Consider the following 144,179-nt stretch of genomic DNA (forward strand, 5'->3'; position numbering starts at 1 on the left):
CTCTGTGCAGAGGGGCTGGATGTGGCGCCTGCCTTTCCCACTCCAGCCCGATGAAGGGCCTGCAATTTGGACAGCAAGCCACCAAACAGGAGATCAGATTGCTCAGGGCTGCCTGCCAGGCCATGGCTGCCGGCCTGCCGTCTGCTCAACAGGCGCAGGAGCTGGCGAAAACCCAGACACCAAACTGAGCTACAAATGAGCTGGTTCCAGGACCACTGGATACAACCCACCACCTTCCCTTTTCTAAAGACAGACTTGCCCACACAGGCATCAACACCAGGAGGAGACACAAGGAACACTCCCACACCTCTTGGACTCAGAGGCCCCTCTCTGCCTTGCGAGCACAGCTGGGCTAGTGAGCTTGCTGATGCGGTGCCTGTCACCGTGCTCTCTGGTCCCTCGCAGTCCATACATGTGGTAGGAGGAGCAGCAGAGCCATCTCAGCTACCTGACACTTCCCTCTTCCCCTGTCTCGAAGTCTCTGCTCTTCCCCACAGGTACCTTGGTGCTCCCTGCTGAGGATGCCGCAGCAATCATGGAGTACTTCCTGCAACACGGAAAGGATCTTGGAGGAAGTTCCAAAAACAATTAAGTAAAAGCACATTAGGGGCTTTGAGGTACTTAGGGAAGAAGCCAACACTGCCTGCAAGGATAAGAGATGTGAAATCAGCTCCAGTTCCTGGCAAAGTGAGATTGAGTGCTGGCAAAGCCGTGCAGTCATCCCTTATTGGATACAGGGGAAATAAAATAAAAAAAGGAAAACAGAAAAGCCAGCCGTAAGGCTCTCCCCTGCACACTCAGCCTGCTCAACTACATCTCTAAAACATAAAACCATTAAATCCACATTCGCCTTTTTCCCCAGTCCTCTGTGCTGCCCTTTCTGCTGGGGAGCAGAGAACCGAAGCCTGGTTTCCATCAATGTTGTGAGGAGGCTGTAGGAGGGCTCATGCAGGGAATCGGACGTGTTCAATTTCAATGTCCAACCAGGAAAAAAACAAAACAAAACAAAAAACCAACCCAAACAAACCATTTTTATGATCGCCGCATCCCACTACAGCATAATCCCGCTTCCGGAATCTGACAAGTACAGCCAGCTCCTCCTGAGGAGGCATCTTCGGGACGGGAAAATGGCTTTGGTCCCCCGGCAGCTGCCCTGGGCTCAGAGGTGCAGCTGCAGAGCACCCACTGCCCGGGTTACTGAGCTAACACTGCCCTCGCACGGCAGCAGGGAGTGGAGAGAGAGAGGGACGTGCAGTTTTAGGCCCATCAGATCAATCTGCTGGTTGCTTAGTTTCTCAGTGTGATTACATTAAAAAGTCTAAGCAGATTCCTCCTCGGTTTTGAGCTTGAAATCTGTGGGTTTCCTGGCACGGAGCAAACATGAGATCAAGCAGCATTATTCATTAGTCTATACAAATAACAGAGTAACCGGCAGAGTTTACTTCTATCACCGGAGTTTCCGTTATACCCTCTCATAGCTAAAGACGGCACCTGCACAACAGGTTGCTGCTTACAGCTGTCCTCCTTCGGCCCTTCTCCCTTTCCTCCCTGGGCAGGACACCTTCCCACTCTGCTGGCAGAAGAGCCCACACTCATCAATTTGGGAAAGCAAATTGCAGAATCACAGAACGGTGGGGGTTGGAAGGGACCTCTGGTGGTCATCTCGTCCAACCCCCTGCTTGAGCAGGCACACCCAGAGCAGGGGGCACAATAACATGTCCAGGCAAGTTTTGAATGTCTCCAGGGAAGGAGACTCCACAACCTCCCTGTGCAGCCTGTGCCACTGCTCTGGCACCTGCACAGTGAAGAATTTTTCTTTTGTGTTTAGGTGGAATATGACCCCAAGGGTTTGCTGCCCTTGTCCTCACGTGAAGACTTTTCCCTGACACCTCCTAAAAACAACACACAGGTGATGCCCTGTGAAGTGATCCACCCTTGCTCCTCATTTGTTGGTGCTCACCCATGTCACCTCTAGTCTTACCTTCTTCAGCTGAGAGCATCCTGCGACAGGGACAACACTCTCGTAGCACGGCAGCACACTGCCTCACACAAAAACATCCTGGACCGTTGCAAAGGCCTCCAGACAAGCCCACAAACACAGGCACTGAGGACACTGGGATCCATTTGTGATGTGCCAGCTCAGCCTCCGCCAGCTCTCCAACACATCAAGGTCAGTCTTTAGCTAAGAGAATATTAAGGTCAAACATAACTACTAGTCATTGATTGTTTCTCACAGCTTAGTAAAGCATCAACACATTCAGCTAAGGTCTCCTCCCCGCAGTTCCCTCTCCCTTGCTACCGAACACTAATACCCTGGGACGCAGGACAGAGGGCACTGAGTGTCTCCTGCATGCACCACTGGCAGTATAAATGGGGACTTTGCATGGCTGGCAGTCACATACAGCAGCAATGCAACCTGCCATCCTCCTCCCAGTGGGCATTTTATCCCTTGCCATGAAATGAATGACGATAAGCAGACGGGTCAGTTGGCTGTAGGACAGCACCAAGGAATAACGCAGTGCAATTTTATTTGATAGTGATAAATTCAGGTCATGTATTTTGAGTGTAAAGCTCCCGACATCCTATCATCTTTCTCTGTGAGAGCCCAAGTGTCCAAAAAGCTACATTACAACCTCTTTCCTGGTTAAAAATCAGGGCTAAAGCATGCTTCAGACAGCGCCAGCAGAGCCTTAGGAAATGCCATGACAGGGTTCAGGAGAACAAGTACTCAAGCTCCAGTTTCTGGCATCACTCGCTTCCTCACTGCAGCAAAAAAGTGAGGCATCTTTGCCTCCAAGGCTGGTGGTCAGGAAGAAGAGCAATATGGGAAAAAGAAATGAAAGAAAGCACTACAGAGAAAAGGATGTTGTAGCCTAAACTGATTAAACATTGAGATCCTACGTGTCAGCATTGCTCTGGAGTAGCGCCCACCTTGTCAGCTGGGCACGCAGCTTCAACTCTGGACAACAGGAGCTAGAAGTCGTGCATGGAACGTGCGCCAGGGTGTACCTGAGAGGGATGCAGAAGCACAGGGTTGAACTAGACATGAAGGAAATTAAGGAACATGGATTAAATGAGACACTGTACTTGATTAACACGTTCGTGATAGAAGGGGGTAAGAAATATCCCCATCATAGAAAAGCCGAACACTCCCCAAAATGCAAGGTCTTGTGGCTCTCTCCACCAACATCCATCCATCTTGTGAGCTCTTTTTGTTGCATTCAGAAGACTCCATCACTTGCATCCACGCAACCTACACAGGTTTGTCACAAAATAACCCATCACCTGAGCTTTCTGCTTCAGGCTTGACATACCCTAGTCAGCAGTGCTGTTCTGCCCTCCACCTCTGCAGTATTTTCACCCCTGGGAAGTGGGTGGGAAATGACAGTGAGTCAGAGAAGCCTGGCACAAAACATCCACGCAAAGCAAAACTCCATTGGCTCTGGAGCCAACAGTGCAAAGGGCAGAAAGGCAAACAGAAGGGAACGTAGGCCTTGTTGCTAGATAGATCATTTATTAAAGTGAAATTCAGCATTTTATCTTTGTCAGACAGTACAGAGTTAAAGTCTCATACACAGTGGAAGCAGGACATTTCCTATACCTCAGAGAAATGAGTTCTACAGTTTTTGCTATAAGTTACTAAGTTGCTTTAACAATACACAGCTATATTACACAGTTAAAAATACAAGGTGTCCAAAACATTTGGCATAAGATCAGCACAATACATGGAGGCCAGAAACAGAAGAGGGAACACAGTTTTTTCTCTCCCAGTAAGCCCACTAAGACTCCAAGCCATTCTGCAAGTTACCTGCTATTCCCCTCCCCTGCACCGTAGCCACGAAGCAGAGAGCTGTGGCTCGGGCAGGAGCAAACCCAGCCCTGTTAGGGCTCAGCTAAGTAAGAGGCTTCTGGAGCCTGCTGATGTACAGGATGGCCTACAGAGTCGCTTGCAAGGGAAGTTCAGGTTTAAGGCAGGAGCCCCCCTCCTCTCCCCACGCTTTCTTCAACCATTTAACTCATTCCAAACAGATGCGTTCACAGGCAAATCAAAAACGCGAGACGAGGGATAGCTGTGAAAAGTGCAAGGAGTATCTTACATCATAACAGTTCATTTGCACTTCGAAAGTGGAAAATGAAAACTCCCTAACTTGATAAGCTAGAGATGGCTAAAGGGCATCAGTGACAAGAGGAGTGAGGCATCAATAACATTCCTTCACCTTTGGGACTTTTCAGTCAATACTACTCTGGGCAGTACCAGGGCTCCTTCGCAAAGGAGGCTAGCTTGTGTTACCCACTCTTTTAAATCGTAGAGGCAAAGTGACTCTAGTGCTCTGGGGAAGTATAACGATCTGTGAATTTAAATAAACAGTCCCCCAGCAGACCATTTCTCTCCCCTCCAACTGCAGTTGCTGCTGAAGATCTCCCAATGGTATTTACATTTGGCTCAACCAAAAGACGTAAAGTGCACAGCTCCCCCCTTCTTCCCCTCTCATAAAACATCCATTACAAGAGCTAACACAGAACAAATCTTCCTCCACATTGCTAGCTGTGGAAGCATGTTTTGTTCAGTCTCTCTGTGGGCCACATCCTGTTTCATCTTCTCTGTGTCATCATGACCTGCTTGAAAACTCGCACTTACCGTGGGTTATTTTGGCTCTTGATTTCAGAGCCTCTCTGAAGCCAGCCTGCACTTAAGACTAACTTTAAATGCCAGACTTGATATGTTTTGGTCAAGTCTTGCACTCCAGGCTATCTAGTGGTTTACAGCCATATTTCTAAGGAAAACTGGGACACCAGCGTACTGGGTACAAGTGGTACAAACCTGCCCGCCCTGCTTTTCTCAGGCCAAGCATCTGAAGTGCCTGGCAAAAGAAAGATCAGCTTTTAATGCAACTGTTTACTTCAGGTTGATATACAATATTGTTTGATACACAGAAATTTGGAGAAAAAAAAAAGGCAGTCTAACACAGCCTCCTTGGATATATTTGCACTTTTCAGCCATCAGATTGCCACCGACTCTAGTCCTCGCGTGCTTCCAACTCCCTTCAGTTCAGCTCAAGCCAATAACTACAAGCAATGATTTCTTCTTCTTCCCTTCAAGTGAGCAGAGGGTCAGCATACAGGATGAAATTAACCCCGGAAGAGACATTTCCGCCTTATTTGGATTTCATACTAATGGCTTTGGATCTATTCAGAAGTCCAATAAAGTTAATGCAACTCTTCAATGAGAATTGAATTAAGCTATGTAATTGAGTTAGGCTATATAATGGCCGGAGGGCTTCCAAGATGATTCCTCTGCCCCAGGGTGAATGTCACCTATGCAGGCTTGTAAGAAATAAGCTTCCACTATTATAAATGGAAGATGACATCTGGTCATCCTCCATGCCCCCAAGGCTTGTGCTCCATGGTTCAAAGCTAGACAGAATTTAAGGCCCATCTGTGAAAAGCAAAATGTAAAGGAAAAAAAAAAAAATCTTATCATACCAGCCAAACCGATTTGGGTCTTCCACCTTTCCAACAAGTCCCATCTAAAAGTGCTGAGAAAATGTCCCACCTCATGGCTTCACAAGTGTGAGGTTCAAACACATTTACTTTGAAGTTTAAAACAAAAAGTTGGAAAGTCTTTTTTAATTGGCATGCAGCATAAGGAGTCAAATACACAGAATGGTATTATACAGAAAGACAATTGCATTGTTGCGTTTTCTGGTTATTAGACACTAAATGCTTTTCAAGAATCACAGGCACCCTGAACATGGATATTGCTACTGAATTGACGTGTGATTTCATTTTATAGCATGGGAGCCATAAAGTGGCTAACCCTTCCAACAAGACATCGGCTTTCTTTTGCTCAAGGCGTGTTGTTCTGGCTAAGTTAAGAACAAGGTAATAAGGCATTTGCAAGGGTTTATAAGGCCATGGGGTCTGACAGCCAAAGATTTCTGTTTCTTTGGTGTCTTGCCTCCAAGCTTTCCACCTTATAAACAACTGCTAATGGCTGGTAAACATCTCTTCATCATCACGCTTCACTAATTTTTTTTCAAAAAAGTATAGTTGCTTTAAGATTGAAACCAACAAGGATCACATTTCACATCAATTGCCTATTTTCAGAAAAGAAAAAAAAAGTTTCCTGGATACCACCTCTGCACAAAAGCATTCCAGTGAATACACCTGAACAGATGGAACCTGCCACCATATTTCCTTGAAAGAATCATTTTGCTGCTGGCTGCTAAAACACCCCAACAGATTTATTTACTCTTAAAAATAAAACAAAACAAAATACAACAACAAAAAAGTAAACCCCAAACAAACTACATTTTTACAGTTTTGGTCTAGAAGTTACAATGAGGCATAACCACCTCAACTCAGAAACTCATTTTCCCTTGGTAACATCCTCTGATTGCATGAGCAGTTAGCATGCAGTCAGAGAACGTACCCTTTTAGCTCTCTGTCCTGAATGAGAGAAGCCAGATCATGTTAACTGATGTGGGAATTACTCCATCCTTTCAATAAGGAAAGGACCAGTGTAATTAGGAAATTGTTAAACATTCATGAAATACCGATGCAAGACATTCTCTCCTCATTCCTGGAACCTCTCTCCTGGCTGATATTCTTGAAATCCATACTGAATCGAACAAGGAAATGCTGAAACAATCACACTCCCCAAAACATCACAAATGGCACGTGTACCATGACAGAGTGTTTTTGCCTATGACACAGGACTTAAGAGATGTTGACGTTTGTGGAACATATTTTTGGAGTATTAGCAAACACTTCAGAGCTGATGGGAACAGCTTGCTTTAAATTGTGCCTTGATTTTTAAAGAGACCCCGAGAGAGCTTCAGCAAGAGCTTCACTATGTGAACCCTTCACACCTTATGAAACATGATGCAGTACTAAGCTGGGATCGTGACCTGTGTGTTTAGCTCTTCAACAAAGCTTCATCCAGTTTTGGAATATTAAAACCTGCCATTGACAAAATGCTAGCCAAAGTTGTCTACTGTTCGGTTCATTGATTAAGGCTTACTGAGAATATACTCGGTGTGTGGAGTCTTGGCATCTTGTAACAGAATGGAGACATTGGTTCGGACAGCAAAGAAACAGAGTGGTGTTTTAAATCATGAGATCCCCTTGAGTAGGATTTGAGGTCACTGGAGAACAGTCAGTCTTGACCAACACTCTTATAAGCGTCTTTTGCCAAAATAACCACTGTGTAATTTGTAAGGACACCTTGGCTTTAAATAACAAAATCAGAGGGATCTCCTCCTATGGCGCCCAGTTAAAGAGCACCAGCATGCCACCCTCCGCTCCCACAGCTCTTATGAAAGCACACGTAACGCTCACAAAAGGCAAGTCCTTCGATATTTTTTGCCTATTGCAAAGACAGATGAAATGCATCCTGCCCCAGTCAGTTCGCTACCCCGGTTATGGTGCTACACCCATTAGCGTAAGTCTGCTTTATACTGAACAGAGACTGCCAAGCCCGCTAATCCACACAGCAGTTTTGTGACACCTGCTAAAGACTAGCTTCAGTATAAAATTCACATCACTTGTGAGTGATACCTGATTAGACAGAGTGATTAAGGGACAGATGTCTTAAGCCATTGTTTCACCTACCATCACTGAGCCCTGAATACATGGGAAATACGCATAAGTGAATTAAACGAGCATTCTACCAACGTGATCAAACCCAGCAAATAAGCTGTATTTGCCTTAATACCACCTTCTGATGAAATGCAGAAGTTTTTAAACACTTACAGACAATTAATGAGTTCTCAAATAAGAAAAATTAGAAAAAGAGACTGCAGAGAGTTGTTTGGCATCAATGTCAGAAGGGGGCAGGAGGAAAAATAGTAAAAAAATTTTTTTCGACTAGTCAAGTAGTGTTCACTGCAGTAGATTTGGTGAGCTGGAGCATTTGTAGAAGTTTGGGACTTGAAGCACTGACTCAAGGCAAGACAGAGCATGTGTAGTAGGGGAGCAAGCTTCAGACAAACTTCTGACCCGTGCACCTCAATAATGAATTTTATCGGTGCCGCTATTCCAGTCCTGCGCCAAGACAAACTGCATGGTGGTTTGTGATGCAGCCTGAATTCAGTGAAAAAATTCCGTCTGTGATCCAAATTGCACCGAGATGCAGATTTCCAGAAACGGTTTAAAACACTGAGTTGATAAACTCCACAGTCCTACATGTTTACTTGATTTTCCCATTATCCTCATTTCTTTATTCCAATGTGACTTTGAAATGAGGGGAAGAAGTCTTCAGAAACATGCTGCGCGCATGTTTGTTTTCAAATACTCCTGATAAGAATGTCTGTAATTTTTTTCTGTCATCCAGACTTACTGCATTTTGAAAAAGTTTTACAATATAATTCAACAGTTTTTATATACCTAAAATGCACAATACCATCTGTTCCTTCAAGGTCTCTCTTATTCCAAGTCTTGTTAATCTTCATTCTAGTTGCTTGCTACCTTCTGATTTCTGGTCCAGCCTGCTCTTGTTGTTCTTCACCATATAGATGAAATACGCAAGCGTCTCTTTCTCATTCACAGGAATATTCCTGAAGTGACGACTGACAGTCTGGAAGGAGAACATGTAAAGAGACAGACATTCTGAAATTAAAAAGTAGTAAAAAAAGTAAAATATAATCAGAACTCGGTTTCTCTTCACTTTCCAAAAACGATTTTATGGCCACCGAGCATAATACACTTTTAGTCAAACATGCACCAATTCAAACTGTCAGTCCTCATTTACCTCTCTCTCTTTACAGCTGGAATGTGCATATGAACATAGCATAGTCTTGCTATGTCAGCAGTATTTGCAGCCAACCTACAAGCGGAATTTGGAAGCCAGAATGTCCTCCTGCCAAAGCAGCACAGCCTCTCCTAAGCGGCGTTCCATGCTGAGATTATTTGGAGAGCAAGTTTCCCCTGCATCTCGGTGTTTCAAAGGAGAGTGTCAGAAGTATTGAAACGCTTTGCTGTGTGAACCACATGTAACAAAGTTTTAGAGTCCAAAGGAGAACACACTGGATAAGCTTTCACTGGAAGGAACGCCGGGGGATTTGCAATGCGAGGGTTAGGATTTGGTTAGGGCTACCCCTCTCTGACACTAACATAAGCCCTGAACCATTAACTGCTTTTTCCTCAGAAAACAAACGTAGAAAACATGTTGGAGCTGGATAAGATCTGCTTCTCATATGGAAGAAGCTCTGTTTTGGTACACAATACAGCTCCAGAACTGGATGTTGATGCAGGCTGAGCAATAAGTCACTCCAAGAAGATTTATGGAAGTTTTGAGTTTTCCTTACGGTGGGGTAGCAGCAGGAGTCTAAGAGCCTCAGGCAGCAGTGATTCAAGCATGGGAGCTGGACGAGGATCCAGCGTAGGGTCAAAGCTGCTCAGACTTCACAGGAAATCTGGGAAGTGTGTGACAACTTTAAGTTAGGCTCCCTTTATTTTCCGCTTGCATAGTAGTTTTGTTTTTTTTTTTTTTCCTCCTCTGGCACGTTCATGGTAAATTGCCTAAGTAAGTAGTCCTTCATGGCAGGAGGTAGCTGAGAGACTATGAACTTACGAACTGGTTAGTTAGACTGTGACAAATCAGAACTAGCAATGAGGACATACACCCACCCTGCTTCATTCACCTTACTCCTACATGCACTACACTACACATTCTCTATATTCTGTATATTCATTCCCTGCTTGATTTTGAAAGAGAGCAAGACAGTGTCTTTTGGTCTGCTGGTTGTTGTTCTTTAAAGCAAAAGCAAAACAGTCAGTTTTGGGCAGATGGTTGTGAAAGCCTCAGCTTACAAGAACAACCTCGTTACCATTCAGTAACTGCTACAGTGTTTTCAAGTTTAGACAAGATTTTTCCAACAGAATGCCTTCAGGTCAAGTCAAGAAAGAGAGCAGAGCAGATGCACACCAAGCACAGCTAGCCCAAATAATGGAGTTACAGAGAGTTCTTTCTTAACAAGTACCCCACATGGTGAGAAAGCAGCAGTAGAGGCCCTTGAGGAAAGAGCCTTTTATTGACTTGATACAGAATCATAAGATATCAGGACAAGGGAGGGAAATAAGGAATATCGAGTCATCGTCAGTGATTTTGCCTTTAATAAGAAGCAATTCCAACTAGTCTGAGTGCCTGTGAGGACAGAAAAACTCTGAGGCACTTAAGGTGACTAGTAGTGTGTAAGTCTGAATTTCAATACAACAGCCATCTTCAGTTTAACACCTAAGCCACTGGAAACTAGGTTCTGCTTCCTAAAGGTGACGGATTGTGACTATGAACAAGGAGGGAAAGGAAGCAGAGAAAAGCAAGTTACTAAAACATGCTTCCAGGAGCCAGCTTCCATGCATTCCATAGCCATCCCAGGTGAAAGAAAGCATGCAGCTTTCTGTTGGCGTCATCCCCAGAAACCTTTCGCAGAGCACACAGTACATACTAGCAAGAGCGTCACTAAGGGTATTAGCGTCCAGGAAATGTGCACTTCAGCAAAGGAGATAAAAAGCTTTTTTAATAACAGAGATGATGCTACCTCTGTCGTCACTTACTTCTGCTAGCTGAGCCTTGTTGAGTCCAGGCCTAGTCTGCAACTTATAGTGTCTCTTGTAACGTCGCAGAGTGTTCACTTGGAGCTGGAACAAGTCAACCTGGAAGCGATGGAGAGAAGAGGGGATGAGCGCTACCTTTAGCTTCTGTTAGGCAGAAATGTAGAGTTACCTAAAAATAACTATTTCTTCCTCAGCAGGACTGCTCCTTGCCTGCACTCAGAACCACATCGGCTTCCCTTACTGACAAATCTAAGTATATTTTGTATTTGTTAATGCTAAAGGACCAAAATAGCCTCAGGGAAATACAAAATTTTGTTCTGGTTCACATGCTGTCAACAGAATTGCTGGCCAATTTCTGCTCTCAATTACACCTCTGCAACCTCCAAGCAAAGGGGAACCTTTTGTTCCCACACGGTTTAAAAGGCTCACACGTGAAATACCAATTTAGCAGGCACTGAACAAATGGCTTGTGACATGAAACAGAGTACAGAGACAGAGAATAAATGAAATTCAGATACTGAAATGAGAAGTACACTGTTTAAAAGCAAGGGGGGTGTGAGGTTACAGGAAGGAAGATGATGATCACGTGGGAAATGCCATGTTTCAAAGACACAAGGAATCTCTGCTGAAAACCAAGAAAGTGACATTAAAACTGACACACTGCAGAGTTCCCTATTCAGTTAGGTGACGTGCATCCCTCAGTTTTTAACCACCAAATACCCTGCATGCTCTACAGCATGAGCCTTTTTAGATGCCACCTGGGTCTTCACCAATTATCCTGGCAACTAATGTAAAGCTTATATAGGGAAGTTCTGATGGAGAACCTTGTAGAATGGAAACACAAACAGCTACAACAAAAGGTCAGGTATCCTTAAAAAAAAAAAAAAAAAAAAAACACAAACCAAAAACTTGCTACTCTTCCAACACCTCCACACAGGAGGTATGAGGGCACGGCTTTGCTGGCAAAACGATTCTTAGTGGCTCTTTTTTCAGACATGAAATGCTTTTTGCCAAGACGGGTGGCATTTCCAGCAGAGGGCTCTGCTGACGTGGCCAGAGCTCAGCTCCTCCACAAACATCACCTCTGCACAACTTTTTGCAGCGTCAACAGTACCAGAAACATCATCAAAGCAAATACAGGACACAATGGCACAGAGAAGAGATTATTCTAGAGTTCTGCAACACAGGAAAAAGTAACCCCAACAGGTCTATTTCCTGAAAATAAAAAGATGTTACAAATTATCTAAAGGTAGTTTCAAATAGTGCCAAAAATATCATATATGTGAAGGTCTAGAGAAGTGTAATATCCCTGGATATCATATACTCAAACACAGAGACACTGACCTATTGGATCCTCTAGTGTATTTGCAAAATTATGCATGCTAGGCAACGAAGAACCATATCAGGGCCTCAGTCACCACTGAAAAGAACTTACTTTTACCACTAAAAAAGAATTAGTATCAAATACTATTTTGACAGCTCTCTGTTTGGAAATAGTAGGTACATGAAGCTGCACAATTACCTTATCATACCTCTTTTTATAGAAAACCTGACATACAGGGATTAAGAAGAAAATTAGGCATTACACATCAGGAAAAAAGTCTTCTGGAAAAATGAGAGAAACTCCATAGCAGTTTCAGTGGAGCTGCAATTTAAAATTTATGTATTTCCCAATATGTGAAAACATCTGAGTCAAAATTCAACACGCTCAAAATTGGTAAAGCATCCTATACCCGCTTGGCACCTACTAACCTCCGGGACATCCGTTTCATGCTCAGGAGAGTCACCGCCATCATCACTTGTCTTCCTCTTTCTTTTGTTTCGGACACTCTGAATGAAGTTCTTGTGAAAATCACAAATATACAGATGTCTCACCTAAGAATTAGAAGTGGTGAAAAAGCAATCAAAACAGGTACTGTAGAAACAGCATTCAACAGCAGCCACCTAGACACCAGCATTAGACAGCGTGTCCCTCTTGACTGGCATGACTGACTGCCTCATGACATTAAGGAATTTCTAATCTTAAACTCCAGGACTGACCTCGTACTCTTGAGTTAGAGGTAATTTACATTACGAAGACTAGAGGCAAGGAAAATGAAGGACTGGAGAGCTCCTGCTGAATGTGAACCTCTGCAGATAATATTTATTTTTTTTTATGGTTGCAATCACACGTCAGGAAAAAAAATAGGTGATTGTCTGGAGGAAGTGCATTTGCTTCAGGACTTACTACCTGGTAACTACCAAGAAAAACACCATTCTGTTCCAATCCTGTGAACCTTCTGGTTTAAATGGTACATAAGATTATTAATGTGTTTCAAAATCTAGATTGAATAAAAGTTGGCTATTTTCCTCAATTAAAACAAGAAACCAAAAGCAAAAGTGTCTCTCCTATAGCTTATCACGCCACAGAACCCCCTTTTTAACAGATATTATCTCACTAGAATTAGCACATATACAACAAAGGACCACAAACGATCAAAATTATTTGGTACCTGTAAGGCAAAAATGTCTTCAGACGACACAGGCACCCTACATTTGAAATCACGTTACGCAACCTGCTTCATACTTTCCCTTCATCTTGAGTTCATTAGTCTGATTTCCTCTTTTTTATTTCTAAAGCCGTACGTCTGTCAACAAAGAATTATTTCCGAAATGAAAGAAATTACTGTATCACTAGACAAATCTGCTGAGGACTAGAGCCAGGAGAAATACTCTGTTTTTTACGAATAATATTATATTTCAAATTGAGTCACTCTCTTCCCGTGACATGATGTATTTTGGCTGTGCGAAAGGGAACTAACCAACTGGGGAAGCTGCCAAACAGGCTGACTCAAAACTTCACTCTTTTTTGTTGTTGTTGTTTTTAAGAGTTTTAATCTTTAAAGACCAGGTAAGAAAAGCATGCAGAGTGGAATTCTGTTAACCGAGTCACTTCTGAGAAATTCCTCCCATAATCTTGACGGGCTGCTCTGCTCTGCCCATTTCATTACTTGGCAAAGGACCCGTTTCTATCTCGAGCTGACAGCTGTCACTTAACGTCATTAAGCGGTCCGCAGCAAACCGGGCTGTTCGGTGCCGACCAGCGAACAGGTGCATGAGTGCCCTGCTTAAGGGGAGGCTGCACACCTCGCCTTTCGAGTGAGATGCAACAGCTCATTTTCAATAATCTGCTCCACTAGAACACGAGTTCTTACTAATTAAAAAAAGTAACGTCAGCGACATCTGACTGAAATAGTAACCCGTGTCGGTGATTTCACCGAGCAGCATCAGCGGCTTTCAATACAAAACGGAGATCAAAATAGCACCGTTGCCTCCGAAGGAGGGTTCGCTCCCTTGCATCACCTGCTCCCCACCGCATGAGAGCTTTCCTCCCAAACACGGTTTTTAGCGCTGCCGCACGAGATGATCAGAAAAGCCGCCTCTTTACCCAGGCACGTCCCTCTCTCACCCTGCCGTAGCAGCACCGAAGACGGGAAAACGCGGTCCACAGGAACCGAGTTTGCCACACAACCCTCGGCGCCTGGCACCCCGCCTCCCCGCCGCTTGCGGGGGTTAAGCGAGCCCCGTCCGGGCGATGGGGAAGCTCAGCCCGGCGCGGGGGGAAGCAGCAACTTTCGGCCGCAGGCGGCCGGAGCGCGGCGGGACCGCACTGCGGTGGCGGGCTGGGGAGGGCCGGCCGGGGGCTCGGCGGCGGCGGGCGGGACCGGCGGAGGCCGCAACTCACACTTTTGTCGATGTCCAGCTTCAGCTTCTTCTGCGAGATGCTCTTCTGGATCCTCTTGCTGAAGGACGCGTTGCCGGCCGGGCGCACGCAGCGGTCCCCGTCGTCGATGAGGCAGCAGCTCTGGCCGTAGAAGGGGGCGGCGGGAGGCCCATCCCGGCTGTCCTCCTCGGTGCTGAAACCATTCATCGCCCACCTGCCCGCCCTTCACCCCGCCCGGGGAGCCGAGAACCGGGGAAACCGGGGAAGCCGCCGCGCCCTCGGGGGGGGACCCCGCCGCCCCCGCGGGGGCCCCCCGCTCCCGCAGGGGTCCCCTCAAGGGGGGGGGACCCCCTCAACGCCGGCGGAAGGGGCCGCGCCGCCGGCAGGGAGGGAGAAGAGAGAGAGAGCGAGGGAGGGAGGGAGGGAGGGAGAGCCGCCCCTCAGCTGCCGGTGGCCGCGGAGGACGGGCCAGGCTGGGCCGGGCCCCCCAAGCGCCGCCGCCCGCGGGGAAGCGGGGACCCCGCCGGCACCCCTCACACTCACATACACACACACACACAAAACCGCCTCCCCGGCAGCGGAAATCCCACCCTCCCCGCCCCGCAGGCGGGGCGCTGGTTGGGCGATACGGCTACCCCGCCGCCGCTCCGCGCGTCTATTGGTGAGAAGCGCCGCCAATCTCTCGCCACAGCCCGGCCCCGCATTCGCTCGGCAGCCGGAAGGTCGTCGTTGCCGTTGCCAGGGCCGCGCCGTGAGGGGCCGCTCACGGGCCCCCTCCGCCCTCTGCGCCGCGGGCTTCCGAGCCGGGGGGCTCCGGCCGACCGCAGCGGAACCGGCGCCGCTCCGGTAACAGCGCGGAATCCAGCCCGACGCCCGGGCCGGGCCGGCGGCGCTCGCCCGGTCCCTTGTATGTAACTCACGGCGACATACTGCACAAATTCTTGGCTGCACCGTCACGTTAAGGCTCCTGGTGTGTAGGTAGGACCTGCTGGCTGAAGTATTATTAAAGAAGAGGGATTTTTTTTTTTTTTAACTAATTACAAGGCAGGGATAGTGAAAAGATTGGAGCTGGGAAAGAGTTCCCCAAAGCAGCCTCACTTGACGCTTTGCATTTCTTTCATCCTCAGAAAAAAAAGACCCAAACCAGGGTAAAACGGTGGGGAGAAGAAAGGTAAAAGAAAGAAAGAAAGAAAGAAAGGTAAAAAGGGAGGGAAGAAAGACATTCCTACTGATCTATAGAGAAAAGATATTACTTCTGGAAATGCTGTCACCTCTGCGATACCAGACAGCCTATGCTATTGTCAGAGGTGTGTGGGCAGCTGTAAATGGAAAGGATTTAATCTTCCTGAAGAAAAGACTTCTTGCACAAACAGGAGAAAAGAAAAAAAAAAAAAAGGTTCTGTAGACTAAAATTACTGCAAAGTCTGAAATCCCATACGCGGAACAACGCGTGTTAGCGCGGGGTGAGCTGTGCTGAATCACACGCGCAAAATGCCTTTCCAGGAAAGAGGCTCCTCAGAGCCCTGGGAGATCGGCTCAGCCCGCTCCGCGGTAACGCTGACACAGGCGTCTGCAGCCTGCCCTGCCCGCTCCCCACCAGCAGACTGAGAAACGCTAAAGTCTGTATTTTCTAGGCAGTCCCTGCAATACCAAACATGTCTCAGAATAAATCTGGAGGGCAAGGATTTAACACTCGTCCCCAATAGCTCTGCCTCGGGACACCAGGGCTCCCAGAAGCCAGCCACTCTGATGGGAAGGTGGTGGGAACAAATGACTTTACCCACAGACCAACAAGCAGTTAGTGAAGAGTAAAGATATTTTAAAAAAGCAAGATGCTGCCGCTTATAAAAGCCCCTGCCCAAATTGCCTAGGATCCACCTGCCTGAAGTAATACCCTCCTGGCAAAAACCATACAGATATTCCCTTGTTTTTGGGAACAGGAAAACACCAGAAGGCTGACAGCAATCTCAGAGCTCCCGATAGCAAGCTTTCTCGGTTTATCTTAACATTACAAACAAAAATCAAATGGCAGGCTGTGGAAATCTTGCAGAAGGACATTTGCAAAGCTGGAAGCACAGACTCTAGGGACAGATGATAGTAGAAGCAAGGGAGTAGATGCAAGGGAGTAGATACAAGGGAACATGATCATGACAGGCAGGACTTCTTCCTGTCCTCGTGAGGAAGAAATTCTGCAGGTGCTCCCTGGACTCTTCTGTGGGAAGCTGGGAGTGGCTGGAGAGCTGGCACCGTCAGTGCTGGAACAGGTTGGTACTTACCATCAGAGTATATTTCCTCTTTGGCTGTAAACTCTCCTCCCATGCAAATGAAAAGATTTTAAGTTGTTTTGCAATGCCTGCTAAGAGGAAAAAAAACCAAACCCTGCTTTTGTTACTGTCTGCTTGCTAATTCAATGTTAAGTACCTCCAGCTCAGGCTAACACAATGACACCTTTTTTCAGTTTAAAAAAAAAAAGGTGCATGGAGGTGTTCATATAATTGCAGTTTATTTCAGCATATTTATCCTCATGGGAACCTCAAGATTTCACAGTCTGCTAGTCCGGAACTAGCTCGCTATGAAATAAACTGCCTCATAGAAACATTCTTTATTAGGTATCTATCACTAACCTGATCTAATAATTCTTTGTGGGAGCTGCAATGAAGTGAGAAACAATGTTTCATAAACCCATCAGCATCCAGGCAGCTTTAGTGCCTTCGAAGCTGTAATAGCCTGCCCATCCAAGCCAGCCCTCTAATCAAATTAGGGGAACCTGCACAGGTCTTTAAATCTCAGCTGGAACACCACTACCCTCTGAAGATAAGTCTGTCATGTAGCTGTCATCTGGAATTTACTATTTTAATGGAGTCATTCGGGGTTCTTGGGACAGAAATGCTACTCCTCAAAAGGTCTGTGCTGCCAAAGATGCCCTGAGAAGAAGCCCTCTGTATTTTTTTTTTTTTTTGGTGCCTCCAGTCAGAAATCGGACAATTTCCATTTTCTGTACCTTGGGGGCCAATGGAGACTGTGCCCTAGTGCCTTCCGCCAGACTCCTGCTCTCCTCAGCACTTTTCTAGGCGCATATTGAACCTGCTAAAATGCTTAAACTGTCACAGCTTTTGGCACATACTCCCCCTGGGAAACATTCCCGTGGCCAAGAATCACGGCACAGCCTTCCCTGAGGAGCACGCCTTGCAGTTACCTGCTGGTCCCCCAAGAAAGAGCCTTTCCGTTCCTTCAGACAGGCTGATTTTCACACACACAGATTTTTCACACACGCTATTGTTTTTCTCCCCTCCGCTTATTTCACCGTTTTCCACCGTTAAGTAAAAAGGAGTGTTGGGAAGGCCACAAAAGAACTGAATTGGTGACAGAAAGTGCTGAGGGTCCTAAATGGGAACATGGGATAGGGCCAGGAGCAACGCCTATAAACTTACCATGGCTTGGGCTGAAAGACTGCTCTCCCTGCCCAAAGACTAGAATGCAGAAAGGGCAGCGAGCTGTTAAAAACTCTCCCCTGAACACCACATGTGGGATGGATCTACCAGCAGTTGCTTTCAAGGCAGACACAGAGGAAGGAGAGTGACAGCTTCATCCTGCCCTAAGCTAGGCGACAGTTGTGCGATGCTGAGCTCCCTCCAACCACAGGAAAAGGTAGCTCAGGCAAGACGCCTGTACAGGCTTTGGTGATTTTGACATAGCCTCATGGCCATATGTCTCAGCAGTAAGCAAACTGCTTTTGAGAAGAGCTTTCTGTGTTGCTTTGAACGCGTCGCAGGTGGCAGACTCAGGGAGGCAAGTGTCCTGGGCATGGTGGCTACTGCCCAGGTGTCAGCTCTCAGAGACACACAGGAGAGCGTTGCAGTGTTCAGCTGGGGGGGACAAGAGTGCCCGAGAGTCCCACCCCAGACCCTCTTCTGAAGTACTTGCCCACAGTAGCAGCCAACTACGCTCAAAAGCTCCTCCCTGTGGAAAGCCGGCCATAGCTTGGCCATGAGGCAGTCGCTGCAGGAGATGATGCTCCAATACTGTGTCACCCACAACAGTATCAACCTGGGGGATTTTTACTTACTTAGTTGCCAATTAACACAAACCACTGATTTGGGTATTGAGAAAGAAGAAAACACACACTGAAGTGAACACCTTTCCTCCTCCTTCCTTTGGCAAAATTTCATGCAAACATCCGTCCTCCACTGTTCCTCATTTCACCTCCCCTTTGCCACTGTTCATACACAGTCTCCCCCAATTCATCCAGTGAGGTGATGGTGGTGTGGGTGGCCAGGGTCAAGCGTGTAACTGTTGGTCTTCGCCTCCCCATGCTGGGTTTTCCCCGCTCCTCTGTGCTTCTCAGCATTCCCTACCAGCAAGGGTCGTCCACGGCCACTGTCCCTCAGGGGCAGCCTGCCTCAGCACAAGTCACCCCCTGGCGGCCATGGTCCCTCCCGAACTGCACCCTTGGGCATGGAGCACATCCTCGCACGAACGTGTCTCCCTCCACATCTCCTCCAGCTTTGTCTGCATCTCCTTACATTTTTCTTCATGTATCTCCTCCCCTCGTGGCTGCCGCTCTTGGTTAAACTCCTCTGAGCTGAAGTGCTGCAGGGTCCCCTGGCAGGCCGGAGTTTTGGGGCATGGTGGGTTGTTCCCACTGATTTCAGAGCTGGCTGGAAGCAGCTGTGAGGGGCAGTCAGGAGTTGACAGCTCCTGCCCCACAGGCACCTCTGCAGCCCGCAGCTGCCTGAACCGTCCATGTGCGGCCAACACAGCTCTCAGGCATGAGCTTGCCAGCTGCTTGTGCATGAGCACAGTAAACCCTGCAGTTCATACCCAAATACCTTCAAAGAGCAGCTGGGAGGGATGTCTCCCAAAGGGTCTGGAGGAGAGCAGCGCATGCGATAGCAGGAAGCCTACGCTGAGGAAACACCAGACCAGGATAACTGAGCTTATTCTCGTAAGAAGTGGAGAGAAGGGAAAGCAAGCACTGGAGCAAAACAGGCAGGGACAGTCATTTCTGCGTACACAGTTTCAGAAAACACATTAAAAATTTATTTTAAATATATTATAAAAGGAAGTCCATTCAACTTTAAAAACACTAGGCATTCTATCAAGGATTCCCAATTTATGAAAGCTACTACATTAAAGTGCTACAAGTCCTTTACCACCCCCAGATATTAGGCTGTTGGTCCTAATATGCACAGAAATAAATATACACTGATTCAGGAGGCACCATCCAGTTTTACAGATAAAATGCATGCAGTACAAGGAACAGACAAACTTAGACCTTATCACCAAGATCCTAGAGATCGCATTTTGAAACCAATTCCCTTCTCCACCCTAGAGGCTGAAGCTATTTGTTATTTTTATCACAAGGGCTAACGTTTTGGTCTATTAGCTTGATCAGTTTTTATCTTGTTTTGTGGCTGAAGTTCATGTTTGCTTGCTTGCTAATTGGGATTAGGACTTTTTTTCTAGAGCTGAACTAGTAGATTTAAGACTGCGTAGATCCAGTGGCGTTATATAAAACTCCCAAATACCTCACATCTGCTGGAATCATTGAAGCCCTTTGGGTCATACAGAAGCATCAAGAAAGCTCAAGTGCAGGGGATGAAGGAGCATACTCTGCTAGCAGAAGCAGAGTCAAAAAACAGACATAGGATTTTTATTAGGATTTCCATAATCTATCATTGCCAGTTTCATACACCGACCTCCAAGTTGAAGCATGACACTATCAAGGAGCAATCAGAGCAGGAGGCCAGTTTATTTTAGTTACTTTAAATTAATGAGAATAAATCAATCTGACTGGTTAATGAGGGATATGAGATAAACTGACAGCTGTGTGTTGAATGCTGATGAAAATTTCAGATCTCAGCTTTCCCAGTCTCCCCCCATTGCATCTCTCCCGTTGGCTCGAACCAGGTGAGGACTTGCAGCTTGTTTTAAATACGGACTCAACACTCATTAGGTCAGCAAATAAAGCACTGAAAGCTAAATCTTACACAGGTTGGGAAATTGCAGCACACAGATTTTCCTTGTTTCAGATCACGTAACAGGCTACTGGTAGACCGGGGGCGGGACCCCATGCTCCTGACTCCCAGTCCAGCTCCCCTTTTGTACATATCTTGTGAAAGACCTTTTAATCCTAGCCCCCACACTCTGACATTAGCCTAAAGCTACTTGCTGTTTTGGCAACCGTTTGCTAACTATTTAAGAAGCTTTTCATGCTAAATGATTGTTAAAATGGAAACCTAAATTGCCGCTTGTCAGGTAAGAACCGCCCTAGGCGCTGCCAGGCTCCTTTGTTGCAAGTGGTTAGAAATGGAGCAGGTGAGCAGCAACATGAACCACAGCAGTTGGGAGTGGATGTGGGATGCAAGGTACACTCGAATCCCTTGTGCTCACAGAGCCAGACTGTTTCAGACATAACTTTACCAGGACTCTTCCGACTGAAAGCGTGACAGGCTGACTGCTAGAGGCTGTTCTCTCCGGTCAAAACCATTCAAGTGTCTGTCTGTACCTTGAAAGGCAATTTAAAATAAAAGCTTCTCCCTTTTTACCCAGCAGTTACGCAATTGCCCAGCATGACTTTTAGGAGATCTCTCTCCTCTCCCCTCGGTGATGGAAGCCAGCACAGCTCCTGTAATGATCCCACAGTAGCTACGAGAGCGCCATGTTCTTGCAATGCCGTTTGCTGGTGGGGCCCGTTTGACTTTCAGTACACTGATGTGTCTGTGCAGCAGGGAGGAGGAAAGTTTGCTGACTAGAACTCTCTAGTAAAGGAAAGCAAAGCCCTGTGCACAGACTACTGCAAAACACACCAGGAAGAAAGGTAAGCTGAGAAATTGCTTTCTTGCTACTTCTGTATTAGAGATTTGAACACACCCTTTAAAAGTTTCCCAAGCGATAGAAGGCATCAACTTTCTGAAAGACACTTCTGCAACAGATTTTATATCCCTTTGGGACTATTTTGATTTCTGATTAGGATACTTCGAAAATAAAATGCAGGATTTTGCATGCCGGTGAAATCCATGAGCCTTCACCATGAGGCGAAACATCCAACAGCTAACCAAAGCCATCCTCTGGTCTAGCTCTAGTTGTTACAGTGTACCAAGAAGAAGCTGCCGTCCTTTCCAAGTCTTCCTATCAGGAGTGACAAACCCCCCCCGAGTCATTAATGATATTGATTTAACAGAGGAAACCCAGGAGCTTCTGAATTACTCTCTTTTGCTCTAATTTTGTACTTAAAGTCAGACATTTTAAAAAACACAAACAAACACTGCACAAGTCAAGCTTTCTCTTACATCCTTATCTCCCAACCCCTTCCCCTCTTTCTCTCTTGTCCAGCAAGGCACTAGGAAATGGTTCAAGTTTAAGCATTTGCTGTACATTTACATTTAAAAAGGCACATCTTTATTTTAGTGACAGCTGTATTCCCCTTTCAGTAAGGCCCACGAATGTTAATTTTTTTCAGGCATGAAAAAAAAGACATCCTGCACACAGAAGAGCCCCAAACCTATTACTCTGTTTGTAGGCCTTAGAGATTAGCACCAGTGTAAATCAACAAGAGATTCAAAAGCAAATCAAAATATTATTATGCAACATAACACACATCCAAGATCCCCCTGTTGTCTGGGATTCTGATACTTAAAAGCAGCAGAATTTATGCAGCCTCGGAGAGAAGGGTTGTTTGAATATTTTTTGGGGAAAAAATATGAAAACATTTATTTTGCATTAGATAATCACTGGTATTTAATCTCCAGTCTTGACTTGCATGCAGATGTGAAGATTTCCTTATGTATTCATGCTTTAGCAATTTTGCTTACAAATAACCAAAAGTAATTGGAATAATTAACCAGATTGCCCAGCAAAGGCTCACTTAAAGATGTAGATGATGAACTACAGCTATTTCTTAATCATTGGATGGTTGGCTATATTAAGTCTTCTCATTAGTCAGCAAAGCCTCTAGGGTATTGAAAAGTATAACTGATGTAAATAAATTAATAGCTCAAAGCCCAGCGAGCCAGTCAGAAGGGTACACAATTTGTGGGGCCCTTACCCAAACCTTCAGAAAACAGATCAGATCAACCATACCGAGAAGAACCCAGTAGGACCCCCCATGCTAAGGCTCCAGTTTCCGTGTACTGGTGGTTGGTTGTCAAACAGGAATTGCCTCAACAATTACCTAAACTCTTGGTGCATACTGCTAAGAGCTGTCCTTCCTTTCTCTCCAAATTAAGATCATTAAGTGGTAAAAGACCTGTTCGTTACTGCAGTTCTCTCTGAAGCAAGCGTCCAGCAAGCCAAGCAGCTAGGACTCTTTTCACAAGGTGAGCCCAAGTACAAAGCAAGCCATGCAATTTAGAAACAGAAGCTAATCCTCTCATTAGAAAACTAAGACACACAAAGTTGCAAGCTGCAAGCAGAATGACCTACAGTCCATTTATATCATTTGCTGATTGTGTCCCAATTATAAAAAACTAGCACTTGTTCATGGACAAACAGCTTCTTGTTCCACAGGTATTAAAACATTCATAAAGACATCTAGTCAGGCCATCTAGCGATCCACAGTCAGCGCTACTAGACTAATGAGAGCATTAATAACTTAAGGAAAGCAACAGCCAGACACAAAGCACTGGAAAGTGGCTCTGTCTCACACAGAAATGAGAAGGGATCCTAATGACAGACATACTGTAGTTGCTGAGAAGATACAATGTCAACTCTGTTTGACACTGGTCAGCAATAGTGCAGCAATAGTGCTGCAAAGATGTCACAAGGAAAGCCTAGAGCTCTTTTCCTTTCTTCACTCCCAAAATGTTAGATACCAACACATTTGCCAAGCCTGGTCCCAGCTGCAATGCAGTGCTCATGTTTCCCTTGCTTTGTGACTGCATGGGCCAGGTAAGTTGGCAGAACAGGTCAGACGTGGCCTCAGCTGTGAGGATGAGAGAGGTGGAAATGATTTTGAGCCTCATAGTCAGCACATCAGACCTGAGAGCTTGAGAGGCAGCTAGCTGTGCCCTAGTCTGCTCCCAGATGACAAACACAGCACTAAATGGCCTCAAAAATGCCTGAAACATGGGCAGTGATCCCACAAGTGGCAACATCAGAAAGGGCATCTTACTTCTGGAGCTCTGCAGAGTGAGCCAGCCTGCTTGTTTCTTGACACTAGGCAAAATCTCCTTGCCTTCACAGGAGAGAAAGGTGCCCCAGAGCAGAGCTTCCCTGCCCCTCCAAGGAGGGGAAGTCCATTAACCATGCTTATCAGGAGTCCCAGAGAGGTGCCCTGCTCCTACATGAGTGTTCCAGCCTTTCACTCTCAGAGCTGGCTGCACACTGCCTCCTCAGCTGGACAAACCGCAGAGCTGGGTAATTACTGGAAAGGGGCTAGTTTTATTGATTTATGCAGCATCTTTGCAAAAGGTTAACTGCACCGTCATTCACAGCTTTTACTAGAAAATACCACTGCTGCCTTCAGTATAAGACTAAGTGGGCTGAACTATTAAATCGGGTTTTGCAACAACTTAATTTTAAATCAGTGTGGGGTTTTTTTAAACACTTGCTTCAGATAGACTTGAAACCAATGGTCCTCCATTCATCCTTTAGTGTCAGTACTTCTTTCCAGCTCCTGGCATGAGAAAATTCTGGTTCAGTGTCTGGCAGATCCTGCAGCCAAATCAGAAGGGTAATACCTTGCACTGCTAACTGACCACACAAGGGCCAGCGTACTAGTGAAATTGGCCCATCAATCCCACATCTCTGCTTAAGCAAACAGATTTCCAGTCACAGTAAACTGTACAGTGGTGTGGATGTTGGGAAATGAGGAGGGATTAACAGCACATTCCCACAAGACTAGAACACTACTGACCACAGAACTCAGGACTGCAACAAACTACAGACTGAAGAAAATGAATAAAGACCAATGGCTAATCTCAGCCCTGACTTAATTATCCTGAATCAATCTGCTCACACCAGCTGTGAATTAAGTTAGCCTTCAAACCTCTAAAGGAAAAATGGAAGTTGCCTTCATGTAGTAGATTTAACTCTGATAAACCCTAGATGTGTCCATGCTAAAAAGGGTCTGAATAAGAGGCCAATTTGGAAACTGATACCCAAAGGCTCTTAGCAAAATTCTTCACCTGTAAGAACTGTGCTTACTTAAAAACCCTCTGCTAATCTTTCACCTTGAAGGTTCAACAGTGAGTGACAAACTGACTGCAAAGTGAATGGACCAGAAAGCCAGATTCCTCATCGTTAATAACTACAGCGATATTCCCAACACTTGGCTGCACTTCCACTAGACCTCATTCCTTTATCAGAGCTATGATTTGGAAAGTAATAATACTCAACTTGTTTGAAATATATTTTAGTTTAGGGCAAAAAAACATAATTTCATTTTACATTTTGATGGCCCTTTTTTTATGTCTATGACATTGGAGGATTAAATCTTTTGTTCAAGATTTTACTTAGATGGACTTTGGAAGATAAAGCACCTATGTGGGAATGCTTCAGCAGGTAGTATAGCAGCTACAAAAAGTCCTGGAGGGTCCCGGATATCAAAAGCATTTAACACCAGACCCAGGTGGGAAACCAGACAAAAAAAAAAAAAGCAAGGAAAAAAAAGCAATTTGAATCACATTCAGACTCCTCTAAAAACAGAGTTTCTGTTCAGTCTCAGCACAGAAGTGGCTCTGGCAAAGCCTTTAAAATTCCACCATCCCCAGAAGAGAAGGATGCAGCATCTTCACAATAAAGACTGGCCTGCTAGTTAACCTTCTCCTGAGATTCTCCCTTTTACCTTCATTAACTGTTTAAAAAAAAGTATTCTTAAAAAAATTTTTGTAACCCTCCCCAGTAAAAACTATAATTGTAAAATATATATATATATTTTTTCTCAGTCTTTTAAAGATCAAGATTTCTGTTAAATTTTTCCAAGACGGTTGAGTTTGTATGTTCAAATATCCACTGCTGTGTTGGAGATGAAGGATTGCAGCTATTCATAAAGATCTTTCGGTCACTCTCACTGCAGTCCATACAGCTGCTGCTTACCGGGTGGTAGAGGGTCTTGTCCTGGAGAAGAGAAATTTGACGTGAGGTTGCTAAGCAGAGAAGCAAAGCTGTTTTAAAACCAACAGAAAGAAGTCTTAAAAACCAGGGCAAGCTATTTTGTCACTTGGATGTATCTGAAGTTGTTCCACACTTAACCGTTTGGCAAGTGTCAGGGTCCGTTCCCATCCTTTGCAGCAGCATCCAGCCCAGCCCAGCCCTCACACCTGCACTGGGATGCTCTAAGGCGATGTCTGGAGCCATGCTCTCCAGCCTGCAGGCTCCCATCCTGCTGCAGCGACCTCGTGGCACTGCGCGTGCAGATTGCGAGGACTAGGACAAAGCATTTGGTCAAGAATTTTCTTACCTGTTGGCCACAAAAGCACTGCTTAATAGGAGGATGAGTAAATCCTTACCTACTTTTGGCATGATCTTCTACTATTCAGAACAAACCAATGAACACAGAACACCTCTCTGCAAACAGATTTTGCAAGGGTGTTGCATCAGCTCACTGCCAGCCATGGAGAGGACTGCAAGGAGAGCGTGTACTGCTTAGCAAGCCCCGGAGAAGCAGTCCTCACCATTTCTAGCCAGTCAAAACGGGCAGCCACCTCTTTCTGATCAAGGGTAATTAATGGCACAATGATAACAGATTGCCCGAAGATTCTCTTATCACTGATAGTTGAACAGAGGAATAAAACATGAGTGGTGACATTTTAAGGAAACTTAAGTGCCTACGCAATTTGATACCTTAAATGAGCACATGCATACGCGCGCACACACACACTCTCACTTTTCGGTATCTCCAGAGCTGGTTCCCCTTCATTCCATGACAGTCATAGAGGGTCACAGGGCTGCTGTGGGAAATGGCATCAAAACAAAACTTCTTGGTATGCTGAGGATCCCCGGGACGGATGTCTTCTCTCCAGCTAAACGTGAATACCTGCCGGGACAAACAGGACCCTCAGGATGGCTGGTGCTGGCCACAGTGCTTTCACCAGCAGAACGATGTTACCTTCTTTGCCCACAGGGTGGGGATGGCTTCAGGGAAAGGATGATATCTTCTAGAGAAAAACTACTTCCACCTCTGGGGATAGGGACTGCCGACTAGGGGAGTCTGTAACAGCTACCCTGCAGACTGCCACACAGCATGCTAAATGAGACTGTGCTGCTGCAAACAGGCATGCTAGTTAGCCTGGGTACTAATAGCAGCCTTGAATGTCTCTGCAGTGCAGACATACATCATGGATTAAGTGAGCAGCTGACCAATTAGAGCACTTCACAGCTAGCAAAAAAGGCAGAGCGCTACAGGATCGCTGAGTTAGAGCTGGCAGTAAATACCCAAGTCTGCACAGGCAGCCTGCAGTCACCTTGAGAGGAGCCTGTCCCACGCCTTCTGGGACAAGAGACCAGGAGGGCCACAGCTCCCTGCCCCACTCCACAGGAGTGTCAGAAGGGCAATCACTAGGGTAACGCTTCCTGCTGCTGTCTTCTAATGACCCTGCAATCATCCGTCAGCACTTTTGGGTGAAAGGAAAGGAGGGATACTACAGAAAAAGAGAAAGGGTTTTGGCTCTAGTAACGAGGCTCAACCTATCAATGCCTGGCAATGCTCTGGCCTTGATAAAAGTTGCTGGATGCCAGCACCTGTGGCCTGGAAATCCCTGAGCAACAGGGATTGGACCATAGGAGAAGGGTTGGTGGAAGTGCCACTATACACACGCTCTGTTCCTTGCACTGCCCCTCTGGCATTTGCTTTTGGCCACGGCTTGGGACAGTAGCATGGCCAAGCTGCATCTTCAGTCTGATGATCGTGGCTTGGCTTATTACATGTTTTAAGCATCGTAGGACTGAATCGCACAAAAGATAGACTTGTTTAAAGGAAGGCACTGCTGTCAAGCTTTTGCTTTCTGCTTTGACAAGGATAGCATCTCTGGCAAGGGTGCACGCGTCCTCTGTGACCAGCACTAGCCAAGAGGGTTCTGCAGGACTACTAGCTGGCACGCCTCTCCCTCAGTCCCCGAGGGGAAGGGCTGTTCTGGGGGCTCCTTTTGAGGCCACACAGAGGAATGGTCCTCACTTCAGAGATATCTCATGGGGCAGTAAGGAAGACTAGTAAGGAGCAGGGTGCTACTATTTGAAGCAGTGTGGCCAAAAATTTTTGCACAAAGAAGCTACTTTGTTTCTGCCTCTTTTAAACCTCTCTTGGGAGAGAAATTATCACAATCGTTTAGGCTCAATGCTACACAGAAGTTCAAAACACATTATTTTCCAAAACATAAGCCACCACTAATTGTTCAACATCCTCCTGACACAAGAGAAGCTTAGTTTTGGATGGTGCCCGCGTAAATTGGTTTTGTTTCTAGTTTTCATGCATCAAAATTGCTATGCAACAACCCTCTGTCTCCTACTACTGAAGCCATTCCCCTGAAGAGTTATGCATGGCTCTGTAATAGAGGCATTGTTTTCTTGATCTTTTCTCCGCTCAGCTGCTACAGTTTAGACAAACTAATATTTCCTTCCCTTCCGTTACAATAAAGCTGTTGTTTCTGGCACCTTATATGGTGAGAGGGTGAATCTATAGCCTGGCCAGTTTCATCTCTCTCCAGCAATGGTTGGGTGTTTATAATGCATTTGCCTCCTGTCAGAAGGATGATAGTAAGCGGTTATTGAATGCTCCTGCAGGCTCATTAATATGCATGATGCTCCTCTATCACTTCTTTCAGCACAACCTTTGAAGTTAATATTCACTTTGTAACATATTACAGCTGCCTTGTTACTGGTTTCTTTTATTATTTTGGCATATTGTTTTCTTGTGCTTTCTCTTGTTCACTCTGAGAACTTCAAAGGGAGGTAAAAGCGCTGCACAAAGTCCGCGAGGCTCCAGACACTGCCACAAGTACAAGCCACATCCTGCCACAAGCCCATCAAGCATAATTAGCATGAGCCTTGGGGTGCACAGCACCCTCTGTTCACCTGACAGTGCTGCAATGGCCTTCCTTCTCAAACACTTGTTCTTGTAACTTCTCCCTCCCCAAATTTATTTAGGGGCCAATGATTTATCAAAGGGACTGTTACCTGCACGTTGTTCCATGCTGCCTCTCCTCTGTCCTTCACACAGTTTTCCAGCCTTAGTGGGGAACCCAGGGCTCCGTGCTTAGTATCCACACACAGTCCAGTTCCTACGTTGCGTATCTGAAATAGTAAATTGGTCACTGAATCTCCTACTCTTACCAGGTGACAGGAAAGAAAGCTTAAATTGCCTCAAATAGTGGCAGTATTTGTACAAAGACAGTTTTAAGACTCCTCACTTAACTATGTATCCGAACTGCCAGATAATGACTGGAAGAAAGCACAGGAACTCAAAATGGGACCCATCGCCAGCTGTACAATCACCTCCAGGACACAGCAAGACTCATTAGCCACAGGACTGCAGAGCCCACTGTGTTGTTGTGGGGAACAATCCACGACTTCATTCCTGGGGCGATTCTTTTCCCACAACACAGCTGACTTCCAAAAACGGGTGGTTTTCCTGGCTTTCAGATGGGAAAGCTAAGGAGCAGAGTAGCTCAACAGAGTCAGTTGTGTAGACCTTTGGAAATACAAGATTCCTACTGTTGCTCAGCTGCTGCCTCTCCCTTGTCCTCCCTGTTGGCATGTTCTGCCTTCTACTAAATACCCAACGTGTAGTACAAGCCAAGTCTCTATTCTCTTTGTAGCTGTGCATGACAGAAACGGCTGCCTAACTGCCTTCTTTGATCAGGCCAGCCTAATGGTAGAGGAGTTCTAGTTTTTGAAACATATCAAGCAGGATCTTTAAACACCCGCTTGCCACCTTACCCACAGCAAGCCGGTACTGGAGCACACGGGTAAGGCAACTTTAAAAACACAAACTGCAGCCTGTTTGCCCACTGCAGGTTTCAGAGCACAAACTTGCCTCTCCCCAAGCAGCAGCTGGAGGCTCCACTGGTGGGTAAAACTTTGGCAAGTCCCATGCGACCTCGTTCATGAACCACTTGAAGCTCTTGCAGTTGAGGTTGTTGCGAAGTTCCTTCTGAGCTGCGACGTCCCCTGCAGAAAGATGCCGGTACTCTGGTCTACGCTGGTATATGTACTCTGCATATTCGTCCATCCACACCTCAGCCACCCGCTTCAGGTTCTGTGTGGGTAACAGGCACATGTGAAAATGAGAGGGGAATCCACCTGAGAACACTGCACAAACTACTGACATTAGCATTCAGAACAGCTCTTGTGGTTTTGCTCAGAAAGGATTTTCATTCACAGCCACTCGTTCTCTCCAGCTTCAGGATGAAGATATTTGTATTATTCTCTAGTTTCAAGGGACTTTAAGACAGATATTTTCCGCTGATGTCAAAACAGAATCCTGGCACTTGGCCATTATATCTACTTCCTTGTGGCTAAGAAAAACAACATTAATCAAAAGTCGTGTTTTTTTCCTGTAAAGAAGCAGTCAGAAAATGATGCTGGTAAATACCACTGGACATTCAAAGGTCCCTGACAAAAAGATGCTTTCTTAAATCCTTCTTATTGCATCTTTTATATCCATCTAGGAATGGGATTTGCAGTACTCCCTTCTGGAAAGCTTCAGAACACAATATTCTTTTTTACCACTATTTTTCCATTTTCTAGGGTAAAAAGCTGTTTAGGAGAAACTCTGAGATACTGCAGGAGTGTGCAACTTTCAGCTGACGACCCTTCAGAATAGAAGCAAAGGGTTTACTTGCTGGCAGCAGTATATTTCACGTATTGCTGTAAAACTTAATCCACTGTGTAATTCCAGGACAGCAATGAACACCACCCTCTCGAGACACCGCCCCACTGCCTGTTACAGTGCACTCAGGAGACCGTTGCACCTTGGACTGTTCTCTGGCAACATCAGGTACGTTCTTGGTGCCACACAGTAACATGCCACAGGCAATCATGACTTGGGTGGCCCAGCAGCACTGCCCACCCCGCATGAAGGTGGTCAGCCCATCAGTCGTCATTTATTACCAAAAATATGGGGATGTTAAGAATGAGCAGCGTGCTGACCCTGCCCCAAAGACCGTCTACACACAACAAGGGCAGGTGCGTGTCTCAAGGACTGTACAATCTTAGATGCCTAGAAAAAGCCTTTCCTACACCCGTCTGCCACCTCCTTCCAGCACTGTGGGAGTAAGAGCAAGAGTCAAATACTGAATCAAAAGAAATACAGCCCCTTCCTGAAGAGGTGGCACAGACAGGAGAGGACCCTATCGCTCTGACAGGTCATCTCTGGGCTGAGTTATAAATCCAGATCTATAACTAGGGTGATGCTATTAAACTGGGAAACATTTTAACCCTGTGCAAGCCATAAGACTGCAGCACAGCAGGGTACCTTTTTGTGTTTTTTAGTTTCGCAGCCTTCCTGCTCCTATGATTTTTTTCTCCCACCAGAGGGCAATACAATCCCTTCTCAATTTGGAAATTAACTGGAGAAAGCTAGTGCATGGTAGACAAAAGCTCTTTCCTCTTTGGGCTACACTAGATTAAGAAATAAGATGGCACAGAATGTTCCATTGTGGAAAATTACAGCTTGCCCATTCAGTGGTCTGTGATGCTTGAAGTTGAGAGGTCTTTCAATCACCAAAACACAATCACCATGCTGAAGCCTGCTGCTCTTGGAGAGCACAGCTATAAAGTGACTGAAGTATTATACAAATAAAGCCATATCTTGTTTTTATTGGTGATTCCATAGCCAGCGCCTGATCGCAAAGTCCCTTCCCAACACCTCGCAACAGCCGATGTTGGAGCATGGCAGCTGTCTGCACATGAGTCTGCAGCTCCCCTAGGCTCTCTTCCCATTGTGCTACACATCCACCACTGCAAAACTATTCAATTTGACCACTGTACAAGTACAATTTATGGACTACAAAGCCTATATTTGCCTCCCATTGCGGGGTGAGAGGAGACGAAGCATGGTCACATTTCAGTCAGACATCTGTCATGGGGAATGCCATTGCCACTTACTCTTGCCAGGCTGACTCCTGTTGGAACCTTGTATGGAACATATTTTCTGTAGATATGACCGACCCTAGAGCAAGGGATGTCCTCCATGCGACCCCCACACATCCATACCTGTGGAGCAGCAGAGATACAATTCACTTTTGGTTATACGGAGAAAAATGAAGGAAAAGAAAAAGAAAGACTTTGAAGTAATAAAAAACCTTAACCCAGATTTTTTATTTTAAAGTACACTCTCTCCCAAATACCCTCCCCTCCTTGACTAAGTCTCGAATCCTGTAACTACCCACTTCGAGCCATGCGGCAAGCCTTGATTTAGCACAACTGCTGCCAAGCTCAATGGCTGAACAGCTCACTTTTGCATTCTTTAGAGAAAAGAACAGAAAAAAAATCCAAGCACCGAGAGAGCACCACACAGCACACTTTAAATTGCTATATGTTATTACAGCAATAGTACCCACAAGAGTTAAACTGGACTGCCATATAAGACCTGGGTGTAGGCTGTATAATGTTGCTGTAAAAGGGAGGCCATCTCTGTAGTACAAGTCACGTGTTATGCAAAACACTCCAGGGAATTCATGAGCCTGTTCAACCACCAGAAAACAGAAGAAACAGCTACTTTTTCCCCGTGGTTATCACTGCTTTTATCTGGTTTCATTGCTGACATGCACTCCTTGCTTTTGCAGCCTTACAATTAAGTAGAAATCCCTTCCTGGTGAAAACATAATTAGGTTTAAAAAAGCCCTCAGAAAGTCACTGGGACAGACTGCTAGTTGAAGACCACCACCTTGGTGCTTGGTTAATGTCTAGATTAGGCCCAGAAGTTTCTTTCCTCATCTGGGAAGATTTCACTCTGTGCCAACACTCTGCAACAACTTTCTTTTATTCCTTATTTATAGCATGGATGTAATCATTTTGTCCCAGTGAAACCAAAGGAGATGTTTTCTGAACCAGCCAATCTACTTCATTAGGTTTAAGAAATATATCCATGTGTGCTTCCCAGAGATATCTAATCAATACTTAAAGAAAAAGTACCCTTCATTATGCAAAACAAATGACTTTCTGAATTCTTGAAGCACGATACCATCTTGTGCTTCATTTTGTCTCCATATCTTACATTAATGCCCTGAAGGCAGCAGTATTTAAGAAGGTCAGCTGGCGCTGCAAGCTGATGCAGTGTTCCTCATCTTTACATTCACTGTGGCTAATTTGAGCCACCGCAGTTCACTGTACAATGAGCTTAGTCAACAGCTTCACACATAGCAAGCAATTCCATTAATATTCTACAGTGACAATATTAAATACTTAGCTTGGAAGAGAAATATTTGGCCAAGGCTGCTGCATAATTATTAGCTCTGACACTAAAGTCCTCTGGAGTTTCAGCTCTGTCTACTGGCCCTAATAATTACAGTCATTTGCTGACTGCGTATAACTTAATGGAGGTTGGTTGCTCTCAGTTAGAGGAATATTTTTCACAGGCAACTTTTAAAGTTCAAGGTACTTAATTACACATCATTATGGTGAGAGAGACAAGACAAAATTTGACAAACACTCCTTCTACAGAATTCCATCCCTTTTGTCCCTGCTGTGTCTTGAGAGGCTGGTACAGAAGAGATGAAGATGGAAAAAAAGAAACCAGCACTCAGCTTCTCTGAAGTTTCTAGTAGAATTAGAAATGCTTCTTATTCTCTAGCTGCTGTGCTTTTTGCTGCGGAGGGCCACAGTGCAATTTCTCTGCTAGGAAATTAACAGGTAGACTGAGAAAACAAGAATTTTGGGATGTTTTGTGTTTCTATGACAGAAATGGTTTGTGCAAGGCTGTAAGAGCTGCAACAGATCTGGGAACTATAAAACTGCAGGAACAGCTGAAGAAGCCTAGAGCTCAGTTGCACAGACAGACACACTCCTCAACAACCCGTGTTCCTACCCTGTGCACTGCACCGTGCATCAACAAAAGCCCTGTCGGTTCACAAGCAGCCGCATTTTAGTGCAGCACAAGCCTGAATGAAAATACCAGCTTGTTCTTGATGCTTGCCCATAGGATGTCTTTACCTTACCTGCCCTTGATCCCTACGGAGAGGCTTTCAGTCAGGCCACCGTGAATATGCATCTCCTCTGAAAACACGACTTCCCAAAGTAAAGTGAGAAACAGACCCCTGCAGTCAATATGCAGCTGGAGAGGAGAGCACTCTCCTTGCACTGCAGGTCTTGTGAAGCAATAACACAGACAGCACTTATCTACTGAGTGGTACGCTGGAGAGGCAGGGGTATGGGAAGCTAGGCAGAACTGATGATATGTTGGGCCAAGAGCTCCAAAGCTGGTACAATACTCCAAGCAGAGAAGACAACAAAACATAAACATGTGTAATGATATGATAAGAAAAGCTACTTAACTGAGTTACTGAACAAGTAAAATCTAAGATCAGTTTTACATGCTCTTTTCCGAATCATGCCTTAAAATATTTACTCCCAAGTGATGCTGCAGTTACCAGTGCTGCGTGGAGGCAATAGAAAGCTTCCTAACTCCTGCTAGCAGAGCTCAGTGACCCTTTCAAGGTACTTTGCCAACTCAGTGCCTTTTTAACATTGTCTCATGCTGCAAGTGACAGTGTGGTGCTTGCAGTACAAATCTAATTTTAAAAGCATGCTTTCCATTCATTCATTGCTGCTTTGATTTATTTTATTAGTGAGTTTCTTTGTGTGGTGACAGAACTCATTACAACCTCCATAAAGACAATTACCAGTCCTTATCTATAAAACTGGAAGAAGGGGGAGAGGGGAAGAGCGTGACACGCATTGGTAAAACACAGCTAACAAAAGCATTAGGAAGCTAGAGTTAAAGGTCAGGGGAATCACATCCAAGGGTCCGTCAAGGAATTACTGCGAGTGAAGCAAACCCAAACTAGCTGCGTGCTAGCTGAGGGAGCATTTCCACTCAGTTAGCGATATTTGGTTGTTTTTAAACAAGGGTACAGTTCACAGGCATGACACACCAGAACTTGGCACTGCTAAAAATAGAGCGCTGTCAAACAGCTGAAACAGCACTGTTCTGTGGGGCAGCACCTTGTGCCTTCACGGTGACAATGACTGTCACTTACTGTGTTCTCCTTAGGCCAGGGGAGCCCATTTCTTGTTGTTATTGTTTTACAGAACAGTCAGATGGTGCCTCATCTCCCTGGCTGACACAACAGTAAACAGAGTCTGAACTCAATGCACTTAATTTCAATCAGCCATTTACTCGAACGCAGTAAGAACAAGAATTAAAGCTGGTCAGGCAGGCAGTGCTTTATACAATGATCTAATCAGATCTCATTAGGAGAGAACAGGAAATCTCTCTTCCTCCTCAGGCAGAATTTTACCAATCTACATTTTAAGCTAGGAATCTAGCAGTTGGCAGATCTGCTGGAATTAAGAGAAAACCTGGCTACAGTGAGGTCAATGGGCATACTGCAACAGATTTTTCCAAGGCCACAATCTCACCCTAATAATAAACCATACACAAGAGCAGTAAAACAACACCACCGGTGATATTACTTCCATCTTCTCAGTGACCTGGAGAGCTGTAACTCCATATTCATAAAGGGACTCAAGAGCCTTTGACTCAGCTAACGTGCTATGAAAGCACATGATAATATGCCACCGATTCTCTACATGGGAATGTTATGCTGATCCAATTCCCTTCCTGCTATTTCAGAAAACAGTGTCATGTAAGACAGCTGAACCTCTCCTCTCAATCACACCATACAATACTGCAGCTGGTGTGCGAACACAAATCATCTGGGTATACAAGGTTTATGGTTTCCAAAGACTGCACCATGATGAGCCAATGCTTCCCAAGAGAGGAAAAAACTACAAAGGAAGGAGTCAAGCCTTGAAAAAAAAGCTGCTTCTGCAAGCCACAACAGAAATAAAGACCATGGGATGGACCAATGGAGGGAAGCTGTCTGGTTGTCTGAGCACACACTGAAAGGTGGGAAGGAAAGGACATAGTGGGTAAGTCAAGGGGAATCTCAGCATAACAAGGTAGGTGAGAGGATGAAAACAAGGGCAACCAGTAATTCAGGAAAATCATAATCCTCTGTATTGTAAGCATCAGCTGCTGTTGCAGCTGGGACTTACTGCTACAGAAGATTAAGGTAGCTCAAAAGGCGCTGGGATCTATGTGTTTGCACAACGCCTTCTCTCACGCCACATACACCAGCACAGTCCCTCCTTACCATCAGGGGGCATTTTAGAGTAACGATAGCACTTCCCAATAATCATATTTCAGAGTGCAGGGGGGCCACTTTCCTGCTGCTGCTTGGTGGGATGCTACTCTGGAACTGGAACCAAGCACACAGGGTGAACAGGGGCAAAAATTCAAGTCAATGGTCTGAAACTGATCTCTGCATCACCACATAGGAAGGGAGAAAGAAGCCACCCTGTACTGCAGCTGAGAGCCTTAGAATTAAGCAGCATGTGCTGGCTTAAAAAAACCCCACCAAAAAAACACCCCAAAACCAAACCAACCAAACAAAAAAAAAACCCCAAAAAACACCACAGAAAAAAAGCAGCAGAATGCCTGGCCTGTTTCATTGTGGGCAAACACGAGCTGCTGGAAAGTGGTATGAGTATGTGCCTGGAATAAGCAGTGGAGGCTCACATTCAGCACTAACTTCAGTAACAGAACTAGAGATGGTGTCACAAGTGACCCCTTGGCAGCTGCACCCTGACTACGCACCTGCCAGGAGGCCAGTGGCAAAATGTGGATCAGAAATGTGCTGCTGACATGGGGCAAAGGACATGCATGCATTAGATATGCGAGCAGAAGCTATGGAGCACTTGGATTTGTTGGAAAACATGCAACTTGTTTTATGCTATGGAAGTAAGGAGAAGCAATCCCTGTTGGTGCTTTGGGAAAAGGATCTATGATCACCAGAATAAGTACAGTAGACGTTTCCTATTGCTGGAGCAAGGAGAGAAGACCATGAGTACTGTCCATCTCTTGTCTCCTCTTAATTGTTCTCTTCAGGGCACTGGCCATATGTCTTGTTTGTAAAGCCTTCATAAAATTCAAAGGCCTAAATTCTAAATTACAAGACAAGTATTTCTAAAACTGACATGATCTATCATCTAGCGAGGGACATTCCAGATTCTCATTCTTTGCTTTTGAAGTACTATGTAAAATTAAAGGACTGAGAACCACACCACTCAAATCCGAGGTACAAGGTACATCTATATTTATGCCTATACAAGTCAGAGACATCACCTTCCTCTTCTGTTTCCCCATACCCAAAAAATCAGAGACTATGTATTTACGGAAGAGAGGCGTGAGGCGTGAAGCAGTTTAGTAAGGATTACGTAAGCCAAACGGAACAGAAGCCACAAAAAAACCTGGAAAAGAGGCAACATGATTGCAAATAAAACTGACCATAGATAAATGCTTTACAAAGTAGCATTTGCATAAAGGAACAGTTTACACGCTCCAAATTAAATACATTAATCTCAAAGCAAATGAAGTGGTTATGTAGGCAGCAGAATGTAGGTATTGGGAATGCAGGAGCCGTCAGAAAATCAGAGCTATTAAGTTGTGTTTAGAAGAGGAAAGACACATTGTCACTTTGGGTAAAGTATTAAATTTTGAATACTTGAACTTTCAAGCATTGCAGAAAGATACAAAAGACTAGGAAAAACTATAAAGGAGAGGTACGGGAGTGACTCCCAAAAAGTAAAAAAAAGCCCTCAAGAAAGTCCACTGAGCAGAGAAACTAGGGGTGCAGAGTCAGGGGCAGCAGAAAGGAAAGGTAGTAAGTGCCACACAGGAAAAACAGCTGAGTATGCTTGTTTCCCTTCCTCCAAAATACAATAATGTACTCAAAGGCCAGCATCTGGTAATCCACTGAGATGGAGGAGAACGGTTCTTACACCATGCAGATCCGCAGAGCGGTTTGCCTGGAGCATTCTGCAAGCTGGGTTCATGAAAAAAAATGAGGCTCATTTGAACAGGTGCAATTCCTGCAACTAAAATTCAAGACTGCCATCTTCCTGTTGCATCGGATGATGACCTGAAACAGGAAGACCTGTAGAAGTACTGGGTTATAGAGCCTGAGCTATTCTGGATATACACCAGTCAAGAGAAGGAAGAAGCGTGTGTTTTCTGCTTGAATATGGAATAGATCGATCAACTCCTTCATTTCTAACCTAGAAATTCCTGTTTTAAGGGATTGAGAAGACCCAGAAAACCGTAAAACAGCAGTTAGGATTAGAAAGTTTGTTTCTAATTTAAAGTTCATCTAATGTCTTTTTTGTCCCCCCCAGCATGCTATGTTTTCTAGTGATGTTTGCTATACACATTTCATCCAAGGAGCAAGGCTTCTGTTAATGGAGTTTGATCCATCCTCCAGCTAAATGTTTTCTGAGGTGTTAAACACTGATGGTTTCTGTGTTGGCTTGCCTTCAGTCTCAGAGTTTCTTCTCAGAAGGAAGCAGAGCCAGCTGATGACAAAAACACATATAATCTCAAAACAGAAAGGCAAGAGGCTCCTAAATAAACTTGTTTATTTCCAGTCTTTCAGCAACAGAGCCCTGAACTTTAAAATAAAGGCAAGAAACTCTAAAGAACAGTCCATACGTGGCCAAAAAAGAATATGCTGGGGTGTGTGTGTGGGAAATCTACTCCTGGTGAGGCCTGAGAAGGCCAGATCTGATGCACCAGATCAAAGACCAGCAGCACAAAAGAGTACCCACACCCTCAACTCCCAGGCACAGGTACAGATACTTTGTTAAAGCCAGGCTGTAAATTTAGCACACCTAGAATCTGAATTTCCATCAGATAACAAATAATGTGAAAGCAGGTATCCCACGTTTAAACCCAGAGCTTTAAATTATTTGACAGTGCTCCTTTAACTAGAAAATCTCAGTCTAAGCTCGCCAGGAAATGTCATAGCTTCATAAATCCTATGAACAAACCTTCTATTCTTGCAATTCCAGCAGAATTATTAAATCTATCAGCCACAGATGAATGTATCAATTTATCTTAATTTCTGAAAATACACTGAACCTCTTTCAGTTAAAACTTCATTTTTCTGTTGCACAATGAAAGAAAAAAGGGGGTCTTTGCAGAGATTAATTAAAGCAAATTTATCCCTCCATAAATTACCATCTCTGGACTGAAATAAAACACAGCTTGTTTCAGAGAGGATAAGCAAACAGATGAATGAAGTAGTTTTATTTCCTGCAGATCAAGCAGGGTGACTGTCTGCTGTGGCATCAGAGACAAAGGGCTTGCCCAGCCACTGTCATCACTCCTGGAAACCAGCATTTTCAAAAAGGGCCAAGGAAAAGAGGCTGAATACTGCCACTGCCTCTCCTGCAGAGAAAGGCGTTGTTACACCATTTCATTACATGCAACACAAAGAATAAATGGCTTCAACCATAATGACATCTCCAAGGAGGGTGCCCCCCTGCCCCATCCTTCCTCCTACACCATAATGACATCTCCAAGGAGGGTGCCCCCCCGCCCCATCCTTCCTCCTACTGTTACGAAGGACAAGCGACCTCCAATTTGACTTTATTACTTAGGCTTCTTTGTGAGCAAACAATGGAAGGAAAGACATTGTCTTGAAAACAATGTCTTTCCTTGCACTGTTTGCTGTACAGTAGTACACGATCCGTATGTATGGTAATACGGCTTGCTGAATATGGTTTGATATGCCACTGAATTGCATAGCAGCATCAAGAATTAGGAATCTGTTTTGTGAGAGATCACCATGGCCTGTTTGTTGGGGAGACAGATGAGGAATTTTAGCTGCCAAAGCTAAATTGTGCCCTACGTTAGCATTGCCACCATCTTCTAGCTTCGTGCTGAGGCCAGCGAGCTTAGTTCAGTGGCATTCAGACACCTATGATATTATATAGTCAACCTCCAAAAGACAAACCACACAGCGGCCCAAACAGAGTTTAACACAGAAATCTTTACTTGATTCACTCCAGGCTATGGGAAGAATTCCCACCGCTGAAGACAGGAATAGCCACCTGCCTTCAGCAGCGTGGGACATTCCAGTGGGTTTCCTAGAACGGATTTCAGGGTGCCGTATTCCAAGATAACACAGGCACCAGTGGTCTTCATGGGTCATAGTGACTTGCTACTATTACTACGTGTTTCTGGTTGGCTGACTGACTCTTATTTTAAAGCCCTCAACCGAACAGCTTGGTCAATCAGTAAGTAACAGAACTGTCCGCAAGCCAGGCAGATAATGATCTGAAGTCATTGCCAGCAACACCATTATTATTCCAATTGTTGAGGATTTCTTACAGGGTAATTAATAGTCTCAGTTCCTTGCAGCCAGGAGTCAGATGGATTGACTATATACAGTAAGTTACTCTCATCTCTGGGAACTCAAGCTCAGGTCTGAGGTACTCAACTGGGCAAACATTGAGCTGCCTGAATTCTCCTTCCCTCAAGAAGGAAAGTCCTTCATCTTCTTGCCAGGGTGAGTACTAAGAAGCCTAACAGTCAGAGTGAGCTCCATGCAAGCTGACTTACCCTTGTTGGGAAGAGCGCATGCATCTGAAGCTGTGACCACAGAATGGGGGACTCCCCAGCTAATCATACTCCAAAACTGACCCTCACAAATGACTGGGCACATCATCGCTGTTTCTTCTGTGTACTATCTTACTACTCCCAGCTCTTTCACCTTTAGTTACACGCAAAAGCAAGGACAAGATATATCATTCACGTTCTGTGCCTCAGAACAATTCTTACTTTTCAAAACAAAAGTAATTTCCAGAGAACATAGCTCACCTTAAAGGATATTTCATACTGCTCTCCTCCCCATATCTCCAGACCTGCATCATAGCCTCCCAGCTCCCAGAACCACTTTCTATCGACTGCAAACAGTCCTCCAGCCATTACAGGAGACCTTACGGAAAAAACAGACTCCATATTACAAACACATTCAAAGACACAGATCTCTAGGTAAACATTTAAAAAACAAAGCTAGAGTTGACAAATATTCTTTTCACCACCAGGGTTCCGGGTGCCTCTGCAGCCCTGTCGGGGCATCAGACAGTTGTTTTTGCATTGTCTACTAATTTCCCACTTGCAAATGAGGAGGACCAGACTAGGCTCCCTTCAGAACCAGTCAAGGCCTCTCTCCCAAACAGGCAAAGGAGTTCACGTAACCCCTCCCTGAGGGACCCATATGCTGCACATGTGGTGCTCTGCCTCAGTATTACGATCAAGTCATTGAGCTTGACCTCAAGAGTATTTTGTTGGGCTTTTTTGGAACACTGCAGAAGTATAAAGGACAGCAGAACTGTCTCAATGTTGGCAAGCACAGCGGCAGCAGGACATAACTTGATCACAGATTTACTTCTGCAATGCATTGCAATCATCAAAATTGCTGTAATTATTCTGCTAGGTTTTCTTCTTCCCCCACCTGGGAATGACATATAAACTGCCATTTGTTTGTTGTTTTTGGCAGAGCATTAGGGATACTAAGTTATGTTTGAAAGATCTCAGTAATAAATGACCACATTAAATGTTACACATTACAGTTTTAAATGAAATGTTAACTTCAGCAGGAACTAAGGTGGCAAAAATAGCAATGAAAAGGAGAGTGTTCACAGCTACTATACAATGCATTTCTTTTAAACCAACAAAGCGAACAGCTGCCAAAAAGCAAGCAGCTTAACACCAGCTTCTGACTTCTACTACACTGAGGTGTCAACCAACCCTGTAACAGAGTGTTAATTTTGTTAGCCAGTTCTTAGCACCTGCATTTCAGTAACTTACTCAAAAGGATCACTGGGATCGGGTTTCTGTAACTCAGGAGGAATAGGGATCCTCTTGTAATACATCTCCCAGTCAAATGCACCTCGCATTGCGTCTCCAGCCTGAGTCTCATATCCAAAGTGGTCATGATCAATAACATCAATCATAGGGCAAACGATAGTCTTGCGGTTTCGGGCAATGCGATCTGAAGATTGGAGAAACATGTCAGAAAACCTGTACCAGTTGGGTTCCTTTGACCATGAAATTACAGAAAAGAGCACCAAAATATGAAGTAGTCCAAGAACAACACAGCTTTCTTCCTTTTCATTTTCTTTTGGGCAGATGCTCCTATTTATATCAATTTATCTAGTATTGCTGCAGTAATTGAGATATTCAGGCTAGAACTATTGAGATAAAAACACCAGGCACTCATGCTACAGTGGCCATCGCCCAGAAGCAGAAGAGAAGGACACAGCCACACTACCACAGACACCTAAACCGCCAGGCTAAACCCAGACAATCTTGTAGTTAGTGAACAGTCCTCATTTTAACAAGCGACCAGGATGTGAACCCTTTCTGCGGTGATTCAAAGCCAGGGTAATAACCCATTGTACCACCTAGCTCTAATTGCTATGCCAGAACCTGGCAGGAAGCGTTTCAGACTAATGGCATAACTACTCTCAGCAGGCTCAAGAAACGCAAGCGTACCTCCTCCCCATAACCTTTTCTTCCAACCAAATAGTACAATACAGGATTAATTCCTGCATAAACATCTGGAACTTCTTAAATACTTTATTACTGAGACGGTCTCTTGTTGGAAGTTAACTTTCAGAGGAGAGGCGACAAATGATGTTTCAGCTTCCAAGTCCTTTCTGTGTTTTAAAATTAAAGCATGCTCTACATGTTCTCATTTAAATGGCATTTGAGCTAATTCTGTCCTCCCTCCCTGGGGCTCATGAAGCTGCAAATGTTTTATGCTATTGCCAGATACAAACCGTAGTGAAAGCAACAGTTCTACCACCCAACAATCCTGCCGACATATCTGACTAGTTTTTCTTAAACCTGCATTTGCCTGTTGTTGCCACAGTTTATTTGACAAAGTCACACCTCAGTGAGAGCTTTGACAGGTCACTTGCAACAGGGTTGGAAAGGAGCTTGGTACTGGCCAGAGGCATGCAGATACCAGAAACAGAAGGTGCTGTCCTTTCAATGAGTCATCCTTGAAAAGAACTGACATTGTAAAACTGATGCCTCCTTAAAGATGAAGTACTGCCTTGGAAAGGGACTGCACACGTCCTACAAATACATACCAGCAGCTGTCATTCACAAGAAGTATTTTCCACAGGCCTGCAGACTATAAAGTTAAATATAGTTATATAGGAGAAAAAAAACCCTAAAAGCTACTTAAAAACTGTATGTAAAGATCTTTTCTGTATCATAAAGCCATTCCTCTCTGCAAGCTGCTGAATGACCATGTGATAGTTTACTCTTCTAGCAAGCTCTAAATTATTTAAGATTCTGTTTAGTGAGGAAACAGAAGAATATGATCTCTGCTCTTTAATTAAGCAAAGCATATGATAGCGTTATTCTACAGTGCAGGACTTGAGAACAGAAAAAAATATTGTATTAAAGGCTACGAGTTGCCAACAATTCACTTGAGTCTTGTGGCTCGTTGGTTTTTTTTTTTGTTTTGGGTTGGGGTTTATTTTGTTTGTTTGACATTTCATCTTCCTTTTGTCCACTTACAGCATGAGGGGAAAGCAGCAGGTGGAAGTAGAACAAATTCAACACCAACATCTGTTGCCAGCTCTTTAGCAGTTCAGCCTTCAGCCACGTACAGCACCACACGCTTACCTAGCAGAGGCGGCAGCCAGTTCACGTTGGCCTCGCAATGGGAATCCAAGAAGGTGATGACATCCCCTATGGCCACAGAGGCCCCCAGCATTCGAGTTCTTATCAGCCCTTCTCTCTTTTTGGTTCGGAGGATTCTTACGTTTGGGAACTGGGCCATATAATCTTCCAGGCGTTTCTTCAGGTGTTCTGTGTGAAAATGAGAAATTGAAACGCTGTAACAACCAATTTCTTAAAAATGCAGTTCCTTCTTTGCCAGAAGGAGATGTCTTTGGAAGTATGTCTTGAACAGGTAATAAATGCAATAACAGGAAAAAGTAAGTAGGAATCATTTCTTTTAAATCCAGGGTTTAAATGTAACTGCCGAACCAAGACTTCTGAAGATGTTCCAAAACCTTAGAAGAAATTAAAAAAAAAAAAAAAAAAAAAGAGGAACCAGGAGAAGATGGAGGAGTGCAGAATGAGAAAGAAAGCAGGAGAGGAAGAGGAAAAGGAATAAAAAGCCAGCTGGTAGACTTCTGGGAGAACTTAATGAGAGCAGGGATTCTCGGACACTTTTGAGGAAAACCAACGTAGCTTAAAAGAGAGACGGGACAATTTACTTTCAGAAGTAAACGGCACTCAGTGTATTTAAGTTGTGTTTGTTTCTTCAAAACACACAACTAGACCATCCGCTCATGCATAAGTAAAAACCAGCAAAAAGCCTAGTCAGACATCCCTCCAAGCCGGTGAGGCAGCAGAGCCACTGTATACATTTGGATGGCTACATTAAATGTTTATCAGAGGAGATATTTGCATTTAAGTATGGAAATATTTACGCTACTGAATATGGACTGGAGCCACATCTGAATTAGAACAGACACTTCTTGTCACCGTTATTAACAAGAATTCAAACAGGCGAGCTTGCAGAAAAAGATTACTGAGTGATCAAAACAATGGGCAGCTTGTTTAGATGTGGAAATAAAAAGCTTGATCTACATAAAGAGTGAGGGGGACACAGCTGTCTTTACATGAAAGAGTGAAGCACCAAAGAAAAACCTAAAAATAGGCTAAGAGTGATGCTGGCCTAATCACTAACGAGTTGATCTTTAGGCATCTGAAGTTTTGACTTACTTGACAGCAAACCCCATTCACAGTGTGCCAGGGACTGTTCATTAATGCAGCATACTAACCGCTGCCATCAGCAACTGGTCAAGGAAATAAGCCTTGCTAGCAAACGCTAGTTTGTCAAATCTAATCTTAAAATCTCACACAACAAAACTTGAATAGAGGCAATCATTCAAATACAACCAACCTCACAGGTTTATTTGTCTGGACTATAGAGACCAAATCCATTCCATTCTGAATGGCAGAGTGTTCCTTGGCTTCCAAAGCAGGTATGAAAGGTAGGGGCTGAAAAGGCAGACGGTGTGAACGCACCCCTGAACAGGTCACCAGGGAAGCCAGGTATTGGAATAGCTCTCTAAAAAGAGCAAAGGGGCAAATAAACTTAACTAAGTTATGAGCTCTCCCATGTGGTGCTGACCCAGCAATTAGGCTTTAAGGTTTTAGCTACTGGAGAAAAAAAAATGGTCAAAATCCCTATGACTAACACACATCCTGCGCCTTCTCTTTGAAGCAGTCATCACCTACCTTCCTTTCAAAGATCACTCAAATCAACTTCTTTGCATTTGAGGTATTCCTAGCAAGCTCTTTGCCTTTTTCAAAGCTTGCTTTAATATACCCCAGAACTTTTTGCTCACAAATGCATTTTAGTGTTTCACCTGACAAGCCTAATTGTCCCACAATATCTACATAGGTTTCCCTGATCAATAGAGCCTTTAGTACTTCTTGCTGTCTAGCGCGCTTTTCCCTCATCCTTTTCAAATCTTTTCTGAACAGATCCTCTCAAGCAACCAGAAATTTTGACAACTCAATTACAGATTTTTCCAATAAGGGCTTTCCATAGAGACTAGGTATATTATTAGTGCAGCTGCCTTCCTCCTGAGGTAGTGGGTAGACTTAAAAAGAAAAAAGGAAAAAAAAAAAAAAAAAAAAAGTAGTCACCACCACTGTTCTTTAACATCATAGCTCATTGTTAGTTCATCACAAAAGATGAGTTCATCAGAAAAAGAGAAAAACCAACCTTCACTTCAAGCATTAATCAGCTAAGCCCAAGCCAGGAGGTACATCTTCATTAATCTACCCAATACAAGATAAACATGAGAGTGGCTGCCGGTGCTCATTATAATAAAGGATGTAACCATCACACAGAAGCTCTGGGCCCAACTCCCGTAACAGTAGCCACAGACACTGTAGCACTTGCAAGAACAGACCCCACAACACTTACGTTACCTAAATCAGACCTACAAAGCACTGGAAAGTCTTAAAAAATCCAAAGCTCCAAAACAATCGAAAATATATGTAGACTTTCTGCAACTCTCTATTTTGACAGGAACAAGCAAATGAGACTGTGAAAGACCCCAGAGGTTTGTCTTCCACCTGTGTGCTGGTCATTTTATGTTTTGGCATCATATACCTTCCTGAACTGGCCTGGTTTGTTGTGCAGTTTCGCCTGTGGTGACACCTGAAGACAGCCTAACTGATTCCTCCAGGGGTACGAGCATGGCACGGCTGAGCCTGCTACCAAGAAACACTCATGTTTTTGGATCCGGTCTCACACAGGAAGACACACACCAGCAAGTGAACAAGAAGTCACTGGACCTGGCCATATTTGTAGTGATGATGGCTGCTCTGCTACAGACTAACTGAAGACAGGTTGATTTATATCTATTAACGAACAAGCAGTTAAGAACCGAGAGATTTCCCAATTTTTATAGTTTAACAGGAGAAAAGAAGGCATAGGAGCCATGGAGTTTTCTCAGGCAAGTACTCTGCAAAGAGACAGCAGGAATCCTTATCCGCTCACTTCCCATTCCATTCCCAAATGCTGGGTTTGGTTCTTTAGCACTTCTTTACTACATTTCCAGAGTAAAAAAACTAATCCCATAGCATTTCATGCTTGCAGCAAGTAGCCTACTTTATACCACATTGGTAAGAAATGTCTCACACATTAGGAATCTTCTTATGTCTCTGACGGTTGGAAGAAGCAAGGAAAAGCTACAGGTACTCCATCAGCACCCATGTGTTCTCACTGACGCAGGGGCGACACGCACCAAGCGCTCTCCTTGTAGCCAGGAGGGATGATGCTCAGAGAAGCTGTTCCCAATTGCTGCAGAAAAATCCATGCGTGATCACTGCATTTTAGAAGGATAAGACTTATGTATCATGAACTGCAAGTGAACAGACTATCGTATCTACTTTCCCTTACCACAGGGTCACAGACTTCCAAGCAATCTCACAAATAACGTATAAAAGACAGTGAAACACACTTCAAAGACAACGTTTTCTTATTTCCTTATCCCTGCCCCGAAGTCTGGCCTCCACACATCCAGACAAAAAATATTTATTTCAACTCTATGACAAATATTGTCGCAATTAAGTCAATTTTTGCTTTCAAAAGGAAATCTCAAAAAAACAAACAAGTGGCATTAACTGCTATAAAACTTTATGAGGCTTTAAAAAATATATTATGGAATCTTGTCACACTGAGTAATTTTTATTACAAGGGCAATTTTCTTTAATGCAAGTTGTTAGGCGAACTGGATGGATTCCAATAGCTGTGCCTACTCTGGGAAAAGTAATACAGCCCAAACATACAAATGAGAGTAAGATTATCTGCAGATTAAAAACTAGGCTGGTAGTTTGCTAACAGACTTTGCAATAAACTTGATATACAGTGTATACATTAACAGTACCAGTCAAAAACTACCGCTTTCTTTATTTTGAGCTGTAAATAAAACTAGGCAAAGATAGGGGAAAAGCTTTGCTAGCAGGCCTGCTTAAGTCCCAAAACTTTCCAAAATAAGACTTTTTTTTTTTTTCAAGGTCAAATTCCTATGGTGGTCTTACTGCACTTCTTCCTTCTGGCCTCACCATCCAAGCAGAGCTGCCCTCTGATGTTGTTAATCTGGTGACCACTCATGGTGTGGCAAGGGCTTTCCAAGATAGGAGTTTCTTACATCCAGCTGAGTTTTCATTCCAGCCACTGCACACCTGCCAACTGAATGGGCACCTAAGAAATGTTACCACTTCAAACCCAAACATACGCAGAAGCCAGAGGAACACAGAGGAGCCCAAGGATTATTTTTTTTTAAGAGGCAAATGCACGAGAAACAAGGCAACTTGAACATGGATCTGCAGGACCAGAACAGCTTAAATAGCACTGCAGTTGCGGGGTCAGTGGGACTCAACTGTTCAAGTCAAAGCAGAAGTTACATCCATACCTCCCCTCATGGCAAACCACACAGCCTGTCTCCACTCTGCAGTGTCTGGATCCTCCCTGTCTCTTTCACAACACCTTGGCTCAGCCGTGTTTTCAGAGGCTTGTACAGAATAATCAGTATGTTTGTAGCCTATTTTGAATTGATTTGGCTCTGACCAAAGTAATTTTCCCACAGAAATCAGTGGAAGTGATACAGCATTCTCAAGTTTCTAACACGTTTTTAAATAATGTCTTGCCTGTCTGCTTTAAGTTGAACAGCTATTCCCCTCAAGAGCTGCTCTGCAGTACAAAGGAAGCTCATCCCCTTCAGCTCACACAGCTCAGTTTTGCAAACAGCAGCAGGCTACTGCAGTTGCAGCTCACAGATGAAGCCTGGCCTGGTTCTTTTCCTTTTCCTCCCCTTCAAGTCACACACAGAGATCTGAAGCACCTGCTTAGAGGTAATTGCATATGGGGTGGTTACCTTCCCCGTAGACACCTTACAAACCCCACTGCTACGTGCAACTAGTACCTCCCCTCACTAGGCAAACTGGATGCTCGTTAGCATGAGCATCCTTCTGGCTGCTTCCCAGAAGGATGGGCGAGTTAAAGAAAAGTAGTTGTATCACACCTGCTGAGAACTTGGGAGTTTGTTTTGTTTCTAAGCAGGAGATGCTGCTTAAAAGACATGGAGCTGATGACTCAGGTAATTCTCTCAAAACAACATGGATGTTGTTTTGAGGAAGCCACTGGGGTCTTTTAGAGCAGACTCACGTTCTGGTGACACTTTGGTACTCTCTGGATTAGGATGACCTCCACCTCTGACTGCAGTGAACTGTGGGCAGCTGCAACTGAGAGGCTCTCAACACACATTTGCTTTCTGTACTTTCAAGGATTCAAGTTGAACATTTTGAATAATGTGGCCATTTCTCAGGCTTTTGAGCTGTCATGGTCATTAACTGATCCCACGACTGAAAAGACAGCAGATTTTTTTTGGTCCCATCCCATGAAACCTTTAATTTCACAGATGTTTGAAGTCAAAGGAGCGGCAAGCAAACCCTTTACTTTCATGCAGGCAAACTGTCCTCTGCAGAAGAGGATGGGGTAAGGCTTTTAGGACTCACAGTTTGTTTGGCAATAACACAGTTGGCAGAAAGTCCTTTTATGTATGTCCCTGTAACATCTCTGCAGTATTTGGCAGGGAAGGGATTACCAACATTTGTGATCTTGGGATAGAAAAAAATTAACTCTTTATAAGTACTAATCAGGACTTGGAACTATGATACAGATTCATGTTTAGAGAAAGAATGGGGAAGGAAACATTTCCCCTGTCCTACTAGTGCAACGTTTAATGGTTCATATGTTACTTTAGACCCTCTCAGCTTTGGTTTCTGACTTTTACACCGTCAGCACACCTGCAACTCTAGTGCTTTTGCATGTATAAGTACCATTAACCCAATCCAGAAGGAGCAGTACTGCAGAAATCAGAAACGTTCACACCTTCCCGTGCTACTCAGATGCTACCGGTGAAACCAAAGTTCCCTCTGCCCTACAGTATCCTGCCTCCTGCCAAGGTGCTTTGTTTCAGTTTACACACAGAAGGTTGAAGATAATATGAAGATGGGAGAGCCATTGCACTCTGGAAATTCAGGGAACTTTCCCTCTCCTGCTGAAGGGCATGTGGTCCAGGAGGAGAGAAGTGGAGGGTCTGCAGAATTCCCTTTTAAGCAGACAGGGCTGGTTTCCCTTCCTGGCAGGTTATTTTGGCTAGTTTCCAACACCAAAACCTAAAGTGTGACTGTTCATCTGGCATTTGTTTACAGGTTATGCCAGCCTATGGTTCCCTACCCTCCCACATGCAGACATGCTTGTTTAAGATTACAAATGAATCCATTCATCTTTACATAGATACTTGGCCCTAATGTGCTGTTTAACAATTTAAGAATGAATTCTACTTCTTCTGAATCTATCACAATGTGCAAGCCAGGCCTCCCTGAAATAGAAAGCTCTACATCATTGAAATCAACTTTTCTCCCTGCTTTGGTGCGGATGAGTCATCTTTTTAAATAGCAAAATGTGCTGTTATCCAAACAGGCAGCACTTAACACTAGTTTTAATTTTCTTTCAGTGTTTTCACCCTCTGATCACTGAAGTTGGTTGGGAGAACAATAAACTGATTTAGCAAATTGTACTATGAACACCAGTCCCAATAACAGCAAACTGATTAAGCTGATCATAGCCTTCCAAGCTGAATCTGTTTACGAAAAAGAGGAGGCGGCCTGGGAAGGGAGAAAATTAGTATCTCTTGCTCCACTGATTACAGTTCTGTGGTAGACTCTTAAAAGGGAGAGGGCCCAGTTTCCACTGACCATTCTGCATCAGTGTTGGGTCTTGGCACATCTTTACAAACAACAGCTGGGAACGGGGGGGAAAGGTTTCTGTGCATGGGACAATAGCCAAAAGTATACTACCCCACTTGCTAATACAGCAGTCCTAACTGTTTAAATTGTAACAAGGATTAAAAGAATTAGGTTTCTGGAAGTCTTACGGACTTTGTTCTCTTTCTAAATGTTTTAAAACCAAGCTTCCATTTTAGGTACAATAAAGTACACAAAAGTGGAAGCGTGGGACCTAAGAAATAAGCCAGACCGCAGGTTGCTGGGGCAAAGACATTTGTGCGAGCCTGTGCTGTGTGCTTTGATAAACTCAGGTGCATAAACTTCTGCTGTCTTGCTTGAATCATCAATTACTTCCTGAATTTGTAAAGGGAACTTTCTCATAGCTTCCTCCACCCTACAGCAGACATCCAAACCCTGCTCAGTTATGGCTTCACAAGAAGTACTGAAGGCAGAGGCAAAGGTGTAATCTTAAATTGAGAAAAGTCACATTTACTGGCATTAGCATATAAATACACCCAGACCTGAGGGAAAGTTTAGTAGGCTGCATTTCCAAGCAGGAGAAATATGCAGGAAATACTCATCTTAGCTACAACATAACCTCTTAATCTCTCAGGAAAGTTTAATTTGTAAAAGAAGTCTATTCCAACTGTTTCTTCCTGAAGGAATCCAGGAAAATCCATTTACTCGTCGTTCCTTCATGCTGTGAGGTTTAAGCATATTTTGTTCACTAGGAGCAGTGAAGTCAACCTATGGTGTATGCATCAGTTCTTAAGTCCCACATACTGACTCCCTGGTCAACCCACAATATCAGTTTTTCCTCCTGTGCCATAACCCATCTTTCCCAGGGCAAACAGTCATTCTAGTCTACTCTTCTCCCTTCCCATTTTATTAAACATATATCAAGACTAACGCACCCACTTAGGTTTTTCCCTCTTCCGTTGACTACATTTTATCTGAAGAGGTGATTTTGTGACTCTCAAGTCATTTCCTTGTTGACTGCGTTTAACATCAGAGAGACCATTTTGTTGACGTACAAACTAGGTAGCTGCAGTTTTGGGCCTATGTAGCCTTTGTAGCAGCTGAAACAGGAGTGAACTCTTTGCAGCACACTTAATATTCAGCTCAAGTTTTATGTAGCCATGGTGACTAGCAGGAAGGGCATTACTGTCCCAAATACTGCCTTCAACCTGTGGAACCTGTGCCCTCATCTTAAGGCTAAATAAGTGTTTTTGATTATCCAGTTAACCAAGGGAATTAACCCTGGTTAATCAATTAACCAAGGGAGTTAACCAAGGGGATGTCTACACACCTGCTCAGTGCTAACACACTTCTACTAGACTGATAAACACTGTATGGGCAGGTGAAAACACTGAAAAACATTAAGACAAGCCACCATACTAGTGGCATCACCACTTCCAGCAGTCCAAGGCTAGTATATGCACCACACACTGTTTCAAGGTCCTGTGAATTTATACTCTGCTTTCTATACTGAAATTAAAAATTGTGAGAGACCAGATTAGTCTTTAGATGCCTTTAGTCTACATCAACAACTGCCTTCTGAGCACTGGAGAGACAAGCAAGGGTGCAAAAGTGTTTCAGAAGTTTGCTCATGGGACAGAACAAACCTAATTGAATATGACTCTTCTGCAACCCACAGGCTTCGGAACAGATTGGGTGCACAGGGACGGAGTCAGAACAACCTGCTGTGCTAGAGGGGTTAGCTACATCTACATCTGGTGAGCATGTCAGTATACATTCACTGTTGACAGCAATGTACTGGATAGGATATCATGACATGAACCTAAAGCCTACAACTGACAGCAAGAACAAAACTTGCCATCAGTCAGAAAGATGCAGGCAGGTGAAGTGTTAAGACATTTCATGCTGAAACATTTTGGAACATATCAAAGCTGTGAGATTAAAGCCTTTAAAGTCACCGAGCTTTGCTGGGGGGTGGGGGGAAGGGGAAAATAATAAAAAAACAATCCAAAACAAACCAGTCCTCAGAGATTCAGCTTTGCCTTTCTCAGCAGTATTCATGTACAAAGAACTCCTTGGCCTGAAAGTGCAAAACAACAAAAAAGGAAAGATTCCAGAAAAAGCACAAGCATTAACAGAAAATTCTACTCTGGACTTTTGTCTTGTTAGAGAATACGCCATTAGGTCCAAGAAGTAACCCACTTGAAAGTTGCTTTGATTTGGTAGGAATGCATCCTTTTGGAGACCAAAGCCTTTGATCTCAAGTGTCTAAGTGAGGAAGAACAACTATGAAGCCTAAAATTAATAGCACAGACCTACAAAATTTTTGCTTTGGGGTTGCAGCCAAATGGAATATTGGAAAACTGATTTGATAATCCTTCATTCCTACAATAATGCTGATACATTAATAACCATGAATGACAAAGCAAAAACATGTTTGTCTTGTAGTGTGTATGTCAGAGAACAGAAAATGAAGTATTTTGCAAATGAAAAATTACCAATACAGCTGCAGGAAAAATACCAACACATTTAACTTGTAGTAAAACACTCTGGCATGTCAGAAGTATATTTTACAAACTCACACCTTACTCTTTTTTCTAGACCTCTTTGCCATCAGTTCCCAATGCTCTTATTTACTTTATTGGCAAGAAATGCAATCATTACAGTAAGTTAACTGATATCTGCCAGAAAGGTCAATAAATTTATTGAATACTGAGGCACAAATCCAGGACTGTTCACAGCTGTGCTGACACCAAAACTAAAACACCTCATGGACAATATTGTTCTTACCTGACACATTCATTTTAGCTGGTTGACGGAGGAGAAGGGGTAGTACCGATAGCTGAAGGTACTCTGCTTTTAAATCTTGAGCCTTGGCTTCCCCCGTTCAGCACAGTAAACTACCATGTTCCAATGGGGACATCAACACATACTTAGCTTACGGGTAATAGGCAACAGTGGTCCTCATGATATTTATGAATAAATGCTATATCAAGAGAATGAGTGAGGCATTTCTTCACTAAGAAAGTATTACCGCAATTAAAACTATACAGAAAAGGAAGGTGGTTTAGGTTATCCACTTTTATTTTTAAATTGCAGCAGCATTAGCTTCCAATTTTCTCAAAGTGAAGAAATTTCCACCTTTATCAAAGTCCCTATCTAGGAGCAGCTGCTTTGTCAATACCACCCAAAAAGCACACTTAAATAGCAGAAACTATGATTACCAATAATAGACATCATATATGAGTACTGGCAGAGGGTGTTTGAATCACATTTCTGATTATCTTCTATAGAGAAGCAGCTGTAAAGCATTAAAATGCTGATTTGCACTGCAGCTGGCAGACTTGTGACTCCTAGCAGGTGAGGACATGTACTTCAAGGTGAGGAGAATAAAATTAAAGCTGTTTTCTCTCTAAGCTTCCACTAATAGAAGCTACATGCATAGGGTTTCTTAGTAGCAAGCAATGCAGTTAGATTTATTTAATGAGCTGTAATGGAAACTCTGCTCCTCGATTATTTATTTTTTTAAAACTTTAGTTTGCCAGACATCCTTCACTACACAATAATTAGCTTAGAAAGAGGTCATAGTAAACTGGACCTTTTCAAGCAATCTCATCTCCTTTCTAGAAGAATTCTTCAGCTGTAGCAGCTGATCTTAAAGTAATAAATACAAGATGATGAAAAGTAAACTGGTTAGTTAATTTAGGCCATCACAAAAAAAGCTGAAGTAAACAACTACAACAGGCCCTCAGGTCCCTTAAAACACTAAAGAATATATTTTTTAATACTCTCCAACCATTAACTAATGAACAATGCGGGTTTCAGATATCCCTTTATAAAGGGTATAGACAAGTACAGAAACAGTGTTTAAAGACACATTGAGAATGAATACTCAAAAAAAGGAAAACAAAGTGAATCCCATCCACATTTCACTATGGATCCAAAGCCAGCTCTGTCACTAGCAGTTGTCTAAAGTACCCAATGCCCACAAGCTTCAGCCAGAAATGGAGAACAAGAAATGACTCTCTTATCACACACTGAAATCGGACATCTGCATCAGGTTTTATTTTATTACTCCACTCCATTTGGTGCTTACTACCGAACAGAGTATTGGTGAGCTCACAAATCCACTCCTACACCAGTGTAAGTGCTCTGCTGTGCTACCTGTAAGTCTCACTGGAGTCTGGGTAACAAACATCACATCTAGACTGTGGGTCACAACCACTTAAATGACTTTGAAGCCTGTTTCACTCTGCAATATTTGTGCCACTACCAGCATCATTGATATTCACCAAAGTCAAGTCACCTCCTGCGTGGAACAATGACATCGGTATCGCCTCCACCAGAAGAATTTTAGTAGTGACAGTCTTAGAACTTGACCATAGCCTGAGAACTGCTCACTGTGACTTTATACATCTGGTAGTGTTAAAACACACGACAACCAACCAGGCCCACCAGCTGAGCATCCTCAGGAGCCTCAGATTTAATGAGATATAGATATCAAAATGAGTATGTTTCATGATAGAGGATTTTATTCTAATGAAAGTGAAGAGTACATTTGTTTTCTCAGACTTTCAAACCTTCTCCCACTTACCCAGGAGATCTCACTGACAGTTACTTCACAGCTGTTATTTATGAGACTCCAAGCAGACCTGAGATAGTCCACAATGAATTCTAACAGCAAGAGAAAAGCTCTTTATTCTGTGAATTAATTTACAAAAATAATCTTTTTATCAGTTGTTTGAGACAACAGTTACCACAACTTCTACAGGAGACCTCGAAAGCAACATTTAAGAAAAAGTTGTGGAAAAGCATAGTTGCCTAAGTAAAGCTTGGCTTTTTCTTTTTTTAGATATATTAAGGTAAAAAGCTTTAAAAGAATCATATTCAATAGTGAGTAAGAAAGACTGTCACCACTTTGTCCTAAGCATAGTCACTCCATATTCAGAGCTGTACTAACCAGATGCACTTTAGAGCATTTAAGAGGGGGTGAAAAAAAAAAGACTTTTACAGTGCATGTGCCTAAAGATGAAAAGAAAATCTCTTTAGCTGCATAAATCCTTTACTATTCCATTTAAAGATCAAAAAAAAATTTCAAGTATTAAACCCTTTTCTATTTCAGATACCAGGAACATGATTTCTTTCAATTAAGCCCTGGCAGATATGGTTAATGGAACAGAATTGTATTTGCCACATACCTGATGCTGCACCAAATGGCACATTAATCACCCCTTGCCTTCTCCCTTCACTACTTAGTGACTTCTTCCCTTCAGACCAAATTATGCTGCTTGTGGTACACCCAAGTAGCCTTACCCACATTTGTTTTTCCATTCAGATTATGCCATATGGCTATCTCCAGAATTACTCGTACTGCAATATAAAGAGAGATTTAAAAAGTCACAGGGATTTATTTTTAAAGGGGAAAAAGGGGATTTGGCTATGGCACCCTCCGACCCTTGGTGAACGGATGGGCTCCGAGACGCCCCTGCCAGTAAACTTTCAAGCAAGCTACAGGAGGGTGTGGAGACAGCACAATGGAGCAAAGCAAAGGAATATGACTGGCCCTACATGAGGAGAGCAGGCAAACGAAGGGGAAAGTGTTGGTGAGTACAACGCGCTGAGATGACACTGCCTGGGGAAAACACTCCTTGTGCTCCTTTACTAAAAGGCCTAAAAGCCTCTTGCTGTCTTTCAAAGATGAGCAGTGGCCACATGCCAGAGTCTGGGCTCACAATGCTTCGCTGCCTCCCAATTGTCAAAGAGCAGCTCGAATTCTTATTGTGCAAAGTCCTTCTGAAAACACACAACTGAAAAAAGTGAGTAAAAATGGGGAAAGAATAAGAAAAATTTTAAAATGGCTGAACACACACATATTTTCAGGACTCTTAAATATAAATTTCATGAATTAAAATAAGGCACAAGGAAACAGGGTAGTCTTGGAAGAAAGCTGAAGCTGAAATCTGGAATCTCCCTAATGACCCCCCAAGGGAAAATGAGATCCCATTCACCTTTCTTATAACCAAATTTCCTCCTCAACATCAAATATAGCCAAGTATACATGCCTCTTGGATAACTACATCTTAAAATACACCATGTTTAATCTAAAAGCCAGAAGGTTGACTTTGCAAATGTCATTGTCATATTGGGTTAAATATATTCAAGTACTTCAGCTGAAACCGTTACTGCCTCCCAGTCACAGGTGCAGATTTTGACTGGTTACTGTAAGAAGGATGTTAATTCTTCATGTACTGCCACTGTACAGACATACAATGCCATAAGGCAGACAGCCCAGCTGGGTTAACACTTCTAGAACAATCCCGATGTTTGGAGGCTGCAGTATTTTCAGTGCTGCCACATTCAGCTTTATTACTGTATCAACATAGTGCTTTGCATATAATGCATGCTTCAGAGATGACTGATGCTGCAGTTCTCATTCTTCAACAAGGGACAACACTTGTTCTAAAACACTGTCATTTATACAAAAGTAATCTTCAAATGAGTAAGAACAGGCTGTCAGTCAATATGCAAATAACTGAATGCTGAAACATGAGTTTTATATGAAATTTAAGCACTTAGCCGCAATCACTGATTTCTGTCAAGCTAAGCCATAAAATAAGATACACCCAAAGTACTTCTGAACCACCTGTGTGGGGTGCACATTTTTCTCTCTACACACAGTTAGCCCCAACTATGTGGCAAAAGGTTTCTTTTAAATGACATTCAATGCTGAGTTGCATCAAAAAGGGCATCACCAGCAGAGATAAAGAAGTCATCGTCCCGCTCTACTCAGTGCTTGTCAGGCCACACCTGGAGTCCTGTGTGCAGTTCTGGTCCCCTCTACACAAAAAGGATGTGGACAGGCTGGAAGGGGTCCAGAGAAGGGCCACCAAGATGATCAAAGGACTGGGAAGCTGCCATACGAGGGTAGGCTGGGAGAGCCGGGTTTGTTCAGCCTTGAGAAAAGGAGGCTCAGAGGGGATCTCATCACCGTGTACCAGTACTTAAGGGGTAGCTACAAAGAAGACGGAGGCCCCCTTTTTACACGGAGTCCCATGGAGAGGACAAGGGGGGATGGACACAAGTTGCTCTTGGGGAGATTCCGATTGGACACCAGAGGGAAATTTTTCACAGTGAGGACAGTCACCACTGGAATAATCTCCCCAGGGAAGTGGTTGACTCGGCCACGTTGGGCACCTTTAAGAGTCATCTGGACAGGGTGCTGGGCCATCTTGTCTAGACTGTGCTTTTCCTAGAAAGGTTGGACTAGATGATCCCTGAGGTCCCTTCCAACCTGTGACTCTGTGAATTAAGTCACAGCCTGCTAGCACACAGCAAGTTTACAATGTCTTGAATAATTTAAAACTTTTGATTGCTGCAAATGGTGAAAAGGTAAAAATCCTACCATGTTTTACATTAAAGGAAGGGCTGAAAAATACCTGATACCAGTTTGTACCAGATAAACTATTTTTTTTGCATTTGTGTGTTTAAGTTTTAGAGGTATTAGTGTTCCCTACATAGTTACACCTTTTGGTGACTCAGCAAGGGAACTAGGGCGTCAGCACACACAGGATGCTTGTGCAGCCCATTTTATTTAGTCTGCTCTTCTGATACTTTTTTAATTCCCTCATTCTTAAGTTTTTCTTACCTATAAAAGGCATCTTGACTTTCAACACTGTCTTCCTGTAACATCCTCATGGACAGACTGATGAAATCTCAGCTAGATAAGCAGAGACTAAGGTGGACAGAAAACCAGCTGAGCTTCAAGGCTTGTAATCAGCAGCACAAAACCAAGCCGGAGGCCTGGACTGTCACTAGCTGTGCTCCCCAGGGGTCAGTATTAGGGTGAATACCATTGCACATCTTCATTCAAGACCTGGGTGAGGGGACCACCCTCAGAAGGTTTGCAGATGATAGAAGCCTGGGAGGCATGGCTGACTTGCCACTAGGAGGGACTTTGACAGGCAAGAGAAATGGGCCAACAAGAACCTTGTGAAGTTCAACAAAGGGAAATGCAAATTCCTGTGCTCAGGGAGGAGTAACTCCATGCACCTGTACTGACTGGGGACCCAGCAGCTGGAAAGGAGCTTTGCAGAAGAGGACCTGGGAGTCCTTGGGCATAAATTGAAGTACAGGAAATACTGCCTAAACATAAGACTTTTTTTTAAACTAAGTCATTGGAAGAGTGACTGAACAGCAGAACAGGTTCCCCAGAGACATTATGGAGTCTCCATCCTTGGTGAATAAAATCTCATGAAACCTGCTGTAGCCCAGCAGATGGGTTGGGTTAGATGATCTCCAGACATCCTTTCCAACCTCAACTATGTGTCATTCTGTACGTGTTCCAGTCCAGTCTCCACCTGAAAGAGATCTCTTCTCGAAAACAGGCAGAAGAGAGTTTGACTTCTGCCTTTCACCCTGTAGTAGTATATACCTGATGCCCCACTGCTGTACAGAGCTACCAAACCTGTATAAGGCGAAAAGCAAAGAACGTTTAGGCAAGCATCCTGCAAAGAGAAAACGTGCCATTCTCCGCCCTCTGTTACTTCAGCTTAAGGCTGTTCATTTATCTAGCGAAAGACAGGGGACAGCTTTACATTTGTTCATGCAATCTCAGAGATAGCTCATACAGCAGAGGTGTCCACAAGCCACAAGAATTAGAGACCAAAAATCCCTTTGTAAAGGCAGACACTAGAGATGAACAGCTCCATTTCTCACAACCACAGCCAGATTCAGATTGTAGGTCTAGAGACTGAAGCAGACCCTGAAGAATCATGAACTATCTGTCTGTTATTCGTTGCCTGCCCTCAATAATAAAAAGACATCAGAGCCAATATAAAAACCTGCAGTGTTACAAACTGACCTGCCTTTCAACTTCTCTTCCCCTCCTCCCATTTCTATGATATAATGGAACCCACTTACCACTCAGCAGCATTGTAATTAAATAATCAAAAAGCAAACAAATTTCACATCTGACAGTCCCCAGGAGAAAACTGATATGCATGAAAAAAGCATTTTAGTTTACTTAGGGCCATTCTGGTAACAACAAGCTCAGAGGGATATAATTAGTACCCTGCAAGCCAGCATATGAAAAGGCTTAATTTAACTGAGATCAGAACTAAAGAGTAACTATAGAAATTAAAAGTGAAGCCACAAATCCACACAGGACTGCCACAGCTAAGCGTTTCTATGATCAGGAATTCTAAAGTCGTAATTCACATGTATTGCATTCTGATTTCTGCTTATCCAGAGGGTAGGCGTTATTTTGGACCACCCTGAAATAGCTGAGGTTAATCCGAGGAGATCAGTCTGTGGGTCTTTAGCAGTTCTCAGCAGCAGGCAGGAAGAGGCACACACCACCAGGCAGGTTAATTCTTATTCTCCATGTCTGGTGGATGGGTGCCACCCTCTCCAATATAGCCTATATTCTTCTGCACATGAAATCCCTGTAATTGTTTTGAAATGCTTATGGTCAGGAGAATAAAGTCCTTATATCACAGATATCCCAACTATGTGGGGAAAAAAGCATAAGCTATCATAGTCTTACTGGGAATGTGATATTGATACTAGAGACTGCTATTAGAGAAAGCAGAAAACAGCCCCACGATATTTACTCTGTCGTGACCAGTGGCAAATGCTGGAAAGCAGCTTCTTTTAAGCTAACTCAATCTAACAAGGGAATCCCCACAAAGCAAGATTCAAGTGTCAGCAAAGACAGCTGCTGGAGGTGACAACATGGACCACAGCTCGAGGCAAACGGGATCCTACCACTGTACTGCATCAGACTGATCGCACTGGCAGGTAGCCTTTCCCAGAGCACTGTGGCTGATGTGGAATCCAGCACCAAATTTGCTTGAAGTAAGGCTAGATTTTGATCATTTGCATTATATTACAGGCAGGGAAAAAAAATCCAGACAGTAAGTTGTTTAAGCACATTTCGATTTTTCAAATACAAAGCAAAGGAAACATTTCGAAAGCACGATATGCAAAGCTTCTGCTGCTCGCTGTTAAGATTTGCTGTCATCAGGACAGCCTTTTTTGGTTGAAAAATGTTTATTGCTAAAGGTCACAGAATTGTCTCTCTCAAACAAATTAAGAAATAAATGGCTGTTGACACTTCCAGATGATGATTCATCTGTCCAAGAGCTCCAATAATGCAAAGCAGCACAGCTGCCTCAGGTATGCTGCAGACCACAGCAACCACCAACCAACCCAGAAATCTGTCTTCACTCTCCTATCACTTTGTTAGCCAACTTCTCAACCCTCCTCCTAGTCACACCAAAAATTCCTTACTCCCAAGCTTAAAAACAGATGAAAAACATATGAAAGTAACATGTCAGAAATCACACTGATGAGTGCAAAAGCCAGGTTTCCATACTTTCCTTTATTAGCAAAGTCCTCTTTACTTCATGGGAAGCAAAGAATCTCTGTGTATGCGACGGATTGGCACTAACCTCACCACCTACAGAAACCAGTGCAACAGCAGAACTAGAGGGGCAGCTCGGCAAAGCCCAGTACGTTTAACCCCAACATAGGTCAGTCCACAAGAAATGCTAGCAAGGGGGATATCGTTTCCTTGCCAGGGAAAGCCAAGATCTTGAAGGTTAGTCTTTTTGAAGAGTTACTAAAGTGCTAGAGATCTGTTTAGACAACCCTCAGGTGAAAAGCCATGGTGAAGTACAGCAGAGTGTATCTGATATTTTATCCTGTCAGAGTAACCTCTCGATAAAAAGAATTAATAATAGATTTTTATTGAGCGATTATCCTTTTCATTTTTTGCTTTTTACTGGAGTTTATGATGACTATTTACTGATCTCTTTGGGGAAGAAGCTGACATTTACTGTTCATACTATGCCTCTCTGATCTCCTACGTGGGGTCTACTATCACTACCTCCAACAGTGATTCTATAATTTTAGAAGGAAGATGCTGTTACAAATTTGTGGGACTAGCATTTGAAAGAGAAGCAAAGCATTATACCTTGCAGACAACGCAGAGGACTAATCACTTCTCTTCAAAAGGAATCAAGAAATCTCTTCTCATTCTTTTTACTGCTCACTGGTTCTGTAGCACAGCGGTGATGATCATCAACTCAGACACAGGGTTTTTATCACCTGCCCAGTTTAATAATGAGAAACAGATAACCAGAGTAGTGGCCTAACAGTCTAAATCCAAGAATGTACCCCTTTCAAACATAACACATGCGAAGTAAAAGTTTTCCTGGATCCTCCACTGCTTCCTGGAGTTCAGTTTGATGCGTTAAATTATCAGTTCTCAGGTACCGCGTCGAAGTGTGGGGTTTTGGTTTTGGGTTTATTTTTTTATAAAAGTGCATACAATGGATAAAACCAGAAGTATGTAACCAGCAGCCTTTCACATCAAGATCACGTGTTTAGTCCTGAAGACTAAGGATCTATTTAAACCCAGGGCGGGATGTAGAAGCCAACCCCAGTGTGGTTAAGGAAGAATGCTGACTGCTGGAAAAGGAGCAGCCAGCAGGAAACGCTACCGGGCAGATACAAACTGACAGCAGTGAAGGAAAAATGTTTCATCCTAACCAGTAATTGTCGCAACATGCACAGATCAACTGAGCTAGCAGGAAACCACTGTTTGTTTGGGTTTAAAAAAAAAAAAAGTTTTTTATTAGCACTCTTTGCCTGTGTGCCATTCTCTTCCCTTGACAATCTAGCTCACTGTCCAACACCAGTAGTATTTTATATCCATCTATAAATCGATGCTGCAAACAAATTAATCTCAGCTACTTCTTGCAACCTTTGTATAAAGGATGGATGACTGATGAGGAGAGCTTGTGTCTTATCAGAGGTAGGTGGAACAGAGCAAGAGCGAGCTGGACAGACAGCATGTGTACAGACTGACGAGGAGCAGGGGTGGGAGAGCCAGAAGTGCTCTTTTTCACCTGGTCAGAAGGGCACATCTAGAGAACAAGGAGAATAGATCCCCAGGAAACCAGATTTCATTGCTTCCACTTCTCTTAAAAGAAACTGGTTTGCACAATTCAGCTGTGGTTACAGCATGAGCCTGTCTAATTTGCTTCTAGACTGAGTAGCAATAAAGAGACCTTTTTGGGAGGATAGGTTGGTGTTGTGGTTTTTTTTTTTCTCCCCAGCTTGGTCTGAAAATCCTCTAAAGAAATACTTATTTCATAGAACATTGATTTGTTCCAACCAGAATGCCTTGCTTGCAAACTAACTAGAGATGTACTTTAGAACAAATACTATAGCTGTTGGATAGCGCTTATTTGAAAGTCAGCATAGGTCAGAACACTAAATACTCATGAGCTTGTTTCCAAGCTCATTTTAGGAGCTTCCTATGTGTCAGATATCTGGAGATGTATCATTTAGTACCCATGTAGAGAGCTCTTTTCCCCCAGTTGAGTTATTTCAGTGTCAGGACTCAAACTCAGCAGCTGATAAAGCTAAATAGTCTTAGTAATTTTAAAGGAGAAAATAGAGTTGCTAGATCTGATCATAACACCTTAAAGTCGCTGTACCCTTTTCAACATCAGAGAACACCAGCTACCTTCAGAAGACCTTCCATGTGATCTTTCTAGCTATGCAATGTCTACATGACAGAAGCATTCATTCTTCTCTTACCTGATTGCCTTTTCCACCATAGCAAGGGTGTAAACTACAAGATGTAAACTGTAGCTTAATTTATATCACATAGCATTTAAATGTTTCAGAGAAAAGAATCCCTTGCCTTTCTGCGACAGAACAAGTAAATTAGCAACTACATCTACACATTGCTGCTGCAACTGCAAGTGGTTGTTCCATTTGCGGTGATGCGTTATGCCAGCAGCTACATATCTTTGCATGTGGCACTTAAACCCAATCCCAAATGACTACTCCTGGCAATGCAGGACAAAATGAGGAGTGTAAGCAAGTCAGCAAGAGAGAGCTGTTAAAATTTTGGACGTTACAGATTTACTTTTTAGGAGCACAAAATTCAGGGGAAAAGTAAGCCAAATCATAGGCAGTCTGAGGTGGAAACCTTTTATCAAGGCTTCTTTTGCCATTTTCTGTGTCTAGAAAAAAAATGAAGAATGTGTGAAGTGAGTTATTCCCCCGCCCCCCCTTTTTTTTTTTTCTTTTAACCCTGGGGTTAAACATTAAGGACTACACAGGCCCTTAACAGAATATTAAAACCAGCTTCTCTGTTTAGTCACATTGTCCAAAACGCAGGACAGCCCATGCCATCAGCAGCTAAGCCAGCACAAACTGCATATGGAACACGAGTTTTTTGCTAGACTTTTGGCCTTTCAAATATACTGGAACAAGGTTCACCTGAGCTCTGCTGCTGGCAAGTAATAAAACCTTGAGCCATGAAACACATATGCGCCAGTTCATTGACCCCTTAGGTAGGTAAACACAGCTGGAGAGTTTACATACAAATTATCATACCTCTGTCACTGAAGTCATCCACCAGCACTATCTCTGCTATCAGCTCAGGAGGGGAGCGGTTTAGGACACTGTGCACTGTCCGGAGGAGAGAGGACCATCCTTCGTTGTGGAACGGTATTATCACGCTAGTGTTCGGAAGCTTCTCCAGGTATAGCTTATTCTTGCAGCTGAACATAGACAGAGTAAGTCAAAAGGCGGTGCCAAAGAACACCAGCACTTCCATATTAATTACCATCAAGTAACTTAGTTCATTCTTTACTCCTCAAATTGACACAGATTGCCTGAAAATCCCCACCAACTTTCAGGCCTTATCAAGCCAGTGCCGACCTGATCTAGTCTGGCAAAAAAAATATTAAAAATCTATATTAAGTGGCGACTGTTAATGGCCAGGGACACTTAGCAATTGCAGAAAGTCGGAGGGATCTATTAGGTGCTGAAGCTGCTTTTAAAAGAAACTCCAGTTATACCTTAAGATACAAAAGTCTCTACAATACTTATTTTCCCTGTCCTTATACCTCAAAGATCACTAGGAAGAGGAATTTCTACAAAGTTGTTTCAGAAGTTGAATATATCTCTTTTAGGCATTATCAGTACATTAGTTTAGTTCACTTTTTCCCAGTTTTCAGAGAAGTAAATCATTCTAATCAAATGTATAACTGCCATCCAAATTTTTTTAATCAAAATGTGCAGGAAGTAAGGATTTTGTGTGACAGCACCTTCCCTAAACATTCCCAGAAGTTCAAGACATTGCAAACAATGCACAGAAGAGACAGGATAATTGCTTGGTAAGAACTGCGCAACAAGGAAAGCCACCTCTCTCAGATCAGCCTCTACCAAAGGCTTCCTTAGTCATGCTGGACAATTATTCAAATCATACTTTTCCTAAACAATCAATCTTGGCTTTCCCATTTTTCAGCAGGTCTAGTTTGACACCTGGGATCAGTTCTGCAGACAGAAGTGAAGGCAGCAGAGGTTTGAACACAAAGCACTGCAGAACTTGCATATAGCTGGAGTCAGATCTGCAGAGACCCCATATGGACTCCTTGAATTTGAGGGTACTTCACAGCATTAATTGTCATTTTTAAATCGGGGTAATGCTCTCTTGCCTTCTGGGGGTGTTTTCAGGGTAGCTTCCTGAAGAAAATTCAAATGGCAGCAATAAGTGCAGTGTTTATTCTCCTGCAGGAGTGGCCCTAAGTGGAGTTTGAACCTTGTTAAACAGGTAACACCTAAGGCCATACAGCGAACAATTGTAGTTAAAAAATACCCAGTAGCTGTTCACTAGGGGACAATGATCTATTACATTCCTAGCACCCCACATGCCCAGTGCAAAACAGACAAGGCTACACGAATAGAGATTTTTAGAATGTATTAATGACATTGCCAGCAGGGGAGGCTGCACTCTTTCCACTAGCAGGGGAGGGAGGTCATACACCACTCCCTGCACCTCTTGCATAGCCTGCACCAGAGCTGATCTGCAGGCTCTTTCCTGCCAGGCACTCAGCGAAGCTTTCACTGCGTGTGCAACGTAGCACATGCACGCACACAGTAATTCCCTCCCTGTTCCCCAGAACGGCAGGTGGGAACGAAAGTGGCTCTGGCAGTGGTGGCTTTTTCCTGATACCTTTCCCAGGCAATGGAGAAGGATGCACCTACGTTATACAAGCTCAATAAATATGTGGTTACAGGAAGTTACTCCGGTGCCTGTGCAAAAGGACAGTAGCTTATTCTGGGTCTAATGAATTGTCTTGGGGTGCTGCCAAGAGCTCGCAGGCTATGGCTGCAATGCACAGATGCAGGATGCAAAATAAAGCTGCATGGACTGCTTTCATCCAGCCCTTGGCATTGCAGTCTTAACCTTCTTCCAAGATAGCTACTAGCTATAACAGTTCCAATACGAAACAAGCGCCCCCCAAATCTCTTCTAACTCTTCTTAAACTGGAATTTTCATTTTCTGACTAACAAGTGGGAAACTTTAGCTATTAAGTTTAACCATTAAGCATGGAGAGAAATTGTTTGCCTCCAGCTACCACATCTACAATTGCTTTACACGACTTGCAAAATTAGTATTTAATATTAAAAAACCCAGAAGCACTTAAAGGAAACGTTAGCAGGGGAAGACACTCCCCGCCCAGCTAAACCCAGCATCCATTATACACATGCTGTTTATCCTGTCCTTGAGATCTCCACAATTATAACTCACTACGTCGGGGGAAAGGATGTGTCAGGCAATAAGCAAAGCAGCGGCAGCTGCATCACTAATCACACCGTAATTGTTGGTGACCCAGACACTTCACTTACTAATTTTAACTGGAGACTGGAGTTAGAAGTTTCACAGTTTAAAAAAGTTTAAATGGCAGAATTAGCAATGAGGAGTCAGCAACTTCGGGAAACAATGCAGAATGTAAGGCAATCTATTAAATCCTCAGATGAGGAAATACTGGCATTGTCTGATGTTTAAATTCTCAGAGCCCATGGCAGCCCCTGTAAATGGAGGCCAGGTATAATTTAGGTCAGGAAACTCAAACTGTATTTCCTAGAACTTGAGTGTGAGCTTATCAACAAGCATCTTCAGTTACCTGATTTATCTCTATGTTTAAACATTTCAGCTGCATGCCTAAAATATTTATGGAGCTATACTCACTGCTGTGGTTTATGGGTATATATTGAGAAAGGGTGTCAAGCCAGTGTATTTGATTAGTTTGCTGTGACAGCTGATGAGGTAATCTCTCAAATATGCAGCTAACAAATTATAAAACCTGACTTCTGGAAGTTATATCTCATGAATAAAGTAGATGTTGAATTCAGTTTCACTAAACTGTGATAAAAACGGCTTTACACAAAACAAGCTTCCATTCAAATGTCTAACAATGCTTTCAGATTAAGAACTGCACAAAGAGTATTTAAAAACCTCTCAGCTTTGTATAAACAAGGTTTAAGTCCTAACTGAAGCACTTCTGCTAATGAAAAACTCCTCTGGCTTGCATAAAATCCAGTTTGACACCATCCTAAAGGATAATGTTCAAAAATAGATGAACTCAAAAGCCAACATTCAAATGGAACTAGTTTATTCTTGTAAATCCTGATGAGGTTTTTATGAGGAAGATGTCTAAAACTAATCCATAAATCAGAAGGATTTCTGATAAAACTTCTTACATAGTTGAGTGGAGCTACTCAAATCTTATTCTGTTCCTGAGCATTTCATGGTCATTTCCAGTGAGTGGCCAAGATAAGAACTGCACAGAGCATTTAGTGACAAGGTCATCACCCGACTACACTTAGGGCACTTGTCAACTGAGTCAGTCACTTACATCAGTTTCCACTCCAGAAAGAAATAGCTCTACCTTATCAGTTGCTAAAAGTTGTTGACTATGTCAGTAGGCTCAGGAACTGAACTGTCGATTTGCAAGAGGTCAAGGAAGTAGCCACCTCTGGGTTCAGTTCAAGATCATTTCTGCGCAGGGCTACAAGTTTTTGGTAATTTTAAGTCTTGGACTCAAAAGTGGATTTTTTTCCTCAGGTTTGGTCTCCTCTATTTCCCATTGCAATTACTATACACTGTCCTTTATTAAGGAGGCAGCAGGAGCCAGCTGTGAAAGGATTTTATTTGACAAATAAAGGTACAAGAGACTAATGAAAAAAGAGCACGCTTCTGCAGATGTGGTAATTTAGGGCTTGTAAACTTTCACTCATAGAAATGCAAACTATATACTCACTTTGGATGTCTGATGTCTGGAAGGGAACGATTGAGAGAAATTTTATCACTCACAAAGATGTTAAAACCATTTTCCCTGTACGCCTGGTCCACTCGCTCTGCATCAGTCATTGGGTAAGGTTTTCCCTGTTCTCCATTTCCTATTGATAGACAGAAGGTAAACATGCATCATTACTACTAATTGGTGCATAACTGGCCAGAAACTATTCCATATATCAAAAGAAGAGCAGCCATCTTATAGCCCTTTGAAAATTCCTTCATTAGTTTTGTGCTCTATGTCATATTTAGCACTGGGTCAACTGTGTCAACCTAACAATTTTATTTAATAAGCAGTTTTGCTACAAACCATTCAGCTGTGCAAATCATAGAAGTTAAAAGTCTTCCTTCCAACATCAGAAACAGATTAAGGGGCTATGGCAACGCTGTGGAGGATCTATAGAATGTTTTTTGTTTCATTGCAGGAAGAATACATATGGTTTGAATACCTCATCACTACTTTTTCAGCACAGATGGATATGTATATTTAACAACCAGAGCTCTTGCACAGAGGAGGCAAAGCCCTCGCAGACACACCAGTGTAAAGCTGTGATGTTCAAAATGGGCCCTTTTATGCGATGCAAGACAAAACTTGGAACTGGGGAATAAAACTTGCATGAATGTAATAATCTAGAACATTATTCTTATCCCTCTTCTTCCTCTCTGGACCTCCCATTTTTGGGAGGGGCACAGGCACCCATTTTTTGGTAAGTTTTTCAAAAAATCAATACTGCACCTATCCTAAAAATACCAAGATGATACCAACATATTTTCATATCAAAATGGTTATTGTGGAGTTGAGGGAAAGGCTTTAACTGGGATTAACACACAATAATTATCGCATCATGTCAAGATCATCTTTTTGACCCTGAAGTCAAACAAGCTGTTCTGCACTCAGCCTACCAAATAAAATCAAAGTGAATTACAATCTGTATTAAAACATTTTTACAGTAATCTTACATACCTACACGCTCAGAGTCCCTCCTTATAGCTTCTTTGTTATGCCAGTCCTTTTTCCTTTGTCCATCACCAAAGTAAGGGTCTTTCTTTTGCCTCACATATGATGCCTTTTAAATAAAAGATTGGATATATTAAATATACAACATGTGAAATCTTCCCCCTTCCTGTAAGAGGAGATTAAACGTCTTCCTTACCCTAAAAGGGCTGAGGGAGGAAGCAAGTTTTGCTTGCCTCAGAACAGTACTTTATCTATAGCTGTTAAGTGATTTTTTTTTTCAGGGCACCATCATGTATGCAGACCAGTATTTTTAATCAGGGAATCTACTAAAAACTCCCATTTTCATTTTGAAAACATCCAATACATCTTGCATCCTATTTAATTAACAATAAAGCTGTAATGGGAGACCTACTGCAGGATCATTATTAATGAGCACACTACTATACCTGAATAAAATAAAAAGATTTAAAAGGTCATTTATTAAGACTCTTGCAGTTCAACTTAAAAGCAAATTTTACAGAAGGCATGAGCCTGCACTAAACCCAATTAAAGCTCCTCTTTTCATGATGTTGTTCCTGAAATTCAAAAGCAATGAGTGCTTTGGGAACAAGTTAGCAACTGAAAGATGGGGTGAATTCAGGATCAAAGAGACTATGGTGTGTGGAAAGAAACCAATGATAAATCTCAAACACTGACATCCCCCAAATCCAAGGGGAAAAAAATATATAGATATAAAAATATATAAAATATATAACTACATAAAATATATTTAAGTAGGTTTTAGGGTCAAGAAGATATCTCTGAGAATGACTTTTCAATTATGTTCTAAAATGCTGCAGAGTATAAATGCAAGCCATTTTTAGCCTCATTACTGCAGAAGTAGTTACACAAAGAACTTAGAGGTTTTTCCCTTTTAATTCCTCATGACCTGCAGAGAGAACTCCACAGGCTAGAACTTCCTAGAAAGAAAAACAAGCTTCTCTCCTTGAAGGGCAAGAGGTTTATAGTCTCACTAATGGGTCAATCAAACCAAACAACCACCAAAAAGCAACTGTTGGCATAGTAACCTTGCAGAGTTATCAGGCATCTTTGGCACCTGGGACACAGACATCATTTGCCTGACCAGTTATATTACAAACTCTTCATTTTCATGCCTAGATTTGCCTTGGGAAAATAGGACATTTGAACATTTTACATGTTATTCCAAGGCACTAGACTTCAGCCTGATGCAGTTCACCTCACTGCACTCTGACAGATGAGCTCTGGTGAACTGGGCTGTGAAGGTTTTGTGGATTATCCCCATTGTATCGCCCCTCTTCTACAACAGTCAGCAGGAGGAGAGCCCTGTGTATTAGCTTACAAAACCATCAGTGAAGACAGGTTTCAGCTAAGATGTCAAAGTGAACTAGAGTGGCTGCAGGTATGTGGTCTGCTCCACCTGCCCAGTTTACCATGCCAAAGAGTATTAAACCAGTGGTCTAAAAGTAACAGAGATCAGTTTGATTAAAAGCTGGCTTGTGAATTATTGGAACTCCGCCCCGTCCACAGCCCCCCATAAGAGATTTTAAATCAGTCTAGATCCTTTCAATCACAGAATCATAGACTGGTTTGGGTTGGAAGGGACCTTAAAGACCATCTAGTTCCAACTCCCCTGCCATGGGCAGGGATGCCTTCCACTAGACCAGGTTGCTCAAAGCCCTGCCCAACCTGACCTTGAACACTCCCAGGGATGGGGCATCCACAATTCTCCAGGCAACCTGTTCCAGTGCCTCACCACCCCCAGAGCAAAGAATTTCTTCCTTATATCTAATGTAACTCTACCCTCTTTCAGTTCAAGCCATTACCTACCCCTTGTCCTGACTTTTGCTAGCTCATGCCAGCAAACGTGAGCAGGTCTGGATGACAGCTGTGTGACAGACAGCAAAAGTGCAGCTTGGTTATTTTTGGTGTAAAATGGATCAAATTTTCAGCATCATGAAACAGCCACCCTGTGCTATAGCATGTCTACTTGTCTGGTCACCACAGTGGTTTCTAATTTTTCAGACAACATGCCACCCTTCCGTTCATCCCCACTAAATAACCCACAGAGCACACTACCGTTCTGTGAGATTTTTGCCTCTGTTTCGCAAGATCCCTGCTTTGCCAGGCCTGCTCACTGACCAGTTTCCTCTCCAGGATACTCCTCTGCCAGGAAAAGTCCTGGAAAGCTCTCGCAGACCAGAGCACCTCCTTTCCAGGAGAGTTTTGCCAACTTTCTGAGAACTAGGCTTGTGCACATGTATCATACTGGGCACAGGAACAACTGGCAAGTCTGAACCTTCAATATTTTAAGTCTCTTTTGTCTCTTGTTTATAGCACCCTGGACCGAATGAGCACACCAGGAGCATCGTTTACAACGTCACTATCCCTTCTGCCATTTTCTGCAATTCAACATGCGTAAATGTGTAAAGTCACTCTAGAAATCTCACCCACCACTGTAAGAGTGTCTAGGGACTTGATCTAAAAGGAGAAATAACACAGTGTGACTCTGAGCCTCACAACACCCACTGTGCACATGGTAACCCAGCACCCTATGCCAGGCCCCTGTGAAGGGCACCCTGAAGAAAGAGGAAAAAGAGACCCACCAGCAAAAAGACATCCAAGCTGCCTAACAGGGCACTGCTAAGAGTGTTTTAAGTCCCATCTCTTGTCAGGACTCAAGCAACTTAAGCTAGACTTGCAGAGAAACCCCCCTTCCCTCTGAACTCTAGGCTGAACACATCCCTTAGAAGATACCCTCCACTGCTGCAGGTACCGATGTGGATTGCTCTCCTTTCGAAACACGCTAATGCGATGGATCTTGAGCTGCCCTCCACAACAGCTCTCAGGAGGTGGGAGACAAGTTCAGAGTATACCCCAAAGGATTCACACCAACACCTCCAGCATCCTCCGCAGGGAAGCCATACCCCTGGGCTGTCGGCCGTTTCAGGAGGAGCCTCTCACACCATTACAAAGCTGTACCACCAAAGCAGCCAATGCTCATCAGGCCAAGCCAGCAACCTAAAAGCCATTAAAAAGCCATTCCAGCCATCCCTGCTCAGGGTGAGCATGCCCAGGCTCTGGGCTGGAGTCACCCTCGTGTTTGTGCGCTCAATATAGGATAATGCGAACAGAGGATGAAATTTTCTGCAGTTTCAAGCCATCCTTCAGAGAGGTCAACAGTGCGCATTTAAATACTCTCAGAGCAAGCAACAACCTGATGCAAGCAATTTAACCACTACAATACTGAGTGAAAGCAGGCAGTAGCACACTATCCTCCAGTGCTATTAAAAAGAAAAAGAGAAGAAATCATAAAGACTGCCACTGTATCACGTACAGAGCCCAGATCAGGCAGGCAGACAGCAGAAAGTCTAGTAGATGTATTACTTCTAATCAGTCCAAAAAAATTTGTGCATGAAAACTTCTTTGAGCTGGGCTAAGCCAAACCTCATCAAGGCCACACATGTCAAGAGAAAAACTTCAGTAATTTGTAAACTTTAAATTAAGCAAGAGGTGAAACTATGGAGTACACACATGAATTATTCAAGACTTTTCCAAACTGTAGTGCTGGACTTTTGAGGCACATGGAATATGAGTTATCAATCCTTAAGTCCTGAGGAACAGGCTCTGTACAGCTCTGTCTTAGAGACTTACAAGGACCCACCTCTTCATGTTGGCACTGGCAAAGTAAAATGAGGACTGGTGACCCAGTACAATGAGGTAGGGTGACCCATTACCTGTTCCTCTGCCTGCAGTGCTCATGATGTTACTGCCCTGCACAACTAAAGCCAAATGAGATTCACAAGAGAAACACAACATAGATCTCTGTTGGACCAACATATCTCTCTAGGTGACTTTTAGAATCTTGAAGGGTAAACATAGCTGCAGATGGTCATGACAGACATGCTGCATTCTGGAGCTTCTTTGGTCTTGGGCATAGAAGTTACGTTAGTCAATCCAATGCAGAAATGCTCCATTAAATTTATTCAACTTGTGTAAATGTTAAGAGGTTAGAATATTTCTAACTGCATCCCTCGCAAACAAGCATGTAACGCTTACATTGGTTTTGCAGGTCACTATTAAAACACCATATCTGGAAAGTCTGCTGTGAGTCACTGACAAGTTCTGCCAACGACGTCTGAACACTAATTTTGAAATGACTTTCAGTGCTAGAAAATGGATATTAGTGTCTCTGCTTCAGTGACCTTGCCAGCACCCACGGTCTGCATAGCCCCAAAGGGAAGGTGGATCTGCAGCAAACTGATTAGCATCATGTTTCTTGTTAAGAATCACACTTTCAAGACTAACTTAGTTTCAGCAGGCTACCAAAGTCAGTGTGAACGATAAAACATAGCCTTCCCCTCCACAACTGCAATTTTCATGCTCATGCCATGACTATTAGCAAAGCAGTGTGTAGAGCTGTGGGCAGTGTACTATCATGGGCAGAGGGAAGACGTGCATATACGCGCTCCAAGTCTCTCATTGTGGCAACGGGCAGGTTGCTGACATTGATGTTATTTTGGAAGCTTCTATTTTGTTTTTTTCCTCTTCGTAAAAGATGCCTGAGCTCTAGAAATGTAGACACAGCACACAGGGACCAGAATGTTGCTTTTTTTTTTTAGTCGTTTCCTTCAGGGACGCTGCATGGGATTTGATTCAATTATGCAAATTACATAACTTGATGATACCCCTTCAACAGACGCTCTAGACTGTGATATCTAAGCAGTCTGCAAAACACAGCAACTTTCCTAGGACTGACTTTTGCTTTACCTATTAAACAAGCATTTCATTTGCAGGGAGCTATGTCTTACCTGTAATGCTATATTTCATGTAAATTTTCACTTTTGTTCTAATTTCTCATTAATTCTAACTGCATAGCAGGAGGCATAACATTTTTGCCCAGACCCCACCAGCACATTGCCCTTTACCTGCCTTTTAACTGTGGAATACAGTGACCATCATTTGAATACTGCAGTTAACAATGCTGCATCGTTAGGGTAAATTGGCATTATGGATCTGGATTTCTGTCCCTATAAATCAGGTCAGCAAGGCTATAGCCTTTGCAGTTTTCTGTTTAGCTCCACCATAGATTCTCATTTTGCAAAAATCTCTTTGTTTTTGAAATGGTCAGTTGTAAACAGCAATGCAAGAAGGAGATTTCAAAGCACGAAGGGTTCATTATGATCATCTCGTGAAGCTATATAAGCACGCAAGCTATTGAATTTTATCCATTAACTCCTACAGCAAGCCTATAAGTTCTATTTCAGCTCAAGCACATTTTCTTTTCCTTAAGAACTGGAAGTTGTTTACCACTAAGGAGTTATTACTTCTCCAGCAATATCTTAAACTAATCTCCTGCCTGTTTCCATCCTTTTTTTTTTTTAAAACTGAAAATGAATTAAAGTAGAAAGGCATATTAAGCAATACATTGAAAATGGATTTAGACAGATTGCTGTAAATAAGCCCCTTCTGTTGTCTACCATGCTGTTACTTAACACACCGCCAAAGCAATTGATCAGTGTTCAAACGCCAAATGCACAAAAATGGAATTTTAATCTTTTGTTTAATCACTATTTAGTGTGTCTGGCTCCAGCCAGAATAAAAGAAGGGCGGATGGAAACATAAGCCAAGAGTTTTCTCTACACGAAGAAAAAAAGATTTGCTGAAGTGCATACGCTAATCATAATGCTGTACGGATCTCAAACCCTGTTCAAACATTTCATTGTTGATTTTTTTTTTAAACCAAGGGTCTATGATCAGACCCAAGAAGCTATGGTCTCCGGAGACAGTGTTAAAAGGGGGCATCTGTTCCATCCTGGGCCTCTTCATTTATCCCAGCACCTCAGCAAGTACATCTTGCATTTATAGCCTACAACAAGATGCTAAAGATGACAAAACAACCCAGAAAAACAGGAAAAGACAGAGCAAATAGAAACCATTCCTCTATTTATTAGGTATACTCAGTGGAAGACTCAAGAGCAGGTACTTTGGGTACAACCTAGTTGTCGCGATCTGTGCCACAGCAAAGCAGAAATAATAAACATCTATAGCCAGCTTCTCTTCAGTCTTCCAAAACCCAGGGTACACAAGGGGTTTCAGAAGGCAGGAAATGTGAGAGAAGGCAGGTCTGGCAGCAACCAGGAGGAATCCTCCCTCTCACTGCAGCAAGAAGCCCAAGTTTTAATGACTGTGGGACCATCCACGCTAAATATAGATAACCCTTTTATAAATACATAAATATCAAGTCTTATTGTACCATGAAGTAATAAAACTCTTTTTTGGTTTGTCAGGTATCTATTAGCATGTGTTGGACAACAAATTGGTACAACACCCACACTGCACAAACAGCATCCATCCTTTGCACTGGCATGAAAATAGCTGAGTATTTCAGATGATCTAATGAAAAATAAAAATATCTCCAACATCAGCTAGAGGCATTCGACCTAGGCCAAGGAGCTGAGCATAACCTTGGTCAAAGCTCTTCATTTACTGGAACAGGAGATAGCATACTACTGTAAGAGGAAAACTGCTAAAAGCCTGTCATGTGATCTACCTAAGCATTTTCAAAAGGTTAATTTTTGAAGCTATTTCAGTCCATCAAAAATTTAAAACCTATATTAACATAATCCATACCTTCGGCATTTCAGAAGCTATTAAAAGGCAACATAGGGATAAATGGCAGCACATCATGTGGAATAATTAAGCGCTTTCAAAGAAAGAAAAGCCAACTATGTCTTCACAGCTGTGTTGCAACTCAGATCCAAGCAACATGTTCAAACCTGACCTAAAAGTTTCCTGCAAAATGCCATGATTTCCTGCATATTTGGCCATTGTCCTCTTCTCTCTCACCTGAAACAGTATTAACACTGAAATCCACATGTTCAGATTTCTGCTTTTCTTTGAGAAAGCCACACTTTGGGGTATGGAAATAACCTGCCTGCTTCCTTCAGAGGGTAGAGCCACAAATACTGCCGGCACTCCTGGATCAGTCCTGACCTGGTCTCAGCTAATTAAACCACAGCTGGATCAGAATCAGCTGGACAGATCAGCACAGAGCCTTTTCTGCAGAATGCCCAGGGGCACTTGGCAGCTGACTGTAGAGCTACTAAAGAAATATGCTCCTTGCAGGACACCGGGCACACAGCTCCTTGGTAGATGGGACAACCTACTGCTTAAGCATTACCCAATTTTAGGTGACTCTCTACTTTTCAATACAGAAAGCTTTTTGTATCAAGTGCTAGAACAGCACTTGCTTGAACTGAAAGTGTCCTCCCACCACCAACACTTAAATTCCTTTAGTTAACAAGTTTTATTCAACCTCAATTGCTGAAAATCCCTTAACACAAACAAAATTTTATCTAGCAAAAAGTCCCGGTTCATCAGCTGATTAAAGTCTAAAGACATCAGTGAGAACAGTGATATGACATCCAGCTTAGTAATCTATCTCTACCAAACACCTTACACCTTGTTCTTCACTTACCTTTAGAAATAATATTACAGTTTTGCAGTGTTTGCTGTTTTAAACTTACTATTTGACCAATTCAATCCAGGCCTCCAAATGCACAGAGCCTTTCCAAAGTCAGCAGAGAGAACCAAGCAGTCAGTTCTTCCCCGGGTTTAGGCACACCTTGTGATAGCACAGCGGTTTCAGTCTCAGGCTTTTCTTTCAGCTGTCAAAAACCCAGCTGGCCTAGTTTTACACTTCAGAACAGGGCTCCTTGCTTTATCTTTTCAGTTCACTAAAATGCTTACAGCCCTTCCCATCTACAGAAATGCTCCATTTCCCACGTAGGAGCGTGCCTCGGATCTGCTGAAAACTGTGGAATAAGCTCCTGCAGGCATTTAACTGAATCAGAAACCTCCTCATCTTCCCCCTCAAGCAATACACACACTACTTTGACCTTGCTTTAACATACAGCAACACATTACAAAATTCGCAAACAAGGCGTCACTTGCTGGGCTACCCTCCAGTCGAGGTGGGAGACACAACGCGTGACTCACCCCGCCTGAGGTACGACAGCCAGGAGGGGCTTTGACAGGGAATATGTGAAGTATGAAGGTGGAGACAAAAGTCACCTCTGAACTGCCGTTCCAAATGAGACTGAAGACTTCCCACCCCTCCCACCTTCCCTTTCTGCTTTACATGCTTTCTGAAAACTTAAAACTAGGTGAGCTCTCCCAGAGAACCAACATACATGTAACATTTTATCGTGTGTCCAAGAGCTGGTTTTTGACCATGACTCCCAGCAGAAGCTACGAGGGTGAAATCCAGAGATGTTCATTGTTTTCCACAGCATTTAGTGCTATTTGAAGCTGTCTTAAAAACAAGCAGCCTTGTATTAACAGAGAGAAGAGTGAACAAGCTGGTTTGGAGATCAATTTGAGAAACGGACATTTGAAGCAGAACCCTCCAGATGTCTGCATATATCCACGCTCCATTTAACAGGAGCACACAGCACACAAGCTGTAGTGGTTTCCTATAAGGACATACTTTTGCACACCGTTTCTGAAATCTGACTTACCAGTTAGATTCACAGATTATGCTGCATATGCAGAAACAGTTGAATAATCTGCATTAGGATTTAATAAAAATGCAGGATATAAAACCTATTAATTCCATCATTTCCATGAATTCCCTGTACTCAAGCTATAAACTCTTGATCAGATTACAGGAATGTTAAGCCTAGCAAGGATTTCTCAGCTGAACACAACTTCCAAATATTTTGAATTCTAACAGAGAATTGCACCATATATCATACTACCAAAAATTCAGAAATCTCATTAAAGATACGCCACAATGAACATCCCATATATCATCAACACAGAAATTCTACACAGAAGTGAAATTCACAGCACTCAGACAACCAATACAAGATTACAACTAAGCTTGGTGCTGCTCATAGATGGCTGGCAAACGTGTGACCGTAAATTTGACTTTGTTCAGTTTAAAAAAAAAAACAACAAAACAAATTACAGCATTTCTCACTATTTGGTTGCTGAAAGAACTATGACAATTTGTGCCTTTCATAAAATGGAATCTACCTGGATGGGCACGGAGTCCTTGGAAGCTCTGGTATAACTCCTGGTATAAGCTGGTATAGCTGGTACAAAATAGGAGATGGCTGCTAATGCTCCAACAGTCTTTGAAGTGAAGGCAGGACAAAACCTACCCCCTAGACACCCAAAGGAAGTAGCCTAAATATTTTCCGTAAGACTAACAAATCAAGAGAAAACCACTCAATTTTTGGACTTTCTAATGTGCAAACTACACCACCAGGATGCCTTGCACTTTGTGACAGAGGAAGGCATACAGGCTGCCCAGAGAGGTGGTAGAGTTGCCATCCCTGGAGGTATTTAAAAGATGCGTAGACCTGACACTTTGGGACATTGTTTAGAAGACATGGTAGTGTTGGGTTGACAGTTGGACTTGATGATCCTAGAGGTCTTTTCCAACCTTATTGTTCTAAAGGTAAGACAAAAGGCTGCATTATAACATGTTTTCTGAAGCAGGATGAGCAAGGCAGTTTGAAAGCTTGCCAATAGTTAGTTCATAATAGTAAACAGAAATGATCTGGGTTTTGCCTAGAAAAGCAGGGAGAGCACCACAAGGTATCCATAAGCAGAGCTGCAGCAGTCTTTGGAACAGCTGACAGAGTAGATCAGGTATTTACCTTTCTTCACAGAAACTGGGCTGATGCCAAACTTATTCAAGCGAAATTCAAGGGCATATTACAGAATATTGATGCCCTGGTGAGGGGCAAAGACTTGTCAGCCTGTGGAGTACACTGGCTTCAGAAAGGTTAATACCGCTATTCTGAAATGCTCCAAAAAGGTAAAAAAAATGCACAACATTTACTGCCACTGAAAACTATATACAATCCATAAAAAAGCTATGCAACAGATATGACTCAAAGACTGGAATAAGAACCATAATTCCCATTTAGTTGTGTGCCAGATACTGAGATTTTGTGGTTTATGTCAGCAGACAGGGTGCTTCCCATAGCAAGCTGCATATCAAGCTTAGAAATTGCTTTTTCCCTAATGAATTTTAAAAGATACTGGAAAGAAGTCTGTATTTTAGCTTTCTTCTTGAGCCCTTATCCCTCCTTAGGAGTAACACATACAATTTTAGAAACACTTCCTCTCTGAAATTTGAAAGGAGGCACAATCTGACCTAGAACGACAATGTTATCTGCAAAGTCAGACCCAAAACCAGAGAATGTGAAATATTCTACCAGCGGCATTCACCTGCTAGTACAGCAAATAATCCCCAGACATGCTGCACCAGCTCGTCTTGCTCAGCAGATCACAGTTGCAGTTTAATAATAAACTGTTCCTGGAAATGTGGCTGGGTGACACAGGAACCCCCCCCCCAGCCCCTGCTGCATAAAAACCCAGGCCAAGAGGATTCTAGGGAGAACTTAAGACATCAAGAGACTTAGAGGTATTTTCAGAGAGTACTTCTCCCCACCAAGTTACCTCCTCCTACCAGGAACAATACCATGCTCATGTAATTATTAAACATCACTTGACCAAAATAGTTCCAGCTAACTCCCATAAAGCAGAGAATCGCAGCATTTTTCTATTTTATTTTCCACACTCTTCACTCCGTACCTTCAGTGCCGACACTGCTCGCCTGCCTTCCAGTCCCTGGGCAACCAACAGTACCTGTAACAATCTCCCTGACAGCTTTCAGGGGGAGTTGGGGAATAAAAAAATAAAAAAATTAATTGTTTCCAATTCAACATTTACTGTTACTTCAGGTGGTGCTCTGAAGGAGCCTACCTTTTGCTTTGCTTCCTGGTTCACACTGTTAGCATTGGTCTCAGCACAGCTTTTTGTTAGCAGCAATGCAGCAACACCACATTTGTCTGGTTTTCAGCAACAGAATACCACTATTTTCCTCTTAGCTATTTTAAGGATTTTAAAGTAAATTATCTACCAACTTCCTGGCAGACTTGATGCTTCTTGACAGTGTTATGTTAAACTGAAAACATCAGCACTAAAAAGCAACATTTAACACGCCTCTTCTTCCCAAGAAGTTATTTAACTGCTGCTCAGACAACTAGTACGTTGCACCCAGCAACAGCAAGCGCACAGATCTGTGCCAGGATTAATCATACTGCTCTCAGAATCAGACTTATTGCTATTACCCCAGTTAGTAAAAAACATTTAAGCCATGCTACCTCCCCTTTCCCCTTGTTTATGCTGCCAGATCATTTGATGTATTTGTGCTTTGTTTGCATCTCCAGATCCTCCGTGTACAGAAGGCAGCATACAGAATTACTGCCCGTGATGGTGAGGAGTCCTGCCGCACACCGCAGTGCAGAGCAGCTGGGCAACAGCTGTAGGAGACTCTTGTACCTTTACAGTGTTCCCGTAAGCAGTTTTTCTCATCAGGAAGCACAACCACTCCCTGAGACCAAGCACGAGCTGTGTAATTCCACCGGGAACAAGACGCCATGCACAAAAATACCAACTTCAGTCTTTGACTTCTTCTAGAATGCCAAGCCACTGGCGATGGGTTGCAAAGATGACTTACAGAGCACGTGCATCACACGATTAAGGACTAAAACCCCACCATGAACCATATGGGAAAGGTTATCCCATGGAAAGTTCTGGGCACCCTGAAAATAAATTGTGTTTACAATAACATATAGAGACTTCTCACCGGTCAAAAGCTGAAGTGCCAAGTATGTGTACCCAGCAAGAGAGTGTCTACCGCCCTTTCGCCACTCCTCCCTCCACAGAAAAGCATTGGCAGAACTCCTGGCAGCACTTTTGTGCCGTATGTGCCATCTGATCGCACTTCCCAGGTTTAATACTGCTCTCCTAAGCAAGCTGCTGAAGAAGTCTGCCTCTACCCCTTTCGAATACAGCATGAAATTGTGAACATCACGCATCTTTATGCCATCCCAAGGCTTTTAATTCTCCATGCCTCTAGCCTAGGCTGCGATGAGGCTGACCCAAGGCCAGGAAAGGATCAAGGAATCTACACTGAACTGCTAAATCTAGAGGCTGGATCCTGTGTAGGTACATTGGTCCCTCCTAGAGATGCTCTCTAGCAGTGATCACCACTTGATGTGGGCAGCTGCAAGTTGTAATATGGCAAGAAACTACCTGATTGCTCATAGTGTCAGCGTAGCAAGAGGGCACACTAAGCCTGGTTAGGGTACAATAGGGAAAAAATAGAAACTGGTAAGATAAATTGGGTGGGTCAGGGAAGAAGCTGGTTGACAGTCTCAGGGCCATTATCTCCGAGTGCCTGTGGAAGATGGATGAGATTTCCAATAACTGAAAGGCAACAAACGCTTCTGGGGAACTGAAGAAAAGTAGGGCTGGGGATACAGATACCAAAACATTGTATATGCCTAAAAGGTGACAAATCGCTTTTAGCCATCACCTTGAGAGTGACAAACTGCTACGAACTACAGCAGTGTCAGTATTAAAAACTAAGGAACAAGCTGCTGCTTTGTGGGAGAGTTAACAACTGGGCAGGCAGGAGAGAGGAGAGATGCATCGTTCCACTCAGTGACGCAAACCTGAGTATACCGAGTCTTGTTACTGTTAATATCCAAATTGGAATATACCCAAATCTGATCAAAACTTACACATTTTGATGCAAACATTTAGGTCATGTGTCAAAATGATCTTTGCCAGAATTTTTCTAGACCCTGTAAAATTATCTATCGATTTCAATACTGGAATGAAAAGTGTGCTTGTTAAATCTGCTGATGTTGCCAGCTAAGTGGAGAACAGGATTAAAATTCAAAAGTGGTTCTCACAACAGAACAACACATCAAAATTTGGGATACAATTCAAAGGGTGAGTAAAGAAGGCATTAACTGTAGAAATGTGAGATTTGAGAGCCTTCTTATGCAGCTGTTCTATCATAATTTCTGGGTGTCGACAGATCACAAGACTGTATGAATCTGTGTCCTACCATTTGAAAAAAAAGCAAGTTTCATCCTGAAATATTTACAGAAACCTCACACACAGGAAAATGCAAAATAACAGGTGCTGACTAGGGTAGAGATGACTGGGCAGAAAGGAAGAGCGAGTATTACAAATAGTCCTCACACTTTTCCACAGTGCTGCAAAGAAGAAAATGGAAAGACATGAAATTAAAAGCACAACACATGAAATTATGGAAGAGACTTTTTAACTACACGAGAAATTAACATGTTCCATCTTAGGCCAAGAAGCAAATTAGACTTTGAGGAGTCTCATTTTACTACTGTGGTGGGTTGACCCTGGCTGGATGCCAGGTGCCCACCAAAGCTGCTCTATCACTCCCCTCCTCAGCTGGACAGGGGGGAGGAAATATAACAAAAGGCTCATGGGTCAAGATAAGGACAGGGAGAGATCACTCACCAATTACAGTCACGGGCAAAACAGACTCAATTTGGGGAAATTAGCTTAAGTTTTTACCAATCAAATCAGAGTAGGGTAATGAGAAATACAACCAAATCTGAAAACCCCTTCCTCCCACCCCTCCCTTCTTCCCAGGCTCAGCTTCACTCCTGATTACCTCCTCCCCGCCCGCGGCACAGGGGGACAGGGAACCAGGGCTGTGGTCAGTTCATCACATGTCTCTGCCACGCCTTCCTCCTTGGGGGGGACTCACACTCTTCTGCTCCAGCGTGGGCTCCCTCCCACAGGAGAGAGTCCTCCATGAACTCCTCCAGCGTGGGTCCTTCCCATGGGTTACAGTTCTTTGTACACTGTTCCAGTGGGGGTCCCTTCTGCAGGGTGCAGCCCTTCAGGAAAAGGCTGCTCCAGTGTGGGTCCCCCATGGGGTCACAGGTCCTGCCAGGAGCCTGCTCCAGCATGGGCTTCCCACGGGGTCACAGCCTCCTTTGGGGTGCATCTACCTGCTCTAGCGTGGGGTTCTCCATGGGCTGCCGGTGGATATCTGCTCCACCGCTAACCTCCATGGGCTGCAGGGGCACAGCCTGCCTCACCATGGTCTTCATCACAGGCTGCAGGGGAACCTCTGCTCCAGCACCTGTAACACCTCCTCCCCCTCCTTCTTCACTGACCTTGGCGCTGTTTCTGCCACATAGTCTCACTCCTCTCTCCAGATGCAGTTATGGGGTTTCTTTTTTTGTTCCCTCTTCTTAAACATGTTATCCCAGATGCACAGCTGCTGATGTTGATGGGCTTGGCCTTGGGCAGCGGCGGGTCCGTCTTGGGGCTGGCTGGCACTGGCTCTGTTGGACACAGGGGAAGCTGCTGGAAGCTTCTCGCAGAAGCCAGCCCTGTAGCTCCCACCAGCACCAAAAACTTGCCACTCAAACCCCATACAACCACAAGCGTTTTAAGGGAGGTCTGTCCCTTGAGAGTACACTGTAAACATCGAATTCCAAAAATCTTCACTGTCTGCTTTCTGAAGGCTTAAAATAAGCGAGGTCTATGGCAGCTGAACAGTCTCACAAGCATCCAGAAGGAATCACATTAAAATATACCACAACATTTTCTATTTTGTTAGATCTACTCTAGTTCCTATAGCACAGGACTAAATTCCAAAAAAACTGAATTATTTGGTGCATTTACTGTCCTTCAGGGTCATTACAAGAGCACAGAGTTAGCCCTATGATCAAATATAAATTCTCTTCACTACGGCACATAGTCTGACCTCGCTATAATGAAGCTCCAAGGGACTGAGAAAAATTGCTGTGTAGCAGGACATTTTCTGAAACAGAGATTTTATAGCTTGTTGTACCAGAATAAAGTACCCAATTTGACTCGAACATGTTATATCTACTATTTTTGAGTCTTACTTCATGTTGAAAGAATACTGTTTAAGCATCAAGAAAAAAAGAAAAATCAATAATGAAAATGCATCATTGTACATAAGATACAGCAGAGAACAACTGATACAAACTCCTCACATTAGCTTCGGTGCTTGTTCTACCAACTCTTAAAAACCAGGCAAAATACAGAAGTTCACACTGCTAGGACTATTTCAAAGAAGGTACGCTGTTAGCAGGCCTTGTTACAGAGCATCTGAGTAATTAATTGCATGCATGGTCTCCCTCGTGTCCTCTGCAAGTTTATGGTGTAACACCTTATGGCAAAAACAGTGCTGGCAGAACAGTGCTACTGCACAGCTTACACAAAGAATGCAGAAACACTGAGCTCCGTTCACCTGCTTGGAGAAATTCTGAAGGTGAATCTCTGTTCAGTCTTGTAAAGAAGCAGCTTGAACTATTTTAAAGCCTTCTTTCAGTGGGAGCAGGGTGTGAGACACATCCTGTACCCTAAATTTTGGTTGTTCCCAGAACATGAGGATAATTGTTCTGGGGAATACTCAGGCGATGCTTGGATGTTCCTTTTAAGAGCAACATTCACTGTCTTTCAGTGCAGACATGGACAACTTTACTGAAAGGGGTTATGCTATAGGGCTGTTCAGCATAATGCAAACAAAGCAGTAAGTCCCGCTGCCTCTGAAGAATGACGTCCCACAGAAAAGCAATGGGAAGATCATGGGTGTAATATGCAGGATTTTAGAAAGGTTTTCAGAACAGCCTTTGGGATGTTGGTTACATTTTTATTTTTCTCTTCCTGAAGGGGCGTGGATGTTTTGAAAACAGAGCGCTCCAAGCCTTAAGCACCATTTACAACTGTGGTGTGCAGAGAGGAGACGCTACCCGCTTTGAGGTTTGACTGGACACTTACTTTTAACGTTAGCCAGACTTACAAAATTCTGTGACGTGGTTAATTGCAATAGAACAGAATTTCTTTTACAAAATGTTCATCTACTTCAAGCTCAGTGGTTTTTAAATGTTCTGTCAGACATGCACATCTGTTGAGTGGGGAAGTCACCTTGAGGGAGTAAGCAGGCTGAGGAAAGGGGGAATGAAGAGATGCAATTAGTGACGATGAACTCGTCTTATTACCATAGAAGACTGAAGTTCAAGACTTGATTTGTGTAATAAGAGAAGAATCAATCTGATTAATTTTGCCAATATCCATTCTTTAGAGACAGTTTTTCATCACTGCTCAAGAAAAAGCCCTGACCTGACGAGTGAGAGCATTAACCAGAGCAGCTTAGGATAGCCAACACTACCCAAGACCTATTGGCCCTTTAGGCACATCTCCTGACCACAGAAGGCTTTCAGAGATCCCTTTTGTTCATGACAAAGGGCTGTTTCACAGACACTTCCAGAAAAGTCTCTTAAAAAACCCTGCCAGAGTAATAACAGATAATATAATAATTCAAGCCTAAGATAATGGGAGTGGGGAGTTCCTCCCCTCTTTCTGCAGGTCAAAAAATAGTTTTCCATTCAAGAATGATTTTGAAGGAGCTGTACCACATAGACAGATATAGCACCACAGTCTATTAAAGTTCTTATCAAAAGTGACAAGCTCAAGGAATGAACATTACAAAACCTTAAAACCTTTCAGCGTAAACCAATGGCTAAAAAGTTCTGAATGACTTTGCTCAGGAGGTGGACATCACTATGTGATCCATCTGACCTTACTAATAATCATTCAAGCTTCAAATCTGCTACTAAAGTCTCTGTTGTAAGCAATTATTTGCCTCTGTGCAAAAATGTTAATTTCATGCTCTGTAAACACATCTCCTTGCGAAAGACCAGCCTGCCCATAAAGATTGCTTTTGACAGCCTGGTGCCCATCTCTTGCAGCAAGTGCCTGAAGCATCTTTCCATAGGTAGCAACATCTGTTCTCCCCTCCATAAAGCAGAGGACATATGGGGATGACATGTTTACAGGTGAGCCACATATAATGACCTTTATAAAAAGAAGATGGAGAGTTTTGGCATGTACTTGAAACAGAGTTAACTTGACACTGTAAAATTAAAAGACAACAGCAACTTCTTCAAGTAGCTGTAATTTGTTATAACATTTAATCCACTAACCTGTTGTGGAAACCATCATCTCTGTGGCGCTACTCTTAGGGAAAAGACGCATAGAAGATAAAGGCTGTGGTAAGAAAGATGTATTTTTAAGCAAAAGTGGGACTGCAAGAGGAAGGCTGGTTGTCAAGCTTCAGGAAAACCCCCACCATGCTGTTTACCAAAACTAGCAGTAAAAAGTAGGCAGAATATTTAGCCCAAAATGAAGTCAGCCACACCTAAACCTGTGAGCAATCTCTCCCCATAAGCTCATGGAACATGATGCTACATGGCAAGGGTTGTTTTTTTTTTGCCCAAGAATGTTAGCCTGAATCACAAACTAAATTCATTAAATATATACAGTTCTAGTTTTGGATGTCAGCAACATGCAAGACTGCTGGGAGACAAGCTACATATTTTAGGGCAATATAAAATGCAAGCAAAATGCTACATATGAAAGTTACCACCTTTGCTAGAAAGGCAAGAGAATCATAAATATGCCAAGCATTTATGCTAGGAAACAACTCAACTTTGAATAATTTTATGCTATTAAGAGATGCACACTGAATATGGACTCAGATCACTTCATAATTCATATCTAACACATCGTAAAAGTCAGCCTTGGCATTGCATAGCAATAGAGTGGTCTTTCGGATGCATCTAAATTCACTTCAACATTCATACAGAGCAATGAAATACTTGCACCCCTCAAGCTTTTACTTCTCTCTGTGTCGCTTCACAGGTGCCTTCAACTAGACCTATTTTCCCATGCTTCACGTTATAAAATACTCTAGGGGTCACATGTTAAGTGAACTAGTTCTTTTTACTTCTAAGGACGTCACTTGAATCTTGAAGTAACAAGCGACAACACTTCAAGATTTAAGTGTCAATATGACACTCCCAGACTAGGAAATATTTATGATTTTCTATAAATGTACCACTGTGCAAAGAAGCAAGACAAGCTCACCATCCCAAAAAGCATAAGCCGGAGCAGTTGGCAATTATGAATTATAAAAGTAAAAAGCTCAGATAAATGTTAACGTTACAGTAATCCCATTTAGGACAGCGGCTCAGAAGCAGCCTGCGTAGGACTGGATTTTCACAAATTACATTAGGAGGAGGAAGGACCATAACACTTACTGTAATGATGAAATGTCAATCTTGCCAAAAGTAAAAAATAAGATTGCTCTTACACACAATTTAGTGGAATTGCTTTCCAATTCGCATAACAAAACAAAAAAAATCAAGGCTGCTATGTACTTTCAAGTAAAACTAATCTTAGATTAATAAATCTTGGCACTATTGTCCATGGTCTGAAGTAAATCCTTGCAAATTCTTCAAGCAGGTGAGACCAACAGTCTCTTTCCTCAGCAAAACCAGTTCACCGAAGGACACTGCTATTCTATACTCATAATCTTTGGGAGCAAAGCTCGGTTAAAAGGCCTTTTTCTTGTTTCCAATCCAGCTTGTCTCACCAATCTAGCTTACTGTAGTTCCCCACCCAGAGCTGTACCAGCACAACAGAGGGGGAAGTGAGCTGCAAAATGGGGGCAAGATCATCAAATCGCTTCTATCACTGAGTCAAAGTGATACCACTCTTCGCCTCTATCGCTCATGTCAAAGCCCTCCTTAGTGCACACTGTTAGGCTACTGGGCCATTATTTGTCAGGCAGGACAGCATATTCAGGTAATTAATTTACTATTCTTCCTGCTATCTCTGCTACTCAAAATCAAGTTCACACTTTCATACACCCTCATACAGGAACACGTATCAATCTCCACTTTCCCCCAACTTTCAGGCTTATTGAACCAAAGAGGGTAAAAACCTTTCCAAGTAGAAAGCTGCTTATGTAAAAATAGAAGGGAAACCTCAGTGCCAGCCTTAAAGGAATCAGAAAGATTATTAGCAGATGGGAAATTCAAGACATTTTTGACTGCTTAGTACGCCTAGTCTTACACATCTCCAGACAGCTGAATCTAATTGGTTGCCGCAATTTAAACCGCCTTCCCTATATAAAAATTCAACCAGGCACTTGCTTTGGTTTTCAGAACTGCATCAAGCCCATACTAACATTTTAATCTCAGTGACAGCCAAAGATGCTGATTAAACGACAATGACTACACAGCAGCACCATTCTATTTAAGTAATCTTTGCGAGCTTCAGAAAGATTGCTGCATGAAAAACAAAAAAAAAAAAAGCAAACACCAATGCTCATGTCATTAAAATCCTCAGTAAGAACTATCTGACTGTCTGGAACAATTTATCACAAAATCACAGGTTGGAAGGGACCTCAGGGATCATCTAGTCCGACCTTTCTAGGAAGAGCAGAGTCTAGACAAGATGGCCCAGCACCCTGTCCAGAGGACTCTTAAAGGTGTCCAACGTGGCCGAGTCAACCACTGCCCTGGGGAGATTATTCCAGTGGTGACTGTCCTCAGTGTGAAAAATTTCCCTCTCGTGTCCAATCGCAATCTCCCCAAGAGCAACTTGTGTCCATTCCCCCTTGTCCTCTCCATGGGACTCCGTGTAAAAAGGGGGCCTCCGTCTTCTTTGTAGCTACCCCTTAAGTACTGGTACACGGTGATGAGATCCCCTCTGAGCCTCCTTTTCTCAAGGCTGAACAAACCCAGCTCTCCCAGCCTACCCTCGTATGGCAGCTTCCCAGTCCTTCGATCATCTTGGTGGCCCTTCTCTGGACCCCTTCCAGCCTGTCCACATCCTTTTTGTATAGCGGGGACCAGAACTGCACACAGGACTCCAGGTGTGGCCTGACAAGCGCTGAGTAGAGTGGGACGATGACTTCTTTATCTCTGCTGGTGATGGCCTTTTTGATGCAACCCAGCATCCTGTTGGCCGCCTTGGCCGCAGCAGCCACTGTTCGCTCATGTTGAGCTTCCTGCCCACCAGGACCCCCAGGTCCCTTTCCACAGAGCTGCTCCCCAGCCAGGTGGATCCCAGTCTGTGTTGCACTCCTGGATTATGTTTTCCCAGGTGCAAGGCCTTACACTTGTCCTTGTTGAGCTTCATATGGTTCTTGCTGGCCCACTCTTCCAGCCTATCCAGATCTCCCTGCAGAGCAGCTCTCCCTGCTGGAGTGCCTGCTTCCCCGCTCAATTTGGTGTCATCTGCAAACTTCATGAGGCTACACTTGATCCCATTATCCAGATCACTTATAATGACATTGAATAACATTGGGCCCAATATCGATCCCTGTGGGACCCCACCTGTGACAAGTTGGCGCTTTGAGAAAGAGCTATTTACCACCACCCTTTGGGTGCGGCCTGTCAGCCAGTTCCCCACCCACTGCACAGACCACTTGTCTGTGCCATAACGCATTAGTTTCTCCAGGAGGAGGCTGTGGGAGACCATATCAAAAGCAGCTGTCAGAACAGTAAGCTAAACATTTTGTCCAAGAAGGGAAAGTATGAAGAAACTATAGTACATGGTGGTGATGTGGGAAAATCAAATACTTTAACCTCCAAAATTCCTTTAAATGCATTTTAAAAAAGCAGCAGTTATTTCAGACAAGCCAAGATATTCCACCTAGACCACAGGGAGGAGAAACCACACCACATTCCTTAAAGTTACATAGAAGCCAACTTTCTGCTAGTTTCCATTAAAGGTAGGATCATTTTCTTTTCCTTACAAGGAGATGCAAGCCAAAGTTCATAGCTACTACAGATTTTAAAATATTCAGATGAGTCTTCCAAGTGCCGCATAAAAATACTGCATGCTTTTGATTGATGTTTTGGAAAATGAACTGTGGCTTGTCTTCTAATCAGAAATGGGAGGACTTTAGGCTCCATACACAGTATGGAGAAGGAACCTCTGAGCTTAAGTACATTAAGACAGCTGCATACATACTATCTTTGAGATTTTTCTGATGAAGTCATAGCAAGAAACCAGAGCAAGATCTGGAAGCAGTGGAAACATCCTGCATGACTGGGGAAAAAACTTCTTTGTGGCTCAGGTGAGCGATGAACTAAGAGAAGATACACATTATGAACAGCAACTTTCAATGTAAACTTTCTTAGTAATAATTCAGAACCATAGAATCGTTTAGGTTGCAAAAGATCTTTAGGATCATCAAGCCCAACCATTAATCTAGCACTGCCAAGTCCACCACTAAACCATGTCCCAGCACCACACATCTTTTGAACACCTCCAGGGATGGTGACTCTCTGGGCAGCCTGTTCCAATGCCTCACCACTCTTGCAGTAAAGACATTTTTCCTAATATCCAATCTAAACCTCCCCTGATGCAGCTTGAGGCCATTTCCTCTTGTCCTATCACTAGTAACTTGGGGGAAGAGACCAACACCCACCTCACTACAGCCCCTTTCAGGTAGTTGTAGAAAGCAATAAGGTCTCCCCTCAGACTCCTCTTCTCCAGGCTAAACAACCCCAACTCCCTCAGCTGCTCCTCATCACACTTGTTCTCCAGACCCTCCACCAGCTTTGCCGCCCTTCTCTGGACACGCTCCAGCACCTCAATGTCCTTCTCGTCCTGAGGGGCCCAAAACTGAACCCAGGATTTGAGGTGCAGCCTCAGCAGTGCCAAGTACAGGGGCACCATCCCTGCCCTGCTCCTGGTGGCCACACTATTGCTGATACAAGCCAGGATGCTGTTGACCTTCTTGGCCACCTGGGCACACTGCTGGCTCATGTTCAGCCAGCTGTCAGCCAGCACCCTCCACGTCCCTCTCTGTCAGGCAGCTCTCCAGGCACTCTTCCCCAAGCCTGTAGCGTTGCCTGGGGTTGTGCAGACCAAAGTGCGGGACACGGCACTTGTCCTTGTTAAACCTCATACAACTGACCTTCGCCCATCGGTCCAGCCTGACAAGATCCCTCTTCAGAGCCTTCCTACCCTCAAGCACATGAACACTCCTGCCCAATTTGGTGTCATCTGAAAACTTACTAAGAGTACACTCTATCAACCATCTGGATGAAGGGATCAAAACATTAAACAGTACTGGTCCCAGAACTGAGCCCTGGGAAGACCACTCATGACCAGCTGCCAGCTGGATTTAGCTCCATTCACCACAACTGTCTGGGCTTGGCCAGCCAGCCAGTTTTTTACCCAGCAAAGAGTACGCCTGTCCAAGCCATGAGCAGCCAGTTTCTCTAGGAGAATGCTGTGGGACATTATGTAAAAGGCTTTACTAAAGTCCAGGTAGACAATATCCACAACTTTTCCCTCATTTGCTAAACAGGTCACCTTGTCACAGAAGAAGATCAGGTTCATCAAGCAGGACCTGCGTTTCATAAGATGACTGGGCCGGATCAACTCATTGTCCTGTACGTGCCATGTGATGGCACGCAATATGACCTGCTCCATAACCTTCCCCAGCACCAAGGTCAGACTGACAGGCCTGTAGTTTCCCAGACCCTCCTTCCAGCCCTTGCTGTAGATGGCCATCACATTTGCTAATCTCCAGTCAACTGAGATCTCCCCAGTCAGCCAGGACTACTGATCAATGATGGGAAGCGGCTTGGTGAGCCCTTCTGACAGCTCCCTCAGTATCCTTTGGTGGATCCTATCCAGCCCCATAAAGTTGTGGGTGTCTAAGTGGAGTAGTAGGTCACTAGGTCACTAAGCATTTCCCCTTGGTCTATGGGGGCTTCATTATGCTCCCTGTCTTCCAACTCAGGGGGCTGGGCACCCAGAGAACAGCTGGTTTTACTATTAAAGACTGAGGCAAAGAAGGCGTTAAGTACCTCAGTCTTTTCCTCAGCCTTTGTCACCATGTCTCCCGCTGCATCCAATAAAGCATGAAGATTCTCCTGAGCCCTCCTTTTGCTGCTAATGTATTTATAGAAACATTTTTTATTGTCTTTTATGGCAGTAGCCAGACTAAGTTCTAGCTGGGTTTTGGCCCTTCTAATTTCCTCCCTGCATAACCTCACAACATCTTTGTAGTCCTCCTGAGTTGCCTCAGAAAATTAACTCTATCCCAGCCAAAACCAGGACGCTGCCCTTTCTTCCACAGGTCATAAGACATTTGTAAACCAAGAAAACATGTCCAACTAAACACAGGCAACCAGTAGCTCTACAGCAACTTAGCAGAATTCCACACACCCCCTCCCCCAAGTATTTGATATGTACATTTGCCAGAATCACCACACAACTGGGAAGTACCAAAACCAAACCTTTGGCTGAATGTTTCATTTGTTACAGCTCATCGATACAAAGAACCGTTTTATGCTCCTGAACAAACAGAATCAAACACGAAAACTTCTCCTCTTTGCTAGGCATCAGTAAGAGCCTTTGTTCAGCTGCACAAGAATTCAGTATAACCAGTTCATACTTAAAAATCAGTGTGCAGCAGTGAATGTTCGCCATCTCAAAGCATGGAGAGATTTGCTAGGAGGATTATATCTAAGCAGTTTTAAACACTAATGTGAAGTAGCAAAATCCAAATCATTAGACTTGCATTTGCTTTATTTGGCTCCCCGCTGCAGGGCAGTGTGCCATGTCCCTTCAAGCAAAGCAGGCAGGTCCCTGCTCAAGTAGTTACCCATTGATGCCTGCCATCTCTAATCTTCTCTTGGAATTGCTCCCCAGTGCCAGGCAGACTCTAGGGATTTCAATGAGCACAAGCTGGCTTATATTTAAACTGGTCCAAAGCTGGAGAAAGGCTCTTTAGGGGTAATACAGACAGGCAAGAAGATTCCCTTTGGTTACCCAGTGTGGTACAAATTAGATGGATTGTTAACCTTCATATATAAAGGTTCTGAAATACCTTTTCACCAAAAAAAAATCCTTGCACGAAAAGCTACTGGTAACACTTAAGCAATCCCCATTTCCCTTCAAAAATCTCTATAAAGATTTTTTGCAAAACCCCCAACAATTTCAAACAATTATGACCATCATTACTTGATGAACTGCTAACATACAAACAGTCCTTATCAGATGTATTGCCTGCTCAGCAGATCCCTGCCTAAGGGGGTATTTCCACTACCTAGGTTTGAGCATTCAGCCTTTAGGCACTCAGCCCATCCTCTCAGGGTGCCTCTTTTCTCTCCTCCCGCGTTGACCAGACTGAGAACTCAGAGTGCTGCGCACTGAATCACATTTTAATGAGGTGTCTACAGCAAAGCACAGATATTTTCCCAACCTCTCTTAGGGTATGGAAAAATGAGTGAATGGTTTATGTAGTGATGAATCAAGCTGTCTGAATTTTGGAAGTCAAGGACACTTGATGCAGTTCTCATGTCAATGATTATATAGTCCCTCTCCACCCCAAAGCCGTGCGTTTGAACATACAAGCAACATTTTGTACCTCATATACATATGAAGATGCCCTTCTGGGCAAAATTCAAAGCTACGCAGCAAAGAAAAAAGCGCAGAAAGATCTGTATTCAAAGTCCTTTAATACTGAACAAAGTAATCAAAATATCACAAAAGTTTCTGCAGTAGAGGGCCATGCCATTGTCCCTGGTGCACAAAACAATGTTTCCATATGTTCAAATTTAAGCTTCAATTTTTTTTGCCTTAATGCTGAAAAGTTGCATACCTGTTATAAATTTCAGTTCAGCATTTAGATATATGTTGAAGTACCCTTTCAAGCAAGTATCCACCTTCCAGTATTAGTGATAGAGGGTAAATAACAGTAAATAACATATCATGCAAAACCATCCAGGACAGTATTTGTTCCAGTCTCTGTATGTGTCCTGACTAACACCTGTGCATGTCTCAAAAGAATGTTTTCAGCTAGCAAATGCCCTGACAAGGGCAGAAAGTAAATTTTCTTGATTCAGGCAGTGAATGTTTAATTCCTAAAACTTTATTTTCACTGTTTCCTCAGAATAAGCTGCATGTAATATTTAGAGCTGCTGGCTTCCAAGAGACATTTGTCAAAGCCCATTTAGAAGTGATAATGTCTAAAACATCTGCAGCTGGTTATAATGCATCAGGAAAATAAAGTTGTCTGGCCTCAGTACCATGCCAGTATTTGGGGGGGGGGTGTGTGTGGAATCAAAACCATATGCCTGCTCTTAGTTTAGTCTCAAGTGATCTATATTTTATAAGGTAACTTACCATTAATTTTTAAACTCCTATGAATTGAATTCTACTAATTGGACTTGGGCTTTTAAAAAAATGGTTTTTAAAAAAAGCCCTTCAAATTCCCATAATCCAGCTGGTTTTGATTGTACAAGTCAAACATCCAAAATCTTTCTGGTATGAGGCACAAGCTCCAGAAGTTATTGTAAAAGTGCCATGGCCAGAATACCTCCTTTCACTTCTCCCCCAGAAATAAGGTTCCTGCAATTGTTTTATCCAGGTTATCACCATTACGGGTACACAAAATGACATCCTTTCCTGAGCGATTTACATTGTAATTTTTAAATTTAGACTCCATCTCAAACAAACAGGGGCATACTGCTTCAAATGAAGTGAATGAGAGCAAGGATTTTAATCCAAGTCAGAAACTCAATTTTGACCCAGGTCTTCCATTCCCTCTGAGTGAAAGCCATTCAAATAAGGTGATAGCGTTTTCCTGCTCTAAAGGGTCTTGAACTCTATACATCAGCAGAGGTATAAGGCACACAAACACTGAGGTTGGAAAAGCACAGCAACTTGCACCACAGGTATAGCTGAGACTTACAGGGCTGCAGGCTCACTCCTAGCAATACAACACAGGCAAAGTTTCACTGCTGTGCATGCAACCAGCTGCTGACAGGGCACTCTGGAAAGCCCCTCGCTTCCTTTAGAGAGCCCTTCTATAAAGCCTTCAACTGCCAGCAGCTCGACATGCTTTCCCTAACTTTACATTTGCTCATGCCAAATTACATGTATTAAAAAGCCTTCCATGGCTTTGGCTTTAGAGACAACTCAAGCAAAACATTCTGGAAAACCAGCTATTTCAGCTGTTCCAATGGCCCAAACAGGCATTCCTGTATGGAAAGGTCGAAGCCAACTGAAACAACTTGCCCAACAGGCAGGCGAGCGTGTCCAACTCAAAACAAATAGCAAACGTTCAGCACCTCATGGTCTGTGAGCAGAGCCCCACACCCCTGAGGACAGTCCACCATCCAGATCCAGAGTGAGAGAACTGGGAGAATCATACTGCAAGTAGAAATCTCCATAATAAACACATTAACGCACACTTCAGATTGCGGCGAGATGGTCCGAACACCATGTAAACCCTCCCCAACTGCACCTTCCCAATATATGTTTTTTGTGGGTCAGAGAGAAGCAACTGTCACACAGCTATGTTATTGCCCTGTCTTTTTAATGCAAGCAGCTCTAAACCTGTTTTTACCCATGCTGCTCTGGAGGAAGCACCTCTCACAGACAAGGCAAAGCTGCAAAACACTTTCAAGAACAGAGCGGGAACAGGGGAGCAAGGCTTGTGCTAGAAAACCTACCTCTGTGGGTAAGATGTTTTACAAAGCGGTTATCTAGTACAGTGATAGACGAGGCTGAGCGCAACATATTTTGAGTTCACATCTCCTGGGAAACTTAAGGGAGATAAACAGCCCTGTCATACTTCGTTCTCTTTGGAAATAATTGTTTTTCTCAACCCCATAGATTAATGCACTCATTTATTGCCTTCACTGCTTAATCTCTTATCTCAGCGCAAAGTTGGTAAGAACTGCCTCCCGTCCTTTCACAACACAGAACACTTCAAAATTTGTTTTCAGTTTTGAAGTGCTCAATAGCTAAGTAGTTTCCCAGTAATGCTTTTGCTGACCGACCACTTAGCGGGCTTTCCTGTTACTTAACGGTAATTGCACAGTAAATATGGAGAGTCATCCATTCCCACTGCAGAATCTTTAATAAAGATAGATAATTACACAGCTTTTGATACATCAGAAGACTGCAAAGCAAATAGAAAACAATTAACATTTCACTTATTGTAAAAAATTTTGGGATTCTGTGCATGACAATAGTGCTCTCTGTAACCACACATCTGGTTTTGGGCTGAGGTCTAGTCTGACATGCTCTTGCAATTTCCCGTCAGAATCTGAACATCAACTTGATAAGCCGTTTCACAGCTGCTCATGTCCCAGCAGAAGCAACATAAACTGTCATTTTTTAAAATTTTATTTCTTTAAATCTTTTGCAACTTTATACTACTGAGCAGCAAAACGTCAAAGGCCGACTGCAAGCTCAGAAAGACATCTCTGCACTGACTTTATCTTCGAATTAGCAGCCAAGTTTTCCTAAGGCTGGTTGAGTAAGGGGAGATTGAATATAATCTTCTGCAGAAGTTAACTGCACTCACCAGGAAAAGGTGACAAGTCTACTGAAGCCACTAGCTCCTCTGAACTACCTATAAAATGCAAGGAAGAACATAATCTATGCACAACACAGATTTGGAAAGAAAGCAGACACAGAGCTCTCTTACAAATACATCTTTTAAGCTAAGAACTCTGCTTTACTGTTACAGAAATTCATTTCCCTCCAATACACAGCCTTTTCAGTTTGATACACAGAATACAGCTAGTTGGGGTGTGCCTTTAAAATCCTAAAACCCTAGTTAAAAACCCAAAACACCACCACAGTCAGATAGAAGCACTCAATCCATGTCACATATCTAAAAAAGCCACGACACGGTTTAAGTTTGAGGCTCTAATCACTATTTTAACGGCAGAGAATCACTTCTTCTCACAGATCTTGGTAGGGACAGACCCAGGACAGTACAACTTGTCTTTAAAGGTACACCTCTTAAGCGCTTGTTACCTCCAAATCACCTAAGCAGCATACTAAATACTTGCAGCACCACAGGTGTGTGAGGGGCCAACAATTCCACACAAAGCAACTTTTCTGTAAAGTAAAATCCTATCATCTGGTATTTTAGAAGCAGCCACAGGTTCTGCAAAACAAAACAAAAGCATTTTAGATGCCCATTGGTTTATTGTCTTATGCTGTGCTATCTAGTCTGACGTACCCAGGGGTTTTGGAAATGCCCTTCCAGGAACACTAGACATTTTTTTTCATTACTGCTGAAGTACCACAACTGCACAATTGCAAACCCCTAAGAGTGACTCAATGGCAGCATCAGTTCACAAAAAGGAAAACTGCTAAAAAAAATAATCATACATTTACTTGAACTTACCGGTAACCCACAAGCAGCACAATATTACTTTGTAACCCATAACAGGCAGTAGATTAACTTTGAAAGGAATGTACAGTCAGCTTTCAAAGACTTCTAGAAAATGCCTGGAACATTTTAATAACTTAATTCTGACTTAAAGAAATCTTTAATTAAGACGGCATTTAGAAAGTATTTTCAGAACAATCTTGAATCCTGTGGAATGTGTTAAGGCCTCCAAGGAAGCTTGCTCTGGCTAAGAGCTGAGATCAGTCGTGACTTGGAGAAAGAAAGCAGCAGTCAGAAGTAGCCAGCACTATTCCAGCCTTAACTTGCAATGTACCTCTCTGTGGTGTCAGTATTTGGCACCAGGATCACCCCTGCCTATCCTTTATCACATTAATTTGAGGTGTTTGCCACATTTTTTCCAAAAAGATGTCATTACCCAAATCACAGCCATACAGGACTTCACTTACAAGAATTAACTGCTGTTTACTTTTACACTAGCAAGCCACTACTAATCAGTGCTCCAGTAAAAAAAGCAAGCGAATTAGGTCAAGGGAGCTTAAGTGCTACTAAAATATGTTGCATAGCACCTTATATCCACAGCCCAGACAGTACTTCCTCAGCCGCCAGCAAGCAGCAGACAACAGCTAGTCAAGTCCAGATGGCGAACAGATCTTTCTCTGGCTACTGATGAACCTTCCTTTACTCTTTAGAAAAGGCTTATACCTTGAAATGGCTATCAGGTACATGCGGTTCCCAAGAGACTACTTTAAGGAGATTATAGCCTGCTGGGGTGCTGTTTTGTAACTTCTTTCAGCTATAACCTTTCCGAAGTACAGCAGGTCTCCTTCCAGCAGAAGAAACTCAAAGATACAGCAGGCAGCAAAGGCCACAGCAGAGACACCTTTCTCTCTAGAAGTTGCCCACCCAACCGACACCACTCTGTTTCTAGATGGTACATTACACTGCACCTTAACATTTACAGTTTCTGTTGTATATACACAAAAAAAAGTGTTCACATGATAGACATTTTCTTTCAATCTCAGGTTGTAGACCACTTGAGAAACCAGAGCTATTCTGACACGAAAGCAAGAGATGACACGCAATCCATCACTTCTAAGACTGCTGCTTTAGTGCAAGCACTTCCTATGCCAGCTGCACATTAGGCCAAAACATGGTTCCCACCTTCAAGCTGGGTGGGTTCCTTGGGGGCGCATATTCAGTCCCATAGACTTGAGGTATCTACCTTGCTGACTCCACAATGAAAAATTAAGGCCCCTCAGGCAATCCCATTAACACAGATCAACAGTCATGTCAAGCACTGTGTCAGATCCATGAGATGCCAGCTGCCTTGTACTACAAAACTGCCAGCCTTGCTAGAGTTAGTGCCAAGCGTATTGCCCAATGCAGCCCATTCTGCCAGCTGGGTTTGGAATAGGATGTTGTCTGAGGACAAGATGAAGAAATGGACGTTTACTTCCTCTTCTCCTTGAAGTCAACTGCTCCAGAGAAGCACATTCAGTCTCATTCCCACATCAGCCTATGCAGTTGGAAAGGGGCACAGTTAGTGATTCTCCTGTGGTCTGTGAACGTGCAACTGGCAAGAACTACATCAGCTCTCTTACTGGCCTATGTTGGGCTTGATTGTAAACCACCATGAAGAGCAAGAATCACTATAGTATCAGCTTATTTCAGACTGGGCATACAGCTATACACCAAAAGAGAAAAACCTATAACAATTTGACTCTCCAAGGAATAACACAACCTTCCCTGCCTAGCCTTTCAACCCCAAAGAGATGAATTACGAAGATCTCGTATGCAAGTCAGAGGATAAAAGGCTCAGCAGCATTCCTTGTATTCTCTTATTGTTACCTCTCAGCAAAGGCTGAGCTGGTTAGCAGATGCCAACAGTAAAGAGGCAAAAACTTGTGATAGTGCAGGACTGACTGATGGTACAGCATTACACAGCAGGGATGTGCCTAAACTAACCCTTGACTAACTCCTGCTGCAAACTGCACCATTTCTCAAACATTCAGCAACCCAGGGACACACGCCAGCATTTGTGGCTAATGGTTGAGATACAATAAATCCCTCTGGAAAGCTGTTCTGCAGCTCCTTTGCTAAAAACCATTGTTTAATGTTTCCACCATCTTGGCTGCAGATCACAGTAGCCTCCTGCACACTTGCTGTAGGTTGTACAAGTCATTCTGCAGACTACTAAGGAAGAAATTTTCATAATGTAAGCTAAAACCAAGATTGCTTTGAACCACAAAAGACACTTAAAACTTGAGGAGCTTCAGAAAACCAGGGGATATCTTTGCAACTCTGCCTCTCCCTCCCTGCTTTTTCAAGTACTAGTATTTCTTAAGATTAAGATCTTTTGGAGGAGATTCACTGTTACACAAAGAGTTTAGCCCCATTAGGTACTAAGCAGAATTGCTGAAGTCAACATTACATTAATAAGTCCAGACATGCAATTAAAATGCTGGATTATATTTCATTAAATTTTAAGAGTACTTTATAACCAAGCAGCTTTCAGGGCCTTCTCTGCCAACCAGCTTCCTGTTTTGAGGAGCTGCTGGGAGTTTTCAGAGGCTTTAGAAGCTTAGTATCCTTTAATGTCAAACAAGATCCAGGTGCATGAACTGATCTCCTCTTTACTTAATTCCTGACCCTTTTTGCTGACTGTACACAGCACAGAACCAAGAACAGATTACACTCACACACTGAATGGTGATGTGTTACATATTGTTCTTGTTTAGGAAGCCAGAACAGAATCCTAACTGCATAATCCAGCAGCACTGAACACATGCCCAAACTCATTCATGTTCAGCTGACAAAGTTTATAAATAGGATGGAAGAAAATTTTCTTTGGTATTCTTTTCCAACTCCTGAACGGAGATCGCTGGAGTTTATGCACAAGTTTACCTTAACAGTGCATCACGACACTTCACAAGCAAGAGACAAGTTTTCGATAAGCTTCCACCAGAAGAGGAGGGATGAACACTGCCTCACTGCCAATTTTCCAGTCAGAGCCATTGCTTCCCCTTTGCTACTCAGAAATAGCAGCCTTTCAAAGAGCCACTCATACGCATATTTCTGCTGAAAAACGCAGACTGTACCTGCAGATACAACCAAAAGCCCACATGAACTCATTACTAATGGATCCAACTTCAGTGAGCATGAAAACATTCTGCTGAAGACATCCTGGTATTGTGGAGGTGTGACTCACAAATGAGGTAAGCCAGTGCTCCTCTTAATTTGTTACAGCTATTAAAGGTCTAAACATTGAAAAAGAGACTAAAAATAGTCAGGATTTCAGAATCAGATCCTTTCACAGCTGTGGTGTCAACCTAAGGAAGAAACTGGATCCTGAAATCTCACGCCTGAGCCAGCAGATGCCAGTATGAAGCAATTACAAAGCCCAGAGAAGACACCACTCATCAGAAGACTGAAAATCTTCAGAATAATAGAATGGTTTGGGTTGGAAATGACCTTAAAGATCATCTAGTTCCAACCCATGGCCAGCGACACCTTCCACCAGACCAGGTTGCTCAAAGTCCCATCCAACCTGACCTTGAACACTTCTTCGAGGGATGGGGCATCCACAGTTTCTCTGGGCAACCTGTTCCAGTGCCTCACCACCTTCATAGTGAAGAATTTCTTCCTTATATCTAATGCAACTCTACCCTCTTTCAGTTTAAAGCCATTACCCCTTGTCCTATCAGTACATGCCCTTGTAAAAAGTCCCTCTCCGACTTTCTTGTAGGCCCCCTTCAGGTCCTGGAAGGCTGCAATAAGGTTTCCCTGGAGCCTTCTCTTCTCCAGGCTGAACAACCTCAACTCTCTCAGCCTGTCTTCAGAGGAGAGGTGCTCCAGCCCTTGGATCATCTTCGTTGCCCTCCTCTGGACTCACTCCAAAATGCCCAAGATCTTTAAATACCAGGGGGGAGTGAGCGAGCAGCTGAGCGGTGCTTGTTGCTGGGGCTAAACCACAAGTCACCAGTGAAAATCCAGCTAGCCCTTCCAGAAAGCTGTGCAGTACTTGCAACACAGAATAAAACCAAATTATTGTGCTGCTGAGAAGCCGCTTTTTTGGTACAAATACCAGAAAACAATCTAATTTTTAAGGCATTTTCTACAGAGCAACTTTAAGGAAGAAAAATAAATATACTTTCAGTTGGTGTTACTTTATGGGAAACAGTCTTCTTTTGGGTGTTTTACTTTCTCCTTGCAGACTTCTGACTGGGCCTCCTGTGTGCTATAGAAATACAACTCAATCCTCATGAAGCCATCAGTTTTCCCTAAAGAGCCCAAAGAATTTAATTCTGTTTTTCTAATTATCTCAAGAGTTACTCAAAAGCAAGAACTTTACAGGCTAGCAAAAATGACACCTGAAATAGCTTTAAATGCGAGGAAAAATTCTACACAAAAAAGCCTAAGACAGGTAAGTCAAAGCTGTAGTGAACGCCCAAGACAATTATTTTATAACTTGGGTTTAATTGGAAATAACTTCGCTGCTTGTATTATTTCTTTAAATATTAATAGTCAAATGTCTAGTCAACAAAAAGTAGCAGTCTAATTCTGATACTAGCACAGTAATGCTATGCAGCAGTCTAATACATTCTTTTTCTAGTGTTCAGGGATTCTCTAACCTCTTATTACTTCCCTTAATCCAAGCTGTATTGAGCTGCTCTGACAAAAAGATTTCAGAGGGGAAACCAAGCAGTTTTCATAAACAAAAACTGGCAAAGTTCAAATACAGACATCAATTGTGATAAAGGGAACAGGGCATTTTCATTTTGCTCCCATTTATATTGAACAGAATTTTGGCCATACTCCAACATAATTGACAATATATGAAGAATAGGGTAAACCAGGAGAACATCTTTTACAGCCCTCGAGTGATGACTGCATCTACAACGTTGAGGGCTAAATCCACAAGAAACTTCGATATGGCAATGCTGTGCATCTCCCAGCTCAAATTCCAGCTTTGTGACTTCCACAGTGGGGTCAGCGTCCTTGTGTAAGGTCTGTAGGCACCTTCAGGATCAAATCCAAAACAACTGGGTAAGACAGGCTTTTGACCTCTGATTTCTCCAGGTCTTAGTTTCATGGCCCTTACGTACAAGGTGGCCTCGATATCGCATAGAATCAAACACTCATACCTGGCTTTGACGCCCGAGCTGTTCCTCTCAAACACAGAGCAGGGGTTATTTGTTATTTCGTGTGGTCAGAGCAGGGAGGCAAAGTTGATTGAGTGCTGCAGCTACTGCACTGCAACTCTTGAGTAAAAGCCATCAACAGTCCTTGTGGAACAGTAGCAGGGCACCATCCTCTTCTCTCCACCCCAGGGCTTCCAATGCAAGTACCCCCGAGTCCCACGCAGCTTGTGCAGAACTCAGGTCTGAGAGCTGTTCTCTGAACTCAGTGTCCTTGACAAGAAGCGGTCAATGCTAAGGATGGCAACTGGGCTTCAGGGAGGAGAAGGAGTAGCAAGAGCTACTTAGAAGCAAAACAAGAGCAGGCACCCCAGGGGCTTGACTGGCGAGAACTCTGGACCCAGGACGGCAGGTCTGGAGAGGCTTGTTTCTGAGGATCGCTCTCTGCCTGAGCCCTTAAATCCACTTAGGCCTAAATCCACAAAAAGAGTTGGGTACCAAATTCTCTCACTTCCTAAGGCTTTCAGTTCACACTGGCATAAACAAAGTATGCAAATACCTGCATTGTATAAACAGTGACAGATTCAAAGGGCAAAGAGTTTTCTAAATGAAGAAGAAATTAAGGGAAACATACAGAGAAAGGCACCAGTTGTCCTCTCAGTTAAACCTCAACTGATTTGGAAGACAGCATGTCAGTTACATACAGATAACCATAAAAATAACTCTTTTCCATTCTTACTGTAAAATCAATCCATAAACTGCTACATTCTTCATGTTCTGTCCATTCAGCTTTTTCTACACACAACCATATTTCTCCCACTTCATCCTGCAGCACTGGTCCCACTAATCACTGACATATGCTCCGGCACAGAGCATTTCCTCTGGCATGCTTTAAAAAGAAGCACTGTCACCAGAGCAATATAAGCGCTGGCAAATATGGTCTGTCAGGTTTTGTTTTCAAGGACTATAAAAATAGACTTCACTGCATTAGGCTTGACAACCCATACCCTCTAGAAATAATTTTTAAAAACAAGTTTTCAGATGACTTGTTATTGTTTTCAAATATCCAGAGAGATAAATCGGTAGTTTTATATTTCATTTAACAGTTTCATGGTAAGCCAATATTTGAGTTCTTTTACACAACTGACAATTCCCAGCTAATTTATCGGCAACATCAGCGCTCTCTGCTCATGTGCATCAATTCACAGCTTCTCAGATGCATTTCTACTATGAGCAGCCTCTTATTATAAAAATATCAGCACTTGGAAAGCCACAAGACATCACTTGTTTCCAGAGCTTAGGCCTTTCACCCATGGTAATCAGTATTATTTTATGCTGCTAACAGCTCTGGCTAAAATGCAAGGAAAAGGGTCTTGGCACGGATTGAGGTTCGAGACACTTTCTTGTTAGTTTATAATTGCTTTGCCAAGGACTCTTTTTCTGTAATCAGCTGGCCCAAGTTCCTATTTGCAGAAAATATGCAACTATGGTGAAAGAAACCTATTATCTTTTATACACAGATACTCTACAGCAATCAAAAATCAAGGACAACACAAGTAGGACCTTTACACATTGCAGATAAGACTTCTCCAATCTTCCACATCCCCATTTGCAGAGCACACAACTTGCATCTGAATATCAGACACAATCTGGGGCAGAATAGGGGAAGAACCACATTTCCAAAGAATCAGCAGCAATAGCAGGCAAATGGCAACAATGGCAACTTGGATAGTCCTTTGGGCTCCGTACGTATATCCGAATACACTTCTGCCAGTTTCTATATCAAAATCCCAGGTCTTCCAATACTTTGCAGATGTTTTTGCAGCTTACTTCCATGCCCTCAGAACCAGGCAAGCAAAACAATTTCAAGAAGTCTTATTCCAAACACTTACTGTATCAATATAATTTCTTTGCCACTGTGAACAAGACCTGGGAACAGATGCTTGTTTTCTGAAGGAAGATTTTCTTTTTTTTCAGGCTAAATTAGTACCCTGAATCAGATTCCAAAACAGTCACCAAAAAAAATTAGGCAGCATGCAACAGCAAAACATCAATAGGAGTGTTAGATATTTCCAACAAGGTAAGCTGCAGCCTAAGAATCAGAGGGAAATGGCAGTCCAGATCACTGGATCAGCAAAACTAAGACACACAGGAGTGGAAAAAAAGGGTTATTCCTTATTACTTGGCTATCACACACTAAACCCTGGCGACAGGCCTCCTAGAAGATAAATGAGAAGACAGAAGATAACCACAGCGTTCACTTCTTTTTGGGATCCAGAATAATCTTGTTACATATTGGCTAACATGAACTGACAGTCAGGCTAAATTTAAGCGACCTTCTGTAATGTTACAGAAAATAACTTACTTGCCTAACTGAAGCTCTTTACAACATAGTTATGTCTGTATTTATCTAGCTTTTGGGGTTCTGATTTCCTCTGCTGAAGGAATATATTTTGCTTTTACTTATCTGAGCTGAAAGTACAGTCTCTAAAAAAGCCACTTTCAAGGAAGCAGAGTTAAGATTAAAGTCATTCTGAACACAAGTGAAGGAGCTGCTCACTCTTTTAAAAATAATAATATAAAAAAAAGAGAAAACAAACAAACAAACAATCTTACATGATGCCAGACCTGGTTATGTGGTTATTTTTGTATCATACCCTAGATCAAAGTCACTAAGACTCTTATTTTTCAAAGGAACATCACACTCTAAGACATCTTTAAAACTTTGGTCTAAACATTAAGAACTCTGTTTCACCTGTTTATTAAGCAACAGCTCATGCTTACTAGTCTTTGTAAAAACTTCTTCTTTAGACTTCATCTGAAGGCTCAGAAATGTTAGGTAAGCTCAAGAAAGAAAAAACCTACCTCTATCACGGAGAAAAAATGTTTTGTTGCTGGTATCATGAACTAGGTAAAAGTAACTTCCCAAATGAATTTGAACACAAACAGTTAATTTATACAAAGACAAGTCTATGTAATCTTCCACTGAAAAAAAGCAAGACTGGCTGCTGGAGGTTTTAAATGTTAGACCTTCCAAATAATCATAAGTAAAAATGGAGAAGAGGATGACTTTCCTTTGAAAGTCACCTTAGCTTGCACATATAACTGCAAGCAAAGGATTTAAGGCTTTCGAGATCAAGCAGAGCAGAACTTTTTATAACAACTTAATATTGTATAAACAGTTGTTAAAGAGGGCAGAAGCAAATCAGCTCTGCGTGTAGGAGGGACAGCTGACAGTGTTGCCAGGTAAGATCTGATAAAGCCCTAAAACATCACAAGACTTTGACTAACAAAGACAAAACGTCACTCTAATCAGATTTTTGGAAAGGGAAAGTAGTCAAACAAGAAGGTAGATTTCACTCATCCAGAAAGCATTTGCAGGAGACAGACTGATTTACTGTTATTCTGCAAATCCTTTATTTTTATGACCAAATAGCTCTACGGCAGGAAGACAGAGTTCACTTACAGACATCCAAATTTAAGAGACAAGTTCAAATATTTGTACTTGGAAAAACACCCTTCAACATTTGTTTGAAATTTAACCCCTCGGTTGGTCATTATTTCAGTAAACAGCTGCAGTTTCTGTGCATTTAAAACAATACTCTGAAATGCCTTTTGGAAATTCGACTTCAGCAGTCACCTTGTGAACCACAACCGCTCAGAACAGGCCAAGTTCTCTGTCTGAAAGCTACATCAGGGAAATGCATCAGGTCACTGCTACATCAGCTACACATGACATATATGCAAGAAATACATATTAGTGTTGAGGGGAGACACTGTGAACAGAAATTAGTTACCTCACTGCAGAGGCAACGCTCAGCTTAACAGGGAAGGATGCCAGCATTCACTGTTTTGAAAGACAGTTTTAGAACTTGCTTTCTGCTACTTGTTGTGCTAATTGGGGAAAAGAAAGAAGTATTGCAGCTGAAAAATTAATAAGAGGCTGAGACTGGAAGACACAGTCACTGAATAAACATCAAGAGTGAACTTCTCCAGGTTGGGCGGTGCTACGCAGCCAAGCCTTTGCCGACTCTATCATCCTCCCCTTCCTTTGCTTTCTATTCCTGGCTAAGGAATGAATCACAATACCCATAGGAGTTACACCAACTCACTTAAAACAGGGTTTCCATTTTAAACCCTTAATATGTTTAAATGGCTTATCGTTTCAGTTTGATTCAGTAATACAGAGAAGCGAAGGATATAGTAATACAAACCAAGGTTTGTAGGGTGTAAATTTTAATCCATCAGCTACTGTTTGGTAATTGCCTCCAAGTGTGCTCTTGTCCACTGTGGTTAAGACCTCCAAGAGCACCTAGACTGTTTGTGTGTTTATATCACGATCTCCAAAAGAAGATAGTCTGCCACCAACCATCGGTACAGTTAATGAAAGCTGTGGTTTAGGCCAGATGCCCGGGCAGAGTTGTACTAAGACCCAAAGAAGTCAGACCTTAGAAACAAGCTGACAGGAGTCACCTCCAGAGGCTGAGTGCTTGTGCCCCTTTCCCAATTGCTTTGTCAATGCCCCCTTCCCTAGAAAGGCATCCCAGCTGTTTGGCTTCCTTACCCTCTAATTCCAGGCTACTGGCCCCATTATCCCAGCATCGGAGCAGCCAGGTGGCAACGTGCTCACCTGGACAATGGCTGAAATCTTTTCACGTATCTTGCAGCTCACTCAAGGATGGGATCAGGCGGTTTCTGTCCCATTTATGAATTCTTCCTCTTCCTCCTCCTCTGCTTGTGATGGCCCTGCTTTTTCATCATCCCTTTTTAAACAGGCTGACTTTCGCTTCCATGATTTATTCTTGTGTATAGGGGTGACTGATACTGGCACGGGTTGGTTCTCTGGTTCAGCTGCAGTGCCTGTCATGGGGGGTTGGAGTAGCCGCAGTGCCTGCCGTTCTGTCATCAGATCCAGAGACATTCTCTCCCCTTGAGGGTACTGAGTAGTGTTGAACAGGGCTCAGCAGGCATGGGCCAGGCCCCAGCATGTTGCAGTGATTTCAGTCTCTCTGGAATTGACAGGGTGGCAACATACTTTTTCCAAAAGCTCTACTGATTTTTCAGGATTCTGCACTTGTTCAGGGGTGAAGCTCCAAAATACTGGAGGTGCCCACCAACCTAGGCATTTGTTCACGCTATCCCACACACCTTGCCACTCATAACTATCCAGCTTCGGGACAGTTCTCTGTATGATACTCTTAAATTGCTTTTTAACCTTAGACAAAACCGAAACAATATTCTCAAGAAATACCAATAGAAGTATCTTAACTACCCAAGGATGCTCAAGATACCGAAAAGTTGTTGTAATGAAGGTGGAAACTTGATAGAAGGTAGTGAAGGTGCCGTTCTGTACTTCCTCTATAAAAAAACCCTCTTAGAGGAAGAAGAATAATTGCTAATTGTCTCCATAAGGTGGTACCCCAAGTACAGTAAATGCTTCAGTACAAAGTTTAAATACCAGACAAAACTCAAGACCAGTGCTTTAATAACAAATCTCTCAGGCAAAACATCACTAATTGTGGTGGAGCACAGCAAAGTGCAAAAACAACACCAATCTTTAACACATACAGCAAAAAAAAGAACATGGTACAGATCAAAAAAACTAATATCAAGAAAATATATTGTGACCCTCAATTGTTAACAGATATAAATTCCTCAATAAACTGCTAATCTGTTATCTCAAGCCTTTTGTGCACCATGTTGGGTGCCAAAAAGGACTGTCATGGTTTAGCCCCAGTCGGCAGCTAAACACCACACAGCCGCTTGCTCACCTTCCTGCCCCTCAGTGGGATGGGGGAGAGAATCAGAAGAGCAAAAGTAAGAAAACACGTGGGTTGAGATAAGAACAGTTTAATAATTGAAATACAATAATAACAATAACAACAATAAAATTGTAATGAAAAGGAAAACAACAGGAGATACAGATGCAACACCCAGGGAAAACAAGTGATGCAACCGCTCACCACCCACCGACTGATGCTCAGCCAGTCCCTGAGCAGTGACCACTGCCCCCTGGCCAACTCCCCCCAGTTTATATACTGAGCATGACATCATATGGTTTGAAATATCCCTCTGGCCAGTTGGGGTCAGCTGTCCTGGCTGTGTCCCCTCCCAGCTTCTTGTGCACCTCTCAGTGTATGAGAACGGGGAGAACATTGGGAAGCTGAAGAGTCCTTGACTAGTGTAAGTACTAGTTAGCAACAACTAAAACATCAGTGTGTTATCAACGCTATTCTCACACGAAATCCAAAACACAGCTCTGTACCAGCTAGTAGGAAGAAAATTAACTTCATCCCAGCCAAAATCAGGACAATGACATTTCCTCAAGCTTTCTGAATATATTCATGAGGGACACTACTCGCAATAGCTAGCAGCCTGGGTTTCCAAGAAAATGACAGGCAGAATAAATAAAGTATTTTTATTCTTGTGAGCTGCAGAAGATATGCCATTAATGCTCATCAACCTTAGAAAAATAACTTATCAAAGGGGGAAGGCATGAAGCAGTATTGAGGAAACTCCATGACAGGGATAGCAGAGAGTTCAGTTATAACATCATCAACAGCTTTTCTACTGAAGCAAGTTTCTACCCTGGGTATTGGCAACACTGGAACACTGCTTATACTCCACTGTAACTGTGGTTAAAAAGCCTTAATTATAGATATATGCTCTAGAGAGCTCTCTTTTAACCCTGGAGCTAAGATTAGAGAAAATGAAGGAACTGCAAAAGGGCAGGAAAGAGAGCTAATTATTTAGACAGAAAAGCAAACTTAAGAACCAAGAAATGGTAGACGTCCCTTTACTGAAGCTGTGATTTAGAGCTTTATCAAGTTTATGAACAATAAGGAGACATGTCAAGTGACATGTTTCTTTTACTTTAGGGGGTGCACAGGACTTTGGATGCAGAGCCGCCAGCAGATTTGAGACACAGGAGAAGTTACTTTTCTACCCAGTCATTTGAAAAGGAGGGGCTACCTGGCAACTTATTTTGTTACATATTGATTTACTTGTCTGTAGCTTTTTCCGATCGTTTGCTAGAAACCTTTAAACCTAACAAAAGAGGCATAATCTGACAAGTCAGACATAATTTGATATCCAGTACTACTTATATTCTTAACAAAGCTGCGTAGATAAACACTCCCATCCTTGTTACCTATCCATCACCTAGCCAGGGTAACACAAAATGCAGGAAATACCATGAGCGTCGGTTACGCTGATAGAAAAGATTCCACTGAGAGGTTGTGCTCCATGTTGAATAAAGCAGGACCGTAACGCTGGATTGTAAGAAGTCACGAGCAGCATGCCAGATCTGGAGGTAAAACCACAAAGTAGGCTCTTTATGAGATAATGGAGAATTCGAAAACGTATTAATTGCAAACAAGACAAAAGGCAGTCCAAAAGTAGAACACAAAAATTTAAAATAAGAAAGGGGGCTATTATCCCTGGATTTGGAAATAAAGCATCACGCTGTTGTACTCCTGAAAGTGACTCAAAGCATCAGGATTTGTTCAGGAGTTTGTGAAATCTGATAAACAGATTCACACTTTCTGTTAACTGCTAAAAATCCCTACCGACAGCTATCGGTTTTGCAAACAATCTGCAACCTGAAAGCAAGTCAGAGTGCCTTTTATACTTCTCTCTAGAAGCAGAGGAATCCCAGGCCAAGCTGTATCTAGAATGAATACATGGGTGGCCAAACTGCACCAGGACTGACCAAAACCATTCTGTCCAGGGACATTAGCTCGGGCTAAGACAAAGTGCAAAGGTAGGGCAGAAAGGCTGTTCCTGATTTGGTTACTGAACAGATGAATACAAAGGTAGCAAAAAGTACCTATTCAGCTTTAACACAATCTACTTCAGTTTGATTTAAGTAACATTTAAATAATATTTAAATGAATGATTATTTAAATAATCATTAACGTCTGGTTGCCATCGCAGTACATCACCTCAGAATAGCCAGTTTTTAATCCATTCAGCTATGGAAAAATTCCTTTCCAGTTTTCCAGTAAAGGTGATCCAGAAGAAAATCTACACACACACTCAGGTCACTTAACCTGAGAGTATGTATTAATATTAAAAGATTTCATATGCACAAAGTCACTGAAGCCGCGCCTCTCTCCCTATGTCTACACAGCATCATGCATTATTCATGCTACTATCAAAAAATTTAAAGTGGCATAACTTAGAGGTTACTCTACAGAGTTAGCATGATGGAAAACATGAAGCATGATGGACACTAGAGAGAGACAGTCCTCTGATGGTAAATATCGCAGCCGCTTCATTTACATAAGCATTGACACCATGCTGAAGTACCATGAAACGCAGCACAGTGCGCTCCAGTTAAGGTGTGCTCCATAAAAGCCTACTAGCGACAGCTATGCTAAAGTCAATGTAAGGCCAAGCTAGCAGGTCGAAACGCCTGCTTTCATATCGGATCAAAATTAATTTCTGCAGTAATTTTTTTTTCTAGCGATATTTCAAGCACACAGTGGAATGCCTCCTACAAACTGGTAACGCACCCCATAAGCTCTTTTCTTCCCAGAAGGAAGCTGAAGGCTACCTGCCCGGGTCGCCTGGTCTACAAAGAGGTTGCAAATGAACAGGAGCAGTGTGCAGCTGGCTTTTACACTGGATAACAATTTCCTCAAAGTTTAAGTTAGACAGGATCTGCTCTTACCCAATGTAAATAAAGTTACAGTTGGCTCTATAGGGAAGAAAATACAAGAGTGACAGGAAAATTAACTGCAGTTCTTTATGTTTTTACAGTGATACTTGTAACTGTATTTAAACAGGGAGTGTAAGATAACTACATTTTGGTTGATAACATTGTTCTGCCCAGTTTGACCAACACCCCTCACTGGTGTAAGACACTTTCTGTTAGTTTATCCGTCCACTTAGTCAAATGCATGGCAGTTATCTGCCAGGAAATTTGTAACTATAGCTGCTCTTAAATCTTGCTGTCTCTCACGATTTGATCCATATTCATACAGGTAAAACCACACAGCTCTGGAGATCACTTCTTCAAAAGCAGTTCAGACGCCAGGAGCTAAAAAGTTTTCCTGCTGAAATCTTCCTTCTGTGAAGGAAGGCATCCATTGCAGCTATTAAGAACTGCATACGGAGCACATCTGAATGGCAAAACACAGAACCACTTGTCCAATAACAGGAGTACCAGCTCCACAATAGAGGTAACCTCCCCTAAAGAACAGCAAGTATAATAAACCTTTTATTTCCACACAGCATAGACCTAGAATACAGCCCATTTGTTCATTCTGCTCTGTGTCGCTGTTACAGCGAAGATCACCAGAAGGAATAGTGAGGGCCCAAGTGAAGACCACGGAAAGCTTCAGTTTCTTAATAAACATCTTTTCCAAATTTTACTTTGCACTTCACAAATTTCACCATTTCACCACACTGTGAGATGTTTTAGCCACTTCATGTTCACTCCAGCTCACTTTGCTAATCAGAAGCAAGGTCCACGCTTACCTAGCCCAGGAAAACCTGCTCATTTCACCAATGCACTGAAGTGATCAACTTCAGAGTATCCCATACCAGAAAGTCACTCCTACATTAAAATACGCTTGTTCAGCTCTAGCACTTGCATTTCAGTCCTTAGATGCCAATTGTTTTACACTATGCTTACCAAAATAAGCTTTTCAAAGTTTGGTTTTATATCAGTTGAACAGTGACTAACCAATACAATTGCCAACACAGCAGTCTCTAAGAGGTCTGCGAGAAGCCAAGCAGTAACTGCAACAGCAGTAACAAGGTCTAGGGCACAACCAGTTTAACTGCCAAAGAAATCTGCCTAGGAGGTACGGTAAGTCTGTTTTTCTATTTATCTCTGGCTGGCAGAAAACAGAAAGGTTTTCCTCTCACTTTTCCCAAGCCCTTCTCCTTGCACAGAGAATCTGCTAAATCACCCTCTTCCTTATTAGCTTTTGCCAGCCACAACATGAAGCTGACAATCCTTGACAGCTTCATAGCCGCCCCCAGGTCAGAATGGCAAAACCGATCATCTTCCTCTGCTGAGGAGGACAGGAGCAGCAGCAGTCTGGAAGGCAGCACAGCATCGCTCCCCACTCAACTCATCGTTAGGGCTACATTTTCAGCAAAACTTAAACTTTGCCTTTAGTGCAATTAAGCTTAATGGCCCCAAACTGTCCAAGAGGACTATTCTCGCAAACCATTTTTCAATCACAAGTTTGCAGTTGGTTTCTCATTCACAACCTACCAACAGGCAGGTACATCCCACTTCAGCCGGCTGGCAGCAGAGGGCACCACACAATCACCTATGTGATTTATATACTTCCATCATGCTCGTGAGTGAATTTATAGAGCACAAATTACTACAAGAAGCTACAGGGTGACTCCATAAAGCATGCATCATATCAGATAAAAATGCATGCAATGAAAGGCAGCTAATTTGCTACAATGCTTTTAGCCAGCAATTCAAAGAAAGAGATGTTCAAGCTTAGTGTCTCTCCGAGTTCAAGTGACACATTCCCATAACAGCAGGCATCCCGCAGAATGCCAACCTCCAGCCTGACCAGCCAGCCGCATAGTGTCTCTGCAGAGCATCAGAAGTCACATAAACACTTGCATTAGCCCAAGCGTAAACCACTAGCCCACAAACTAACTCATCTGTGTTTTACGTACTACAGGTCTACATTTCAGTTGAACATTTCAGCTGAGGATGCCCAGCAGCCTGAGGCAGACAGCAGAGATTCAAGAGACAAAAGGAATAGCTGCATTTCACTTGCTTTTCCTACTCCCACACCTACAGATCATATGTTTTTACCTACTGAATACTTGTTAAGAAAAAAGAAAAAGATTAAAAGACACAAAAGTCAACTTGCCTTACATGAGCATACCGATATGCACATACCAGCGAGCAGAAAAAAGTACACTGATGAAGTTACTAAGCTAATACTTCTGCTGTCAGCAGAAACACTTTAGGACCTCGATACCATCATCCCCGTTCAAAGCCACAACACTAGCCAAACTTGTTAAGCACAGCATGAAAAAAGGACTTCCTAGTTCATATCATCTGCTGAGCGACTGTACATACACACTGATAAAGGATGCTTCTGAGCACGCAGCTGTAGCGAAGAGTAACTCAGTGCATGAGCTTTTCTAAAGAGATCTGCAGCATGACCTTGAGGCCAAGACCTTGATGACTTAAGGCTATCCCTTCTCGGCAGAGCAAGAAGCACCCAACAGAGCTGCGGAAGAACAAACCCAAAGGCAGAAGGAAAGAACACAGACCTAATCCACCTTATTAAAGCAATACATTATTTTCAGGCACCATAATGTTCCCCCTGAACGTGTAAATACAGAAGCAATTAGCTGCCTAGGCACTTCTGCAGAAACCATTTAGCCTAATCTTTCCTAGAATATATTTACATGGCTTCTGATTGCTTAATCTTCTGACACATTTGTCTCAGGCACTAGAAAGATTAAATAAGGCAAAATTGTCTCTGCTGATATATTGCCATTTTGAATGTAACATGCAGCACAAGATCAACAACAAACTCCTAGCATGTTTTAAACTTCAAAATTTAAGCATCGTGACTCTTATGTTCTAGGAATTGCTTTATAGCTTTAATTCAGCTGTTTCTTTAAACCTTTTTTGCCCCTTTTTGCTGTTACTCTGAAAGATAAAATTACTGACTGAAACAGCAGACACCATTTAAAGAGAAAGAATGAGCCTGGACAGAGATTTCATTGAAAAGCTCAATTCTGTATCACATCTGAAACGTCCTCAATTCAAAGATTAGCCTGTACAAAAAGGCAAATTAAAGCCAGAAACAGAAGAAAATCTTTTCTGACTGCTATGAATATAATTTTTTATGATATAGCCTCCTATCATCTAGAGTTTTGGTATTAAGAAATCAGCTCTTCCAAATGGCTTCATGAACAAGCAGACAAAAAGCATATTCATTTACAAGCTAGAAGTAGATTAGTAAGTACAAAAGCCATGAATGCTTGTCAGGACCAAGGAAGAGAGAGAGGCTGTAACCATTGAATCTGAGGATGCCCAAAAAACTCTCTGCAGTCAGCTGGCAGATAACTCTATGACAACAGTAACCAAACCCACAACCCAGCCCAAGTATTTCATTTGTCTTTTTTCTGCTTCACATGAAATTATTTTTACCAAGACAGCCAGTTATCCTTTGGGGTATGTTTTTCCTTATTCAGTGTAACAGGAGGTATCATTTCAGGGCCCAATCCTTCAAAAAAATGGGCATATGATGCAAGTACATCTTCACTCACAGACCCACTGCAGCCCATAACTCCATGTTAATTAGACTGGAAGATGAAGCCTTCAGCCTAAAACCCAGTAACTTTGATTTACACAAGTGCAGAGAGGTTTTATTGTGAATTCTCCTATAAGCAGCACAGACGTTTCCTGCCCAGCTCAACCCACCATCAAAACAAAAGCAGATCTCAATTTACTGACAGCTGCCATACTTTAAACAGACATAAAGAAAAATGGAGTCAAGATTCTGTACAACACGGGCAATACGGGAGATATAAATACCAAGAACTTTGAACATACACAGAAATCAGCAGTGATGTACTGCACCATAGGATCTGCCTGGCTTACAGCTTCCCAAAGCCCACAGTACAAGGACAATTTTGGAAGACCGAAAATAAAAAGTCAGCTTGTCGCTGCTTTTTCATCCCTGATAGATTTAACCAGAATTAACCGCTACCTCCAGGAAGGAACGTTGAAGCCTTGTGAGAATAATTACCAACTTTCTCCTGATAATCTCTGGAAGACACATGATTTTACTGTGGTCTTCATTTCGCCATGACACCATACCATGGGAATCTATGGAGCAGTGGACTACAGGGCTTGACTTTCATCAGTCATGCAAAATTGATGCCCTGCATCCAAGAGAAGTACAAGCATAAGGCAATAACATGAGGAACTCCAAGCATGTGATGATCACTGTGTACATTGAAGGGATTTCTGTACAGGTTTGAGGATCTGCTACAAATATATGCGTTATGGCAGGTAACAGCTGACCCCTTTCCTTACCAGCACGGGACATGACAAGGATATGATCACGGTTATACCTAGACTTGCACTTGAATTTGAAAAGAAAAACCATTTCTTCTGGGAAGGAAGAGCTCAGCTTCAGTTTGACTACACCTCTTTTTGAGAGCCTTCTCTCCCTCAGAGCAGAAATTGCCACAGCAGGTTTCTCCACCTTTATGGTGCAGTCACAGTGGCATGGCTCCAAGGAGGGAAAGATTTAGACAGCTAAGAGTTTTAAGCTGTTTTGAACAAGCAGAGCCTTGTAGAGTGGCAGCAGAACTGATAGTTACACAGTGACATTTCAAGCTTTCAAGTCCTAATCATTCTCGGTACAAAGCCAAACCCAGAAGGGGATAAAGCAATTACATACCCAAAAGTAAACGCTGCTAAACCGTGCTTCCAAGTGTCTAATTTGGGTGATATAGCCTTCCTGTCTCGCACACTAAGCAGAAGGGTTTGTCTGTTAAATTTACTGCTACACCAGCGGGACAAGGAAGGAATGCAGTCATGTGCTGCAATATCATCAGGCCACGTATCCAGTAGGCATCCTCTGCCTCTCAGGGAGAGTTATCCGCTCCTCTTCTCCCAGCGGAGGATCAGTACACAGACATAATCTTCAAGCTCTACCTGGCCCTTTCTGCTAGCCCTCGCCTCGAGATCTGCGGGGCACCAGAGCTAACGGGTGATGTTCGTTCCCTGTACCTTTCCACGGCAGGTGAAGGGAAACGGCAGAGACGGCGCACCCCTGGGAGACAGAATTACTGTCCTTTGCTTTGCAAGGATGGGACAAACTCCCCTTCCTTGCTCCGAGGAGCAAAGGGCTCGCTTTATTCCCTCACCAAGCTCAGCCAAAAAAGGCAAGCAGACCCTCCGGTCCCTGCCGCCGCGAACTGCCAGGAAAGTACTCGCATTCCCCCTCCGCCGCAGACACAGGCTAGACAAGAGCAGCTCCCCGCACGCCCCCCCCCCCCCATAACGGGGCGGCTGCTGCTTCTCGGCCCCGCCAGCCTCCGCTTCTGCTTGCTGACAGGGGAGAGGGACGCGCCCTCCCCCCTCGACACCACCCCCCGCCCTCAGGTCACCCGCGGGCGGCCGATCCCGATCCCGATCCCTATCCCACGGGAGCCCCCGCACCCCCCCACCCCACCCCACCCTCCCCCCCGCCGCCACTCACCGGCGCCTCGCCGGCCGCTGCCCCCGGCGGCCCCGCGGCGGCGGCGGCGGCAGCCCCCGCCTCCCCGCCGCCCGCCCCGCCGCCCTCCAGCTGCCGCTCCCGGTACAGGGACCAGAGCCCCACGTTGGGCAAGAAGACGAGGGCGGCCAGCGCCAGCCCCACCGCCTGCAGCAGCCGCTTCTGCTTCCGCCGCATCGGGGCCGCCGCCGCGGAGGAGGAGACGGACGGACGGACGGACGGACGGAGGGAGGGAGGGAGGGAGGGAGACAGGGAGGGAGGGACGGAGGGAGGCAGGCAGAGACGGAGGGACAGACAGGCGGACGGAGGGAGCGGGGCCCTGCCGCCCCCGCCGCCGCCCTCACGGAGCCCAACTTTCCCCCGCGCGCGCGGCGGCGGCGGCGGCGGCAGCGGCGGCGGGCGGCAACTCTGGCACTTCCGCTCTGCTCCGCGCGCGGGGGGAGGCGTGGCCTCCTCGGCCCCGCCCACCGCCGCCGGAGGGCGGCCCGCCCCGGCCCAGCCCCGCCCCGCCCCGCCCCCTCCTCCGCTCCCCCCCCGATGACCCTGTCTTAATGACTCTAATCGCGGCTCTCGAGGGGTGCCGGGGCACCGGGCGGGGCGCGGGCTCCGCACCGGCTGTCGTGGGGGCACCCGGGGGGGTTCGTGGCTCCGCGGCCAGGGCCCGGCGGCGATGCCCACCGCCGTTAGGCGACGGCCCCTGCGGCAGGAGCTGGCCGGGCGCTCAGCCCTGGGTAACGCTCGCCCGGAAAACAGAAGCGGTTTGCAAGGCATGGGGCGCGTTGGGATGGGGCCGGCACCGGGAGAGCTCGGCGGGGGCGGGGAACGGTGAGAAGGAGTCGGCCCTCGGGTTAGGTGGGGCCCAGAGCCTGGGCTGGGCTCTGCAGGGCAGCCCGAAGGGCTGCAGCTCGTCCCAGGGACACAGGGCAGCTGGGGGGCAAGGCTGCCGTGCACGACACTCCATGGACAGAGATGCCATCTGCCCCAAGGACAGAGATGCCCTCGGCCCGTCGGCCGGCCTTACTGACAGGCGGGAGTGCCCCGAATCAATTCCCCAGGGAGGGCTCCCACTGAAGAGGAATGCTGTTCGTTCAGGTACCAGTTAAGCAGCTTCTGCTGTACCATAAACTAGATAATTCATAGGCACGGGGTGGTGGGTTTTTTTTAAGAAGAAAACAACAGTGATACAGCTTTTCCAAAAGCAAGGAGTGGATTAATTTCTTATGATAGAGTTAGAGCTGTTGTGACTAAAACTTGTTGCTTTGGGCGTGTCAGAAAGGCTTCAAGACAAAAAATACTTTTAACGGCATCACTTCAATGAAGAACAAACCGCCCTCGTGATCAGGACGATGCCCTGCCAGAGGAACAACCGTGCAGCTCAGCTAATGTCAACAGCAAAGTTGTGACAACCCAGTGCCCTGCTGGGGGGGCTGGCAAAGTAAATATTAGGTCTCTTCCAATGTAAACCCCTGCAGGGAAATCTTTATTTCCTAGATCAACAACAACAGAAAGTCTATGAAAATCATTACATACCCCAGCACTTACAGTTCTTGCCACCCCAGCCCCACACCAGCCAGTGGATTTAAAATTAAATAAACTTTCATAACCCACTAGATGGCATCTTCCAGCAGATTTCGGTGCCTGCTGAGAGAGCCAAATTATCAAGGAAAGCATTTAATTTAGAGAGCAGGTTACAGTTCCTAAGTCTAACTACATGTTAAGGCACCTTGTACTTTCATTTTAATTATCGATGAGAATTTGTCACCAGCTGATTTCTTTACTAGAAATGTTAATGTTTCCTTTGTTCTTTTGTGGGTGGAGGAGATACCGACCCATGAAATCCCTTTCCTCCTGCCTTTAGAGCAAACCAAATTCCCGTTATCATCACTGAATCACCTCCAGCAGCGCAGAGGCTTTGGCCGCTGTTGAATAATGCATAGTCACTAAAATTGTACAACAATAAAGCTACACATACGTTACCTGGTACTGTGAGAATCTAGGCTGGAAAACTACAGTTCCTCTGATTTAGTACTGCAGTGCCATCGTACTGCCATATGGACCCTTATAATAACATCCACATCCCCTTGCCTCTGCGAGAGCTCTTGGAAAAGTGGTTGTGAAATAGCAGGCGGTTTCGTAGGTATGCACATAGGATTACAGCCTGCCCTTGGCAGAACATCCTCATTTATATAAAGAAATGACAGGCACAAAGTTTGAGAGTTAATTAAAACAAAGCTACTAGCTGCCTTGACATATGTTTAAATTTAGGATTGTGAGCCTGCTTGCTAAATTAAATGTTTGCCTCATAAATTGAATTAAGCAGAGTTGCACAAGTTTTAACTGGGAACAGAATATGGCCGGTGCTGCAGGTAGATCAGTATTTTGCATTTGAGAGCACCCTGAGCGATCAAAACCCCTGAAGAGCCTCGTACAAATGGAAGTCTGTCTGCTCTGTGGTGGTCACACTGGAAATGGATGCTCCAGGTGTTTCCTTCCCACTTTAAGACAGAGCAAATCCCACTGGGGTTCCCAAGTAAAATCATTTATACCCCATGAGCTGCCTCGGTCCCAAATAAATAGATGTTTCTTCCATTAAAGGTCCAGCATTTCTCGACCTCTCCTCTTTCTTCTGAAGTGTTTTGGTGGAGACGGTGCTCTGATTTTGGCCTGTTGCATGCAGTGCCTTGGGGATTAACTGGGTACATGCAAAATAAACATGGATTTATGTTTCTGAGAAAGAGGAAAGCCTGTGGCTGTTAAGCCTGTAACTGGAAAGGGAAATGCTGTATCTTCCCAAGGCATCTTTTCAAAACAAATATAGAATAAATTAATAACAGCTCAATCCCCGTTTGGAAGCCCTATTTGCTAGCGAGCTGTGTAGCCCAGTTTGCAGCTCTTGTGGTGAGATGCTGCAGGACAGAATGCAGCAAAAGTGGGTAATGTGTGATGAAGCCTTGGTTGAAGGGTGAGGAGCAGGGATGACCAGAGGGACTTGGTCAGCAGATGCTGGGAGAGGGCAAGAGAGCATTGCAAAATGCTAATGGGAGTGGACATGTCAGGAGTTGCTGGGGATAAAACCCACAGATGGCATGACAGTATGGAAACAAGAAGGCAAAGACGTAGGGGATCAGTGCTGTCCTGCCTTCTGGTCTCCTCTAGCTGCAGCTCCTCAGGGCAAGGACTGACTTGTGTGAAGGGCAGGATTCTGACCTTGGGACTCCTGCAGGGGAGGATAATGGAAAGCAGCGGGTCCTTTGCATGCCTGCAAGAGAGCTGAACAGTTACGGGATCCCCTCTCTCCTGATGAGTGGGCATGAGTGACACAAGACCTGGCTTTCTGTGCCCTCAGCTGCTGTGCCAGCCTAATAGCATGGGTTAGAGGGGGGGAAATGCTGCCAGAGGGATGGCATATTGTCCTGGTTTTGGTCGGGATAAAGTTAATTTTCCTTCTAGTATCTGGTACAGAGCTGTGTTTTGGATTTAGGATGAGAATAATGTTGATAACACACTGATGTTTCAGTTTTTGCTAAGTAGTGCTTACACTAGTCAAGGACTTTTCAGCTTCCCATGCTCAGCCATGTGCACAAGAAGCTGGGAGGGGGCACAGCCAGGAGAGCTGACCCCAACTGGCCAAAGGGATATTCCACACCATATGACGTCATGCTCAGTATATAAACTGGGGGAGTTGGCCAGGGAGCAGCAATCGCTGCTCGGGGACTGGCTGGGCGTCAGTCGGTGGGTGGTGAGCAATTATATCATACATCATTTGCTTTGTATATTATTATTACTACCACTACTACTGCTATTTTACTTTATTTTATTTCAATTATTAAACTGCTCTTAACCCACTAATTTTCTCACTTTTACTCTTCTGATTCTCTCCCCTATCCCACTGGGGGCGAGTGAGCGAGCGGCTGGGTGGTGCTTTGTTGCTGGCTGGGGTTAAACCATGACACACATCTGCCTCTAATAGCAAGGGGGAAATGAGGACCAAAACACCATGCAAAAGCCTGTTAGGTTTTCTTCTCAGGTTCATGGATGCTGCAGGTACATGGTGCCACAACAGGGGATGGAGTGGGAAATTCCAGTCCAGGTCTCCGTATCCTCACTGTGCCCTGTGTCAGATGGCTGCACCTATAGTGAAAGTCAACTCCTCCACTTACCCTTTGGGTGGGTTTTTTTGATAGATATTTGTACGCTGGATGATGCTTTCTCTTTTCTGCAAATCTCATTTTTAACCAGGAAGAGAAAAGAAAAAAAAATTAAAAATTAATGAAACTCAGCTGTGGCTGTGTAACAACAGGACTTTTTTTTCCATGGTATTTCTTTATCCTTCCAGCTCAAATCTTATGTGATCAGAATTGATTTGTTGGGGATTTTTTCCCCCCTTGTTCTTTCCCAATAAAGGACAATGCCTAGGAACCTGCTCACCTTTTGGCAGGAGCACAGCCCTCCTTTTCTTCTCAGCAGGGGGGTGCCTGCTGGCAGGGCTCTCTATAGCAATCCTGCTGGGCTCCCCCAAAACCTGGAGCTGCTTCCAGCCAGCACTGAGATTCTGTGAAACAATGCAAATGCTTCAGCAGCTCACAGAATTGAGGATAATTAAAGGCTTTTAGAAAGAAATGGCAAGCCCTGGCACTGCAGGAGGGCATCTGACCCTCTCCCCATCCCTCCCAGGGATGGAGGGACAGCACCAACATCCAGGAGTACTTGTCCCCTGGCTGGGAAGCAAAGTAGGGTGTTATCTGTTGTGTGACTGACCTGGGGGTTTATGTGCATAGGACAGACCAATGCACAGCTTTTAGCAGAAAAATAAAAAAAAATAAAAATGCTGATATTCCCAGTGGATCCACCTGAACAAGCAAAATCCCTGTGATCCACAGGGAAATCTGCCTGCATTTACTTTGGACAAACAGAGCCCAGCAGCATGGAGCAGGAGAAGGCGGCTGAAGCTGGATGCTGGTAGAGGATGCTCAGGGACTGTCACCAGCGGTCACTCCTCCAGCCTGGTGCAAAGTAGAAGGTGCGGCCAGGTCTATCTGCAGCCTGGAGAGGTGCAAAAGCAGCCAAGCTGTTGGAATAGTTTCCTGGAGTTAACGCTCTCTTAAGTCCCCCAGCCTTAAATCAGGTGGGTAATTTCACTGATCGCCAGTGGCAGGGGAAATTGCTGATGTTGAAGCACAGTCCTCGAGGATGAGGCGGTGATGGCTTGCTGGGAGGATAAGTACTGGAACAGAGTGTCAAGCAAAGAGGGATGTGATCCTCATGCATTCCACACTGCAAACAGTTGCACCGACATATCCAGAGATTTGCTTTACATTGGAACGTGCTTTTCCCCATGAGTAACCTGAATCCCTTGCCCACCTCTAGGCCAGGCTGCCCAACCCGCAGAAACATCAGTGGTTGAGGAGAAAACGCCCTTGCTGCACTTTGCAGTGACTGAACGGTCCCTGCTCTCCCCTCCGGGGTGGTTGGTGAGGACCCCGATTCTCCAGGCAAAGCCTTGCACAAAACCACATCAGGCTGCTTTAGTCCTAGCACTGTTTTCCCAAAGCAACCCTGGCAGTTTGTACTTAATTATCAGCGAGGCTCAGTCTGGGGATGAGGAGACAGAGGGTCTATTCCTGGCCATGTATTCAAGTAACCTTATTTTTTAAAAAAATTAAAACCGCAACGGTTGTTGCAGTCTTTCTGGCTGGAATAGGCAATGAGCCTTGTCTGCTCCCTCTGCTCTGAATTCAGAGCTGCTGCAATGAATCGGACTGATTCCAAGTCTGGCAGAGCCAGCCAGGCAGACTGCAGTCAAGATGTCCCCAAAACTCCCTGGCTTCTGCTTCTCTGAGCACACCATGAATTTTGAGGCCAACATTTTCTGCGCTTCTCAAGGGATTTGGAAGCTCATGTTCTAATAATTAAGGCAGCTTTGAACATCTTAGCCTTCAGCCTCACTTTTCCAACTGTTTCCCATAGCAGCCATTACTGCTTGGAACAGGTACCAGCTTTCAAAATGTGCTTACCATGGGCTTGCATGGTTTTAGCAAGGAGGAACTTAAAGCAGGTTCTCCAATGCATATATAAGAGCAACGCAGAGCTGATTTTGAGGGAGGTTTGCAGCTTCCTTATGAAAATGAGTAGTCTGTGCATCCCTGAGCTAAACCTGGAGGACAGGTCTGCTCTTCTGCCAGCTTGCTGGATGCACTCTGAGATGAGAGGAGCATCGCTTGGGTTTGGGTTTGGGGTTTGGGGTCTTCAGGGTGGATCTGCAGCGGATCAAGAACACTTATGCGCTCAAACTCTCCTTTAACAGGTTATCTGCTAAGTGTGATAAACTCCGCTTGCACTATTAAAATATAACCTTATGGGAAGGGGAAAGAAGGATAAAGATGCTTAACCCAGCACTAAAATAGTTCCAGCACTGCTGAAGATAGCCAGGAATAAGGGAAAAATAAAGCTGGTTATGAGAATATTTAAGTGAAGTGCATAAAAACTTAAGGGATACAGATAATATCATCTCGAGTTACTGTGCTCAGCCCCACCAAGGGGAGAGGAGGAAGGGCTATAAAATGTAAGTAGAAGAGACTCAAATTCAGAACAGATGTCAGGAAGCACCTTCCCAAGTGGAGAATCAAAAACACAGGGAATGACCTGCCAGGCAGGCCTGGAGCCGGGCTTTCCAAGGTGAGACATGTCACCGGAGCACAAGCCTGGGGCTAAGCATAGAGCAAGATGCACCAAATGGCCTCCGCGGGATCCTGCCCTGCCTTCTGCACCTGACACAAAATCAGCTTCAGGAGTTTTCATACTGAAAAAAATTGACTGCTGTCAGTGAGGGGAGCCTTGGCAGCCCTTCTCATGTGAACCTCCTGCTTCTTCAGCCCTGTGGATTGAAAGTGTGAGAGGTTCAGCCTTGGAGGGGATCCAAGCCACCCAGCAGGTGCCCTTGCCCATCACCCATCACCAATTGGGTGCCCAGCCCAGGGAGAAGGTGGCATTGCTGCTGCCCGAGCAGTGAGCCAATGCAGGGGGTGTGTGGTGGGGGCTTCTCCCCAGGACATGAATTTCCCCACCTTCCCCATGAATATTGCTGGAGCACGTCTTGTAGACATTGATTTCTGCTATTGCCGGATGAGCATTTGGCGGCTGAAGTGGCTGCTAGCAGGTGTCTCAAGTGCCCAACTGGAGGGCACGGCGCTGAGCCTGCCATTGCTGAGCCACTTTTCCAGCAGGGGGAAGGTTCTCCTTTCTTAAAATAGGTCCTCTCCAAGGGCTCTTATGTTCAAGAGCCAGAAGGAAACCAGGTCTGTTGTCCTTTATTTTCCATTTCTAAAAAGAAAGGTGGAAAAAACAGTGTTTGAGAAGCAGAAAAGCAAGGCAGATGTGGTGTGGGATGGGACAAGAGAATGAGATTGGGAGGGCAGGCGCCTGCCGGCGTTGCGGTGCTGACCCGGGGTGACACACTGGGAGAGCCGAGAGCTCTGTGCCACTGGGAGCTTGCTGCTCAGGCCTGAGGGATGAGCTGTGCCAGGTCAGGTCAGCACTTCTGCTGTGTCTCAAAGACATTGCCCTCTACATCTTCAAGGAACTTCATAGCTCCACACTGCTGTGTGGTTCCAGTCAGTGATGGAGTTGCTCAGCCACTTGATGTATTTTACCAGCTTTTTATCTTTTAGAGATGAATTCATAGTGTAAAGCTGCAGATTTGGATACCCTCACGTTTCCTTTCTCCTGCCCAGTGTCCCTAGGGTTCTTTCTATCAATATCACAGATTGCTTCAGAGTCTGCTAACACTTCTTGCCTCCAAGACACACAAAGACATTGTGTAAGGAATTGTACAGCTCCCTTTCTATCAGCTGAACCTTGTAGTTCAACCCAAATCCCATTATTCTTTAACTCTAATGTATGGAAGTACACATGGACTATCCAGAGGTCAATGAAAAGGCAGTTGTCTCTCTGGAAGGCCCCGTCCCGACAGGCATTTCTAACAGGCAGACGCTCCCTTGGAGGTGTTTTTCCCTTCTTTGACTACACAAGATGCTGCAGTGACTTGCTTGGACCAGATATTTGCACTTGGAGAGCTGAAGCTCAGCCTGCAGAATGCTACCCTCGTCCTGAAGGTCCCAAACATCCTTCCTTCTCTTCCCCCTGCAGTCTGCAGTCTACCCCTCCCGCCCTCCTCCTCCTCCTCCCTCTCCTCCTGCCCTCTGAGGCAGCCCAGCTGGTCACCAGCCTCCTGGGGTAGGGAAGAACAACCTTAAGTGGCTGCATGCATGAAAGGTGGTGATTAACCTGGATCCATAAGGAAAACTTGCTGCGACAAGCTCTCAGTTCTGGCAAGCTGCCTGTGCTCCCCAGGCTCCTTCTGCAGGGAGGAGGACATGGAGGCACCAGCGTTGGGCTGAGGTGGGGGTAGGAAGGGAGGAGGGATGGTGCTGCCTTTGGAGGAAACCTGGGAAGCAAAACTGTGTGTCCCATACCTACGTTGCTTAGAAGGTGAGTCTGCAGGGCCGACACAAGACACCAGAGACGTCCCAGGCTATGGTTGTCATATCACATGGCTATTGCTATTGCTGAGGATTCGTAATTGAGCAGCACCATGGTTAATTTGTAATTCAGCAGCGCAGAGGACCCCATGGTTAAGACTCAAGCCTATTGAGCAGTGCACTGTATGGAGGTTTCTGCCTTATTCGCAGGGTAGAGAGCAGGATGAAAGACAACTGACAGCTTCTTCAAGTGTGTTAATAAACATCACCTTGCAGTACATGGCACTGCAAGATAAAGCACTTCCCATGGGGTTCCCCCAGACTCTCCCTTCTGGGAAACACACCTAAAAGCTTCAGAGGAGTCAGAAAAATTCATCCTCCCAGGGAGACCTGAGGCTAAGCCCTGCCCATATCACTGAGAGGCAGCAGAAGGGAAATAAGAGCCACAAAAGTCCCTTGGCCCAAGCTGTGTGGCCAGCCGCATGATGGGCTGGGATCGGAGTGGTGGTATCAAGGGTCCTCCTATTATTAAGACAGAGGCAAAGGGTTCTGGTTTGCTGTGCCCAAGCATACCCAGCTGCAGATCTGGTGCTTGCTTGCTTAATTTGATGGAAACTTAAAAAAAATTCTGTTCTGGGAGTCCCAGATTTCAGCCTGGAGCTGATGCATGGCTTTGCCCACTAGAGCGAATGAGGGAGGAACTGGGTGAACCAGAGTTCAGAGAGCAGTGTCTTGCTTTGCTGCTGGGCTGTCCAAGAAGGGGAGAAGAATTGCTGTGATTTACCAAGGTTCGAGAGCTGCCCTGGGTCCCCGCCAGCTCCCATCAGAGCCCAGCACTGCTCACCCCCACCAACACAGAGCTGGAGAGATCTGCCCTTCCTTCGCCTGGAAGGTGTTTTACCTGGTGCTGACAAAGCAGGACCTTATGAACACACAGTAAATGTCCAGTGCCGGAGAAGAGATGCTCTCAGCTGGGAAATCAGGTTTCCCTGCTCCTCACTCAGGGATTACAGCAATGTGGACTATCCTATGGACTTACACGGGCTGTTTCTACAGCCACCATCATGTCCCACTCCCTCTTCCCTCCCAGAAATAAAGACAGACAGAAAAAGCAGCGCAACTGCAAATCTTGCTAGAGAGCTGAGTCAGAGCCATTTGCTCTCGTAACAGTGTCTAAGAGGGTATGCAATAAGTCTGGGGAATCTCTGTCATGAACCCATGTGTATGTCCTAGCTGAATACATCATCCTCCAGTACCCTGAAGGCAGCCAGCAAATAATCAAATTAGGACACCACCAGATTGATTGGTGGCGGGTCTGCCAGCTCCTGGGACAGTGGCTGCTGGGGCAGGTAAGCCCTCAACACGCTGCCCCGCTCCCCATGGGACCCCATCCCTCCCTGGGCCAGGATGGGGCTGGTCCCTGCCACCAGCATCAGCAACTGTGTAGGAAAGGCTGCCAGCTTGCACATTCCTGGAAATGCTGACTGTCAGAGCAACTAACCACTAGAGCAACTGTAACAGATCGCAGCGGGGAATAACAATGGAAATGAGTCAGAGAGGAGGGAGAGATGGGGGAGAGAGGGTCCACCCCAAGGGCCATGCGTAGGGTGTGCATTTCTGCCAATGCATCACTCTTGAAAAAAAAATATGGTGACCACAGAACTGGTTGGAAATGCTTCAACAGGACACCTTTTTTTTCCCCTCAGAGATTGCCAATTTGTTAAATCCCAGTCATTTTGCACAAGCAGATTTCAAGGGTGCTGTGACAAACCTCAGGCAGGTGACGGACCCCAGCTCTCCCCCATCTCTGAGCCTGGCAGACCTCAGACCTCACACATGGGCTCAATCCTGGGGCTGTTCCTATGGGAAGGGAGGGCAAAGAAAATGTGATACACTAAGGCTGCAAAACACACCACTGTTGTTGAGGTGAGTACAGAGCCAGGAGGCATTCCTGGGGTCACATAACGAGATGTGCTGATGCACCTGTGCACCCCCAGACCCACAATGACCTCTGCCCCCTGAGGTGCTTTGGGGGGAGCACGCAGTTATTTTGCTGTTGCTGTTCTCTGATGGCTTTCCAGGATCACCTGTGTGCTCTGCTGGGCTGCAAACAGGGCAAAGAGCAGGAGTCGTTAGCTGTCTGGTTACAGCTGTCTGACATCTGGCTGGGGACTGCGGGGACTTCTGGTACAGAAAGCCACCCCTGCCTATGACATTCTCCCCCAGGTAGCACATATTCCGGGTTGGACCGTCATGTCAAAGATGGCTTTTGAGCTTGCTAAAACCATGAGCCTTCCCATCCCTCCTGCCTGCTGGAAAAATCACTCACCCCACCATGGAGCTCCATGTTGCAGCAGGACAGGACACCTCAGTGCACAGGCAGACAGCATCTCTAGGAGCATCTCCATAGTCCCAGGTGCAGTGATGTAAATGATCGCTTGAGGGTTTTCCAGCCCCAGGCCAACACATGGCAAAGCCCAGGAAATTGGTGAACTTCTCGCCCAACTGAGACAGACAGCCTGGCTGTTGACTGGGAGGGCTGGAGCTTCTTTCCCCAAATCAAATGCCCTGCAGCACTGTAGCTCTGCTGGAAGCGACGTTTCTCAGGACTGACTCTTTACTTCCATTTCCTAAATTTGTGCCTCTTAGGGCCTGGCTGGGTAAGAACAGAGATGCGTGGCTGCTGGGCTTTGTGTGCTGCCCTTGCGCTGGTCCCCTCTCCTCAGAGGTGAAGGCAGCTGGAGGGCAGGGAGAACCCAAGGGTGAGCCCGATGGGGAGCCCAGAGAGCTACGCTGAGCTTGCAGAGTACGCATGGTACCATATCTGGGCAAGGTGTGATAACTGGAAACCACCTGGGGATATGCAAGCTAAAGAGAGCCTGGGCTACCTCCTCTGCTGAAGAATAAATCAATAGGCTAATTTACGGTACCCAAATGAGAGCTCTGCCGGGAAGACACAGCTTGTGGGACTGGCAGAGCTTTTGTCAGGAGGAAGCATGGGGAGACTGGGCTTGGAAGGGAAGAGTCAGGCATAAAGAGTCCCAACCATTCAAACCAAATAGCCCTGAGAGCAACTGAGATGTAAGAGAGAGATGGCACCATCTGACATGCGGGAAAATGTTCAAAAGAGCAGATTCTTCTTTTACTCTCCAAACAAGCCTTCTGCTTTGCACTTAGGTACAGTTCATCGGCACAGGGTAAGTCAGAAGAAATCTGTATGCTGGTGGATGGATGGTGTGGCCATCAAGCCACTTACAGGCAGGCTTCAGGGACTCTCAGTGCCTGTGCTTGCCGATAGGGATATAAGCTGGATATTTAATACATCCATCCTGAATGGGCTTTTTTTATAGACCTGAAATAAGCGTGCTAATAGCTTTCTCCTGTCTGTCTTTGAGGGCTCTTGAGGCACTTTAGCAAAGGGAAATTATATCTTTTCCATTTCTACATGGTGTCAAGGGACTTGCTAAACCCTGCAGAGCAGTTCAGTGGCAGACGGGCTGAGAAGGAGCTGCGGTTCCTGGCCCCCAGGCTCCTGCACCCAGAACCAGAGGAGGACAGCCACACCTGCATGCTATGGCAGGTACCGTGCCCCAGCCCGCGGCTGCTCACCACCTCCGTGTGAGCCTCAGGGACTCTGTAAGACCCGGTAATGCAGGAGAGTCACTTAAGGTGGGATGCTGAGAGGAGGTAGATAATGCTGGATAAGAGGAAGGAAATGAAAACAATAAAAAGCACCTGACAACATTCCTTTGAGCTTCCTCAGACGTAAACCCAGTGCTCTGCAGGCACCTGAGTGCCTCTCATCAGCTTGCATTGGTTTGTTCCTCGTATATTTTAGTTGTGTGGATGAAAAGAAAAGAAATGTCATGGCAGAGAAGAAGAAAGATAGAAGACGACTACAAAAAGCTGTGAGCTGCCAGAGTGTTTTGAGTTGCTTTATTCTGAATCAATTTGAACTGAAGAGGAATTATAAATCTAGAAGATTACAGCTGAAGCAATGCCAGGGCATCTGTTTCCAGATATTCTTTTTTTTTTTACTGGCTAGAGCAGCTGTTTTTACAAGAATCCACAGTAAAAGAGTTATTAAAACAAAGGGGGGAAAGAAATAACAATAAACAGGAGATATATAGCAGACAAGGAGTAGCAGAGACATGGGGTTGGGAAATAAATGGAAGAGAGGAGGAAGAACCCGACAACCAACAGTTTGTAACCAGCATCAAGCACTACAAAATCTGGACGATATTTGTTTTACAAGACAGTGATCCTCAGCTCCAGGATTGTGCTCAGTGATTTATGGTGCCTGGCAGCTGTTGCAGAGATTGAGCTAAGAGCAACAGAGATAGAAAAGCGGAAATCACCCTTAGCACTTGCCTGTTGTTTCCTAATGGGAGAAGATTTATTAGTAGGAAGCTGATGGGGGTGGCTGGGTGTACTTGGAGGCAGATTCCTGGCTCAGTCACTCCACTTTTCTAGGATCTAATTAACTTTTGATGAAGTTCAGGTTGTAATTAGGGCAACAGGCACATAACCGAGGGCATTCATGGGGCTTAAAGCCCCACTGCGCTTCAGCTGAGGTAAAGTAATCGGCAAGAACATGCTCATGGCCTGGCCTAGAATGAAATAACATGTCAGATTAAAGCACTGTGAGGTCATTAAGCTCATTATCGTGGCCCCAGCTGGCCACCACAGGCCACTGGGAAGATGTTAACCTGTTCAGCCCAGCCAAGCCCATCAGCACTGGTCATGGGGCCAGGACAGTGCTGGGGTGCCCAGTCTGTTCATTGGTCTCTAGCGAGCCATGCAGCCTTCGCTTTCCCAAAACCTTTATGCAATGTAACACATTTCTATAGAAACTATTCTACAGATAGATAAAATTAACCAAAACCTAGTGTCCTTCCCATGGTTTGATCTTTCTCTATGCACCACCATTTCACAGTCTCTAGCTCTCCAAAGGGTGGCTCAGAAACCTCAAAAAGCCTTCCTACAGGAACATTTTGCAGGATTTACCCTGGTGCCCCTCTAGTTAAATGGTCCCTGGCGTTTGGGAGCTCCATCCTAGTGCAGGGCAGATTGGCATGTGCTTCCCTCTGCCTGCGTTCTGCTAGCTCGGTGCTTTGCAAAGTCCTAGAAATAAATGCCTTGAGCAGGGAAGGTGCTGTCTAACATTTCATCCCATTATTTTTCAGTCTTTGCTGTGTTTAGGTGCTGTATCAAAGCAAGTCTTGTGTGCTTGTCTTGAAATCAGGCAAAGACCCCTTTTCCAAAAGTAGCTTATCTCCACAAGCAGGGGCTCATGTTGTTGTCGTTACTTTACCAGCACCAATCACCAGGGCTTGCAGAACTGAGAAGAGGTTTTTGACTCATATCTGAAGTTGCTCCGAAGCCAGAAAAGAAAATCAGCTGCCAATAATCCATCATGCTTAACTTTCAGTACCGGGAACGACCCTTTTCTTTGCAAACAGCACTTACCTGAGAAATGCAGGGAGGATGCGGGAGGCACCAGGTGCTGCAGCCAACACAAAGCCGCCTGCTCAAGTTGTTGAGGATTTGGCCTTGCGTTTGCTTTGGGTTTATTGATTCATTTTGTAACAATGCACCATAAATAGATTTATTCTTACAGTTATAACTGAGCTGATGAAAGCTTGGGAAGTGGAGACTGAAAGAAAACTGAATAGAAATCAAGCCCAAAAGAAGACACTTGTGGAATGAATACACCTCCTAGATGGTGGGAAAATGGAATGACTGATTCTCTCTGTGTACACTGCACTGGGCATAACCCTGCACTCATGGATCCAGCACCGCCCTCCTTCGGGGCCGGGTCTGCTCGCCCACAGGAAACCCCACTCATGCCCATGGCCACAGCCCGTGCTGCACCTTCACCAAGAGCCTGTGCTGAGTGCTCTGGTGCGTCCTTGGAGGGTGCCGTACACCCCATCCCTCCCTCCTTCCCTGTGGCAATGCCCTGTCTGAAAACCTAATATTTAATGTCTTTTTAACCTCAGCCCTCTCCATTAAATGAGGAGAAGCAGAATTCTTTTCTTTCCCCTTTTTCTTTAACTTGTATCTTTTCTGAATCTTCCATCTCTTCTACAGCATCTGAGAAGCATGGAGAGCAATGGCCCTCCAGCCGCTGCTGCAGCTCCAGGATGTGACCCAAAGAGAAATTATTCATGGAAATTTGCAGTCAGCTCACAGATAGCTGCTGAGCAGGAAGGCGGCAATCTTCCCCTAATGCACAATTTGATGCAGATTATTCATATGGTGCTGCTGAAGAGTTAATATACTTGGCTGGGACCGGGTAGAAATGATGCCTACTTAATACGACAGAAAATAAATAGAATCTGCTTTCGAAGGATGCATTGACCAAGCTGTCGTGCCTGATGCTGGGGAGACAAGTGTCTACAAGCTTCAGCTTAATGCGGCGTGGAAATGTATTGGGTTGTATTTATACCCATATACAATACTTAACTGGCTATTGTGCTGATTAAATATTTAATTGGCTGTCTGTGAGGAGAAATGAACCATTAGTCTATAGGGAATTACACCGTTCCTCATGCCTGCTCTTAAATAAAATGTGTAATTCGTTGTCACTTAAGCATAATGTTAAGTGCCTGCTAAGGAGATGTTTTCAAGGGAAATAAATACAAAACTTGCCTGCTGGCATTGCTCCGGGCAGACCCCCATGTGCCTCAGTGTGGTCACAGCCCTCGGGGGGCGGTCAGCAGGGATGCTCAGCCTGTCCCCTGCCTGTCACTGCTGGCTGTCCCCTGCAGGTCGCTGCCGGCCAGGGCATGGAGCCAGGGAAGGGCCTTCGGGGTTCCTGCGCTGAGTGGCTTTTGGAGGTGCTGGTCAAGGCAGATGGGTGATTTCAACCCCTTTTCCCCTGCTCTTTCACAGTACAGCTTGTCCAGGTGCTGTAAGGGGAGGAAGAAATGCAGAAAGCCCAGCAGGATGCTCCTAAAATACAGCTTCAGCCAGGTGAATACCTGCAGTGAGGTGAAGGGAGCGGGCTCAGTTAATGACTGTCGTGGGAGTTTCTTTGCCTGGTTTTGTTTGGGAATCTGAATTCAATGGGGGGAAGAGGAGGAGAAAAGAGGAAGGGAGGAAGGCTTATGAAAGCAATTGTTTCTTCCCTTCCTCAGGGCTACCCTGGGGTACAGCAAAAGCAAAGTACGCAGAGCAGAGCTTGCTTACCTTGCAGGCAGCACTGTGCTGAATACCTGCAAGAGAAAAACTGGGAATGTGCTGAGTTTTATTCCTTAACATTATAATTTAATGAAAAACCCAGACCTCGTGATGCAAAAGCTAGTGGTATTTTATTGGAAAAACTCCTTGCTTTTAGAGCACAGCATCACGCTTATGGCTTCCAGCAGCACGTACCCCAGCAGCTGCACAGCCTCTGTGACCGTGTGGGTAGAGAGTCCCCCCGCCATGGGCAGACATGGCTCTTTGATTCATCCCAGCAATGAAGCTGACATCTCTGTTGAATCCTTCAGCAGTGTAACTCTTTTTCCATTGACAATTTGGCAGCCTTTGCCAACTGGCTCCCCCTCTTCCGCAAATTTTCACACCCGTACACATATGCCTGTTGCAGAAGTGGCTCCAGGGCAGCATCCCGACTTGCAGAGAGGTGCCTGCTCTGTTTGCTGCCTCAAAGGTGCTGGCTGGCTATAGGGATTCAATAGAAAAACCTGATATTCTGAATAATGCAGCTTCATTTGCATCCTTAGAGCTGAATCTGGGCTGAACTATCTGATAAGTGTGGCTTTTTGCTGCTCTCCCATGCTCTCTGTGCTCAGGGGGGTTTTGCTCTACGACGAATGGTCCTGACCTCCAGAGCTTCTCCTAACAGGGTTGACCTGAAGATGCAACTATCCTGGGACAGATAATCAGGAAAGTCCTGCCAGGACTGGTGCAGTGTAGGCATGGTGTTAATTTTAGCCAGGATTCACATCGTTGTCAGATGCGGGTAAGGCAAATTAATGTTCCCCTGGCTGGCACGGAGAGCTTGGCTTGCCTGGCACCAAGGGTGGTGGCTTCATGCCTGCAATGTGCTGCGATGTTGCCAAGCAGGGGCAGCTCCCATCAAACCTCCACTGCAGCTTTACTACCCTCGCTGCTTGGCTGTCTCCTCTTGGCCTGTGCTGGAGCTGGGAACTCTTCAGGGTGTCCAGCCTTGAAACCTGGGTGGAAAGGAGTTGGCTCCCTCCTGGGTAATTCCCTTGGGGGCAGCAAGGTGGTGACACTGGTCATGCAAGACCAAAAGTCGGAGTTGCATGCAGCAAGGTCCATCCTCCCAGTGCTGGCCGGGAAAGCTGCTCGGCCATGAAGGAAGGGGAATATTTAAGTGCCAGCAGCAAGGCCTGCCTCTGTCCTCTCCTCTGCTCTGCCCCACAGGGAACGGCAGGACCACAGGGCCCACACGAGGCTTGGGCAGGGTCAGCCCGTGCTGCCCCAGGGACACTGCCAGAGTCTGGGGCAGTGATGTTCCATAGGAAAGCTGGGGCTTCCTGGGTTGCTCCACTCAACACTGACCAGAAAATTTTCTGGCTCTTTGGAGCCAGAAAATCCAACCTAGTTTTGCTGCAAACAGCTCTGGGACAAGGGACACAGCTGGAAATGAGGGGTGCACCTCGTGGTGTCTCTGAGTGTCTGAGTCCCCGATAGCTGTGCTGGGAAGTGAGGAGCCGAGGGAGGGCCCTCACATCTATTTCCAACAGCATCACCTGCTGCCAGCACCCGCATTCCCACCCCTCAGCTCCTCTCCTGGTGCACTGCGAGGTGTGACACCAAGCCAGAGCTGCCACCAGCCCCATGGGGACCAGCGCTGCCATGGCTGGGACCTTCGGGGAGATGTCAGCACGGTTCCCTGGAGGTATTGCTCAGCTCTGAAATACCCCAACACTAGCTGGGTCCCGCCTCCCCAGGCTCCGGGACCTCGGGGGAGGCAGAGGCGGATGCAGATTGCCTTAGTCAGGTTGGTTGGGTTTTATTTCTTTTTCTCCCTTTTTCCTTTTTTTTTTCGCCAGCTTTCACACCTCCCCTCACACTCTATTTTTGATCAACTGAGTCAACCCTGGGTTTGGCACTGGGGGAATGGAGAGGTGATCCCACTCCATCAGCAGGGCACAGCCTGCGCACCTCTCCTCTGCACCGCTCCACGACCCACGCCTGCTCTGCACTGGCAGCTCCCTGCCACGAGCAAAACCAGTATAATTCATTTTTCCCTGTATGAAGGTGGGGGTTAAAGGGCTGAGCATCTGAAAGCCCCAGTGTGGAGCTGCACCGGGCCTTGGGAGATGCAGAAGAGCACAGGGTGGGCATCCTACCAGCTCTGCAGACCCCAGCCCTAAAACTGGGCCACCAGTGGGACATCAGCTGCTCTGAGCAGGGAACAAGAGCTAAGAGAGGTGAGGGTCTGGGGGAAGACTTTGGGGGGAGATGACATGGGGTCAAAAGCCCCTTCCGATTACAGGGACACATCGGGTTGAGCAGCTCCCGGAGGCTGCGTGCCTGTGTCAGCCCTTCCTGGTGCCCGAGGCACATCTGGTGTTCGTGTCCTTGCTCCAGGCGTGGTGGTTTGAGTCATGCAGGGTTTGTGTGGGTCCTATTCTGGGCTTTGCTCGGCCACCGGCAGCAGGCTCAGCAGGATGCCATCGTCCCTGTCACGGGGCTGAGCCCATCCCTTGCACCCTGGGGAGAGGGGGTGAGTAGAGGCACAGGGTTTTAGCTTTTCTTTAGAAAATTAATCACACTTTAATTACAGTGAAGCCTGGCAAAGGATTAAGTGGATTATCTTCAAAGTAATTTGTTATCAAATATTTATCCTTCTGGGAAGGGAGATGCAGCCTGAGAGATTCTGCATTATCAGTGCTGCTGCGCAAGGACATGCCATGTCCTTTGTGCCTCCGCCTGCCCCTGTCCCCCCTGGGTCCCTTAGTGCAGGCTCAAAATGCAGAGCAGCGTCCTTCATCCCCCGGGGCCAGTGGCTTAGAAGCCATTTCTGTGTCAGGGCTTTGCCCCTGCAAGCCCTTGACACTGCAGGAGGGGAGATACTGATGCCTTACTGGTGGTGTCCGGTCTGCGAGGTGTCACAGCGGGAGCAGCCAGCTCTGGCAGCGGGATGGATGCTCCCAGCCCCACTCCCTGCCAGCGCCTGGCTGCTGCCTGCTTCTGCAGCAGCGGGGAAGGGCCCGGGGGCTGCAGCGGGCTCCATCGCTGCCAGAGGAGCCAGTGAGATGCGTGGTAAATCGGATTCAGCCTGAGCTCTTTATCCATTCGGCAGACTGTGGGTTTAGTGCTTGGATGCTTCATTAACTAATAATAATGAATCATTGTATTTGCCTCCTGGGCATTGTAAATGATCCAGTGTCAGGAAAGGCTGAAATGGGCTGAGCCTTGGAGCGCAGATGAGCGTAACGCAGATGTACCTCTGTGCTCCCCACCTGGGGACGCAGACCCTGGGGAGGGTACAGCTGTGTTGGGACGGGGCCTTGCAGAGGCTCACAGCCAGCCGGGCTCGTGGTGCAAGGGTGTTCCTGCATGGGCTGAGACCTCCGCAATGTTTCCCTCTTCTCTGCTTGTGTGCCTTGAACAGAAGCTATTCTCACCATTCCCTTCCCATTGACAAAGGAACTTTTCTAGCCTGTGCTGCCCTGCAAGCAGCTCTCACAGTCCCCCTCCAGCGCTGCACCTCGAGGTGACACGCCAGCTGCATTGGGACCAGCCGGTGTAGCACATCTTTGTATTTTCCTGTAAGGATAATTCCCCTCTGGAGTGAAAGCAGAGTGATGAGCTGTATGCCAGAAATGTGCAGTCCCTGGTAAACCTCCTGCCCATGGAGGTGGTGTGCGAGTGATGCCCACCCAGTGCCTACCAGCACCCCGTGCACCTTCACATTGTGCTGGGAGTGAGGGAGCAGCCCAGCTACAGGATTAACTTTCTGAGCCGATTACCAGATGTGCGTGGCACTACTGGACAGGATACAGATGCCCGTCCCTTTCGCTGTGCCTCGTCTGTGGGTCTGCAATTTGGCAGCCTGAGTGCTGGCGGGTCAAGGATAGTGGCTGCTTGTGGACAGGCATCTCTGCCACCAGTGTCCCTGCAGACAGCACCCATTTGCATGCCAGCTCCACACGGAGAGAGGGTGCACTCCCCTCCAGCCCCTAAAATCCTCCTGGGCACCCCAGCAAGGGTGGGGAAGCATCCTTCTGGCCTCAATAAACATGCAGCCCTTTCCCCTGGGACAGGGACACACAGTATTTAGTTTGCCTCCAAAATCTGACCCCAAGAAGCTACTGATTACACCAAAGGGGAAAAAAAGAAATCAAGGATGAAAGCAATAAGGGAATAATGAAAAAAAGAGAAAGGGAGAAACGAGGTGGTGGGCTGACTGCGAAGAGCAGGAGCTGAGCAGAGGTCATTCCAGCTCACAGATCGTCAAGGGGGGCAGCAAGCGTACCTCCTGTCGTATGGGTGAGACAGCCGCCAAGGGTCTTCTGCCTCAATCGATACAGGAAACTCCAGCACTTCAGACCTTACGGGCTGGCAGAGCAGCAGTCCCTGTGCATGTCACCTCCTCTGTCCTCTCTCCTGCATGCCACAGCTGCTGGCTGCCAGCGGGGCCAGGAGCCCAAGTGAGCCAGGGCTTTGCAGCAAGAGGGTCCTCGCAATGCTGTGAGCTGCTTGGAGCTCATATTTCATCCTGGCTGCATGCCCTTTGCTAGCAGGCATTGCGTCAGTTTTGGGGGACCAGGACGCCCTCCAGTTCAGAGCCAAGGCCCCACAAAGCTGGTGCAGTCTGTGGTCACCTCTGCTAACCCAACTCATCACCCCACCACCGAACAAACCAGCTTTGTTTGACAAGATGTTGTTTTCCATAAACCATATGGACTGGCATTAATTAAATTTCTATCCTTTAATTCTTTATTAATTGAATCTTACATCAGCTTCTTTTTCATTTTGCCTAGGATTAAAGCCAGGCTGAGTACCCCACGTCCCCTCTCCGGGAACCAACTCACCTTTACTGCCACCTTTACCTCCTGCAGCATCCCTGGCTCCGGGCTTCACTCCAGGACCACAGCTTGGGCATGGCATGGAGCCGAGGCACCCTGGCCTACTGCTTCTCCAGTGTTTATTTCTGGCAGATGATATTTAATAAGGCCACATCATTAATGAACTAGAAAACATTTCAGCAGCCCGATGTGAGACAAATATAGCTGCTCATTTCCAAATACCAAACAGAAATATTTGCTGCCTGTTTCTGCCTGTTATGTATCATCATTAGCAATTTCGCTATCTCCATTAAACATTTGTCTGTAATAATAAAAAGATAATTTTAAAAACTCCTTTCTTATTGCTCTTAGTCCTTCCAGGCATGGTTTTTCCCTGGCATTTTCATCTTGCTTTTTGCATTCTTAACATTTCTCATCTTCCATAACATAACGACTGCTATCTAGTTCTCCTTGGCTATATATACATTTTCCCACCATAATTGCTGCTTTCATTTCACCACTGAACCACAAGAGCTTTAATCGTTTCCTTCTCTGACTCTAGCCAGGCTTTTTGGTCCCTCTGTTTGACTCTGAAAGCTCCCTCCTAATTCCCAGCTGAATATTTTTCTGATTTTCTCCCTTTGCAGCCAGCCACAGTGTATGAACCTTCCCAGGGAGGCAGTGGCTGTTTACACATTCTCCTCTCTCTCGCTCCAGACAGGTTTATTCCCCGCCATGGCAACAAGGTCTGCTGCAGGGAGGCACCCCGCTGCGCCTGAGCCCCAATTCGGAGGGGGCTTCTCCGGCCACATAGCCCCAGTCAAACTGGGCTCACTCGCTGCCCTCCCTTGTCCCCCTCCAGCAAAGCAGGGGGATGGACCCGATCCCCCACGCTGTGACTCAGTTTCCCTTCCCGAGGGCGCACGTTACACAACATCCCACCTTCGCTTGGCGGTGGGAGGTGAAGCAGCAAGAAAACGCCCACTGTGCTGCTGGAGGTGGGAAAATAGGGAAGAGGGAGAATGTGTCAGCACAGTTTCTCCAAGCAGTGGCGTGAAGACACTCGTGTGACTCCGGTTGTATTTTCTCCCCATGTGCAGGTGCTCCACAGCCTGCCTGCGACCCTGTGTGGGGTGGGATGCTGCTGGCACAGATGGGCCGTGGGTTCCTGGTCCCTGTGAGGCAAGGCAGAAGCTGTTACAGGGAGTCAAAAGCAGGCAGAGACCTTCAGAAAACACTCCGTGGGACCTCGTGTCTGCTGCAGATGCTGCCTGTGTTGCACCCGGGAGATTGTCCAGCTGGGAAGGGAGATGGTGCTGCTCTGCTGAGGCTGGGACAGATGTGTCAGGGTGCTGGAGAGTGATGGACATGGTGATGTTCCACACGGTCCCCATGGTGGGAGCCCTGTATTGGCTCTCTTCCCACAAGGGTGCCCCAGCACTTGCTGGCTGCTCCATCATGTTTCATCACACAGAGCCCTGCTGTGGACAGGAATCCCTTCCCCAGAAATGACATGTTGCAATGCAAGTGCTTACCTATCTTCTCTTGCTGCCACGATGCATCCACAGGTCAGCCCTGCAAAACTTCCCCCAGGGCTGGGGGACTGCCGCTGTGCTTTAAAACCCTTCCAGAGCTCCCCAAACCAACCTGGAGGTTGAGGCAAAAATACCAGCCAGGCAGGGTGATGGGGAAATGAGCATGTTTGTGGGCTGGCAGACCCGGCTGGGTCCCTTGCAAAGCTGCAGCCAGCAAGGTGCTGGGATTAAACACTCTGAACACAGTGCCGTGGCAGGGCAGATCTGCATCCTCTGTGTGCCATACTGTCACATTGCCTCCAAAAGCCCTGCGGCAGCTGCCAGTGGCAGCTGGCTTTCCTGCCTTCTCCCGAGCCTGCTGTTAAAGCAGAGGAAATGAATTGCAACAGGCAGAGCATCACACACACATCCCTCCCCACCTGCACTCATTACCTGGGCCGACCTCTCAACCCCCTCCCGCTGTGCTAATTAAACCACAGTGCCCCAACATTTGAGTTTCTGGGGCCCAGAGGCATTGCCATGTAACCTGATGATATCTGCTCGATTCAGCCAGGTGACAGCAGCTCTGGTGGCCCTGAGGCTGGGCACGTCCGGGACCAATTTACTGATCAAGAAGAAAGGGAGTTTTGAGGCCATGGCAGTGCAGCAAGGGAGCAGGTCCCGTGGGACTGACCCAGTGAGCTGGAGCTAATTGCTCATGAAGGGCCTGCACCCACAGCATTGCCCTAGGGTTGGTTTTGGGGCTCACTGCTGTAGTCTCTGTCTTTTAAATGGCCATTTCCACGCATCTGCTGAGCGGGGGCTTATGTCTGCCTCCCCTTGATGATGAGAGGGGATGAAATCTCTAGGCAAGGAGTTATTACTGCTTTGAACCTCCCTCTCTGACACAGTGGGTGCTTGCACAGCTTGCCAGCCCTTTCACTCTCCCTCCCCTTGCCCTTCATCGCTGGCGTCGGTGCGGGGGAACAGCCTTTTCTTATTATATGGGCTGCGATCTGTGAGCCCTGTGCCAGGTAATTGGCAGCAGAAGATGCCGCGCAAGTACAATTGCAAGAATCAGCTTAGGGATAAAAGTCGAGACTGAAGAAGTGATCCCAGTAGAAGCTGGTCCTGCCTTAGGAATGTTTTCTTATGTATAGATTGCAAAAGAAACAAAGTGGATTAAGGTCCCTATACCTCCAGCTGGAGGCATTTGCTCCAGTGCAGAGCACTTGTGCTGGTGCTCGAGCAGCCCTTTGGGGACGCAAGAGAGGGAAGACCCATGTGGGATGAAGGTTTTTGAGAACAGAGGAGCCGATGGGGCTGAACTCTCCAAAAGCAGCATCCACAATTGCCAGGGAGGAGATGGCCCAGCATTGCCCTGACAAAGTGAGGCAGAGCACCTTGTCTTCTCTTTGAGACCCAAACCAAATAGATCATGAGTTTCTGTGTTTTAATCACATTTTCTGTGTTCTCAGTATTTGCTTTCATGTTTCTGAGCTTTTGGGCTTGTTTGCATTGTGATTTCCAGACCTTCTCTGCAAGTGTGAAATCTAGAAAGGTGCTCCCTTTCTGAAGGAAAGCCGCGAGCCAGGGATAACTGGCACTGGAGGAAGGCAGCAAACACCACAAGGCTGGTGGGAATTAGCAATTTCACAAAATAGGACTGTGAGCAAATTCACTGCTGGAAGCCAGCTGCAGCTCGCCCTGAGCCAGCTGCCCGCACAGCCTGCCTGCTGCCCAGCGTGGGGACACACACACACACACACGCACGCTTGGGTGAAGCAGGACTTGGTTTGGAGTCCCATTTGTGCACTGCAGGAGCTGGCTGCCAAAATGTTGCAGTCAGCCCAGTAAGGCACCTCTTCCCAGCAGCGTCTGCCTCGATGCTGTGGGGTTTTCACCAGCAAAGCCCCGTCATTAAGCTCCTGCCCCATACAGGGTGTTGCAGGTTTGGGTTGACAATCCCATGGCAATCAGGAGGAGCTTGGTAAACACACAGCCGCCTGTCTGTCCCATGAAACCGTGTTAGCCTTGCTTTCTAGCAGCTGAATGAGTGGATCAAAAGGAAAATACCAAGCTGCAATGGTGGAGTGGCTGGGACTTGAATTTGCGTCACTGCACCCCTTTGCATTGTACAGGACCTCCTAAACTGGGGAAAAGCTACAGCAGGACAGGGTGTCTCAGAGCAGGGGGGAACCCCACTTTGACCCTGGGGTGAAGGTGGGAGAGCTGGGCCCTGGGCACACAGACACTGTTGTGGTGACGGGAATAGGATCCACGTCTCTGTGAGGGACAGACCGTCCTTCCTCAGGCAGCAAAATATCATCCAGGCTCCGAAGCAGGCAGCCCCAAGGGCAGTCACAGGGCGGGCGGATGCGCAGGGCTGAGGAGCTTGGGGGCAGGTGAGGGAAAGGGGCAGAAGAGGGAATCGAGGCCCTAAAATATGAAGCAGAAATGAAAAACAAAATTTTTCTTCAGTCATTTAGCTGACAGAAAGGGACACTGGGCCTGTCACCTCCTTTCATTACATCTCCAAGGCTTTTCATGCAAATTCAGGCAAACAATTTCTCTGTTCCCTTTTAGCGCTCCAGGAGGGCCGATTTCATTTCAGGAGCAGTGGGGAACAATAATCATCTTGAAGTGTCTTCCATCCTGAGAGACACAGATAAGAGCCATGCAGTGGACTAACAGCACTAATTTGACGTTTTCAGCTGATAGCTTTGCAGATGACAAAAATCAGGCACCATAAAAGGCTGGTAAACTCAGTAGTGGCAGGGTTACCCCCTCCTGCGCATCCTCCTGCTCCCCTCCTCTACCTCGAGAGCGAGATGAAGCCCTGTCCCTGAGTGTACCATTGCTCATTGCTGTGGGGCCGTGGTTTCGGTGTGGATGGGGCAGGTTTTGCTGGTGGCTGAGCCATGGGGAAAGGAGCAGGACACGGCTGCGGGATGCAGGGAAATGCAGGTCAGCCTGGTAGATGCAGTCATGCCCATTGCTGCTGCTCCTTTTTTTGGGAGAAAATATCCCGGCCATCTTCTGCTATCTTTTTGGAGAAGTCCCTGATCATGTATCCAAAGGGAAATTGATCACTTTAGTGCTTTGAGATACCAGTTGCAGATTCCCGATCTGGTCAATGGAGCCAAGCAAGAAAAATCTTGCTTCAGCAAACCTCTCCAAGGTATTTCTGAAGTCCCCTCTGCTGTCTGAGCCCATGCAAAATTTGCAAGCGGACGTCCTTGTCCCCACTTGCTGTCTCTGGCCAGGCATACTGCCAGCCCCCCTCAGCTCACATGGGGACATGCAGGTTTGTCTTGCAGTTCGGTAAATCCAGTTCCCTCCATGGGGTCCCATCTGGGTGCCCAAGACTTTGGTGGGTGCTGCTGTTGTTTGGGGAAGCCAGTGCTGAAGTGACAAAAAGCAGCTATAAACTGTCCCCCCGGGGAGTCAGCCGGGGTCAGGCCCTGGGTTGGACTAGCGGAAAATGGAGCAGCAGAAACCTCAGCAACTTGTCTAGCCCAGAGCCCTGCGCCCAGGCAGGACCAGCTCCGCCTGCATCTCTCCAGAGGGACGCACATCTGGTCTGTTCTTCACCGTGACAGCGTGTCTGTCTTCTCCCCAACCAACCCACCCCACGTTTCAGTGCTGGCCTTAAAGGGTTTCGCTGGTGTCTAACCCCAAATGTTCTTGCTGCTGTTTCAGTCCACCGCACCTTGTCCTAACCAGCAGAGGATGAAGAACCAACACCTCCCTTCCTTGCCATCCCTTTTCCTATTATCCCTTTGTTACAATCTGCTCTTTTTGAGCCTAAAGCCCAGTTTTCCCAGCCCGTCTTTGTGTTTTCTACCCCTACAAGGCCCTCACGGCCCTCATGGCCCCTCACTGCACCCGCCTGCATTTGGTGAGGATGTTCCTCACCACCACGAGTGCCCGTGATGAGTATTAATCCCACTCCCAGGCAGACACAGGCAGCCTGGAAATCTGTGCATCAAGGCTTGGTGGAGGATTCATTTCCTGTAGGTTCCTTTTTACCTATTTTCCTCTTTAGATAAAAGACAAGATTGAGTGGCTGAGGCAGGTGTGAATCCACCTGGGGTCATCTTCTGAGTTTTAGTTTCTGCCAGGCATGAAGTCTTGGAGAAAAAGTTGGGAAGAAAGGCACTGATTTCTCCCTGGTGCAAACAGGATTCCAGCTTGGTCAGCCCAGTGGGATTTATTCGCATGAGGTTAAGCTGATCTGTGGGCACTGGGGATGGCAGCTAATTAAACTGGTGACACTGGGGCAGGCTGGGCAGGGCACACCACAGAAAGTATGGGTTTTGCTGATACAAAGTAGCCACTGCTAGCTGGAAAATCTTATCCCATGCTTGAGAATGTGATTTTGAAGCCACTTTTTGACCTGAATTGGGGCAAAATGTAATATCAGATTTTTTTTTTTTCATGGAGGAGATATTCAGAGCATGTGGAAAAAGCTTTAGGAAAGCTCAGTGGGGTTTCTCGGCTCAATGTGTGACTGCTCATCTGGTGCCCATTAATTTTGTTTTCTCCCTGAAGGCAGAAATGGGACTAGGCAAATATCTGTGGTTGTCCCACCCTTTCTCCCAGAGGAAACTCATAATTTTTCATCAATCTTGAAATTTTCCCAAAGGAAAACTCTTCATTTTTTTTGAGAGGGGCTTTTTCAGCCAGCAAACTGGTCTCCTGAGAAATTCCTACCTGGTTTTAAATTCACCTCCCTCTCCTGGGCTTCCATTGCTTTGTGCCTCATTTTTTTATTATTATTTTGACCGCTGCTGAAGACAGATGTAGTTCCTTCTCAAGCTGCTGTCAGTCTCCCATGGGATGAAGGATAGAGATGCCCAGGTCAGCCTGAGTGCACCAGCAGTTTGGGAAAGATGAATGCTGAGCTGTGCCTCCGCCAAATATTTCTTTTACCAGCATCTGCAGCTCTGCTTTTATTCCACATCCTTGCCCCTTTTTCTTTTGATTGCCCCATTTTTTTTGATTGCTGATAGCAACCACCCCTTTGAGCATCTCATCTCTCTGCTAACTCCTCCCATTGAGTACAGTCTCTCTGCTAAAACTGGAAATGTCATTTTGCTGATATAATTTCTGCCTGTTTAACAGATTGGGTTTGGGTTGTGTTGCATCAGCCCAGCCTGGCTCTGGTCCTGCAGCAGCTGTGTCCTGCAGACGCCCGGGGGGAGGAGGTGGCCTCGGACGCACTCCACCAGCATCCCTCGCTGCCGCCCTGCATCGCTCAGTACCGGCAAAGCCCAGTCCCCTCCTATGAATTTATTGTGGCTCTGCCAAAGAAACCAGCCCTATTTGCTTTGTCCCTTGCAAGGAAACCATACAAGATTTCTCATCTTGTTCCCAAATGTAATGGGATATGTCTTTCTGGCCTGCCTTGTTGCAGTGCCAGAGAGAGAGGCTTTGCTAATGTGGTGATAATGCCTTGTTGCTGTAGGTTATGTGTCACCAGTGAATCCTGGATGATTATCATTATTTTTATTTTCCAAAGGTAGATTTCATAGGAAGGGATCATTAGAGATCACCTGTCTCAGCTCTCGGGCAGGACCAACTCTACCAATGCCATTTCTGGTCCATATTTGTCTCTCCATCTCTTAATCCCTTCCATCTACCCTGTCCTTGGAGCTGGGACACATATCCCAGCATCCTCCCCCAACCTCCTCTGCTCCAGGCTGAGCCCTTTTGTTTTTCCCTTGCCCAGGGCTGTGGCCAAGTGTCTCCAGCCCACTAAGGCCATGAGTGTCCCTGCAGTGGTTTCTGACAGCCCAGTGGCCGCTGAGAAACCCTGGAGGTCAGTGCATGGACGATGCTTTGCCCCTGCTGCCAGCCTGGACAGCTTCCGATGACTGATAGCCATGAGAGCCCACGGTGACGGTCCCCAGGGACCTGAGTCTATAATCTCCCCCAAGATCCAGATCTCTGGCGAAGCAAAGATGAAGTGTCTGAACACACCACCCTGGCCGTGCCTCCAGCGCTGGCTTTGGAGCAAAGTTCCGCTCAGCCAGTCACTTTATCCCAGCTTGTGTTGCTTTGGGTCGCCCCAGTTTGGCCCCAGCCCCACACAGAGCTGAGTGATTCACAGCCTGGCCGGGCTTTGGGAGCATGTGAAGTGTGAACAAACTCACCTCTTTTTTTACTTTTCCTTGAAGAGTGGCAACAATTCGGCTGCATTGTTTTGCATCTGTTTTGCTTCTGCACAGGGCCCTGGGGAATTAGTGGAGTCCACAGGAATGGACAGGGCACTTGAAGCTGGGAGATAACGCTGCTGAAATATTTACACTGCCCAACAAGCAATTTGTCATCCTGCCGGAGGGCAGGTTCAGCCCTGCCATGCCCCGGCTGTTGAGGGGAGGAGAGGGGATATAGTTCCTGCTATGGGAAAGGGTTTCTACATGGAGACAGTTGGATCCTCTAGAAATTCCTTCTTTCTGTTGGTTTTTTTTTTTGAGTGGCAAGGAGGGGGATGTTCATGTGAGAAGTGGCACTGGAGGGAGCAGAGCTCAGGGAAGCCCATGAGGAAGCTGGGCAAAGCAGCCCCATCCAAAACAGGGTTGGCCCTGCCTGCACACTGCCTGCCAGGTAGCTGTGCCACTTGTGGAAAACCCCTAGTGATTCCTCCGTAGTCTTTTCCAGGGAAGGACTTGCAAGATAATCATCTTGTAATTGCTAAGATAAACCACAGATGTAGGAAATGCACCCTTGTAAGGGACACCTCCACTTTCTACACTTGTCTTGGCACTGTTGTGGACCACATTGCAAGTGGGATTCTCCTCTTGAGGGGAAAAAATTCTGGTATTTGGCCAAACATGTGGGGTAATATTTGCAAAGCATATGCAAAAGCATTGAAATGTCCTCATCTCTGCAAATTTTTGGAGATGAGGGTGTGAAGAGAGCTGTTGGCCCTTGTCCTTTTTGAGAGATGTTTAAGGACTGAGTCTGTGGTACTGGCACCCCTTCGCCCTTCAGTGCCTACTCTGGGGCTCCAGCTAAAGGAAGTCACAAGACTCAAGTGTTTACTGCACAAAATCAAGGGGGGGAAGATTTTTGCTGGGTCTTTATCCTCACACTCTTGCTGGGTGGGTGTGCAGGCTGTTGGGGTTTTTAATGAGTGAATCTCATTAGCCCAC

The 144,179-nt window shown here is 44.9% G+C and overlaps 2 protein-coding genes across 2 annotated transcripts; both read right to left on the minus strand.

Annotated features, from left to right (window-relative positions):
* Positions 1–5,599: 5,599 nt before the first annotated feature.
* SAP30L (SAP30 like) lies at positions 5,600–14,613 on the minus strand. The gene is made up of 4 exons (XM_075102647.1): positions 14,282–14,613; positions 12,310–12,432; positions 10,558–10,656; positions 5,600–8,578 (listed from the first exon to the last, which is right to left on the minus strand). The coding sequence occupies exons 1-4, from the start codon at positions 14,465–14,467 to the stop codon at positions 8,450–8,452; spliced, it is 537 nt and encodes a 178-aa protein (XP_074958748.1). The 5' UTR covers positions 14,468–14,613; the 3' UTR covers positions 5,600–8,449.
* Positions 14,614–23,623: 9,010 nt separating this feature from the next.
* GALNT10 (polypeptide N-acetylgalactosaminyltransferase 10) lies at positions 23,624–115,468 on the minus strand. Its single transcript, XM_075102648.1, has 12 exons — positions 115,018–115,468; positions 67,715–67,817; positions 66,716–66,854; positions 63,000–63,166; positions 42,906–43,091; positions 41,073–41,256; positions 40,080–40,197; positions 31,304–31,411; positions 29,232–29,453; positions 28,373–28,489; positions 26,088–26,237; positions 23,624–25,318 (listed from the first exon to the last, which is right to left on the minus strand). Exons 1-12 carry the CDS (start codon positions 115,210–115,212, stop codon positions 25,151–25,153), a joined length of 1,857 nt encoding a protein of 618 aa, XP_074958749.1. The 5' UTR covers positions 115,213–115,468; the 3' UTR covers positions 23,624–25,150.
* Positions 115,469–144,179: the final 28,711 nt, after the last annotated feature.

Source organism: Phalacrocorax aristotelis, chromosome 8 (genome assembly GCF_949628215.1).
Source record: "Phalacrocorax aristotelis chromosome 8, bGulAri2.1, whole genome shotgun sequence".
Lineage (NCBI taxonomy): Eukaryota > Metazoa > Chordata > Aves > Suliformes > Phalacrocoracidae > Phalacrocorax > Phalacrocorax aristotelis.

Excerpts from the sequence above, each read along its gene's own strand:
- SAP30L (XM_075102647.1), bottom strand. The coding sequence starts at position 14,467 with ATGAATGGTTTCAGCACCGAGGAGGACAGCCGGGATGGGCCTCCCGCC. Across the intron at positions 12,433-14,281 it reads AGCTGGACATCGACAAAAGT|GTGAGACATCTGTATATTTG; the intron begins GTGAGTTGCGGC and ends TCTAATTCTTAG. Across the intron at positions 10,657-12,309 it reads ATGAAACGGATGTCCCGGAG|GTTGACTTGTTCCAGCTCCA; the intron begins GTTAGTAGGTGC and ends CATCGCTTCCAG.
- GALNT10 (XM_075102648.1), bottom strand. The coding sequence starts at position 115,212 with ATGCGGCGGAAGCAGAAGCGGCTGCTGCAGGCGGTGGGGCTGGCGCTG. Across the intron at positions 63,167-66,715 it reads CCAGACATCAGACATCCAAA|CTGCAAGAATAAGCTATACC; the intron begins GTGAGTATATAG and ends GTCTATGTTCAG. Across the intron at positions 26,238-28,372 it reads CAGCATGGAACAACGTGCAG|GTATTCACGTTTAGCTGGAG; the intron begins GTAACAGTCCCT and ends TTGTCCCGGCAG.